This window comes from Canis lupus, chromosome 29 (assembly GCF_048164855.1).
Source record: "Canis lupus baileyi chromosome 29, mCanLup2.hap1, whole genome shotgun sequence".
In the NCBI taxonomy this organism is placed as follows: domain Eukaryota; kingdom Metazoa; phylum Chordata; class Mammalia; order Carnivora; family Canidae; genus Canis; species Canis lupus.
This window is the reverse complement of record NC_132866.1, coordinates 33,394,800-33,538,978: the sequence shown is the minus strand read 5'-3', so window position 1 is coordinate 33,538,978 and position 144,179 is coordinate 33,394,800. Positions and strand designations below refer to the sequence as shown.

At 41.8% G+C, this 144,179-nt stretch overlaps 4 protein-coding genes across 15 annotated transcripts; 2 read left to right on the top strand and 2 right to left on the bottom strand.

Annotated features, from left to right (window-relative positions):
- Window positions 1-4,030: 4,030 nt before the first annotated feature.
- Window positions 4,031-22,617, top strand: FFAR4 (free fatty acid receptor 4). The gene is made up of 3 exons (XM_072806018.1): window positions 4,031-4,634; window positions 15,073-15,201; window positions 21,952-22,617. The coding sequence occupies exons 1-3, from the start codon at window positions 4,068-4,070 to the stop codon at window positions 22,339-22,341; spliced, it is 1,086 nt and encodes a 361-aa protein (XP_072662119.1). The 5' UTR covers window positions 4,031-4,067; the 3' UTR covers window positions 22,342-22,617.
- Window positions 22,618-25,259: 2,642 nt separating this feature from the next.
- RBP4 (retinol binding protein 4) lies at window positions 25,260-33,138 on the bottom strand. The gene is made up of 6 exons (XM_072806019.1): window positions 32,980-33,138; window positions 32,562-32,690; window positions 32,291-32,427; window positions 32,035-32,141; window positions 27,039-27,251; window positions 25,260-25,545 (listed from the first exon to the last, which is right to left on the bottom strand). Exons 2-6 carry the CDS (start codon window positions 32,670-32,672, stop codon window positions 25,508-25,510), a joined length of 606 nt encoding a protein of 201 aa, XP_072662120.1. The 5' UTR covers window positions 32,673-32,690; window positions 32,980-33,138; the 3' UTR covers window positions 25,260-25,507.
- An 8,884-nt stretch (window positions 33,139-42,022) lies between these two features.
- Window positions 42,023-89,899, top strand: PDE6C (phosphodiesterase 6C). 8 transcript variants are annotated; one of them, XM_072806005.1, is made up of 22 exons: window positions 42,026-42,710; window positions 48,974-49,126; window positions 49,231-49,320; window positions 50,259-50,399; window positions 51,612-51,686; window positions 52,683-52,747; window positions 52,848-52,914; window positions 57,659-57,706; window positions 61,804-61,953; window positions 62,530-62,673; window positions 63,937-64,005; window positions 68,628-68,774; window positions 69,014-69,121; window positions 69,543-69,652; window positions 75,642-75,729; window positions 81,537-81,637; window positions 83,527-83,649; window positions 83,754-83,817; window positions 86,178-86,252; window positions 86,363-86,446; window positions 86,822-86,978; window positions 89,571-89,899. In XM_072806005.1, the coding sequence occupies exons 1-22, from the start codon at window positions 42,276-42,278 to the stop codon at window positions 89,624-89,626; spliced, it is 2,550 nt and encodes an 849-aa protein (XP_072662106.1). In that variant the 5' UTR covers window positions 42,026-42,275; the 3' UTR covers window positions 89,627-89,899. The 8 variants fall into 8 exon arrangements, with proteins under 8 accessions (XP_072662112.1, XP_072662106.1, XP_072662108.1 ...); XM_072806007.1 differs by having other exon boundaries at window positions 42,027-42,710; window positions 81,555-81,637; window positions 89,565-89,899; XM_072806009.1 differs by having other exon boundaries at window positions 42,028-42,710; window positions 81,555-81,637; window positions 83,542-83,649; window positions 89,565-89,899.
- A 3,622-nt stretch (window positions 89,900-93,521) lies between these two features.
- Window positions 93,522-131,617, bottom strand: LOC140621116 (protein FRA10AC1). Of its 5 annotated transcripts, none has more exons than XM_072806013.1 (15): window positions 131,599-131,617; window positions 130,521-130,590; window positions 128,818-128,894; window positions 127,115-127,210; window positions 126,938-126,983; window positions 123,556-123,632; window positions 122,407-122,490; window positions 121,603-121,687; window positions 113,407-113,452; window positions 110,845-110,958; window positions 109,711-109,753; window positions 107,055-107,170; window positions 101,838-101,876; window positions 96,203-96,278; window positions 93,522-93,709 (listed from the first exon to the last, which is right to left on the bottom strand). In XM_072806013.1, the coding sequence occupies exons 3-15, from the start codon at window positions 128,892-128,894 to the stop codon at window positions 93,667-93,669; spliced, it is 942 nt and encodes a 313-aa protein (XP_072662114.1). In that variant the 5' UTR covers window positions 130,521-130,590; window positions 131,599-131,617; the 3' UTR covers window positions 93,522-93,666. The 5 variants fall into 5 exon arrangements, with proteins under 5 accessions (XP_072662114.1, XP_072662113.1, XP_072662115.1 ...); XM_072806012.1 differs by lacking the exon at window positions 131,599-131,617 and adding an exon at window positions 130,785-130,872; XM_072806014.1 differs by lacking the exon at window positions 131,599-131,617 and adding an exon at window positions 130,785-130,833 and having other exon boundaries at window positions 130,480-130,590.
- Between the last annotated feature and the right edge of the window lie 12,562 nt (window positions 131,618-144,179).

Below are 144,179 nucleotides of genomic sequence, written 5' to 3'. Positions count from 1 at the left end.
AATTTCTTGAGGGACGCCTGGGTGGCTCAGCGGTTGAGCGCCTGCCTTTGGCCCAGGGCATGATCCTGGAGTCCCAGGATCGAGTCCCACATCCGGCTCCCCTCATGGAGCCTGCTTCTCTCTCTGCCTGTGTCTCTGTCCTCTCTCTCTGTGTCTCTCATGAATAAATAAATAAAATATTAAAAATAATAATAATAATCTCTTGAGTTTGTATGCACTAATGATGAAATATCAGAAAGAGAAATTAAGAAAACCATCCCATCAACAATTGCATGAAAAAGAATCAAATATCTAGGAATAAATTGAACCAAGGAAGTGCAAAACCCATATACACTGAAAACTATAAGACATTAAATAAATTGAAAAAGACAGAAATAAATGGAAAGATAGTCCATGTTCATGAATTAGAAGAATTAATATTGATAAAATGTCCATATTCCTCAAAGGAATCTACAGATTCAATATAAACCCTAACAAAATTTCAATGGCATTTTTCAGAGAAATAGAACAAACAATCCTAAAATTTGTGTGGAACCACAAAAGATCCAAGTAGTTAAAGCAATCTTTCGGAAAAAAAAGAACAAAACTGGAGGCATCATGATTTCAAACTATATTACAAAGTTATAGTAATATTAGTAATTAATGACCATGAGCAATAAATCAGCTCTTATAATGAGGGCTCAGCCTGTAGTTTCCGGCCATCTTGATTCTGAGGAACTAGTGAGGTCAATTCACCCTGACGACTTCATATCCTGTCCCGTGGACCAAGGATATTTTATAGCTGTACACATCTGGGACCAGAGCACAAATTTGAGTCTCACCTGTGGTTTGGTTAAAGGGATAACAGAATTTTCTGTGAAACCCCTACCAGGAAAATAGTACCATTTCTGGCTTTTGCCACTAGGTGGGAGTTTACAACAGATATCAACAGTAGGAGGTAAAGTTTGGGGAGGCAACAGCTTCTATTACAGGGATCTTTAACTTCAACACTATTGGCATTTGGGGGCTGGACAATTCTTTGTCATGGGGCTGTCCTGTGCATTATACAATTACAAGCAGCAGCCCTGGCCTCTCCCCTACCCATTGAATGCCAGTGGCAACCCCCAAGTCGTGACAACCAAAAATGTCTCCAGATGTCTCTGCGGCCACAGTGTGTGTGTGTGCATGTGTGTGTGTGTGTGTGTGTTTCAAATCTCCCTCAGTTAAGAAGCACTGCTTTTGTGGTTAAGAGTAGAAGCCCTGGAATCAGACCACTTAAATTTAAATCTCAGTGCCTGTGGTGACTTGATGGTCACCCAATGTCAAACATCAAAGTAGGATGACCACAGAATTTATCCTCCAAACCAGGGCGATTTGAGAGGGAAAGAGGGTTCTAATAATAATTTTATAACTGGAGACTACCTCAGCAAATAGGGATGTGTGGTCAGCCCTTAAGTCCATAAACAGTGTTGAGCACTAGATGACTTAATGTACCTAGTTCTTCACATGTAGGAACTTCATTTAATCCCCACAAGACCTTAAGAGATCAGTACTATTATTATATCCCTTTTCTATATGGGAAGACTGAGACACTAGAAGCTAGTGAGTTATATAGTCAGGATCTTTTTTTTTTTTTTGGAAAAAAAAGATTTTATTCATTTATTTGGGAAAATGAGAGAGAGAGAGAGCGCGAGTGCTCGCGCATTGTGCATGAGTAGGGGGAGGGGCAGAGGGAGAGAGAGAGAGAGAGAAGCAGACTCCCCGCTGAGTAGGGAGTAGGGAGCCTGACCCCAGGACCCTGAGATCAGGACCTGAGCCAAAGGCAGAGGCTTAACAGTCTGAGTCACCCAGGCATCCCAGTCAAGATTCTGATCTTGGCAGGGGAGTTTCCAAGCCTGTGTTCTTAGCCATATGCTCACGTGTGCTTGGGTGCCCAGGGAAACACAGGACTACTCAACATCCACTGGACTCCACATAAACTACTAGCTCTAGGTTGTTCACAGTTTCAACCTTAAGCTCACTAACTCAGTTTTCAGGGGTTACTGTGATAAAAAGCAAACATCTGAAAAATCAATCAATGTGGAGTAGGAAATGAGAGTAGCATTGTTCAATCTGATTCCCAGTTTTTTAGAGCTCAACAGGTACACCCATCCCATTACGAAGTCACTATGTCTATTTTTTCATTCAGGTTTATCGTTCCCCCAGATGGCTACTAAGCTTTTAGGACATATAGTCTTAGTAAGTCATTTGGACCCTGCTGCTTAATAAATGAAACTGTTAGGTATGTGTTTTGGCCTGGGTGTGCCATGAAGGCAATGTAAAAGTAGAAAATGTGGGAAACTTTGCCATTGGAAGAACCCCAGAGGGTAATGATGGAGAAGGCCTTCTAGCCCTGAAAGCCCATCCTGGTCGCCCACTCTGAGGAAACCTATCCATCCCCACGGTACACTAGCCTGTGATAATGGAATCCACCCTTCTACTTTCACCAACCCTCTCTCTCCTTCACACTCACACAGCTCTCTTTTCCCTCGCACAACAAACCAATATACCCTGACCCCAGGGAGTTGCCAAATCCCATATGAGTTCCCTTTATCCCAATCTCTTTACAACAGTGTCAGGAAGCTAACTGGTTCTGTTTTACAACTTGAATTTCTTTTTCTTTTTTAAAGATCTTATTTATTTATTCATGAGAGACACAGAAAGAGGCAGAGACATAGGCAGAGGGAGAAGCAGGTTCCCTGTGGGGGAGGGGGACTCAATCCCAGGATCCCGGGATCCGCCGTGAGCCAAAGGCAGATGCTCAACCACTGACCCACCCAGGTGCCCCTACAACTTGAATTTCCTCAGGCTTCTAGTTGAACATCTCCCACTGACATGTAATCTGCTCCTCAGGTCAGAGGTCACACTCAACTGAGATACACATGACACAGTGATAAGCAGACTCCTCCCCAGATAGCACCTCAGGCTGGTGTAGCCAAATCCTTAATAAATACACAGACAGAATGCACCACTGGGAGAGGCCTGGTTGTATGGCAAAGGGGGGGTGGTGGCAGGGGAGGGTGGCTGGCCAGGGAAGTAGTCACTGGGTCTAGGGCCACAAGCACATTTTTCATTCTCTAACTGCCTCTGTTAGTGTAACAGAAAACTAGACACTGAGCTTGGTGGAAAGATGTGGGGCAGGGGATCTGGCTATTATTATTAACCAGGAGCCGCCTTGCATAAGCCACTCATTGCTATGCCTCAGTTTCCTTACCTATATGGGGACTGGATTGCCCAGTGCTTTTCAAATTGTGGTGTCAGAGACACATTCACAGCCTGTAGCTATACCTGAAAATCTTGGCGTGTCTGTCTTTCTGGGGTGTCAAGCTTCTTCAAGATTTTTGGGACCCCACTCTTTTTACATGAAAGCATTTTTGTATCGTTGCTCAGAATGCAAAGTTCACATACATTTTGTACAGTGACTAATAATTGATGACATTTCAGGGGCAATTGCTATATGCCAAGTGTTAATCTCTCGATATGAGCCTCACGATTACCCCGGGAGATATCTTATTCGCATTCTACAGGTGAAAGAAAACCTGGGAAACGGAGAAAGAAAAGAATCCAGCTAAGGTCACCTGCTGCTAAGCAAAGATAAAACAACGGGTCCCTTCTCCCCCGAAGGAGGCCCGCGCCCATCGCCGAGGGCTCTGGAGTGTGCGCCTGGACGCGTGGGGCTTTTTGGATAAAGCCTGAACCACACGGATCTCCAAAGTCCGGCTCTGACGCTCCGAAATCCATTTTTCTTGAATCGGTGGATTAAGGGCTTCGCACACACTTGGCCCCCGGAGGTCGGTGGAACCTGGGGCGCACTGCAGGGGTGCGGGGCCCCCGGGTGGGCTCTCAAGCCCCCGCCCCGGCCGCCGCCGAGCCCGGCACTTCCTCGTTCCCGCGCGCCCGGCCTCGGCCCGTAACGCCCGGCGCCGGCGCTCCCGGGGGGCGGGGGGCGGGGAGGTGTCGCAACCGCCTCCCTCCCCCTTCCCCGCCTTGGCGCTCGGTCACCTCCCCGAGGCGCGCCCCACTCGGCTGCGGGCCGCCGGGCGCCGGGCATGTCCCCTGAGTGCGCGCAGGCGCCGGGCGCCGGGTCCCCGCGCAGCCTGGAGCGGGCCAACCGCACCCGCTTCCCCTTCTTCTCCGACGTCAAGGGCGACCACCGGCTGGTGCTGACCGCCGTGGAGACGGTCGTGCTGGCGCTCATCTTCGCGGTGTCGCTGTTGGGCAACGTGTGCGCCTTGGTGCTGGTGGCGCGCCGACGGCGCCGCGGCACCACCGCCTGCCTGGTGCTCAACCTCTTCTGCGCGGACCTGCTCTTCACCAGCGCCATCCCGCCCGTGCTGGCCGTGCGGTGGACCGAGGCCTGGCTGCTGGGCCCGGTCGCCTGCCACCTGCTCTTCTACGTGATGAGCCTGAGCGGCAGCGTCACCATCCTCACGCTGGCGGCCGTCAGCCTGGAGCGCGTGGTGTGCATCGTCCGCCTGCAGCGGGGCGCGCGGGGCCTGGGGCGGCGGGCGAGGGCCGCGCTGCTGGCGCTCGTCTGGGGCTACTCGGCGCTCGCCGCGCTGCCGCTCTGCGTCTTCTTCCACGTCGTCCCCCAGCGGCTGCCCGGTCGCGACCAGGTGAGCGCCCGGCTGTGCGCGCCCGGCAGGCGTCTGGGGCGGGCTGGCGGGCGAGATCCCGAGGAAACGGTGGCCCGGGATAAAGGGCAACGAAACCAGCAGAACAGTCACAGGCCATTCGCTGTATCTGCCCGCTGTGTCGCTGTGCCCGGTGCTTTGAAGTGTTGGCACTTAAATGTCACTGCAGCGACGCAGGTCCCCTGAAGGCCCTCCAAAACCTTTTCACGTGGAGTCCTCCAAATGCCTGCAAAGTGCACTCTTTATTTTGAGGTTAGTGCAATAACGGGAAGGCGGGAGCCAGCCAGGTGGAACTTCCAGGATCCGGGGTGGCCAATCGCTTTGCTGTGGACTGAATTCTGCTTTCTCGCAGGATTCTCTCTGCTGCTGCTGCAGCACTCTTACTGGCGCACGTCCACTTTTCCAGTGAGGAAGCTGAGGCACGCAGGGGAATGACTTGCTCAGGGCATCTCACCCTCAGTGCGAGGAGGAGCTGAGATCGTGCTCAGCACATTCTTGAGGGTCCCGGTGCTCTGAGAACCTGCGGGCAGAGCCAGGGAGAACAGACATCAGAGACCCAGGGACCTAAGCCCAATGCTGCCACTTAGGGGTGTTGGGATCCTTCCCCGGAGCCTCAGTTTTTCCAACTGCAAGACAGAAGGATTAGACTAGAACACAGGATCTTCTCTACCTTGGGAGCCTTGGATGATGGGTGGCTTCAGAGTATCCTGGGTGCCGGAAATGTTTGGCAGATTCCAGAAGCTGGCAGATGAGCTTTATTCTGAGCAGTGTGTTCAGTTGTCATTAGGAGCTTTGTGGGGGATCCATGACGTTAAAAAAAAAAAAAGGGTTCTGTGGACAGTTCATGACACTGGCTCGGGTCCACTCCCAGTTCTGAGGTCCAGGGCTGTCCCTGTTGCTGCCCTGCTGCGCTCTTGCAGAGTTTGCACGCCAAGATTCAGTTCAGGACCGGGAGCCTGGATGTGGGCCTGGTCGAGGACGGTGGCCCGTGGTTCTGGCTGTCATCCCAGTGTGTTAGGTTTTCTGCACCTCATGGGAAGGGACAGAGAAAGGACAGACGTCTGTGCGCCCCAAAGGAAGGCACACATCCTGTCTTGGGGACAGCCTCTGGGGTGAGGGTGGGGGTGTGGGGGCGTCTGCCCTAAGCTGGTTTCCCTTTCTCTACAACTCACTGGTTTCCTGGCCTGAGCAACACTGTCACAAACCACAGCCCCAAAGAGAGGTCTGCTCAGTGACCAGAAGGGAATGAGAAGATGGAAGGGCACGAGAATAAGATGTGACCTGGGGAAGGCTTTCTGCTAGAGAAGTCTGGCCAGAGATTGCCCTCTTGGATAGTCCTCTTGAGCAGGGAAGCAGAGGTGGGCTTCTCTGGGGGTTTCCCCAGATCAGTGTCCCACACAGGTCTTTTCCAGGGGTGAGGGGAGAAGTCTGCATCCTGTGTAAGCAGTATCTTTTTTTTTTTTTTCCTTTTAACACAAGTCAGACCTAGAAGTCTCTTTCCTAATAGTTTACTTTTTGCATGGAATACGTTGTGAGGTTTTTGTTTGATTGTTTTGTTTTGTTTGAAGGCCTTGAATGACTAATAAGCAGGAATTATGTCCGGCATGTGGCACTTGATCAAAGAAAATGTAAGCCTATGGCCATGCCCCCCGCACCGGGGCCAGGACAGCTGAGCTCAGCTGAGTTGGTGGGGTGCCACTGGCATAGCAGCCAAGGACCCCAACCTAGTGGGCAAGCCTGTCCTCCTCAGCCCAGATATACCTGAGAATCAAGGTGGGTCACCCAGATACTTCTAAAATAAGCGAAAGACCAGGCCTCACCGCAGAGCCGCTGGACCAGCCGGAGGCCAGGTTCTCCTACCAGTCTTTGATCTCTTAAGTTACTATCTCACTGAATCACGGTGTTTCTTTTTTCATAGACCTTGAGGGACGTTTCCTCATTTTTTTTTCTTACAGAAAAAAATGACACTTGGGAAATTAAAGATCAAATAGAATATGTCTTTAGGGTATCTTATGTTCCCAAACGTGTGCCCCTCCCTTTTACAGTTGTTTTAGGTACATTTATACTTGACTGACAAATAACACTAAAAGAAGCGAGGCTCTTGTCCCCTCCTGGCCAAAAGCCCAGACTAAAACTGCTCGCCTGCTTGGACACAGGTGGCTGTTTGAGCAAGAAGGCCTTCATGCAGATGGGGGCTCCTCTTGTTTTGTCACTCTGTATTTCACCTCTGGTAGGGTGTCTGTGTCGGAGCCCCCTACAGCACTTCTGGGATGACCAGAGCTGTACTGCAAGGTGCTTCCATGGAGACTTGTGTTGTGGCTTTTCCTCAGTGTCCCTTGGGGCCGGGCATGCAGACCCCCTCTTGTCCTAAAGCAAAAACACCTCCTTGGTTCTAAGAGCCTTTGGAGAGGAATTGGACAAAGCCATTGGGAGAACACTTCAGAAAATTGGGGGTTAGGTGAGGTGGCTGCAGGAGCCCTCTTCCCTGAAATTAGTAGAAGTGGGGCCAGGGAGCCTGTAATGAAAAGCCAGATGGTCCTTTCGAACTCTCCAACCCCTTTGTCTTTTCCCCACCTGCACTCCTGCCACATGCCTCTGCCAATAAGCCAAGGAACAGAAAAACTCTCCTCTTCCTCAAGGGCTGTGACCGGAGCCCACGGGAAACAACTCATTTTATAGGTGAGCAAGCTGAGGCTTAGGGATTGAAGAAATAAGTTAAAAAGAAGGAGAAAATGGGGAGAAAAAGGAGTGTGGCCATTTTAAAAAAGAGACAGAGAAGGATCTAGGCTAGACTGAACAGAGTCTCACATTTAAAATTAGCAAAAGCTTGTTTTCTTAATCCTCTGTTCCCAGCTTCCTGTCTGTAGACTGTGCCTGCCCCTTCCCACTTGGCCACTGAATACGGCGGTTTTAGGTGAGGGATACTTTCCTACCCAAACCACCAGCTGAGGGAGCTCACTAACCCTGAACACGCGCTGGCTGCCTCTGCTGAAGAAGCGCTGGCCAGGGAAACAGGGCCTCTCAGAGCTTCCTACCAATTAGGGTGCACCCCCAGGTCCCCAAACCAGGAGCATGAGTAGCCTTGTCCATTTGGACACTTGGGTGCCCAGCAGTCCAGGTGACCACCTCTCTAAAACTTCTCTGAAGGGAGGATGAAATGATTGACGTGCTGAAAATGCTAAACAATTTGGTTTTAGGAGTATGGGCTTTGGGGTCCAGCATTCTGAGTCTGAATCCCATCTCTGCCACTTAGGGGCCATGTGACAGAGGCAAGTGGTCCCCACCTCTATGCCCTCCTTTCCTCATCTCCAGAATGGGCATGGGAACACTGTAACCTTATAGGATTGCCGTGGGGACTAATGCTCAGTACGTGAGCCAACACCTGGCACATACACAGTTAAGCACTCAAGAATTGCCAGCTATTATTAGTTTCCTTATCTTCGGTTATAAGTATTTTAAATATTCCTTAAATAGTGTGATTCTTCTGATTGCTGTAAAATAAGAGACTGTCGTTTTAAGAAGGTGGGCACATGGCAGCAACACAGACATCTCAGCCAGGTCAATTCAGCCTGTTCCAACAGGATTCCTGCCTGTGTGTGCTGTGGCCATGGCAGGACACTGACCCTCATCGGCAGGTTGCGGGGTACTGTCCACCCCGGCCAGAATGTGCTGCTGCCCGTTCATTCCACAAACATTTACTGAGCACCCCTCCACGCTGCCCTCACCACGAGTCACATGACCGAGACACCGTCCCGTGCAAAGAGGTGCATGTATCGACAATGCAGATGGCCTGAAACCGTGGCACAGTGCGGTTCTCACAGAAACCCTACAAATAGGTGTCTGTGTGTTCATTTTCCGAAGGGGGATGTGCCTAAAGTCACAGAGCAGTCAGGGGATGGAACAGAATATAGCCCGAGTCTATGCTCCTCCCCGTGGTGTTTCCCATGAATTCACACTTCCTTAGGAGCCCCCGACCTCCCCACTCGGCCTGCCCTCGTTTAATACCAGACCAGAATGCCGTCGTGTCTCTGCTGAGTGTAAACTGGCTGACGTGATAAACACAAGTTTGCTTGCCTTTGCTACTATTAGAGGATATCTTTATGTTTTTAAAGATTTTATTTATTTATTCATGAGGGACACAGAGAGAGAGGCAGAGACACAGGCAGACGGAGAAGGAGGCTCCCTGTGGGGAGCCGGATGTGGGACTCGACTCGATGCCGGGGCCCTGGGGATCATGCCATGAGCTGAAGGCAGACACTCAACCACTGAGCCACTTAGAGCATCCCTAGAGGATATCTTTAAGATAGAAGAAAGTTCATCTCTTGCACTGATGTGTTCTTTCTTTTCTTTTAGGAAGTGGGGAGACAAGGGTATATCCACTGGGATTCCCACTGCCTTAAAGTGATCTTGAAGTCTTCCATTTTGCTTGAAGAGTTGGAAGAGGGAGAATGGTTTACAAAGGGATCCTCAGGAGCCCCTGGGTGGCTCGGTCTGTTAAGCATCTTATCTCTGGGTCCTGGGATTGAGCCCCACATGGGGCTCTCTGCTCAGCAGGGAGTCTATTTCTTCCTCTGTGTGCTCTCTCTCTCTCTCTCTCAAATAAATAAAGAAAATCTTTTAAAAAATAAACAAAGAACTGGCTTGGGAAAAGATCAAAAATAGCAATAAATAACGAAGTACATCTCAAAACAAACAAATAAACAAAAACCAAAAGAATCCTCAGGGGTACTCCAAGAGACATCATTAGAGAAGCTGACAGGAACCAGCTGGAATCAGGTAGCATTTGCAGATAAGTCAGCCAGGGTGGAGAGGGGTCAGCTTTTGAGCAGTGCCTGTAGATAGATGTCCCATCCACAGGGGAGTCTTCTCAGAAGAGAATGAGTGGTATCTCAGCTGAGGGTGAAGATGAAAGGCAGCGAGCTAGACATGGTTGTGGGAACCTGGAGGGATGTTACAGGCAGAGGAAATAGCCCACGTGTTGGCAAGACACGGTGTGGGCAGGGTTGGTGGGGCCAGCTGGAGGAGGGCCGGGTGTGCCCCTTTAGGGAGTCTGGACTTGGAAGGAGAGAGATGGCTTGGCCTCGGAGGGTGGGCCTGTGAGAATGAGATACGTGGATGTGTTGGATAGTTATTAGGGCAGAACTTAAAGGTCCACTCTGAGTAGGGAGGGAGGGAGGGAGAAGAAGGCAGAAGGCCCTTACTCAGGTCGCCAGCAGCACAGGGAATGGTGACTCCATGCCCTGAGCCAGTGATGGCAGGAGGTAGAGCCTTCCGGGATGGGACATTGGAGCTTGATATGCCTGTGAGGCATCCTTCAGAGATGTCCTCAGGGTGCAGGGGCCAGTCTGGGGTTCAGGAGAAGACAGGGCTGGAAAAAGCAGTGGCATCTTGAAAAGAAGCCATGGAAATGGATGAGGTTGCCAGGGAGAGGTGGTGGTTGGGATGGGGATACAAGTCACCCTTAGCCACACATACCCTTGTATGTGGCCTTGTTTGTGGCCTCCTGCCTTCATGCCTGCTGGTCCTGATGCCGAGCTCCAGCGGCCTCATCCCTCCAGGCATAGTGAACACCACCCCTCCGGGATGCTACTTCCTCTGTGACGTGCTCTCCTGTCCCCTCTCGCTCTGGGCACCACCGGCTCACTGCCCTGCGGTGAAGTTTCTTAGTGCTTCTCTCTCTCCCTGAGCACATCAGAGCCTTCTTGAGGGCAGGCTCACCTTGCGCCTTCCCACTGTGGCCTCATGGTGGTGCAGCCACCAGGGTGTGAGTCAGTGAGTGGTTGAACACAGCAATTGAAGGACAGTCTTTGACTTGGCCAGCTCTGCTTCTGGAGCTCAGTAACAAAGCAGGCCTAGCGCTTTGGCTTTTCAAATTTCCTTTTTTTTTTATTTTTTTAGATTTTATTTATTTATTCATGAGAGAGAAAGAGAGAGAGAGAGAGGTAGAGACACAGGCAGAGGGAGAAGCAGGCTCCATGCAGGGAGCCCGACGTGGGACTCGATCCAGGGTCTCCAGGATCAGGCCCTGGGCTGAAGGCAGCACTAAACCACTGAAGCACCCAGGCTGCCCTCAAATTTCCTTTTTAAAACCAGGAAGCACTTCAAACATGCAGAAAAATACAGAGAATAAGACTCATGTCTTCACCTTCCAGAGCTGACTCACAGCCACGCGGTCCCCCCCCTGAGTCACAGCCCAGGAGAGAATGCTAGAATCAAAATAATGTAAGTCAGTTGGATTTTCCCACAAAAACACTATTATAATACTAGACCAGCTCTCTGCCTGTGGGCCTGGTGCCTGTTGTTACATTTTTTAATGCAAATAAACACTGCACTCAACCTGTGATACCACAGAAAGCTTTCGAAAGAGCACATAAATCAGTCATCCAGTCCACACCGACCAGCCACGGTCTCTTCTGTCAGGCCTGGGGGCGCTGTGCAAAGTGCTCACCTGACTTCCTTATCACACCTAGTGCCAGGAGTGAGCGCCACAAATCAAAAGGTAAAGGAACGTCTTCACCAGAGTCATGAATGGGAGGAACTTCCTGGATGAGTTCATTGCTTTTGTTGAAAAAAATAGCTGAACTATCACAGTAATCTATGTTTCATGTTTGATCAGCACTTCTTTTAAAAATTAACTTGTATCGCCATTTTTTTTTGCTCTTATAAAATAATATAGGCACATTCTAGAAAAATCAGATAAGCCAAAAGAGCAAAAATAACTTGAGTCCCAGGGGAGTCCCACCGAGAACAGACAGTTTTCTGGAATGTATCCTTCCAGTCTTTTTTCTACACATATGTGAGGGGTAGTGTGCACTGGTGTATATCTGTTAGTTCACACCTACACATTTTCTTCAACAGCATGGGGCTAATGCAGGCAGATTGTTTAGGGATCTACTTTTTTGCTCCAATTGTAGGGAGAATATCTGGCTCTATCATTACACATTCTTCTACAAAATCGTGGTAAGCATGGAGAGATTTTGGCAGATATTCTGTAAAAGGCTTTTGAAAGAGTTGGGTCCCTTGGGGGGCTTCTGAAATGGTTCTGGGATCTGTTTTTCTGCCCTCCCTATACATTTTCCTATCTCAAATATAGGACTCAGAGATCAAGGCACACTCAGGGATGGAGTCTGTCTCTTCTGATCACTGCTTCAGCATATTTGCTGGTATGTGTTGCCCACCAGTATTGTTGAATGAGAGCATGGTGGGTAGAGATCTGGGTACCAGTGAAGCTGCAATGATTATCTAAAGTCCATTACCTCACTGCCAAGATTCAGAAGATCCTTGAGAGACACCAATTTCTTTCCAATCACCATGATGTATAAAGATCTAATGAACTTTCCCCCCTCAGGTGTGGACAGTAGGGATGGGGATGGAAGAACAAGTTTTTGGAATTACTTTGGCTCAGTGGTTGAGCATCTGCCTTTGGCTCAGGTCGTGATCCCGTGGTCCTGGGATTGAGTCCTGCATCAGGCTCCCCTCAGAGAGCCTGCTTCTCTCTCTGCCTATATCTCTGCCTCTTTCTGTGTGTATCTCATAAATAAATAGATAAAATGTTTTTTAAAAAAGAATTACTAGTACATTTGTGAACCATCTAAACAAGATAGGAAAGGGAAGCAACATTCTCACCGCCCCTTTCAAGGTACAAATATGATTAAAGCATTCTTCCCTGCTTGATTTGCCTTTGAGTTTTCTTAGCAAGTCCCTGTATTTCTTTTATAACCACTTAGCTCTGTGGGGAAGATATTATATGATTAAAAAGACCTACACCTTCAGTCAGTTTGGACAACAGTAAGGAGATTCTTCAGAAAGTTGAAAATAGAGCTACCCTATGACCCAGCAATTGCACTATGAGGTACAAATGTCATGATCCAAAGGGGCACCAGCACCCCAATGTTTATAGCGACAATGTCCACAATAGCCAAACTATGGAAAGAGCCCAGATGTCCATCAGCAAATGAATGGATAAAGAAGGTGTGGTGTATATATACAATGGAACACTGCTCAGCCATCAGAAAAATGAAATCTTGCCATTTGACATGGATGGAACTAGAGGGTATTATGCTAAGTGAAAAAAGATTAATCAGAGAAACACAGTTATATTATTTCACTCATGTGGAATTTAAGAATCAAAACAGAGGATCATAGAGGAAGATAGGGAAAAATAAAACAAGATGAAATCTGAGAGGAGACAAACCATAAGAGACTCTTAATCATAGGAAACAAACTGAGGTTTGCTCAAGTGGAAGGGAGTGGGGGAATGGGGTAACTGGGTGATGGACATTAAAGGAGGGCACGTGATGTGATGAGCACTGGGTGTTATATAAGACTGATGAATCACTGACCTCTGCCTCTGAAACTAATAATACATTATATGTTAAATAATTGGATTTAAATTAAAAAAAAAACCTACAGTCTTAGTGTCTTAGACTTGTTTTAGGAGGATGTTTCTAAGCCTTAGTTTTATCCTCTGTGTAATGGGAAAAATAATAATATGCATTTCAATATGGCTGTTGGGAACATTCAATGAGATAATGTATGTAAAGTGCTTCCCGGAATAGAAAAATTGCTCAGTGACTATCAGATTTACTATTTTCTGTTAATACTGAATAGGAAAAGAAGTAACTGTTTGCATTTTGGGTTTGAGCACACGATTATGATATATGTGATAAAAGTTATTTGCTCTGGCTTAGTGTAGCATTCAACAAGTACTGGCTGAATGAATGAATGAATGATGCTAGAAATCATTCTATCATTCTACTACAATTGGTTATGATGCCTTGTCCACCAAAAGGCAATAATGTTTTACACAGAATGTGCTCTTAAAAGTCTGTTCTACGTAAAGACTGCTAACTCTGGGAAACGAACTAGGGGTGGTGGAAGGGGAGGAGGGCGGGGGGTGGGAGTGAATGGGTGACGGGCACTGGGGGTTATTCTGTATGTTAGTGAATTGAACACCAATAAAAAATAAATTAAAAAAAAAGATAAAAAGAAAAAATAAAATAAAATAAAATAAATAAAAATGTTAAAAATAAATAAATAAATAATAATAATAATAAAAAAGTCTGTTCTACGCGTCCAGAAGGGTTTAGGGCAACTTGGTTTATTTTTTATTTTTTTATTTTGTAAAGATTTTATGTATTTACTCATGAGTATTTACACAGAGAGAGAGGCAGAGACATAGGCAGAGGGAGAAGCAGGCTCCCTGTAGGGAACCTGATGCAGGACTCGATCCCAGGACCCCAAGATCACGACCTGAGCCAAGGGCAGATGTTCAACTACTGAGCCACCCAGGTGCCCCAGGGCAACTTGGTTTCTAAACAGTTTTGTTCCTACAGTCAAGCAGTCAGGGGAAATTTGTGTTTGGGAGGGGAGACAGACAGATCTCAAAATTTTCATTGACCTGTTTATTCCTTGGAGGAAGTTGTTGCAGCAGCTACTAGTAACTATGTAATAAGGTCCCCACCGTGTTTTGAGGTTTGTAATTAGTGTCAAACATTGGAATCCAGCACAACATACTGATACCAGCAAGGTCACAAACCAGGCTTTTCCACCCCATTCCAGTGGTTTTATATCTCAAACGATGCGGGATTCTGTGGGGTTGTAGCGTGCTCTTCTGGAGGAGAGACACAGGAGGATAGAGCTTTCAAGTCTAGGCACAATTACAGCTTGGAATAAGCCATGGGTTTCTTTGATACAGCTGGACACATTTTAGACATTTGCACGGCCCCCCAACAAACACTTAGTGCCTTGACATGGTTCCTGGTGCTTTCAGCAGTACCAGTGGGAGAGCACTGAAACTTTTCCTGTTTTTACATGCTTGAGTACAACATGCACTTCCAATCTATGTAACCTCTTAGGGCTCAGGTTGTCTCCTGTAAAATGAGGAACTTGCAAAAGAAGAAGGCTCAGGGGCTCTCAGGCAGCTAAGTCCAGGGAAGCAGACAGAGCGCTGGGCTTGGGAACTAACTCCAACTATTACCAGTGCTCCTGAGACTCCGTTGCATCTCCTGGAGAATGGGAAAAATAACTGGTTATTCTGAGGGTCAGAGAGAAATGGTTTGTAGGTGTGTTTGTGTGGGCAGGGGGAGGGATGCTGAGATAGATTGATTGATTGGTTTATGACTGTGAGAGAGAGAACAAGTGGTAGGGAGGAAAGAGGGAGGGAGAGAGAAGCAGACTCCCCACTCCCCAGAAGAGTAGGAAGCCTGATGCAGGGCTCGATCCCAGGACCTGGAGATCATGCTGAAGGCAGATGCTGAGCCACCCACGCATCCTAGATGCTGAGATTTCTTGTCATCCTAGTTGTGTAATGGTAACAGCACAGTGTAACAGTGTCGACCACCCTCCTACTGGGACTGAGCCAGAGCCAAACAAGCAGCCACCATTTAAATGACGTTCTTCTCTTCCTTCTTGTAACTAGGAAATTCTGATTTGCACACTGGCTTGGCCCAGTGTTGCCGGAGAAATCTCCTGGGACGTGTCGTTTGTTACTTTGAACTTCTTGGTACCAGGATTGCTCATTGTGATCAGCTACTCCAAAATTTTACAGGTATGTGTGCTTCGAGTGCCACAGCTGAACTCCACTTAGGCTTGGAATCAGCCTTCCAGGTCAAAAGTTACCTTAGAGTTCATGCCAGTCCAATCCTGGCTTTCTGTCTAGGTCCACTCTGCAACAGTGAGGGGAAAGAGTTGTTTTTTTTTTTTAAGTTATGTCTTTATGATTGTTATTTTATTATTTAGCTGATCACTAAAGTAATACAAAGCTCATTATAAAAAAATTAAAGACATATAGAAATGTATCACAGAAACTAAACATCTACTCCTGCTGTTAACAGTTCAAAGTACATTTTTCGGGTTATTTTTTTTTATAAATTTACCTGTATACATGCTTTTAGCTGTGTGTATGTATATATGTTATATGTATATAAAATACACCATATAAAATGGTCAAATATCAACTATACGCTATGCATTCAACCCAATGCTTGTTTGTTTCAGATTTGAGATAACACTATTTGTAATTTCCTTTTTTGTCTTAACACTATATTGTAATATCTTTCCATATTTGTTTTTATATCTCTGCCTCTTTATTTTTAATGGTTTCTTGGTCTTCCATCATACGGATATGACATAATGTATTTTATGGGCTTTTGGGTTGGGTCCATTGTCACCCCATAACAAACAGCAATATAGTGATGGAGAATGTACACTTCTAAAAACTTTTTATTGAAGTATAATATACATCCAGAAAAGCATACCCAGCATACATGCACACCTCACAAGCTGACCACACTGCTAGAAGCAGTCCAAGAAAAAAAATGGGAAACAGAACATTGCCAGAAGCCCACTCATGTGACCTTCCCATCACTCCCAGAGAAGGTGCTTTTCGAAAGTGCACTGAACCAGGAAATGATCTCTACCTTTTTTTTTTTTTTAAGATTTTATTTATTTATTCATGAGAGACAGAGAGAGAGAGGCAGAGGGAGAAGCAGGCTCCATGCAGGGAGAAGGTGCTTTTCGAAAGTGCACTGAACCAGGAAATGATCTCTACCTTTTTTTTTTTTTTAAGATTTTATTTATTTATTCATGAGAGACAGAGAGAGAGAGGCAGAGGGAGAAGCAGGCTCCATGCAGGGAGCCTGACGTGGGACTCGATCCAGGGTCTCCAGGATCACACCCTGGGCTGCAGGCAGCACTAAACTGCTGTGCCACCGGGGCTGCCCTGACCTCTACCTTGAAGTGAGAATGTGTCCAGGGCCATAGAAAGGACCCTGCCAGCCTTTCTCCTACCTCTTGAGGCAGCCCATTCTTAGAGGCACAGGCAGATGGCATGTGTTCATGCTCATCTCAGGTTTAAATTTTTTTTTAATTTTTTAATTTATTTATGATAGTCACAGAGAGAGAGAGAGGCAGAGACACAGGCAGAGGGAGAAGCAGGCTCCATGCACTGGGAGCCCGACGTGGGATTCGATCCCGGGTCTCCAGGATCACGCCCTGGGCCAAAGGCAGGCGCCAAACCGCTGCGCCACCCAGGGATCCCTCATCTCAGGTTTAATGCAAAACCTTGAGTCCTCTTAGAGGTTTATAGCTGTTGAATCTTGGTTTTTATTACATATTATAAGTCATCTGGCAAACAAACTTCGTGAAGTGGGGCCCTGTAGGTCTTGCTTGCTAGCTGGCTACTTTAATGGCCCTTTCTTGGCAGCTGAGGATCTGTAACCTTCTGAGATGCTCAGAACCCAAAACTAGGGCAACTTCTCTCTGGGTCTGCTAATCCTGGATCCTTTGGGAGAGGGCCAGCCATGTTCTTCTCTAGACTCTTCCCCACCAGTTGACTTGTGGCCCACTTAAGTGACACCCACCCTGGGGCTTGTTCAAGGCATGAGGCAGATTCAGGCCTGGAGTTAAGGTCTGTAAAGTGCTTGCAATGGGGGCCTGGCATTTGTAAATGCTATGTAAGTACTAGCCATTAATACCTTAAAAAAAAGGAGTAAGGGAAAAAGGAAGATAAATGTAGAATGAATTCTTTAAAAGTTATTTAACAAATATTTATGTAGTATTTACAATGTGTCCTATTAAGGATTTAATCCTATTAAGAATTAACAGATGAGAAAACCAATGCACAGAGAGGCTAAGTAAGTTGCCAGAGATCACACAGCTCACAAGAGCAGTATCAGGTTTTAAACTCAGGCAATCTGGCCCCAGAGTCCCAACATTTTGATTCCTCAGACATTTGTTAAGGAACTGCTCTATGCAAAGTGTTGGAGAGTAGAGATAGGTCAAGAGTGAGCAGGCCACCTTCTTTATCTAGAAGGAGCTTTTGTCCAGGAAAGGGAAGAGGAGACAGACAGCAGCACCACTGCCCCAGGTAGAAATCCCTGATAGGCCAGATGCATTGGTGCCGGGGCTCAGTGTGAAACTTTGGCAAACTGTTGAGTGTTTCATGGATGTAAGAAGTAAAGGAGGGGAAGGAGAGGGAAGAACAAAGGGCCATGGAAGGCAGACACGGAGACAAGAAAGGGCTCTTTTAATAATCTGCTTTTTCAGTCCTTGCTGTGTGGCCTTTGGCAAGTTACTGGTCTGAACCTCAGCTCCCTCATCTGTGAAATGGCGATGACTCTGACAGCGTAGGATTGTTGGGAGATACGTCGGAGATATGGCCTGCCTGCCACAGGGGCTGAGTGAACCACTTCTGCTGTTATGTGTTAGGCAAGACTGTCCCTCTGACCCTTGTCTCAGAGCATGCTGGGAAAAGGTACTGTTGAGTTTTTTGAGTGAATAAACCACAGGTCCAGATTGGGAGCATGACAGGAGCAAGAGGCCAGGGCTAGAGCAGGGCCAGCCAGCTGGAGCAGGGCTCCTTTGTGGGCGTCCCCTGGAGGCCGGGAGGCTCGGGTCTGTCCCTTGGCACCTCACCTCAGACTCCTCAGCCACCTTCTGAGGGAAGATTGACTTATTCCACAGACAGATTTCCCATCCTCTTCAATCTTTTTTCTCAGGCCAGGGCCCATGTGGAAACATTCTCAGAGCCCACTAGGCCCCTGATCTGCCTCTGAACTGCAGTTCATTGCTTTCTGGATACTTTGGTCTAAACCCAAGGGCAGCCTTCAGTTCTTCCCACCACAGACCCCAGCACAGCTCCGGGCTAAAACAGAGTATCTATCATGACTCATAGGAAACAGTGCTCTGGGTAGTGACTCCAAGTTATAATTAATTTTTAAAAATATTTTATTTATTTATTTGACAGAGAGAGCGCGCATGTGTGAGCACAAGTGGGGGAAGCTGCAGGCTGAGGGAAAGGGAGGAGCAGGGTCCCCGGGGAGCAGGGAGCTGGATGCGGGGCTTGGGGCTCGATCACAGGACCCTAGATCATGACCTGAGCCAAAGGCAGATACTTAACTGACTAAGCTACCCAGGTGCCCCTCAAAGATATAATTTAGATCCCATCACTTCCCTCACGCTTAGAGCAAAACTCAAAGCCCTCACCTTAAAACCCCGTATGATCTGGCCCCTGCCTGCCACCTCACCTCATCTTCTAGTCCTCTCTTGTATCCATATTGGCTGTGGGGCTGTTCCTCACACATGCCAACTCACAGTTGCCTCAGGGCCTTTGCACGGATGATTTCCTCTCCTGGATCTCTATTCCCCCAGTTTCTGTGTGGGCCACTCCCCCAACTCCATAAGGTCTCTGTTCAAAAGGCTTTTCCCCAGAGACCCTCCTCATCACTCTCTTGTCCTTTATTTCCCTGATTTATTTCTCTTCAGTGCACTTACAATCTCTGTTATGTTCCATTTGTGTGCGTTTATTTGTGCAGCATCTGTTCTGCCCACTAGAATGCAAGCTCCATGAGGGAGGGCTGAGACTTTGTTTTGTTTACTGCTATAGCTCTATGCTGAGTCCAGAGCCTAGCCTATTCATCATAGATGCTCAGTAAATACTCACTGAATGAGTAAGACAAACTTTGGGTCACATTGAAAGAGCCTACAGTACCTCTTCCTTTTGGGCAGTGGGGAAATCACTGAACAAAAAGTCCTAAGACCCAGATCTACTCCAAACTTTATTACTGTGTGACCTTAGACAAATCATTTGACTACTGTGGGCCTTGGTTTTGTCTGGAGCTGGATAGGCCCCAGGGGATTGTTTAACACATTAAGAAGATAATGTAGATATGATAATATTTCAAACAGGCTGCTAGACTTTAATTTGAAAGAGATCTAACCTTGTGATTTTGAAAATCACACTAATGCAAACATAAGACTTTTAAAAAATTACTTTCTAAGCCACTAGCCAAACTTACTATCACCCATTTCCTGGGAGGGCTATGACATTTGTCCTCACTTTGGACCTGTGGGTTTGCCAGGCAGGTAACTTGGGAGCAGGAAAGCTTCCAGGCGGTTGGAGTGTCTGGACAGCCCCTCATAGCTCGTGTCTCTCTCCCACTGAAGATACTCATAACTTAAAGTCACTGGATCAGCTTTTCAACTGAGATTCTTCCATCAAGAGCATAACTCGGTAAAATGAAATGACCATCAATGTTAATCAACTCTTTTCATAGAGACACAACTAGCAAATCATCTGAAGCCATAAGACACATCCCTCCACCCTCTACCTCTTTCTCTCCTGTTACCTGTCAGCACTGCCTCTGACTCAGTTTCCATGTATGTGCCTGAGAAGTGCCCCCCTACCTTTTTAAGATTGTATTTATTTATTCATGAAAGACACAGAGAGAGAGAGAGGCAGAGACACAGGCAGAGGGAGAAGCAGGCTTCATGCTGGATGCCCGATGCGGGACTCGATCCCAGGACCCCGGGATCATGACCTGAGCGGAAGGCAGATGCTCAACCACTGAGCCACCCCAGTGCCCCGACAGAGACATTTTAAAGCCCTTTAAAGCCCGGAAAAAAAACGTTAACTAGTCTTATTGTCTAACATGGGGTGGGGAGCAGCAGGGAGCCACATTTGATTATAATGAGCCCATTTTCTTCTCACTCCCTGAAAGTCGTGGAAATCATGGGCAGAGGAAATGGAGGCACCAGTCAGTGCTAAAAACAGACCCAACCACTTATCCACTCGGACCATGAGTCAGCCCATTTCTCTGTCTGCTGGCTCACAGTCACTGTCAGCCACTTGGTAGAGCTCCGGGCCACAGAAGCCACAGGGCTGCCCAGCCCTCCGGGAGCCTGCAGACTGGTGGTGGTCAGAGGTGACAATGATGCTTCAGCACCTACCACATGGCACATGTAGCACAGGCCATGTGAGTCCCCAAAACAAAGCACTGCAGCATGCCACGTGGGAGATGAACCAAGAGGCTTTCTTGGTGTTTCTGGCATTAGAGCTTGAAGTGATAGTCCAGGCAGAAGGATTTCCAGTGGCAGAAGTAGTAGATGGTAGGAAGGAACTAGTTTAACATTAAGAGCATGGGCTGGAGTCAGACTCCCCAGGTTTGAAGTTCAGCTTTTCGACTGCTTAGCTGGGTGCTGTTGGGCAAGTTCCTTAACCTCTTTGAGCCTCAGTTTTCTCATCTGTAAAATGGGGGTCATCAAAGTACGTATGTCACAGAATTGTTGGGAGAATGTAAAGAGATAAGCCAAGTGATATGTATAGAGCCTGGCACATAGTAAGTGCTCAATAAATATGAATTTATATTGAAATCATTCAAATATATGAGGGACTCTAGCCTTCTTGGCAGGGCAATGTGGGCAGCACAAGCGATGAGGTTGCTGTTGGAATCATCCCTTACGCACCCACCACTGTGAGGTGACTGTCCTCACCTGTTGGTCATGGTGCCTGATCTCCATGTAGCTGGTGGTGGTGCCAACAGATCCTACTGATCAGGGGATCATTCCCAAATGGCCCATGCCACAGGCTGACTCCTGGCAGCAGCTGTCTCAGCAAATGAGCAGCCTCTAGTCCTCCACTTCAGGGGCCTGTGGCAAGACTAGGATCCAACTCAATTGCTCCTGTAAAGGAAAGGAACCAAATACAGGGGCTCAGTGCTCCCTTTCTGCCCAGATTTGCCACACCCTCATGCCATCTCCCCTGCCACCAAACTGCCAGGGAGTGGAAACAGAGAGTACGGGAAGCTACAGGCCTTGTATTTTTAACTTGATCTGCTTCAGTACCACAATGTTTTGAGTTTGTAGCTTGAACACATACCGCTCTTACACAATGACTTACTTCTCAAGAAATAATAGGGAAAATGCGCGTCTTAGTCTGTTCGGGCTGCCATCACAAAATACCACAGACTGGGTGGCTTGTAAACAACAGAAGTGAATTTGTCAGAGTCATGGAGGCTGGGAGGTGAAGAGGAGGGTGCCCTCCCCCAGGCTGCAGCCTGCCCCCTTGTCTGTGGTAGAGGGCTGAGGGAGCTGTCCCGGGATTCTTTCCTGAGGGCACTATTCGTGAGGGCTTGGATCCCATAACCTGATCACCTCCTAATGCCATAACCTCGGGGGTGATGCGTCGGACCATAGCAATGTGTTTCTGCTCGCATATTTCTCTTCTAGACCATCCAGCGCAGCCTTTTCACTTCTCTGCATCAACTCTCTTTATAATACGGGTGATTTTCTGCCTTATTTCCTTGGAGTCAGCCAGATGCCCCTTTTCCCCAGAACATCCTAAGTGCAGGCAGCTGCCAGGCTCTGAGACAGGTGCTCTCCACACAAATTTCCAAAGCCAAATTGTCTCAGGGCAGCAGGGATGACAGCTTCCAATGCTAGCTGCTTTGCTCCTCCAAAGTCAAAACCCCCAACATCCTGCAGTAAATCATGGCTGTGGCTCTGTTTTGTGTTCCTGCAGATCACAAAGGCGTCAAGGAAAAGGCTCACAGTGAACCTAGCTTACTCAGAGAGCCACCATATCCGCGTGTCCCAGCAGGACTTCCGGCTCTTCCGCACGCTCTTCCTGCTCATGATCTCCTTCTTCATTATGTGGAGCCCCATCATCATCACCATCCTCCTCATCTTGATCCAGAACTTCAAGCAAGACTTGGTCATCTGGCCATCCCTCTTCTTCTGGGTGGTGGCATTCACGTTTGCCAACTCGGCCCTGAACCCCATTCTCTATAACATGTCACTGTTTAGGAACGAATGGAGGAAAATTTTTCACTGCTTCTTCTACCCAGAAAAGGGAGCCATGTTTACAGATACATCTGTCAGAAGAAATGATCTGTCAATTATTTACAGCTAATTAAATTTTCTCTATAGGCAGTTTATCACCCTCTGGAAAGCCATGATATGTTCTCAAAGGGAGTTAATTTCCAGGTGCATGACATCAATGTAGCCTGCTTTAAGAAAATATAACCTATGCAAATACATATTTATAGCACCAGTAAATTAAAGGGTGATCATTAGGTTTAACAATTTTACCCTTTATAAAAATTTGCTATGCGCTCCTTTTAAATATGAACTTTTTCAGTATGTTTGCAATATGATTGAGTTTAATAAATTTTTATTTATAACTGTTCAGCAATCACATCACTTACATGTAAAGCCACACTGTGCTGGTTTCTGGAATGAGTTTTGGAAATGATCGAGGACACAGGTTTCTCCCTGAAGGATCACAGCCACTATAGGCCTCCACCCTGGACTTGCAAGGCCTAAAGACCATTCACTAATGTAAAAAGCACTTGAGGAATTTCCAAAGAGTAATTAAAGATGATTTCGTTTTTCACTTATAAGAAATGCAATGAAAAAAAAAAAAAAGAAAGAAAGAAAAGAAATGCCATGGACTCTTTTAGGAGAAGCTGTGTCATGAAATCCATGAAACCAGAGAGGAGATAGGATGGCTCAAAACATCCAAAGTGAGAGCACAAGCAATTCCTTCCACTGATTCACCTGTCAGGTGCCTCTTAAGCACATGCTGGTGTTCTTGGTGCTGAGAGGGGTCTAGGAAGACCCTTCTAGGGGATGGTATTTGGGCCAAAAGGTGAACTATAAGAAAGAGCGAACCATCTGAATCCAGGGGAATGGGGCTTTGCAGACATTACAGACACTGGTCCTGGTGCAAAGGCGCTGGTATACTTGTGGGACAGAAAGAAGGTTGGTGTAGGCAAAGTAAACTATTGACTGAGCTTCCTCTATGCTACAATCTGTCCTTAATGCCAGGACAGAGGGGCGCCCTACTGGAGCCTATTGACTGAAACCAGAGAAGGTACAAACCTGGACTATATAGGGTCTAGGAGGCTACATAAGGAGTTAATTCTATTCAGTGAGCAACCACTGGAGGTTTGCAACTGGAAACTTAATATATATCTTTCAGTATTACTCTGGCTGCTGTGCAGAGAATGGACTTTGAGGAGGAAGAATAAAAACAAGACCAGTTAGGTGGCTGCTGAAATAGAAAAAGAGGTAAGTCAGAGGTGGGCAGCCTTAGATGGAGGTTGTGAGAAAGGAACTTGAAACGACTTTGGGAAGACCGAGCAAGCATGATTTACTGATGGACAGGATATAGAACGTGGGAGAAGAGAGGATTCATGGGTGACTCCTGACAGTGGTTGAATGACTGGGCAGGCCACAAGAATATGGAAGACCAGAGGAATGGCAGGTGGGAGAGCCAAGAGTTTTGTTTGGGGCATACAATTTGGGATCTCAATGAGATCCAAATGGAAAGTGGGCAGTTGGATGCAGGGATATAGGACTTGGACCCAGAGATACAACATCAGGAGTCATCAAGTAGTGGTTATAAGTCTATGGTTTTATAAAATATCCCTGGGACAAGGAGATAGGGAGAAGAAACCAGAGCCAAAGAGAACCTGTCACTTGGAGGCTGAGCAATGACTGCAATGCATAGTAGCTTGGAACCTGGCACATAGTAGGGACCTCAACGACTCTGTTGCAGAGTAAATCAGCACCACTGGTTGCCATTGCTCGCAAGGCTTCTTGAGTAGCTTGCTTCTGAAGTAAGATTTCAGTGGTGATCACAAGCTTGAGAACAAGAAGACAGGGTTCTTTCGTGCATCTTTAGTTAGTAGATTTAGTAAAGTAAAGCTGTTTTATGAAGTGATATGTGGCTTTGTTCTGGGCCTCTGGGATCATGAAAGTGAAGCTGCAGAGCCTGGCTCTGACAGCCTGTTGTTAGGTATGCACGACAGGCAGAGCTTTCCCACATTGAGCTACCTGTTTCCTCCCCTGCTGGTGGGAGAACAAAGCACATTGAAAGGATGGACCCAGGGCTCCCTTCGCTCCTTGACCCGCCAGCTCGCCAGCTCGCAGGCAGAGATTTCTACACTCCTATCTCCTTCCCCACCTCCCAACACATCTCATAGATGTCAGCCTGGCATCATCGCCAGGGCTTGCACAGCTTCTAAGTGCTCGAACTGAATCCTCACCGGACCCCATTAGGCAGATACTATTCCTCCATATTTCACAAGAGGGAAGCTCCGGGAAGCCATATGAACAGCTCCAAATCACACAGCTAATATGTATCTGAGCTGGATTTTGACCTAAAACTAAGACTCTGGTACCAAAGCCTCGATGCCTTTTCCAGATCAGAAACTGAGGCTCCCAGGAGCTCCTGGGAAACAAAGGGCAAATGGCTTTGCATGTGATTACACACTATGTTCATGAGTGCTACTGATGATGTGAACACTGCGTGTTCTTCCCCAGCCCCGCTACTTTTATCCCCAGCTAAAAGCTCCAGAAGGAGGCGCCATGATCATCCCACAGATCTGGCTTCCAGGGCCTCATCTCCTGACTCCCCCAGGGAAGCCCACAGCCACCTCTCCCTCAGTATTTTGGCCATCCCCGAAATAAGAAGTGCTTTAAGTCCTAGAGACAATGAAGGGCTGGGGGTGAGCCCACCATCCTACCTTCCTCATGGACCCATGGCCTTGAGCTGACTGGCCTGGCCTAGCCAAGACACACCTCTTTTGGCCTTGGCAGGCTTTAGGTGAGGCCTTTCTCAGTTAATGGGAAGCCCCCTTTCCAGGAAGTCAGGAGAAGCCACAGTCATTACTAATGGAGCTGAGGCACAGAACAGGCCAAAAGTTATGAAGACTGGGGAGAGAAGAGCCCCTCCTGGTATACAGAAGCACACCCTACCCAACCACCCACAGAACTTGTCACTTTGACATTGAGGCGGCACAAATAAAAACCCAGATCACAGGAAACAGGTGACTACATTTTAATAAATCAAAGTCTGGAATCCTAAGCTTGAAACAATTCCTTAGAAAACTCCAGGAAAGACAGTCATCTGAGTGCAGATTCACTGATCCCCACCGATATTTTTAGGTGTGCTGAGATTCCATGTTTGTGGAGGGCAGGGGTACAGAGCAGGGCAAACTAAACCCCTAAGATACGAGACAATTGAAGGCTGCATGAATTAATGGGAACTTTTCAAATGAAACTCCACGTTGCTACAAAGTGTTTGGTTCTGATCTGCCGTCACAATACCCTGAAATAGAGAAAACAGTCATTGATGACAGGAAGACAGACCCAATGGTAAATGTACGCAGTGAATATTATGATGGCCTTAGGGCTTGGCTGTATTCAAATGTTTCTTGTAAGGTCACAGCTAGATGTGACTGTGATTCATCCCCACCCACAAGGCTCTTCCTGAAACCCTTTGATTTTCTCTTGTGGGTGAGAGAGGGGCCAAGAGCATAGGAACTGCTGTATGGAAGTTTTCCTTTAATTGGTCTTAAATTTGCCTCACTGCATTTTGAAGGATCGGGCGCATGTCCTCCTATTTCAGGAAGTGGGGACCAAATCAGCCTGACCTCAGCCACTGTGTGGGTGGTTTTATAGAAACCATGTTCTATAAACCATGAACTATGTATGGTTCTATGAACTATGAACTATGTTCACCATGTTCACCATGTCCTGTGTCCTGTGTCACCAAGTGGTGCCACGGGGGGCTTTGGGGTGGGAGATCTTCAATAATCTGTGTAATCTTTCTTAGTCTGCATTTTCTCATTAGTAGAATGTAGATAATGCGAATCTGTACTCTATAAGGTTCTCTGAGGGTTACGTGGGGGTTAATACAGGTAAATGGTGCAGTGTGGGTCCTGGCTGAGGTGACATCCTCCCCCGGCCCTACATGTAGGCTCCTCCCAGGATAAAGCATCAAAATCTTATTTTTTAATGTTTTTTGGTTTGGGTACATATCTATCTGTTTGGTGTTGTGTGGGCTGGCTAGTCAGATGACCAACAGAAAAGTTCAGTTTTGTTCTTTTTCTACATTTTAGCATTACCCTATTTGGATTTTGAAACTCAGTTTCCCGTGGGAGTGGGTGTCATTTCAAAATAGACTGACTGCACACTTTCCTCCAGAACATTATCGGTTTTTAAATCAAGATCAGACAAAGGTAACATCTATAAAAAGATTCGATGGCTGTTCCAGGGAATCTCAAAAAACACAAGTGAGGAAAACTAGCTAGGCAATTTCACAGTTGTTTAGTTCCATATGAGAAAAAGAGCATTTGTTGAAATGTTGTGATCTGAACTTGTTATGGTGATGTATCTCTTTACCTTTTTACACCAATGGTCACATTTGCTGCCCCACCCCTCACTGGGGCCACTGAATCCTTAAATAATATGAATGCAGTCAAATGGTTTTGGGGGCAGTGTAGCCAGGGACAAAATCATGTGACCACAGACTGAGCCTAGGGGAGCAGATAAAAAGGAAGAGCCTTTTCTCTGCAGCTTTACTTCATTGAAAGTGCCAGGTTTTGAAAAGGGGCTTTTTTTCCCCCCTCACCCCTTCTGAAACAGCCCCACAAAAGATCTGGTCAAGAAGGACCCAGCTGGGTCCCCTGGGGCTTCTCAGACTCCCTGTTTTTTCTCGCATGCAGATGAAATGCATCTCACTGGCAGGTGGGCCCAAATGCATGGCACACCGACCTCTCCAGGAGAGCTGGGGCACCCTACTCCCACCCACCCACTCACCATTGTGAACGATCAGCCTGTACTGCCTGGCCAGGCACAGCTCCTCCTGCCTCTGCCTCACGATCTTTTGTGCCTCCAGGGGAAGGCCATTGGGGTCACGGGAAAACACGAAGGAGTAGCTGTCAGCACAGGTGCCATCGAGGTTCAGGAGGCGGCAGGAATACTGCACGGCATAGGTGTCATAGTCCGTGTCGATGATCCAGTGGTCATCATCTGCAAACGAGAAAGCCACAGAGTCAATGCCTCTCCCTCAGCGGGCTCAGGTGCCAGGGAAATACCAGGCTCAAGAAACCGGTGACTTCCCGAAACTGGTTTCATTTCTCCAGGAAGCAGGAGACTGCCGAGAATTCTGAAGGCGTTCATTCGATTGGGAGAATAAGTAAGGACGTTGTTCTCCTTTATAGAAAAGAACCCTGGAGTCGAGAGGTGATTAGTGGGGGGAAGACCTTGTTCCCTTCAATGATAATCTCTCACCCCGACAACAAATGTGATAGTATCTATCCAAAGAACAACTGGGAATGTGAGCCCATCGAAACCATCAAATAGACCGTTTACTGTTGTCTGCTCCACCTATTCTCCAACAATATCTGTGCTTTTGTGGCTGACATCTGATGGCCGCCAGCTTATGTCTTACTGCCCTGCTGCCCCCTGATCCCCTGGAGGACATCACTCTGATGATCTGCTTCACGGCTCTCCTGCTCCATCTTAATTCTGGCTTAGAAGCCAGAACCTGACTCACTTCTCCACCCTGGCAAAAGAGTAGTTTTTGCATTGAGGGTACACATATTCTTTCTTAGAGCTTGTGCTTTTCAGATCTCCCCTGCTAGAGGCAGAGCTGAGCCCTTGAAGAATCCAGATTTCATTTATTCCTTATGTTGGGAGGTAAGCCAGGAAGAAGTATACACAAAGGTGGAATAAATGTCAGCAAAGGCAGAATAAGAAATAACATTAATAAGAATGTATGTTTGAGGGATTTGCCCTGGAGAAACCTCCAGGTTTCTCCAAATACCTCATACTTGGTAAAAAGTGCCACATCTCTACTTAATTGAACATTCTCATTGACATGGAACCATGGTTAGGACTTTCTGAGCACTTAACTATGTATCAACCACCGTGTAGGCAGTTCCCATGCTTTCTCAATCATTCCTCATGTCTACCCAGAAGTGCACACTGTTATTTCTATTTTACAGATGAGGAAACTGAGGCACAGGAAAACTATAGAATTTATCCAAGATCACAAAGAGCAGGACAGAACCAGAGCCCACGTGCATAATGGCTACACCACACTGTCTCCACGCAGTAAGTTGAGAGCGGGGACAAGAAACAAAGAGACAAAAAGCCTCTGTGTCTCTATCTCACCCTCAGACCACGAAGCAGGTGATGGTCTCTGTTCTATGTTGGTTCCAGGCAGGAGAAATGCAGAGGAACCCGGGCCCCCCAGGATCAGAGAGCATAAGGGAGGCCTCTTCTGCCCACCCTAAGTCACCTCTTGGATCTGAGAACCCCTGGAGGACCATCCGAGGAGGGGTTCAGCTGCAGGGGACTGGGTACTGGAGGCTCCAGCTCAGCTCCCTCCAAGCTCTCCAGGAGAAAGAATGAGCCACCACTACCCCTCCCAGGCTTTCCCACAGGAGAGTGTCAGAGGCCAGAGCTGGGGGTGCCCAGACGCACGACTGCTCAGTTATTCATCAGACAGGCCAGGAACAGAGGCCCTGAGACCGCCTGCTGGCCTCACCCTAACCACAGGCTCCCCTCACAGACTCCTGAGCCTCTGTGCAGAGAGTCCTCCTCCTCTGCAAATGAAGTCATTCCTTCCCTGGTGGTGGGGCTCAGTGTGCCTGTTGGAGACACCCCAGCCGTCTTACCCTCAGACACCCATGCACTCTTTGAAATGTTACCCTGATTCATGATCAAGGCAGCGATTAGCTCAGCAAATCTGCAGCTTAATTGTATTTTTCCAAGATTGTTGCCAGAAGTGAATTCTGACATAAGAACTAAGTAATTCTCAATGCCTGGTTTTAAGAAAATTGGCTACCACTCTTGACTTTAAAAGAAAGGCCTAACTTGGTTTGGTTTATCTCCAGGCTCTTTTTTAGCTAAATAGTTCAAAGCCGATGAAAAATTTAAATCCTAAGAAACTTTACTAGACTTTCCCTCCTGAGATGTGAGATGGACTGCTCGCGCGTCACTCAAAAGAATGAACTTGGTCCTCCGAACTCCAGATTCTTTGTATTAAATTATCGAGAGCAGTCTCTCCAGCTTCATTGTGCAGAAGGAGCATACCGAAGGACCACAGTAAACCTGCAGACTCTGGGGCCCCACCCCAAGAATTTCTGATTCAGTAAGTCTAGGTTTGAGCTCTTAATCTACACTTAGGAAGCAACCAGCTGATCTAGATGTAGGTGGTCCAAGGAAGAAACTGAGGTAGACAATCAGGCCTGCATTATTTAGCCCCTTTAGCAGAGGGGCGGACCTCATCTGGAAGACAAAGGAGAATTTTTGTCCAAGACTTTCAGAGAGGCCCAAAATGATGATGACCAAAGCTAATATTTTCATGAGCGCTTATTATCCATCAGGCTAAGCATTTTTCATGAGTTACCTTAAGTTGTCCTCCCAACAATCTTATGAAATAGCGACTATTCTTTATCCCCATTTCACAGTTAAGGAAATCAAAGTTCAGGGAGGCCAGTCAATGGTGAAACCTGTATTCAACCAAGATTGGTTGATGGTGGCATTCCTTAACCCCTGAGACGTCCTGTTTGCTGCTGGCAGAGCTGGGGCAGAAGGAGGCCAGGACAGAGCACGCCCAAAGCTGGGGCAGCAAGCCATGTCGGAGTCGGCTGACATTGCAATGGAATATTCAGCTGTAGAAATTTATTACACCTCATTTTAAAAGAATATAACAACAAATAGAGTATTTGTTTCTGAGTTATTTTCTCTGCAATAAGCAGACCTCGCTTTAAACACATATGCTTGGTAAAATGCAGCAGATGTAGAAGGGGAGAGGCCACTCTCCAAGGCCTCAGACCCTCCTGATCAAGTCAGGGTTTAATGCCAGACCAAGATCAAGGAAGAAAGAAATCGGCACAAGGAAAGAATGCAGAGTTTGTAGAAGCCCCACCCGCCCAATCGCCAAAGCAGGTAAGACACAGGGAGGTAGAAGCCCCAGATCATCCAGGCTGTGGGCTACTTAGAATATGGAGGGATAGAGGGACGGCTCATGCCCTTTCTCCTGGCCTGGGCAAAGAGGTGTCACTAAGTGACACTAAGTAGCCAGGTGGCCCTGGGCTAGTCATTTCTCTAAGAGAGACGTGAGTTTCTTCACCTGTAGAATGAACTGATGGACTCTGCGGGACCTCTCAGCCTGTGCCCAGAAGATAAAATATGATTTCGTGCTGGGAGAAGACAAAGCACTAATAATATACACTCACACAGGACGCATGTCCTGGGCCTGCTCTTTCTGTGGGGTAACTCACTGCATCCACACAAGACAACCCCATGGGGCAGGTGCTCTGATCACCTCCTTTGCAGAGGAGGAGACTGAGGCACAGAGAGGATAAGGAACACACCCAAGTTCCCACAGGGAGTAGGTCGGGTTAGGATCTGAACTCAGGCATTCTGACCTGAGCCCTGCATGCTCGGCCACAGGCCACCGCACAGCACTGCTTCTTCCTGAAAGGGGACCTCCCGGGGAATTTAATTCTGAGCCTTCCGTATTGCATTCACCCCACTGAATACCTGCAGCCATCATTCTCAGGATTTCAAAAGTTTGGGTTTTTTTTCCCCCCTCCGATTGAACTCCTGGCTAGAATCTCAATCTATCAGACGTAAAAGCAAAACTAATCTGGTTTGGTAAGGCGAGGAAGAGACAAGAGGCAAACCCCACTTCCTCATGGGGTGCCCTCCCACCCTTCCTGAATGCACTACCCACAGAACCCAAGTCCTCTCAGGAGTGCATCTCAAAATGCAACAGAGCATTGTTTGTTTACATTTACTAAAAATTAGTAATCTTGTACCTCCAGTATTGATTTTTGTAACTCATTATCAGAAGGACGTATCTTTCACAGCAAATGAATCATTCTAGCAAGTCTTGCCACATTATTTGAAATATTTTTTGCTACTTACCTGGGAGGTAGAACCCCTGGCATACAAACTTGTATGACCATGGGCAAATCTCTACTTTCTTTTGATCTCAGTTTGTAGGGTTAACTCTCCATCTTTAGGATCCCAGGATAGATTCCCCACCTCCTCCCCGGCCTGCATTGTCCTCTGGGTACCAAAGAGATTTCCAGATTTGAAATGTAAGAGAAATGGAATAAAAGTACAAAGGGCATGTACATGCTGTGGTTCTTATAATCAGCCCAATTTTTAGGATGCTTTTCTGAGAATCTTCAACACCCTGCCCCCATCTGAGTTTCAGTGGTTGGAAGAAGGGAAGAGGTCAGGGCCTCTGACCTTAGCCCAGAATGCTATGTAGCTGGGCTGGCTCAGTATCTCAGCCTTTGCAGGTAGGGCACCTGGGAGTGAGCCAACCCTATGCACAAATGCTCCCTACATCCCACGATGAGGGTCTCCCAGCCTCTGCTGGGGTCCCCAAGTAATCAAGCTGTCCCAGGGATTCAGCCCAGTGAAATGGAGGAAATATAAGACCAGGCTGTGAGTGGTGATGTGGGATGGGTCTTGGAGAGGTGGGAAGTCTGAGCATGAAGGGTACATGCCTTGGCACAGTGGCTGCACAGGAAAATGGCAGAAGGAGGTCACCTGACAAGCCCAAAGGTCCTTTTGAGCTTGGGCCAGGTTTTTAGAGCTGAAGGTGAAAGGGGGGAGGGGTGGTCACTAGTCCCAACCTCACTTCCCTAACCTCAGGCCTTGCTCAGAATTCCCACCACATAGAGGCGGTTCTTTCCAAGGGTGCCGCTGGAGAAGAAACCCTGCAATTTGGTCAGGTATGACCCCCTCCCTCCCCTGAGATGGTTCCACTGAACTGACTACTCACTTCCTTTCTGGAGGAAGGACGCTACGCCCCAATACTTCATCTTGAATTTAGCAGGGTCCTCGGTGTCTGTGAAGGTGCCAACCATGTCTGCACACACGTCCCAGTTACTGCAAAAGCCAAGGAGATCCTGAGCCAGGCCGGCATCGGGCTTCCTCCCTCCAGCGCACCCTGATGCTCCCCTCCCTCCCCAGTCTGGGTCTGGAGCTCAGCGGGGGGTGGGGGGGTGGGGGCGTTGGGGGGCAGAGGGGGCTCTGACTTCAAAAGCCGGACTCGGCCCTTGGCCGTGGCGCTCATCCGGCCATTCTCATCCACCGAGAACTCAGCGACGATGTTGTCCTGCAGAAAGAGGCCCTCGGGGTCCTTCTTGGCCATGGCGTACCAGGTCCCGGCGAACTGCGAGGGAGGGGAGCGAAGGGGGTGAGCGTGGGGTTGTGGCCGGGCGAGCTCGGTCCGCCGCCTGCAAGGGGGATCGCGCGGGGGGCGGGGGGCCGGGACCGCGGCCACGGGGCCGCCCGGCGGATACCTACGCGAGCCTTGTCGAAGTTCTTCTTGACTTGGAAGTTGCTCACTCGGCAGTCGCTCTCCGCCCGGGCGCTGCCCAGCGCCGCCAGCAGCACGAGCGCCCACACCCACTCCATCGTGCCCGGGAGTCCGCCCTGCGGGGACCGCGCCGTGAGCGCCCGCCCCGCGCCCCGGGCCCCGCGCCCCCGGCCCCGCGCCCCCGCGCCCGCCCCGCGCCCCCGGCCCGGCCCTGCCCGCCCCCGGCCCTGCGCGCCCCGCGCCCGCCGCCCTCCGCCCGCCCCGCGCCCTCCGCCCGCCCCGCGCCCTCCGCCCGCCTCGCGCCCTCCGCCCGCCTCGCGCCCCGCGCCCCCGGCCCGGCCCTGCGCGCCCCCGGCCCTGCCCGCCCCGCGCCCGCCGCCCTCCGCCCGCCCCGCCGCCGCTCACCACCGGAGCTGCGCGCAAGCCTGGCCGCGGTGCGGGGCGCGCGTGGAGCCAGGGAAGGCGGCGATCCGCCGGGGCCGCCGGGCCGGCCGCTTTATAGCCGGGGCGGGAGGGGGTCTCGCTTTCGTAACGGCCGGGGTGAAAGACCGAGGGGAGGCGCCGGCCGGCGGCCAGCACTTGCATAACGCGCCCTGACTCACCGCCCGCCGCCCGCCGCCCGCCGCCCCGGCGCAGGGAGGGTCCCTGGCGGCAGCCGCGCCTCCGGGGCCGCGGCGGGCGGTGGAGCTGCCGCGCGGGGTGGCCTCGGCCGAGCCCGGCTCCCCACGGCGGCGAGCCGCGGGAACCAGCCCTGGCCCGGTCACCCGGCGCTCGTGCCAGCGGCCGCCGGCTGCGGCCCGGGGTGGCCTCGGGTCCCCGCGGCTCCGGCCCAGGCGCGAGGCGGCCTGGCGCGAAGCCGTGGCCTCCCGGGGACGCAGGACCGCGCTGCTGGCCTCGGAGGGCGTCGTGCAGGGCTTTGGGAATGTTTCGGCCAAGTCGTTCTTCACTTTATAAAGGATGTATTTTACTCTCCTTCGGGAGAGTTGTACCTTCTGGGTAAATATTTTTTCTTTAGTTTCAACATCTTTAGAAGCATTAAAACCCTCCCTGTTAAACATTCTCCATAACCCCTAATCGGGCAGGGAATACTCTAGCCCCCTCCGTGGCCCCCTCTTAGTCTGTGGCGCTTCGCTCAAACCACTTGGAAGCACGTCTGCCGATTGTTTATGATGCAATTTTCTTTCAAAGCCTAGTGCGCTTTTGCTTTGTTATGGAAATAGCTAAGGTGTGCTCTCGAGGAGTAGACGAGAGCGGGGAGGTGAACAAAATTCTATAGTCAGTGGTCAATGGAGTCAAAATGCTGTGACTAGTCATGTTATTTTGCCTACATGGTGGCACAATTTACTGTCCATGATTTTCTCCTAACGTTCAGAGTTAGAGCCCCTCTGATCCATCAAAGAAGTCAGAAGATGCAGCTTTTGACTGAATGAGAGTTAGTGGTATGGCAAAGAAATAGGCACCTTCCTGTGACTCTTTGGACATCTACCTGCCTGGTTCTCTGCTTCCGCTTGACGCCTTTCCCTGCTTCCCGGTTGTGCCTTTAGGGTGTCTGGAGTGCCAACGATGATGCATTTAGCTCCTTACTGCCCCAGAGCTAGGAAAGCCCTGTTTCTGGCCAACCAGCTAACTGGTTAGGACGTATAATCCCAAATAGCTCATATAAGAGCTGCTCCTGTAGGGACTATGTGTGGGGATGTGCTGGGGATAATATCCCTGCACCCTATGTGGGAAATGACTTTAGGACACCTTTCTCCTGTCCAGTGCTTGGATCCCTTCCTCAACATTCCAAAGTCCAGAAGGTCTTCCAGCTTCTGATCCGACACCTCCAGTGATGGAGGGAGAGCCTGGCTGAGCCTAATCACCTTTGCAGTTATTATTGCCAGAAAAGTTCTCCCAGTGACACTATCCCTTTCATCCCTTTCTTCTAGAACATATTCTGGTGGTCCTTGCACAGGCTACATGTTGAATAAATATAGGAAATTTCAGTGCATTGTTACATAGATTTTTTTTTTAAGATTTTATTTATTTATTCATGAGAGACACAGAGAGAGGCAGAGGGAGAAGCAGGCTCCATGCAGGGAGCCCGACGTGGGACTCGATCCCGAGGCTCCAGGATCACACCCTAGGCCAAAGGCAGCGCTAAACCACTGAGCCACCCCAGCTGCCCACATAAATCGTTTTTGCAGCAACTTGTTTGTTCACTTAATTGTTAGACGCATAAAAGGTGCTGTAACTGTTCCTCCTTCTCCCTTTAATGATAAGTCATGAAATTTGGTGTCCCAGATACCAGCAAAGAAAAACAGTTTATTTTGGCATTCTCCCTCGAATTTCTTCATGATTACAAATAGGTGAGTACAGGTCAACTGATGTTTTTGACTTTGGTGCTTTGAAATTTGTCCTCATAAAATTATTTTTCAAATATGCACGTATATATAATATAAACAGGAAAAATGTTCACAGTGATTATCTCTATGTGACAGAATTAAGGATATTTGATTTGTACTTTTTGTACTTTCCAAATTTTCCTACAATGAAACTGTTTAATCAGAAAACAGAACAAATATACTCATTGTAAACATCTTTTTCTAGCAATAAGATTATATTTTAAATTACATCTTCATGGATGTAACTGTAACTGTATATAATATTCACAAAAGTTCATTTTCTGCCATGGACATTCATTCACCTTGACATCTGTCCCTTCCCTCAACTTTTCCATGAGATTTATCAAGAGACTTGCACTTACTAGGTGCTCAACTAGTAGATGCTGACTTAATTTGTTTTATTGAAATTAATCGCTTTAGATAAACTTTGTAAAATATTTATTTAAAAATATTTGGTCAGAGGTCATTGTTTCTAAAATATAGTTTCTTGGTTGGGTGGGGCGGGGCACTTGGGTGGCTCAGTTGGTTAAGCGCCTGCCTTTGGCTCGGGTTGTGATCCTGGAATCCTGGGGGCAAGCCCCATGTCTCGCTCCCTGCTTCTCCCTCTCCCTCTGCCTCTCCACCCCTGCCCTCCTTTCATGCTTTCTTTCTTGCTCACTCTTTCTCAAATAAATAAATTAAAAATCTTAAAAATACATAATTTCTTGGAATTTAGCACTCATAGCAATGTGGCTAGCTAGTCTTCCGCCAAAAAATATGCACTCCTCTTCCATGGTGTCGAGCTGTTGAGAAGAGACTTCTCTGCCAGAGGGCAACTCCCCACTTTCTGTAGCTCTGTAAAGCCACATGCCTGAGTCTGGTGGACAGAACGTGGACAACAGTGTGTCACTCCCAGACCGGACTTGCACAAGTTGCCTGTCCAACTATCCCTGCTGGCCCTCTTCTCTCATCTGCCAGCTGGTAGAGCCTCCATCACTCTGGGACCCCACCAGTGACTAACTTTCTGTATATGAAAAGTAAACTTCCATTGGATTAAGCTGCTGAGATTTTGAGGGGCCTACCAGTAACAGAAGCTAGTGCAGCCTTAACAAATAAAGCAACAAGCAAGTCACTAGCTCCTCGGAAATAGGGAAAGATGTTCTACCATAATTGAGAAAAGAGCTGGTGCAAGAACTTGACTTCCTTACCCTCATAAAAATGAAGCATTTAAACCAGCTCCATTTTGTGCAAACTGACATTAACATCCACATCCTGACGGAGAGGCCAAGGAAAATGAAAAGCGAGGAAACTAGGTAGCATTTATCTTCTGACTACATTTAAAAGATGCCAAAATAATTGGTGGGAGAATGAAAAGATTATTTGGCCAACTTTTTCAGGTATAAAGAGTCAAACTAATTTTTTTCAAAAAGTTTTTTTCAGGGGCTACAAAGCCATGAGTCAGTGTCCTCAATTTAGGTGAACGTCACATGGATCCCACCGAGTTCTTTCTTCTTTTTCTTAAAGATTTTATTTATTTATTCATAAAAGACACAGAGAGGCAGAGACACAGGCAGAGGGAAAAGCAGGCTCCATGCAGGGAGCCCAACATGGGACTCGATCCCAGGACTCCAGGATCACAGCCCCGGGGCAAAGGCAGGCACTAAACCACTGAGCCCCCAGGGCTTCTCCACTGAGTCATTTCTGAGACACCTGGTCACACCCATCTATTCGGTGCGCACAGAGATTCCTGTGAGCAGATGTGCAATGTGAAAGAGCCCGTTTGCACTTGGCTGCCAGCATGTGCCTGAAAACCCTTCCTTTAGGGGGTGCCTTTCAGTGATGAGCAATATGGGAGCAGAGAACCTGGCTAAGATGGAACCAAAGAGTGAATACATATAACGACCTGAGGTGCACCCGGTTAATCAAAGACATTGTTAGATTTGCTAAACTGAAGCACCATTGTTGGATGGTGCTTCAACCTCAGGTTACATGTGGTTTGACTATTATATAAGCATTGCTTCCTGTAGAAATGGTTGACTGCAGTGGTAAAGATTAGTTAGCAATGAGAGAATTAGGTGTTACATGTGTTTATTAGTAGGGTAGACCATTGAAAAATGTAAACTTGAAAAAAAAAAAGAAAAATGTAAACTTGTTTGAGCAGAAAGTTTAAGGAAGTAACACTATTCTTTGGTACATCTATCAGCTTTTTTTTTTTTTTTAAGATTTATTTATTTACTTGAAAGAGAGACAGAGAGTGCAGGGGGAAGGGAAAAAGGAGAGGGAAACCCAAGCAGACACTGAGCTGAGGGCAGAGCCCAGAACCAGAGCCCAACACTGGGCGAGATCTCATGACCCTGAGAGCATTACTTGAGCTGAAACCAACACTGGGACACCCAACAGACTGCCTGGCCAGGCGCCCCTCTGTTGGCTTTTAAAGAGTTCCTGGAATTTATATTTAACTTTTTAAAATCGATATTTAATAGCATTTCCTCATATATATGTAAATATATATGTATATATTTTAATTCCTTAAAGGAAATGTCTTTGTATATCCTCCTAGAGTAGCTAGTCTGATGTCTTGTGCACCTCATGGGTACCCTTTTTAATCCAATCCTATTTAAACTTGCAGTTTGGGGGTAAGTCACTATCACTTACTAGCTATGTCACCTTGAGCCAGTTACTTAATTTCTCTGTGTTTCAATTTCTTGCCTTGAAATACAGACAATAACAGCACCTACCTCATTGAGTTATTGTAAGAATTAAATATGATAATATGTGTAAGGGTCTTAGAAGAGTACCTGGCACAGATTATGTGTTATAATGTTAGTTATTCTTTTAATTACTTTTTTTTTATTATCAATACCTTGTGGCATATATTTCTAAAAATATTCTGACTAAATGGGATGGAATTTTCACATTGACTTGGTTATTGTTTCAGAGATGTATCTAAATAAATGATCATCAATGTCTGTAATATCATAGAAATATTGACATAAGAATTAAACAGTGAAGTTCAAAAAAGTCAACACATATTGTGTAGTATTAAAAATTCATTCTTGGGATGCCTGGGTGGCTCAGTGGTTGACTGTCTGCCTTCAGCTCAGGGCCTGATCCCCAGTCAGGGGTTGGAGTCCCACATCAGGCTCCCTGCATAGAGCCCGCTTCTCCCTCTGCCTCTCTGTCTCTCTCTCTGTCTTTCATGAATAGATAAATGTGATCTTTAAAAAAAATACAAAATAAAAAAATAAAAATTCATTCTTAGTGGTCTGTTTGGTAATTGAAAAAAAATATATTGTTCTTTTCTTACATTTTTTTTTCAGTGCTTCGGACTGAACAGCAAATAAGAGACACAGAGATCTTGTGAGCACAAGCCAGAGAGTCTGTAAGGACCATCCCCAGGGAATAGGACAGTGGAAACAAGGAGACTCAGTCAAAGATGGAAAGGAGAGAGATTTGTGGGTGTGCTACAGGGCAGGCTTCCAATACTTCCCTTAAAAAAAAAAATCTTTGTCTTTATAAAATGTCATGCAGTACACAAAGTAGTCACCAGTGATCCCTCTGTCTTGCTTGCTTTTTCTAACTAAACAATTGCCTACTCCTGTTGACCGTTGCCTAGAATTGGATCTTACATTTGTCCCTTCCTTTTTCATTCCCAAGCAACCTCACTCATAGCCTTTGCAAATAACCTTAAAAACTTTGTTTATGAATGCATGAATTTATTAAATAAATTATGTATGTTCATTGAGGTACTTGAGAAAAATCAGACAAGCAAAAAAAAAAAAAGAAAGAAAGAAAGAAAAAGAAAAAGGATTGATGTGTTGAATCCCATCACTTTGGAATAATCACTGTTACCATGCTGTGGTACATCACATACCTCCATGTATGTGTATATATGGGGAATCGTATTACAAAACTACCTTACAATTAACTGCATATCATAAATATTTCTTTATATTCATAAATAGACCTTTATAGTGGGGCTATTAATAAATGTAATTTTCTATTCTGTAGATATAATGCTATTTATTTACTCAGCCTCCTATTGTTGAAAATCTAGGCTATTTCTGATCTTTTACTTTTATAATTGTACTTTTTTTTTAAAAAATATTTTATTTATTTATTCATGAGAGAGAGAGAGGCAGAGACACAGGCAGAGGGAGAAGCAGGCTCCATGCAGGGAGCCCGACATGGGACTCGATCCCGTCTCCAGGATCAGGCCCTGGGCTGAAGGCGGCGCTAAACCGCTGAGCCACCCGGGCTGCCCTACAATTGTACTTTTGATGAATACCATTGTACCTGCATTAATCACATACAGTCTTAATTATTTCTGCAAGATAAGTTCGTAAAAGCAGAATTGCAGGGTCAAAGCCTATACACATTTTTAGGGTATTTGATAATGACCCAATGCAATATAGCCTCTTCTTCTGTATCCCTATGTCTAGTATTTCTTTTCTCCAATTCATCTTTCTAAGTACTACCAAATTACATTTGTAGAAAGGACCCTTATAGTGTTTTTTCCTGCCCCCAAAACTTTCCAAAGTTCAAAATCCTCAATCTAGCCTCTGAAGCTCCTGTAATCTGAGCCCAACCTGCCTTTTCAGATTCATCTCTCACTCTTCTTCCTGTTACTCTACACCCTATGGTATTATTTCTGCTGTCACTACCTTCTGGAGCACACTCGATTTCCCCCCCATCTCCACCCATTCTAGATATGATCCCTTTTCTGAACTCTCGTGTGCCTCACTTCTGGCATTTATCATATTCTGTTCTGTGCTCCTTGGCTCTTCATGTACTGCTCTTATCTCTCTTCTGCATCACAAGTACTTGTAAAACCGGAACCAAGACTTAATTACTCATCCCCTGCATCCCCAAGATGCAAATGTACCAGTCAGAATTTACTCAGCTGTGCAGCGGTAACAGACAACCTTCATCTCTCAGAGGCTAAAAACAAGAAAGATTTATTTCTCACTCATTCTACATGTCCATCTCAGTGGGCATGTCATCAGGAGGCTCTGTTCCAGGCCATCCTCACTTGGAATCAGGAGATCCCTCCCTCTGGAACTGATGTGGCAATGGAGAAAATGGAGAGCAGAGGGTCTGATGTTGGCAATTAATCATTCTTACCTAAAAGAGACATTTATGCTCACAATCCAGAGGCAAAGTCCATCACATGGCCCTACCAGGGGAGGACAGCAGGAAAGAATAATCTTCTTGTATAACTAGGAGGAGAAGAGAATCAGATGAGGGGGAATATGAAGTCTTTATCACAGAAGCTAATATGGTGGCTTGCTTGTAATGGACAATCAGTAGACATGTGTTGAAAGAATGAGCAAATCAAGAATCTAGAAGTAGTTATAAAAACAAAAGAATGGTGACAATAATAGGATAAGTTTTTTTTAAAATTAACTTTCATTTTTATAAGTAGAGGAATGTTAACGTCTGTGGTTATTTTGTTTTTCCTATTAAGCATATATCTGCATATGGAATAAAGCTAAGTGTCTTTTCTCCATCTGCTTACAAGGGAAAGATGGCATCAGGGAGTTGTGAGCACACAACATACTTTTGGTAGAAGTTGGAGCTGTGCCATAGTCACACAAAATAACCAGATAGGAAGTGTCCAAAACTGGGCTAGAATGTGATAGGAGTGACTGGGATGACTCAGCTCTCTGCATTATTCAAATTACAATGAGATGCTAATAGGATGTGATGAAGTACATAGCACTCTGAGGAGGACCTTCCTGAGACTACATTGAGTGTGACAGAGGGAGGAAGAAAAGGTATGTACTTGGCAAGGCCCTTGAGACGGCAAGTGAATTCAACCATAAATCTCAACGAATGCCGGTTTGAGTTCAGGTCCTGTGGTAAAACCATGTTCTGACCAAGAACCTCTCATTTCCTGACCTAGAACCTGCAATCTCAGTGGATCTCTTTTTCTTTTCTGATAAGACTTTTATCATGGCAAGCTTTAAGTTTAGCAAAATAAATGAAAACCGCAGGGTTGCTCTCTTTGAAGTGGACTTAAATGTGAACCTAACTAACTTTTGGAGTCCCTGAAACCTGTGTGTTGTGTGTGTGTGTGTGTGTGTGTGTGTGTTCTTTCAAGAGAATCTGTCACAAAGTTTGCAGTTTTATTGAAGTACTTAGAAGACCTTAACTAAGTTTGACTAAGTTTGGAATCAGCATTTAATTAAATATTCAAGGACACTGGTTCATGAAATGTGTTGTTTGACTTTTAGTTATATAATAGTGTTTAAATATTTGGGGAGATGTGCTTAATTGATGTAAAAGCTTAATAAACTAAACATTAAACGCAACCAAGTAGTGATAAGTGTTTTTCCTTGCCTAACCCCTCTGAGACATTAGAGATCCTAGCAACAGAGAAGACAGGTTTTATCCACTAGATTTAACAGAGTATATCTTGGAGCAAAAATGCACGAGGCTGCCCATTACTATTCAAAACAAAATCCAAACTAGTATGTGTGGCAGAAAGACCCAGTTAGCAGGTACATGGGCTGCCTTTTACAATCATGTCTTTTGACAAGGCTCATTGTTTACATTGTGGCTCGATTAGGGTTGGATCATGGGCAAATGTTTTACCATGTTCACTTTTCTAGAACAAGATTAAGGTTTGTTCCTTTAAAACACTCCAGAGGTTAAGCTTTAAAATGAGAGGAATTGAGAGGCGAGGTTTTAGGAAAAGTAGGTCAGGCAACTTGGATGTTCGTAGGACTTTTAAGAGAAGGAAAAATTAATTTTCCATTTTACGTTGCATTGATACGAAACCCTTCCATCACCCCCCAAATACTCGTTAAAGTTGCCATATAAATAAGCAGACACCTCCAAGGTCTAATAGTTTCACTTCATATAGAAACATGGAAAAAATGAGTCAAAATGTCAGTTGATGCTAATGTCATCTCATTAATGGATACATGGATGGTTCTTCTTGCTGTGGACAGCAGCCCATGTTCAGTGATTTTCCTGGAATAGTCACCTCCACTTGCCACTTGCCTGGCTGATCTAAGATGTTCTGAGGATTCTCTGAGGACTTATGAGCTAATAATGCTTAGGGATTTCATGTCCTGAAGAACTCTTTAATCCTGTGCTTCCTGAATCCTACTGTAAGCCAGACCTTCTGTCACAGCCCAAGAGTCATCGGCAGGTTTTTTTTGAAAGCTCTGCTAAGCAACCATTCTGCTCCATCTTCAGGGATCCCCTGAGGTGCTATTTAGGGTTTTCTCAGTGACTTTGACCAGAATGTGATTCCTTCTTGGCACTCCGTCCCAGGTAGTGCTCTGAGGGTCTCCCTTTCTGAACAAAAGTAGCGAAGCAAAGCCCACCATGGGTGAGATCAACCAAGAGGCCGTGGAGAAGTACCTGGAGGAGCACCCTCAGTTTGCCAAGGAGTACTTCGCCAGGAGGCTGGGGGAGGCCCCAGGGCCCAGTGGGACGCCGCAGCCTACCGAGGAGTGGGCGGTGTGCACCGAGCTGCTGCTGGCCCTGCAGGAGGAAGCAGGCGGCGCCGAGCCCGCGGTGCACCGGGCCCTGCAGAAGCTGGCACAGCTCCTGCAAGCCGACCGCTGCAGCCTGTTCACCTGCCGGGCCCGCAACGGCACGCCCGAGGTGGCCTCCAGGCTGCTGGACATCACCCCCACCTCCAGCTTTGAGGATAGCCTGGTGCTCCCCGACAGAGAAGCTGTGTTTCCTTTGGACATTGGGATAGTGGGTTGGGTTGCTCACACGAAGAAAGCTGTTAATGTCCCAGATGTGCAAAAGGTAGGTGGCTGACCGGACGTCTGGGCAGGGTAGTGGAAGAACCAGTGGGAAAGAGAGCTGGGAGCCAGGGGCCATCCTCGTGGAATCGGTTATAACTTGAGGAGTAGGAACAGCGGGGACAGGATCCCCTAGGCCAAGGCTTGCCAGGTTTAGCAAGTAAAAATATAAGATGCTCAGTCCAAGGAGGATTTAAGATAAACATTGAGTAAGTTTTTAGTGTGTGTCCTGTGTAAGGTTTGACATTTTATCAGGCAAACTTACCTGGGCCTGGTGCATTCCACACCTGCTCCCTTGCATCTCTTTCCTGCTCCAAGAACTTCCCTTCTGAATAGCATGGCAAAGAGGCCCGGTGGGATCAGCAAGGTGCCCGATGCTGAGACTTGGGAGCCACTCCCCACACCTCTCACTCACAGCCCTCAGAGGTCACTCGGTTCTCTGAGACAGACTGGCTCATAAATGGAGTCTTTCACTTACAGGCCAAATTTGCAGAAAGAACAAATAATAGCATCTGACAGTTCAGATGTTCACATTTGGATTGTGAAAAACGTAAATTTGGGTGATGAGTACCATTGACCAACCCAACCCCCCATAAGTGAGCTCTGTCAAGAATCCGCTCCAATCACATACTGTGCTCCTGGGACCAACAGCATATTGCGCACACACAAGGCGTTGTTAGGAGCTTTTAAAAGCAACAAAAAACCCCACTCTTCTCACCACCGTGATGCTTATTCATTAAGAACAAATTATAAAATAAATGAGAGGGAGGAAATGTAAATCACTCATAATTTCTCCGTTCATCAAGAACCACAGGCACCAGTCCGGGGTTTCTCCTGCTAGCTTTCTTTCTACCTGCATGTCCCGTTACTATGACTTGCTGTTAACCGAAGGGAGCAATGGCTTCTGATGGAACGGAGTTGGTGGGGACAGGTCCCAGAAATGCTTGCCACTTTCCATGCCAACGTTTATTGGCAGCTGGAGGCAAGAGGCTAATCCCCTACATGCCTTCTGAAGCTGATTACAGGAGGAGGGCCGCACGGATCCAGAAGGCACAAAAGTCATCAAACATTAGCAACACTGCGCAAATAAGCCCAGCACAACCCTTGGGTGCAAGGGTTGCTATTTGACGCCACAGAGACCTCAGTCCTTTCTGATCCCTGCCTTCAGGGAGTTCAAGCTAGTTTAAGGGAGCTTCTGAGGCTAACTGCTGTGGCTTCATGACTAGACTGATTTGTATCGTATAGGCAAAACCGTCTGGACACCAATGAGGAGCCTATGCGCACACACCCTAAGATTTTCTCACAGGAGTACGCTTCTTGCCAGTCTCCAAGTGAGACCATCTCCCAAATTAATAGAACTTCAAACTTAAGAAAGTGACATGGAAGTTTTCTTTCTGAAAAAAAAAATTTGTTTAAAGAGAGGGTTAAAATGATTTCTGTTGTAATGCTTTATCAATGGGCTCAGTTCTGCACGTTGAGAAGAGAATGATAGCAGAGAGCTGCTTGAAAAATCTGGTGGCCTTGGTGTGTTGCTGTCCATGGTGAGCGTCACTGCATGAACGTGGTGGCAAATAAAGGTGGGCAGGGCGCCATGTTTTTGGCTTGTCTTTTTTTCTGAGGACTCCTTCTTGACTGTTATGGGTTGGACAGAGAACTAGAAGTTGAAGACAGGCACCCTCCTCAGCTTAGAGGAGAGACAAGGGCCTCATTTGCTTTCCATGTCTACTGCTTCTAAGCACCTTTTCTTATGGAAGGAAGAGTGGTGCTTTGCAACTCTGAATGCACATTAAAATTGAATCAGGAGCGTTTAAAAATTACCGTCTAAGACTCAATAGACCAATACACTAGACCCTCAGGGGTTGGGATGCAGGCAAGAGTAGTTTTAAAAAGCTCAAAAAAAATAAAAATAAAAATAAAAAGCTCCCCAAGGTTTCAAAAATACTTCTTCTAAAATGCAGTCAGTATTGCAAACCACTGGTGTGTGGGGTAAGTAGATGCAGGAGGAAAAATTGGATTTCAGAGCAACCATGGGGTAGTAGGTGGCAGGGGTTCCAGAAGCCTTGAGCTGACCCTGGAGCTGACTCCTTGGGAAGATAAGGAGCTGAGGTCACAGGGGCTGCATCTGTCCTAGAGTCCACAGTATGGTCAGTGAGTGAGAAGGGCTGGACTAAAGGGGGTATCCTCACTCTGTGTCCAGCACTCTTTCCACCCTCCATCTACCCCACACCCCTGCAGTTTTGCCAGACTTGAATCACTATGGTAAAATCTGCGAAGAGAAAGAGGTTAGAAACCAGTGTTGAATGAAATTTCTATTAATTCTTTACCTTCTCATTGTATTTGACAATTTATAGAGCATTTTCACATTCTTAATCTCATTTGATTCAGGCAAAGGTGAAGGAGGGACCATACTTTTATTTCCATACTGTGTATGTGAGAATCTTGTTAAGGTCAATAAGGCAGGATGGGTCTGGGCCCATAATTTGAGTCTCCTGAAGCCTCCCTCTTTTACCATGTCACTGACCACACATGGCTTCTCTCTGGCTGGCAATGTGAGCACATGTAAAGGAAAGAGTTCTAGCACCTAGACAAAGACATAGAGCCAGATAGCTCTAACCTTGGTGGTCCGTGAAGGTGATAGCAGGGAAGCCACATGATGCAGGGTGAGAGCTTCGGCATCAGACAGACCTCAGTGCAGATGCAGGTCTGAGACTAGGTAACTGTGTGATAGATTGCATTTCTGCACCTGAGACATGGAGGTAAATCAATATACAGATTAAACGAACATAAAGTGCCCGACTCCTAGGAGGTGCTTAATAAATGATGACTGTGATATTATATTTATGCCAAGGGGCATTTGGGAGCTGGGTGTAGGTAGCCAAAAAAGGGTCACTGATTATTGCCTGTTTTTAAAATACGTTAAATACAGGGAAACTTTTAATAACAGGAAACTGAGAGATATCCTCCTCAGGTTAATTATTTCTTTTTCTATTGGGAAAACTGCTGATTAACTCTGTGGGTGGTTCTCGTTCTGACTGTGGTTTAAAAGAAAGCTATGAAAAAAAAAAAATAAAAAATAAAAAATAAAAAATAAAAAAAATAAAAGAAAGCTATGGGAGAAGTCCTAAGTTTTCAATAATTAACAGAGTGCCTATAGCTCTTGTTCCTGTCTTGTCTCCTCCTCCCCGTCTCTCTTTCTGACTCCTGGTCTCAAGGGATAATGGTACTTAATCAGAATTTGATGATGCTGAGATTGGATGAGGATCCAGCCAGTCTGCTGCTCTACACAATGTTCTCCAGTTGCCTTCAGTGGCTTCTTCGAAGGACTATCAAGGAGAGTTTGTGAATCCCTGAAATAGAGGAATTACTCAAGCAAACTTCACTAGGCATTATTTAAACTAGTGAACCAGAAAGCCTCACCTCGCCTATCCTGTAATCTGATGGATGGCTTTAGGTAGGGCTTTCAGATACAACAATAAGCAAGCATTACGTTTTGAAATGTATGTCATTTTCTCAAAATAGCCAAGTGAACTTAGGGAATATTTCCTTGTGTCTAGAATGTAGGATAAAATAGCATCAAGCTTTGAAGTTGCAGAGTGAACTGTGTTTGCAAAGAAACACTGTCTGACCATCCCATGGTGTGTGCATCTCATCTGGTATTTTGATTATTCATTTAGTGGCCAAGAATGCTGTATAAATGAAGGTGATCATGATCCATAGTGAGTAATAGATTAGAAGGAAAATGGAATGTGAGCTGGCTTGGGCAAGCAGTGGATGAACAGAAGGAACCTAACAAAGTCTGGAGATATCCTGGCCTCAGAGGGAAGATGTTACCAGAGGCAGGGAGAATGGCAGATAAGGTGATCAAGAAAGAAACATGGCTCTTGAAAGCAGGAGGCAGAGACTGCCCCTCAGACAAAAGTGTGCTTCTGGGCATTGGAGGCCTATATCAGCTCAGAGCATCTAGTTTCTTCAGTGGTTAGGATTGGTTATAAGATCTAGAACTAGAAGCAAAATGGTAATTGCAAAAGAGAACTACTTCTCATCCAGGGAGGCCCAATAAAGTCCTAGATGTCTTTTCCCAGTAATTTTTGAACACCTACCTTGTGTCAGACACTTTTCTAAGTGCTCTACCCATACTATATCATCCTATGTGTCAGGGACTCTAGACAATACATAACATCAGCATTCCTATTTCCACAAAGGGTGAGTAGAATGCCCAGGACCACGTAGCTGGTAAACCAGGGTCTGGCTTCAGCCAGGGAACCCTGACTCCAGAGCCTTCGTCAACAAGTGATGACGACAACAAGTGATGTGGTATCTTAAGTAAATAGTTGATACGTGTGGGTCCACACTGGAAAAGGTAGAAAAGAAATCTGGGGTGAGGGGCTGCATTTGACTCCCTTAGTATCTCAGCATTCCTAATGGATTCTCCATGGCGTGATTCACCCACTGAAAGTATAGATTCTTGGGGAAGACAGATTCTTCTTTTGGAGGTTAGGATTCCATGGATCTGTTGGGAGGTCTGCAAATCGGCCTCTGTCTGCAGGTGGTTGTGAGGCATAGCCCAGGTCTGCTACTCTGAGCTGAGCTGTGAGTTCTATTGGCCAAGGAGCCCTGCTCTCCGGGTGAGATTCTGGCCCAGAAGTCACACACCAGATGACTCCTACATTTTTAATTTTGGAAGCTGAACTGAGTCCAGCTTCCAAGAGTTTGTGCTGCTCTGAGAAGCATTATCAACACAAGGAAATGAAAATGATATAACCTATGAAACGTATGAAAGGAAAACTGCATTAACTTTGGCCAGTGTGTCTCAGAGTCAGGCTGAAAGTTTAGTTCCAAGTGAAGGAGACTCAGGTTCAAAGATGAGATAATATTAAGTCATGGAAGGCTGCATGTGTACCCATGTAGAGCGGGCGATCCTCTAGCTTACAGCTAGTAAGAACTGCTGTCCTTGACCCTCTGAAGCTCCTCGATTTAGTAACTTTGCCAAACTTGTCACTCTGCCCTTTCCATGATTAGGGTATTAGAATCATCTCTCACATCTACTGCATTAGACTAGTATCTGGGAAGGTTCACTTCCTCTCTCTGAGAGAGAGACAGAGAGAGAGAAAGAGAAAGAGAGAGAGAGAGAGAGAAACATGCATGAAAGATGTTATCTTGGTAGAACATTAAAAACTAGATAAGAATCTAGTGCTGGCAAGAGAGGGTTCCTCTCTCACGTGACCAGTGGAGATAAGATTTCCAACCTTCTATAAAAATAATCTGTGCAAATAAAAACTGCCTGCACCTGTGGATCCAGCAAAAGAGATTTCCACTTCAGGGAATCCATCACATAAAAATGAAAGCAAGAATGATTAGTACAGCATTGTTTACAGTGGGGAAAACTATGAGCAGACTAAGTCAGTGGAAAATGGTTGAGTGGACCATGGGGCTCCCACACTGTGCAGTAGTGTGCAAGAATCTAGAAGGCAAATTCACACCTATAGGCACTGGTCTCAAGGGAAGTCCATAAGATATCGTTATGTGATGAAAGCATAGTGTGATTTAGAAAAGAAAATTTTATGAAAAAGAAAAACATTTGTCCAAGAGTTAGAGAAAGACACACAAGGAGACATAATGTGGTCCCTGGGGGGCTCAGTCAGTTAAGTGTCCAACTCTTGACTTTGGCTCAGGTCATGATCTCAGGGTCCTCGGTTCAAGCCCTGTGTCGGCTCCCTGCTCAGCAGGGAGTTTGCTTGTCTCCCTATCTCTCTGCCTCTCCCCATCCCCCACCTCACTTGCACTCTCTCTCTAAAATAAATACATAAATCAATCTTTAAAAAAGAAAAAAAAAGGAGATATACCAAGCAGTTAACACTGGATTCCCGTCAAGAACTGGTTGTCTGGTTTCAAGTGCACATTCTGCTTTCATAATTAGAAAGAAGAGCTCCATGGCCTACACCTGTAATCCCATCTGTGTGCTCCTTCCTGGCACACTTTCTGTCCATTGTAACCCGATTTCCTCTTGGCCGTGACATCACCTCTTTTCTCCTGGCCCAACCTCAGCCTCATCTAGATAGACCATAGCTCAGGGGTGAGATGCTCATCCTGAAACTGGTGAGTTCATTCTGTGCAATCATAGGATGCGGGTATGGGTGGGACCGCTGTGCTGGGGCCCTGGTTATCTGTCTGGATGGCTTGGACTAGAGAGAACAGTCTTTTGCCATTCCTAGACCTCCACTCCATGGTTCTGTGCTGCTTTGGCAAATGTGTGAATGTGTCTTTCAGAACAGCCATTTTTCTGACTTCATGGACAAACAAACGGGGTATGTCACAAAGAACCTGATGGCAACTCCGATCGTGATGGGCAAGGAGGTTCTTGCCGTGGTTATGGCACTTAACAAAGTAAATGCGTCTGAATTTTCCAAACAGGATGAGGAGGTAATGCTAACCCTGGGCATCCAGTCAGAGGCTGGGGAAATTTATTTGTTGGTTAATGGAGAGAAATATATCGTACTTAATTTGTTTTTCTCTGCCTCCTATAGGTCTTTTCCAAATATCTCAACTTTGTTTCTATAATCCTAAAGCTTCATCATACCAACTACTTGTATAATGTTGAATCCAGAAGAAGCCAGGTAATGGGAAGGTGATATTATTCACTCCATGCTTTCCTGTTCTGACAAATGGTCCCAGAGGCCACAAGTGCAGACCCTTCCTATCGTTCTTGGGCGTTTAAGGCATGTGGAGCTGATTCTCAGATTTTAGTCCTGGCTGTCCTCTCATGGTCTGCCCCTGACTCCCACGCCCACCTCCTTGTCCCTCCATCTGCGTGTACAAGTGGCTTGCATCATCTTAATCTTGGGTAGCCATAGTTTCTTCTGTGAGATGGCTATAATCATAGTACCTACCCTACGTGGTTGTTGTGACTATCAAATGATCATTCTATGAATTCATCCACATAAAGTTCTTAGCAGTTCCTGGTACATATTGAAGCTACTAATTTGACGAGTAAATCCCTCTTTTCAAGTCTGTTGTCTCTTTGACCCAGAAGGATAATGAACAACATTGGTAACCAGGGTACCTGAGTCTGGGCCACTCTCTGGAGCTCAGTATCTTCATCAGTATAATGGTGGGAGAGGGGTGAGGAGAGAGGGCTTCCAAAGTCCCTTCCCATGCAACTGTCTAGATAAGGTTACCTCTGAGCAGCTCAGGATATATGGAAGGAAGCGTATGGTTTTCTCCCCATGACTGCCAGCAGGAGCCAGAGGGCCACCAATACTGGATCCTCTGCCCAGGGACTGTCTCTGCATCTGATGTGAGGTCACTTGCCCTTTGACATGAGGACCAGTTTTGGTGTACCACTTTCATAGACTCTCACCCTTGCACAGGTCTACTCATCATCCCACTCAGAGAATTTGCTTAATTGTCAGATATGTACATGTTCAAAAATGAAAATGCATTGTTCACTGATACATATTCTTTTTATTGGAGGCACCTCCTACTTTCTTTTGGCTAATGCTCTACCTCTTCACCATATGTTTCGTTCTGTTTTCTTTTTAATTCCTCCTTTCAGATCCTCATGTGGTCAGCCAACAAAGTGTTTGAAGAGCTCACAGATGTGGAGCGCCAGTTTCATAAAGCACTCTACACAGTTAGAACGTATCTGAACTGTGAGAGGTACTCCATTGGACTGCTGGACATGACCAAGGAGAAGGTCCTCGGCACTCTGTACATTTTGTCTCACCTCAAATCCTATACAACACCCATCACATGAAATGATCCATTAAAAAATGGATACTATTCACACACAATGTGTAAAGTTCATTTCTCATCTTGTTTCATTAATTCAGGTGAAGCTCTCCTAGCTCCACATGAGTAATGAATACTATATTGTTTATATTTCTTATTCTCCATGTGACTGGAAGTTGTTTTTCAGAGTAACTGTTCTAAATGGATAAACACAGGACCAGGTGTCAGGAGAGCTGGGCTCTGATCCTGGCTCTGGGACTTGGTGGTTGAGCATATTGATGAGGGTGCTGTAGGCTGTAAGGAACACCAGACCCAGTAAGTAACAGTAAGACAATTATTGTCACATTTAACAAGAAGTCCCAAGGTTGGGCAGTTCTAAGTCTGGTTCCTTCAGAGCTCAGTACAGTCATCAAGGTCCTAGTCATCAATGGTCCTTCCCATTCCCCCCTGGCAAGGTCTCTGCCCCCTGCAGGATGTTGGCAAGCTCTCACGCTTGAGGCAGCAAGATGCCTGTTGCAGCTCAAGGCGTGGCACACAGATGGGACAAAACTGGGAGGTGCCTTCTGCAAATGTCATTTCCATTGCCTTTCATCAGGGGGCACTCCTCCCCAGAAGCACCTCAGCAAACTTCTCCCCCTTTCCCCCTGAACCCCAGTGTGCTTGCCCTCAAACTAATCCCAGGTACCTTGTATAGGTCACTCAGAGGCTGCACAGGCCCATCTTCCCTGAGAAAATGACCATCTGATACCCAAATAAAATCAGGGTCTGTTAGGAAGAAGGGAGAGAATAGATGTTGGGTAAGGCAGCCTACACTGTTGGCCACTCTGCATGACCTTGGCCAAGCCTCTTAACCTACTTAGATTTAGTTTAATTATGTATAAAAGAGCTACTAGCTGAGTCCTTTAACCTATGTGTCAGGGTGTGTGCTCTGTAAGTACTGTTCATTTAATCTTCACAATCACCCTATAGTATAAATTCTATTATTATCCCTATTTCACAGATGAAAAAGTGATTTGTTCACTATCACAAGTTTGTAAGCAGTATTGCTGGGAATTATAGGTCTTTTTCAGCTCTAAAATTCCAGAATCACAAAATACACAAAGCCATGAAACTCATAGAAGATACAGTAGGTCATGGAACAGTTTGTTTAATAATGTTTAAATATACTTGCTTCCAGGAATTCTACGATGAATGGCCAATCAAGCTTGGAGAAGTAGAGCCTTATAAAGGTCCGAAGACACCGGATGGCAGAGTAAGTGCAAACACCTTCCCCAGTGATATGTGTGCATGTACAAGGTGCCAAAACCAGCAGAAAGGAAAGGGCACTGGCCCGAGAAGCCCTGGGTTCTAGTCCTGTAAGTTTCTGGGGGGCTTCGAAGTAATAGAAAGAACACTAGACAAGGAGTTTGAGGTTCAAGTCTCAGCTCTGCCCAAGCCAGCTGGGTGGTCCTTGCCTAAACTCATTATTTAACCTCTCAATTTCCTTTTCTATGTAGCTGGGCTTAGTGAATCAGTAATTTGCAATAGGGAGGGACACATCAGAGCCACCGGCCTAGCTTTTTGAGCACACCATGCTCTCCTTCAAACTTGCTAGATTAGAAACTCTTGGCAAGGATTGAGTTAGATTTACTTTCCCCCTCGACAGCAAGCTTCAGAAGGCAGGAATGATGTCTCACCACCGTATTCCCAGCACACAGGGAAGCGCGAGGGTACTGGGATGGAATGTGTCCAGGCCTCCAGTTCTTCATCAGCGCAAAGAAGTAGAGAGACTAGTTCTTAAGTCCCTCCCAGCTCTGACAAAGTACCCACTGAATCCTATTGCTGAGGCATCTGTTCAGATCAGCTAGTGCTGGAAGCCAGGAAGTGTTCCTTGTATGGTGGGGAAGGGAACACATTGACCGAGGTTGAGAAAATACATGCTTTATTCCACTACAGTTCCACTATCAGGTATTTCTGGGCAATAGAAACAGATCAGTTAAAAGTAAAACAAGATTCCTTTGAAGGCTGTCTGGATAAATTAAACATTTGAAATTGAGCTCAACAGATTTGTTCCTTAGAAAAGCAGCCAATAGTATTTCTAGTTGTATTGCAAGCTTGTAATCAGGACATGAGTAATTTGGTGGTAGTTCTGCAGAGCAATATGGTTAGAAAATAAGGTACAATTAAATGAGCTTTAAAGTATAAGTTTGCTAATGAAAAGTGTTTTCTTTGGGAAATAAGATCATTCTCATAATCTCTTTTCTCTTAGGAAGTCATCTTTTATAAAATCATCGATTATATTTTACATGGAAAAGAAGAGATCAAAGTGATACCGTGAGTACTGGGCTTGAAGCAGCAGGAGTTGCCATTTTGTTTTTGCCATGGCGCATTTCTCTGTATGGCAATGATTCTCTTTCTTCTAATCCTCCTCAAGGACACCTCCCACAGACCACTGGACTCTTGTTAGCGGGTTGCCAACATATGTTGCTGAAAATGGATTTGTAAGTTACTGAATACATTCAAATCTTGAATAGTATTGGTTGAAACTCTTATTAGCTAGGGGATGGGAACAGTTGTGAAAGTAAAATGCAGGAGGTAAGAGTCACATGCCCGCGTAAAACGTGGGAGAGAGGAATCTTGGCAGTTGAAAGGAGGTTAACTAGCAACTTCCCAACTCTACACAAAAATATTTAGTCAACATGAGAAAGATCCATCCGTTCCCCCAACTTCTTATTCAGCCATCATGCAAATTTCAGATGTCCTTTGGAAATTTGTGACTATGATTCATGTTGGGTTTAATTTGTCTTTTTGGTTTTTTTTTTTTTTTTTTTTATTGGTGTTCAATTTACTAACATACAGAATAATACCCAGTGGGGTTTAATTTGATCTCAAGTATAGTTACCTTGGTCAAGACTTTTGAAGCATGGGAAATTAGTGACAAAAGATAAAAATGTTTAAATGGAGAACTTTGCCACTGATAGCATTATAAAATAAGTGAGTTGATAGAGGACGTGAAGAGTTTTGCCCAGATAGGGGTGGGGTGGGGTGGTGTGGGCAGACAGCTGGCCAGGTCTGGCTAAGAAACGTCATGTGTGGATGGACAGCAAATGAGAGGTCTCTGCTAGGTCCCATATAGCCAGAAAACCAGGGTCACAACAGCTTTCCCACTCCACCTCTAATATACTTTCCTTTCTTCTCATGGCTGATTTCTCTCCCTTGTTGGGCTTCTCCACCATCTGTCATCTTTTGGCATCAAGATTCCTCCCTGCAAGACAGTTCCGATGCTTCCAACATTTCTTTATGTTGGCATTTTCCTATCTTCCCCCTTACAAATCCAAGTTCCTATAATGTATGCATAGCACTTATTTGCATATTTGGTTTTTCTTTAGTGTTTTTGGCAGTGTTTATTCATCTTCATTATTTAGTAAATGGGCATGAAATTTATATTGACTAATAGAGTGACTCAACGGTCAGAGGGAAGAGGAAACAAAGCCTAGATTAGCTCCTGTTTCCTTTTACTGTCACAAATTTGCCTCTGCTTAGTGGGTTTGGAATGGTAACAGAGTAAGGAAAATTTTGGATGTGACTGCAGGATCTTCACATGTCTTCACAGTAGAGTAGGGCTCTACTTTGGGGTTTCCAGAACCGCCCCCCCCCGCTTTGGGGGCCATCGATTATAGGACCAGGTAACCTCAAACAGGTGACATGATTCCTTTTTCTAGTGTAAAGACATGCCAAAGGGGAAGGAAAAAAAAAGAGAGAGAAAATAAGTTTCTGTCTTTTAGGAATAAATAGCACTATATACTAACAAATAACATGTTTTCAGAATGGCTCCAAAACAATCTAAGTGTTTTTTAAGGGTTGTTCCCGACATAGTACTAATGACCAAAATGGTTCCATTTCATTTCTGAATCCACAGATACCACGATTTTTCAGCTTCAGTACGTCACCAAATTCTCCACTATTGGCCCCTGTCCTTGGTTTCCTGGCAGGCCACCTACCAGGCTCCTGTTTAGAGCTTCAATCTAATTTGATATGGCTAAAAAAAATTTTTAAAAATTTTGATATGGCTAAAGCTGTCATGGCCAGTGTAGAGGGATTTACACTCTGACTTTTAAGTACCTATTCTCTCCTAGGCTGTTTCCTAGGGAAACAGGTTTTCCCCCCAGAATCAATTCGATCAAAGTGAATGTATCAAAAGCCAATTCATTGAATGGTTAATTTGCCAAGTCGTCAACTTGCCACATGACCAACTTGCCAAGGGATGGATTCCCAAAGCATGGGAGGATTCTCCCCCAGGTTTTGGTTCTATCACAGATCTGCCACATATGCCTCACTGCTGCCTTTCACATCTCACCTCCTGCCCTGGGACCCACCCCTGCTCTGCCAGTAGCCTAAAACTGATGGCAAACTGTTGTAAATCTAGTTTACAGTATTTCTTACCAAGTTGCTCATTAGGCAAATTGGCATTACCAAGGTGGAGATTGCTTTCCAGAGAATTGAGCTTGAGCCATTTCCTGACTCCATCATTAGGGTGAACATACATCCCAGTTAGCCTGGGCCAGCTTTCACATACACCTGTGGTGCTGGGGTGATTAATAGTCCTCCCTTTTATTTCCAAAGGTGTCACCCTATATACTATGTACTTACAAGAGGTGGGAGTTGCTAAAAACATATTTTGTGTTTAGCACAGGATTTTCTCAAACTTGACATTATTGACATTTGGGGCCAGATGATGCTTTGTGGTGGGGAACTATGCCAGGCATTGTAGGATGTTCAGCAGCGTCATTGTCCTCTCCCTACTAGATGCTGTATACCACCCTGGCTGAGAACCATTAGTCTAAAGGATCATATCAAACATTTCAGCAGCCTCAGCCAGAGCAATGCATTCCTAGTGGGCCTGCTATATGGCGGAGCCCTCTGGTGAAGAGAGCAAGAGGCTATGAGTCAAGAGCCCTGACTCAGTCCTACCTTGGGCAAATTCCTTGGCAAATCCTTGACCTTGGGCACATCCTTTGACCTCTCTGGGTTTTAACATTCACATTTGTAAAATAAGGTTATTGACCTGATTATTTAGGATATGGGGACTTCAAGAATTTCTAAATGCTATTTCTAGATTAAAATGATCTGCAATTTTAATCATAATTATTTGTGCTCCTATAGTGTCAAAACTTTTCCTTTTAGCTTTTTAAAACTTTTTTCTCAATCATTTCCCTGAGTTAGAGAGAAAGGATAAAGGCAAGCTTTAGGGTGAGCTGTCACAGAGTCCGTCAGCTGGACCTCTCTGGACTCAAGAGGACACATGCACAGGGCTAAATTCCTGGGACGCCTGAGTGATGCTGGTTGAGCATCAGCCTTTAGCTCAGGGTGTGATCCCAGGGTCCTGAGATTGAGTCCTGTATCAGGCTCTCTTTGGGGAGCCTGCTTCTCCCTCTGCCTATGTCTGCCTCTCTGTCTCTCATGAATAAAGAAAAATAAATAAAATCTTTAAAAATAAATAAATAAAGAGGTCAATCCCAGCTCGGAATGGGACATGACAGGCACCGACTGAATGATTTCTAAGATGTTAAAAATGAGAATTAGGCACATCTGTGAATTGAATTGGAGGCACTAAAAACAGGATCAAGCCACACTGGAATTAAGACCTGTGAACTGAGAGAGGGGGTGGGAGAGAGAAAGGAGAATTTCTGAATCCTGAGATAGAAGCTTCACCTCTCTGACCTTAACCCATCCGTAGATATTCTCTAGAGACCTTAAAAGTCTGGGTAAAACCTGACACTATTGATAGAAAGGTCAGAAAAGAGGACTAAGCTACTTTTTTGCCTCTTTAAAACATACTTGAAGGATGCTCAGCCAACAATTCATGTAATTCATTCAGATTAGATCATAAAATTATGGATAGCACACATAATTCCTTAAATTCTTAGGCTGTGTATACTAACAAAAACTTTGAAAGACTTTCACAGTTGCTTTTAAAAGTAGCACAAAAATAGTTAATGTGGCTTAACCACCCGTGGCTAGAAGCACTAACCTTGGACCAGAGGGGCCACACGCTGGGGCAGCAGGTGTAGGAGGCCACGGCTACCTGCTTATCAGATTGTTAGGTTATTAGGGATTTTATGAGCAAATTGTCAGTGACTGACATCCCCCATGGTGGGAGTATTAATGCCATGGAAATGGGCAAATCTTACAAAGGAGGGTCTTCCCTACCCCTCACCAGGAGAGCTGATAACACCAGCACCCTCACCCACACCCCACTTCTAGTTTCATCCCATGCTTTTTTTTTTTTTTTTAAGATTCATTTATTTATTTGTTCGTGATAGACACACAGAGAGATATAAAGACAGGCAGAGACACAGGCAGAGGGAGAAGCAGGCCCCATGCCGGGAGCCCGACACGGGACTCGATCCTGGGGCTCCAGTATCGTGCCCTGGGCCAAAGGCAGGCACCAAACCGCTGAGCCACCCAGGGATCCCTCATCCCATGTTTTGAACAAAATCTCTTAACCTCTTTGGGCTTCTATTTCCTCCTCCTTAAAAGAAAAATCATAAGCTTAATTATTAAAGTTACTTCCAACTTTAAAATGCTATGATTTTAAGTTCTACTATCATTTTTGGTGGGAAGAAAGATACAGCATTTGATTAAGACTTCAAATGACGTCTTATAGTGATTATCTACTGTGGTGTACCTAAAGTTTGCCTGGCTGTTTTTTCCTGCCCCTTAGCCACCTTCTTGTAACTCAGATCCCACATAAGAAAAAAAGAAAAAGAAGAAAAAGAAGAAGAAGAAGAAGAAGAAGAAGAAGAAGAAGAAGAAGGAAGAGAGAGAGAGAGAGAGAGAAAGGAAGGAGGCGGGGGGGGGGGGGGGTCGGATAGAGGAACCAGAGCCTCCCCAACATCAGTGCCACACCTGCCCCAGCAGAACAGTCTCCGGCTCAGCTTCCTCCCCTCCCTGCTCTGACAGCTAGTTGTTTCGCATTTGGAAGAAGAATCCTTAGAAGCTGGGAGTAGGAAAGAGCAAAGATTGTGCCGAGTGTCATGCACTGGCTTAGTTAGCAGAAGAGAAGCCCGATGCGTTGTTAGCACGTGCGGTGCAGCCGAGATTCCGTGGGAATCATTTGCCTGTGAGCCAGGAGAGCCGCCAAGAAAGCCTCGCTTCCCGTGCGCTCTTCCTTATTTCCGCTCTGTGGGTTGACGGTTCCAACACATGATGTTTTAGGGACTTTCATGTCCTCTTACTTTACAGATCTGTAACATGCTGAACGCCCCCGCGGATGAGTACTTCACGTTTCAGGTAACGTTGCCCTCAGCCAGGCCTCGCCGCCCCCGGCCCCGCCCCCGGGTCAGCCCTGTGCTCAGGTGGCCAGGAGGCACGCACAAGGCTCCTGTGCCATTGCCCCTGGCTGGGCCAGTGCCACCAAGTCGCACATTCTTCTGAGAAGGGAGAAGAGGTGAGAGAAGGAGGGGGATGAGAGAAAGAGGCCAGGTGTTTGTCACCCAGCATGGGGGGGGGGGGGGGCGTGTCTCCTCCATTCTCTCCCACTCCCAGTCATCCAGGGGTTAAAACAGTGCCTGGCGCGTCATGGGTTCCCACTAAGTGTTCTCTGCATGAGCGATTAGCTGTATATGGTCTACCACCCGGATTCAGCCCTTTGGTGGTTTCCCAGGCCCTTCTCTGCAGCTTATTGGAAAAGAAAAACTATGTTTGGGGTCCCCAGGGGCCTCTCCTGCTGGCAGACTGTTTTATCTTTCCTCCTGCCACATCCAGGGATCTCCCTCCCCACCCGGCTGGGGGGAGAAACTGGAATGTATCCCTGCAGCCTCTCCTTTTCTGCCTGCTGGCCTGTGTTTTGTGTCCTATTCTAACCAACACCGGGTTAGAGCCCTGGTTGCAGTAGGAGCAGAGCCAGCCCTGGCAGTGGGGGCCAGGAGGGCTGTCTCCCCATCTCTCGCACAGACACGCACAGAGCCCCGTCTCCACCTGACTCTCCACCTGACGGGAGCTGGCCTCCTTGGCCGGAGGGGTCTGTGAGCAGCAGCAGCAGCAGCAGCAGTCGCAAGCGCACTTGCTGGGTTTCCGGGAAGGTTTCCCTCGGATCTCCCCGCTCATCCCTCTGCTCACCGACCTGGAAAACACACAAACACCATATGGCACGTTTGCCCTAGTTCCTCCCTCCTTGCAGACAAAGCCTTATTGTTGTGACTGTGCTGTACCAGCCCCGACCCCTATATTTATGGCAGTTGGGTGCCAGGAAAGAGGGCACAGGAAGGAAGGAGGGGACAAGCACTTTCTAAAGTGACCTTATGCAATTATTGTCTGAATGGAGAGGGAAGGGAGCTGACCCGGGAGAACAGGGCTCTGCTCTGAGGTTTGAGGTCAGCCGCACGTGGCTCTAACGGCCCTGGCTGCAGGAGGCTAGGAACCTCTCTGGGGTAAACCTCCAGCCCATAGGAATTTCCCAGCTCTCCAAGAAACACCACTGTGGTGCCCGTGAAAATGTGCTTCCCAGGTCTCTAGCTGCGGGCAGGATGACGGTGCAGTGGCTGCTGGGCTGGGAAATCCACTGTGGCCGTAGCACTGGGCAGCTTCCCATGGACGGCCCTCAGCCCCTGGCTCAGTGTGGCAGGGACACCGACACGGGCCCACTACTGGGAAACGCCAGCAACTCTGACCTGCTACATTGGCCCTCGGAATCCCCAACAGCCCCGCCAGCTCTGACAATGGTACTGTGATCTAGGATACTACCCCCCCAACCATCCTTCATCCACTCTTCAGGACTGAGTCTTGATGGTGTTCGCAGCCCCCTCAGGCTCCCTCCCAGCTTCCCCACAGACACTGCCCCTGTGGATCATTCCACAGAGCAGACTCAGGATTGGGTGGCCACCCTCCCCAGGTCTCCACCTCTTTCTCTCTGCCTTCCCACTCTCTCTTCACCTGCTCATGCCCCCCACCTCTACTCTCACTAGCCTCTTTTGTACCTGGGGAGTTTGATGGGAAAACTACCTATTCAAAGCAAACTATGGTCGGAGCAAACCTGCAAAGGCAATGGTTCTCAAACTATGTTCCTCAGGGGTTATGGTGTATTAGCTTTCTATTGCTGCTGTAACAAATCACCACTGATGCACAACTGTATTATCTTATGGTTCTGGAGTCAGAAGTCCAAGATGGTCACACTGGGCTAAAATCAAGGTGTTGGCAGGACTGTGTTCCTTTCTAGAGGCCATAGAGGAGAACTCATCTCCTAATCTTTTCTAGCTTCTAGAAGATACCTGCATTCTTTGGCTCATGGCTCCCTGCCATCCTTGAAGCCAGCAATAACATCACCCTGATCTTGCTTCTGCTGTCTTCTTCAATGATTCTGACTCTGACTCTCTTTTCTACTTTTAAGGATCCTTATAATTACATTGGATCCTCCTGGAAAATCCAGGATAATTTCCCTATCTTAAGGGCAGCTGGTGAGCAACCTTGATTCCATCTGCTGTTTTAATGCCCAGTTTCATTAAAGTAACTGTATCTACAGGCCCTAGGGTTTGGGTGTAGACAGCTTCAGGGTGTCCCTTGAAGTGGATAAAGGAACTCTTCCTTTACATCAATTAGAGTGAACTTCAATTCATAGGGGAAAAAAAATACATAGAATTTTCTGTTTTAAATCTTTGTCCTATTAATTTTTCTTAAATCTTAAGTTCCTTCTACTACTTTTCTGTCAACAAGCTCTAACTAACTTAGTAATAGCAAAACACATGAACGTGAGCAGGCAACAAATGCATATTTATTGAAAATGAGAAACAGTCACTGAAACTTATTTTGGAAGCTTTGAAAAATATACAGGGCACTTATGGTTGCGAAGCTATTTTGCATACAGGTAATTTATTTTCTGCAATTGATTTTGTCCCTAGTCCACGTGGCAGTGTAAGTAAAGAAACATTTCACAGTATTTTCTGAGGATAAAAACTTTGAGAACCACTGTGCACTGATTGTTTCCTGAAGCTTTGACCATTAGGAACATAAATTCAGGTTTAGTTTCTCTGCTTTTCATTCCAAGTATAAAGACGAGCCCTTTGGCTAATAAGCAGCTGTTTGTTGAGCACCTGTCACGTGCCCAGCACCCTCCCATCACTTACATGGAGGTAACAGTGTGTGAGACACTCTTTAGCAGGATTAGACGATAGTCTCACAGACAAAATAAAAAATTCCGAAGCATTTGGAAATTATCTAACTGCTAAATTGTGTGCTCCAGGCTCTGAGTGCTGATAGAATTCTGAAAAAGAGAAGTTCCGTATGAGTGAGAAAGCTTAGAGAAGGCTTCACGGGAGAGGATGGCTGATGATGCTACAGGAAGCAGAAGAAGGAAAAGCGTGGCGTGCTGAGTACTTGGCTACCCTTGCCTTGCTTATACTGTGCGGGTGCCACACCACGGATCTTAGACGTCAGAGGACACCACAATTACCTTGGGAGCTTATTTAAGTTGTACATCCTAAAATTATGAAACAAGCTTTAAAAAAAAAAGTTTGTTGCACATTGTCTGTGGGCCACACTATAAGAAACTTTCTAAACTTCTGTGTCTGCATCCCCCACAAGAATGTTACTGTCTGGAGGCTAGGGCCTGTGATTTATTCCTCTTTGTAGCCCCAGCAACTAGCCCAGGTCCTCGCACATTGGGGGGCTTGACAGATGTTCACTAAATGGAGAAGCACCCCAGAACATGAGACTGTTTTGAGGGATCAGTCAGGAAAATAGAAACCGTACTAGGAATTTCAACAGAGAGAATTTAATATAAAGTATTAGCTAAACAGGTGTTGGGAGAGAGAAAAAGTAAATAGCGAACACTGGGAGTAAGTGCTGGAGAGACAGAGAAGAGATTAGAGTTGTCACAATGCAGATACTTGGCTCTAGTATACTTAATCAAATGTTCTAGAATAGTTTTATGGCTATATAGCCCTGGCCAAGTTCTGACACAGTATGGAATTGTACATCTGATAGAAAGATTAGATTATTCTTTCTTTAAAGATAGGCTACATTGGGAGAAAGGTGGCTAGAAGGTAGTGCAGGGAAGACTTGAGGTGCTACTGTTAGTTCTGTATCTAGATTCTGGTGGGGGTGCACACAGCTACACATGTAATGGCTGCATAGAAACACACACACACGCATGCTCATATGCACACATAAGTACACATAAACCTAGTGAAATCTGAGTGAGATCCATGGACCGTATTAATATCTATTTTCCGGTTTTGATAGTGCGGTATGGTTTTCCAAGCTGTTACCACCAGGGAAACTGGGTGATGGGTGCACACAACTCTGTACATTTCTTTTATAACATCCTGTGAATCTATAGTTATTTCAAAATTAAAAGTCACAGAAAATAATCTGAATGTCCTTATTGTTTGTAGAAAGGACCTGTCGATGAAACTGGTTGGGTGATTAAAAATGTCTTATCCCTGCCTATTGTCAACAAGAAAGAAGATATTGTGGGAGTAGCTACATTTTATAACAGGAAAGATGGAAAACCTTTTGATGAGTATGATGAACACATTACTGAGGTAAGTGCAATTATAAAATAATGGAGGTAAATGAAATTCATGAAACAGTGGGGGCAGTGTAATTATTTGTTACTCTGGAGGGACATTGTTGAAAGGCAATTAAGGCATGAGTCATACATGGTTGCGGTCAATATGTTCCCATTGGGTCATTTCCGTTTCCTGACTTTTGTAGACTGTAACATTTTCTTCTGAAGATTGAACTTTGGCTTTATCAAAATTCTTTACAATATTGGAAAATTGGAAAGAAGGTTTCTATCTTCTCTCCCCACTACTTCCATTCCTTGTCATTCTTGCTGTCACCCCTAATCCTCTTGAGTTTCAGGCTGTGTCTTATTCCGCTGGATATTTATAATTCCCCTCCTCTAAAAAAGTATTCATAGTTCATTTTGAAAAGCAAGGGCTTAGCCAGTGTTATTGGCTGTGGTTGATTATTAGTACATTTTCTCTTAGATTGAAATAAGAAGCTGGGTTGTTGATGGTGGAAAGGAGATTGATTGATAGAAAAGAATGCAGATGGCTCTCTCTGAAATCAATTTTTTAATTTTAAAGAATTGAATCACATTTTATCCATTCCAGACTCTCACACAATTCCTTGGATGGTCTCTTTTAAATACTGACACCTATGATAAAATGAATAAGCTAGAAAACAGAAAGGATATAGCTCAGGAAATGCTCATGAGCCAGACGAAAGCCACTCCTGATGAAATCAAGTCTATTCTGGTAAGTGGGGAATTCAGTTCTGTGGACATTAGGTGGTATCTAAGCGCAGCTTCTGGAATTTGCCTAATTACCAGAGGTGTGACAAATGAGACCTAAGGAGGAGGGGACAAAGAAAGAAGTTTTGGGGAGGACTCAGGTGGCCTAGTGGACACAGAGCCTTATTAGACTTCTTAGCTGCTTGGCTGGAATAGCACTTTGCTTAAAAAAAATTTTTTTTAATTAAAAAACAAAACAAAACAAAAAAACAGCTCCCGGGTCAGTAGTTGCTGAAGGAGTGACATCTAGATTCAAGAGTGTTAGCAAGGAAAAAATATTTCCAGGAAGGGAAATGTATCAGTCAGCTCTTGCCATATGATGCTGCATAACAACTATAACATCTCAGTGGTATACAACAATAAACATCTATTTCTTACTCATGCATTGGTGGGTTGACCAGGCTCCAACTGACTCTTAGTTGGGCTTGGCTCTAAGCCATGAGTTTGGTTTCCTCTAATGCATATATAATCCTTCTTGACCAGCACTACTTAATAAATGGTCTTCTTATGATGATGTCAGAAGTGCAAGAGAGCAAGCCCAACTGTGCATGCTCATTTCAAGTCTTCGCTCATGTCACATTCACTAAAATTCTCATTGGCCAAATGTGGCCAAGACCAATATCATGGATGCTGGGGAAGCCAGTAGACATTTACTGACAATGTTCTAATCACCACCAAATGAAGGAGGAAAATCACATACCCACTATCTTTATTCCTTTTATTTTCCGTAGTTTTCAGAGTGTGTGTATAGGTGTGACTTTCTTGGGGATGTTGTTTTTTTTTTCTTTTTTCCTAGTTTCAGTTTTGTTAAGTGGTTTGAGGGTTAAGAGAAATTTTATTTGACAGTTTGAGATGTTAAAAATGAAAATCTGGGGAGGGTGAAGGGAAATTGCTATAAACTCACTCACAGAAAAACAAATGTAAGCCACTCATTTTTTTTCTTTCTTTCCTGCCTACATACAAACAACCCACATTTCTCTCTCTGTCTTTATCTAAGACAGCAACTGTTACATTTTACATTTTGGGGGAATAAAGAAATCAATTATATTGGGGGGGATTTGGAGAAAATTCTTCATAATAATGCTATAGGTCTTCTTTGTATCCCCAATATGTCTTTGCATAGAACTCATTACAGCATATTTTAAATATATTTAAGCCAATTTTAAGAGTAGCAAAATCAGATAGAAATTCATAGGAATTTCACAGCTCAACTGCTTTTACATTTTAGAAAATTAAAGAGAAGTTAAATATAGATGTAATAGAAGACTGTGAAGAAAAGCAACTTGTCACAATTTTGGTAAGTGTTTTACTTTTATTCCTAATGCCTTTTAAATAAAATGTATTAGGATACTTGTTCTCATTTCTCAAGTAAGTGTTGAGCTTCCTCTTCTCTGATACCTTTAAAGGCTAAAAAGAAAAGAGATTTCTTATAAAGAGTAATCTTCCAAGGCTCTGTGTTTCTTCCTCCTTGTCTCCTAAAGTCTAATCCACGAAGATAATTTAGAATCAGAAACCAGACTTCCACATAATGGAATGCAGGCACAGACTCTAGGGATATTATGGCCTTGTTTATTTTAATAGTTTTAGATTGCAGCATGGTCACCCCGGAAGACATGACAAAATTACAGTAGAACATAGACCCTTCAAGGCACAACTGTCTTCTGCCAGCTCTGATGTATTTCTTCTGGAGCTTGGAAGAATGCAGTTCTTTCCTGTTGCAGCCATCAGGCCACCCCTATTATTTCTAGTTGAAATAACTTCTCTTCCACTTATTAATCTATATTTGGTTCTAGGTAGTTTTGCCCTAAACTTTTTTGCCATAGACTAATTTGCTGTGAGCATTTCAGGGCAAACGTTTATGCTGCATAAGTGGCTTGGAAGGCAATTTTGCTATAAAAGATAAAATAATTGGTTGACAGTTTGGTTTCCTTTCTTTGTTGGTAAATCAACTACCTTCAGCAGAGTTAATTTATTGAAGCTAGTTGTCCATTTGGTTTCATTTTTCCGTTGATAAAACTCTTGTTCTTATGTAAACCTCAGCTAGTCCTCACGATGATCTGTGTGGACCCCAGCTAGCCCTCCTATTGGCCTATGCAGGGACAGTAGAAGAGGTGGTCTTAAAATAGTGGATGATGACAACTCTGCATATGAACCTGCTAGAAATTTTGGTGATAAACCTCGCTGGAAGTGTGGACTAGAGTGGAAATCCAGACTGCACACCAGAAAATGGTAGCATACGAGTTATAGCGATCAAAGCTCAGTTACAAACACATTACAGCATTGGTGTTTCTTCCACATTTCCCACAGAACTTTGGAACGTCTATCAGCAGACATGAGACAGTCTGCCAAGAACAAACAATGGTGTAAAGGGCTTTCACAACACAACACAAAGCTCTGTTACAAATATACATCCTAGTATTTGGAAACTGATACCTCTTAACAAAGGAAGAAATTTTAGTGAAAAAACAAAGTGTGAGGCTAAAGGAGGAGATAAATCAACAAGCAAAACATACATATATGTGTATGTATGTATGTATGTATGTATGTATAATACTCTGGATGAAAGACTTCAAAGACAAGTACTTAGGTTCAATCCGCAGAATAAAATAAGTTCTTTGCACTGTGTTGCCATGAATCTACCCTATACATTTTACATTTTAAATATATTCAAATACTTTTTTATTTTGCAGTAAAGTCTCTTTCATTTTATTACTCATTTTTTGTGTTTCTTAAGATCCTTTTTACTTTATTTTTTATTCTTTAATTAGGCTCCACACCCAGCATGGAGCCCAACATGGGGCTTGAACTCTTGACCCTGAGATCAAGACCTGAGCTGATATCAAGAGTCAGATGCTTAACCGACTAAGCCACACAGGCGCCCCCATTACATTCTTTTTAAGGAATGTCCCTTTCTTATTTTTTTATGGTTTTATTTTTTATGGCAAAAATGCCTCATAGCCAATTAGTTATGTGGCAAAAATATTTGCAACAAAAATGCTTGCAGTGAAAATGCAGCCATGGTAAGTGGAGATGATGTTTGGAGAACCTCTCTGAAATATTTGATTGTTTGTTTTTTGAGTCCCTAAGTTTTATGCAGTAATGATTTGGGATGAGACTAGAGTAGATTTTATATTCAAACAGGCTGTTGTTGTGTAAAGCTACTGGTTCTTTGCTCATTTTATTACTTCTCCAAAGAAAGGTCCTTCATCCTCTAAATGGAGAACCAGCAAATTTCTACAGTGGCATGGATGCCAATTGCAGTTTTGTTTTACAAGGAAGACTGAGGTAGCCGCACACTGACACGGGCAAAGGAAGCGAGGAAAGTGCTGCCCCTACCCTCTCCTTACCAGGACGTTTCAGGATGCCCTGTGACTCACAATGACCATACCATAGATCTAGAGAGAATTTCCCAAAGAAGTACCTCAGTCACTCATCCTTAATTCTGTTTTTCCATTCAGTCAGTGGTTATCAAGGTGCACTCCAATACAAGGAGCTGTGTTTCGTCCCTAGCACAAAAAGTAGTACGGTCTGGTTTTATCTGGCTCAAGAAGCTCGTTCATTAGGGAGATAAAATATAGGCAATGACACTGCCCCTCATGGATGAGTTCCCAGAGCGTGGGTACCAACGGCCCTGGGGAGGCCAAGGGGCTGGTTTTACTCACAGACAACGGTAGGACACAAGATGGCAGCTGTGTCAGGGAGGCTTCATGGGAAAGCAGGATTTGTCTGGGCAGAGGTTGAAGTCAAGGGTTTGGGGATAGCTGGAGGGGAGAAGGGGAAGCAAGTACAGACCAGGGCATTTAGTCACAGAACCATCATCTTTCGGAAACCAAAGCCAGCTGTTGGGAGCAGAGGGGAGGAGCCCTGAGGCCTGGCAGGAAGGCGGAAAGACCAGGACCACCTGGTTCACAGGGACCTGGGATGTGACCCAGGTGCCCAGGGGGATCCTTCTGGGAGCAGATGGAGCAAGCCAGGCCTCAACAGGCACCATCAGAACCACTTCATAGTGGAGTGGGATGGCAGCTGCTCCCAACTGCCCTCATCCCAGCTTAGCTGTGTGATTCCTGCAGAAAGGAGAAAATCGGCCTTGGGTGCCCAGAGCTCCTACTTATGGGACCAACCAAAGCCTTTATGTTTATCAGCTCTCTGTACCACAGATTTTAAAACAGCTGTTCTTCAAAACCTATATTTTTTGTAATAATCTACCTTTTATTGATTTGCCTCTTACTGCAAATGGGGCCTGGGAGTCATTCTTCTGAAAACTTTTTCCTTGGTTTCCTGCTAAAATGCACATTTATACTTTAGTGTGACTGAGCCTTTAATGCATTAAAAAACGTTTTTGTATTTTATCTTCGCTTTGCAAACTGTAGCACTGAGGCAACCTCCAGCAGGGAGTCTGCAGCACAGGGTGCTCCTCACCACACCCCATTAACTTTCTCTTATTCCGAGTTTTAAAGGATGTGCTATAATATTATGTGTCTCTCCCCATAAGAAGGCATGTTTCCGGGGGTAGTGACAGTGTCTGCTTTATTCATCCATGATGCCAATAACACAGAGAGGAACCAATAAATGTCTGTTGAATGGATAAATAATCAATGAATGAGAGAAAAAGAAGAACCTACATGGGCAAGGAACCTGGGAGGGTTTGGAGAGAGAGAGAAGAGTAGCAAAGGACATAGGAAGGTCCTATGAGAAATGGAGAAAGGGTTTTGTGAACTGAATCTCCATTAACTCTCCCGGATCCAGGCAGATGAAATTGGCACTGCTTTTCAATTGAGGCAGGAAAGACCAAAATGTTACTATTGTTATTCCCATTTCAGGGATGAGAACATTGAGGCTAGTTCCATCTGGGAGATGTGGATGTAGCTAATCTGAACCCAGAACTGAAGGCTAGTCTCTTGGCTCCAAACCATTGCTTTGCAGGGTGGAAAAAAATAACCTCTGCCTAAAGTGACCAGTCGGAGGATAGTGCTGGTGAGAAGGGATCACAGGACCCTGGGAGCCCCGGGGAGGGGAGAGAAGGACGGGCGTGAGGGGCCAACCCAGACTCGGGGCTCAGGGGACGACAAACCATAATTTCGCTTAAAACGGCCAGCTACCATTTGGTATTGAAATCTGTGTAAGAGCATGAACTAACTAACCAGCCCCTGGGAAAGCTCCGGCGCGTGGCCTTGGCAGGTGTGAAGGACTTCGGGCGTGAGTGCCTGGACCCATCTGCCGCTGCGCGTGGGCCCGCAGAGCCCTTGCGAGCTTCTCCCGCCTGGAGCTTTCTCTGCCCCCATGGGACTGTCTCCCTCTGCCTTGACCGGCCCGAATCCACATCCGTCCAGGAGCTCTACTTCCTTTAATCCGCCTCCAGCCTGCCGGCCTTCGCTCTGCCCGGTGTTGTGGTCTGTGGGTGTGCTCAGCTCTCACCTTTCAGCGACCTGACCTTTGCGACCATTTCAGGGAGCTGAGCTCCTGCGTGCACAGCCCGAGGGCCTCGCGGGGCGGGGGGGGGGGCTGCGGAGGCCGCGGTGAGCAGGGGCTTCGGGCACCCGGTCCCGCCAGGCCCCCAGGCCCGCAGGCTCCGGCCGCTCTCGGCTGCGGCTCGCGGTCCCGCTGGCTCGGTCAGGATGAATGGACGAGCGAAGGGATGAACGCAGGGAGCGTGCGCTGTGTAGCCAGTGCTCCCTGGAGGGCGGAGGCGAGGTCAGGGCCCGGCCGCCGCGAGGCCTCGGAACTGCCCCCGTCGCCCCGACGGTTTCCTGGGAGAGCCGGGCCTCGGGGTCACCGTCGGGAAACTGGGCGCGATCGTGCGGGGCACCGAGGCCCGCGGAGGGCACGTGGCCTCCCTTGGGGTACCTTTGCCTCTGGCCCCGTGGGCCCCGCGCCCGGGGGGGGGGCGAGAGACCCGAAGCGGCCTCCCTGTCTCCACAGAAGGAGGACCTGCCCGACCCGCGGGCGGTGGATCTGTACGAGTTCCGCTTCAGCGACTTCCCCATCTCCGAGCACGAGCTGATCAAGTGTGGGCTGCGACTGTTCTTTGAGATAAATGTGGTGGAGAAATTCAAAGTCCCGGTGGAGGTCAGAGAGCGTTTCATCTAAAATAGCGTGTGATTCTGTTGCTGTTCTCACTCGTGTTTCCCCTGGTTCAAAAGATTAACTTCAGTTTGGATTTTCAACTATTATTAACTTTGTAAACGTATCAGTGTAAACCCTGTAAACAAGACCAACCTGTCTTTTTAGATAAGATTGTCACAGGCCTTCTAACCTTTAGAATTCTATTCCAAAGTCTGAATGCTGTTGTCTTCTTTGGGGGGCAGGTTCTCACCAGGTGGATGTACACCGTGAGGAAAGGGTACCGCTCCATCACCTACCACAACTGGCGGCACGGGTTCAATGTGGGGCAGACCATGTTCACGCTGCTGATGGTAGGTGCACAGAGCTGTGAACCGTCGTGAACTCGTGAGCTCGACGAGAAGTGGATGTGGGCCCGCACTTTAGATCCGTAGTTTTGGAATTTGTGGACACAATCCTATAAACCCCAAACGCCCCCGCGTTTGATGCCAGGGAGCATGGGCATCCCTGGGCACATGACTAGACTATCAGTGGGGCATTCATACACCTGGCTCCTTAAAGGAAAATTCTGGCACCTGCTGGGCTTTGCAATTGCCTGTAGTGAGCTGCAATACCCAAGAAGTAAAGCCAACTTGATCTGAAAACAGGGTAGGTCATCTTCTCCTTTGCAGGCAGTTGCAAAGAGGTGTATTGCACTTGCTCAGAGGTGTATTCATCTAAATATATATATTTAAATATAAATATAAATATATTTTTTTTATTTTTATTTTTTAGACAGGAAGACTAAAGAAATACTATACGGATCTTGAAGCCTTTGCCATGCTCGCTGCTGCTTTCTGCCATGACATCGACCACAGAGGCACCAATAACTTGTATCAGATGAAGTAAGTGACGTCCGTGCACTGGCCATGTCTGAAGGCACCTCGGGGGAGAAGAGAACCAGTCCTGTCCCTTAGCCCTGTCAGCTCTTCTTCATCACGCTCGCGAATCTCAGGGCCACGTTCGGCTCCTTCAGAGCTTCGGCCGTCCGTGAGAGTGTCCGCTCCTTCTCCCGGGAAGCCCGCGGCCCCGCAGCCCCCTTCAGCCCCTTCCCCTTATTTCCAGACGCGCCCTGCCTTGTTCGTATCGTAAAGGCCTTCGCTCCTCCTTTCTTCAGCTTGGTCAGAGGGTGGACTTCGTGTATGAAAGTGCCGGGCCCTGGTTTACACGTGTTGGCGCGGGTGGAACCCTGGCCCCTGCTCAAGCCAGAGGGCGTCCCTTCCTGGGCCCTCTCCCCTTCCCCCCCGAGCTCTCCCTCAGCCGGCTCGGCGTCTTCTCCTCACCGCTGCCTTCCCCTGCGGTTATTCACACTTTGGAAGCCTCGGCCTCCTCATCTGCAAAGTGAAAATTATAGTAATGGTACCTACCAGGGAAGGTCGTTGTAAAGATTAAATGAGATCATGCGTATAAAGCATTCAGCTCCCGGTGGCCTCTTGGCAGTAAATAAATACTAAGTGTTATTATGATGTCACTGACGCTCTTCAAAATTCATCAGCGGTGCCGTGGCCGGGCAAGCCCCTTGATCACAGATTTTAAGCTGCTCGGTCGGCCTTCGACACACCGCATCCTCACCTCTGACACACCACCTACCCCTTTCCAGAGGCGCCAGGCATTTTAGAGAGAACAAGTCTGGGAGTCTGGGTTTGTGGGGTCCAACCCCTTCCTGGTTGGGGGAGCTTGGGGCAAGTCACTTGGTCTATTTGAGATTCTGTTTGTGAACCATAGAATGGGCGCGATCTCCACCTCTCAAAGACTGTTGTGAGAATCAAGTGAAATTACGTGTATATGAGACTCCTTAGTGGGTGCTCAAGAAAAATCCACTCAGTGAATGAAAAGCACATTGTGAGCAGCGACTTCTTACTTTTAGCAACTCTCCCTATGGGGCTCTGTCTTGAAAAGAGGACTGGCACCGGGACTCCGGGCTGGGGACATCTTCCTCTCCAGAGGTTCCGGCCCGTGTCGGCCATCCTGCACTCCTCACTCCAGTCTCCGGACAGGGGCTGGGTTCCCTTCCTCTCCTCTGATCACTGCATGAGCCATGTCAACTCCAAAGCCGCTCACATTTATTGAGCACCTATGGCGTGCTGAGCCCAGCTAAGATCTTGATACTCGTCGCCTCCCACATGAGAGCTACTATGGCCTCCCTCTTTCACTGAGGAAGAAACAAGCTCAAGAAGGCAAAGTCCAATTACCAAATTGGATACGACATCTGGCTTCCAGTTTTTGGGAAGGATGCAACCACCTCTGAGGTCTCCGCTTTGGCCGGGCATGTGGGGTCCGAGTGGGTCCCCCTGTCCATCAGCTAGGGGGGCGCTGACCTTCTCCCACCATTTCTGTCGACTGGAAGGACTGGGCGCCATGTCCAGGCTTCCCCACTGCAGGCACCTTAGCACCGGTGATCCTGGTTCTAGTAGCTCTGCTACACCGCCCTGACCAAACACAGTCTTTCTGCACACTGTCTGTCCCTCACTAGTGATGCTCGATGAGTCTCTTCACATCCCTATTCTGGAAGAATTGCTCAAGAGTCCACAGAGATATGGAGACATCACACCGGCAAAAGCAGCTCATGGAAAGGTTGAATGAAACAGAATTATTATTCTCACATGGATGGTTACAACTCAGGTCACTGTGGGAGGGTGACATGAAGTGACAGGGACACAGATGACTCTGCTTCCTGGCGGGACCTTGTGCCCTCGGTCTGATTTCTTGTCTCCATAAGATCTCGCCCCCTTCATTCTGGTTTCCACCGTCATCTCCCAGCCTTAGACTACCCTCTGACAATGCCTTCGAAACCTGGCCATTTTCACATTTCTGTTCTTACCTCCAGCTCTCCTGTGCCCTTTGTTGACTTTTCCAGCCAGTTTGTTTTCTGCTTTCTTTGTTCCTTTCATTCCCTTTCCTCGTTTAGTTTTTCAGCCCTCTTGTTTTTCTGCCTCTTGACTCTCTTCCACCTTGTCCCAGAAGAAATGCAGTTATCAGGACAAAAGTAGGAGGAATTTAAGAATTTATCTCATTCCCCCATCCAACACAGGCCTCTCCTTCACTGCCTTCCTCCTGACATCCTCAAGTTCACTTCCAGTTTCTCCCATAATGGCCCACAGGGCACACAGATCTACTTTTAGATGATTCTATTGGTGGGATGTTCTTCATGATACTGAACTGAAATTGGTCTCCCAGTAACATCTGTTTGTCCTCTTCAGGTCTCTCTGAAGCTGCTAGAATATGTTTAATTTCTCAACCACAGTCCATTCCTTCATATTAAAGAGAATGATCACTTCCCCCTCCCGCCTTCCTGGTTGAACACAGCCAGTTGTTTAAACCATTTCATATATGTCAGCTTCCACGCATCTGATTTTATTTGCTATTCTTCTGTGAGTCCACTCTAGTGTTCTTATGTCATTCTTTAAGTGCAGGTCTTGGGGTTTAACACAATAATCCATACAGGACCTGACGTAGTTTAGATTTCATTATAATTACATTTCATCTTCTTGACTCTTCATTTCACTCTTAGTTGAAATTGCCATGTCACACTCTGTTAGCCAATGGATTAGTTGTTTTTCCCAGTTTTCTGTCATTGGAAAATTATTCATGATTTTCATTGATATTCACTCAAGTCACTAATAAGATTATGCATCAGAACAAGAGCAAGGGCAAAATTTCAGGACCCAGGGCTGGAAACCTACTCCCAGGCTTGATGACCGTCAACTGAGCACACTCATTGGGTTCTGCTGCCCAGCTGTGGGAGTGGATACACTTAGAACTCTAGCTTGTACTGCAGATATCCTGAGGTATCCTGTCAACTGCCTTGCTGAGATCCAGACACACATGGTCCATGGCCTTCCACTCCCACCAACCCTGTCACAGAAGGTCCATCACATCAACCTGGCATTGTGTTCTCCTTCTAAACTTTCTCTGTAAGTGCTCATGAACTCTGAAACAGTTTAAATTGGTTCAGAGATAAAGGTCAATCTTTCTCTTTTGTCATTTATAAGCTGTGTCATTTTCTGCTTCTTAAACTTTAGGATAAAATGTACTTGTATCCAGTCTTCGATCATCTCCTCCACCACTTCAAAATTCTCCAGGGAATACTGGCAATGGTGTTCCCCACTACCACCCCCCCCCAAAAACAATCCTCAGATTTCTTAGGAAGTTGGAATGTTACTCATCTACCTTAAAAAGAACCCCTTAGTGCTTTCTTACCAGCACTGCCCCTTGCTGGAGTTATAATTTTCAAAAATCATTCTTGGAAAGACCAAGAAAACCAGTAGGTTGACTAGTCAGGTCACACCACAATCTCTGTTACTTGAGTTTCTCTCCTTTGGTTGTTTTCTTCCTGAGTGCCTGGACAGTATCACAGTCTAAACTAGCTGTTTTCCATACTTTAAGTTCACTGTTGCCAGACTTCAAAAATAGAGAATTATTGATGGATGGTGTGATTTAAAAAAAAATTTTTTTTCTCATGATCCCATTGAGACTTTAAATAACATCTCTGAAATTTACTTTAAAAAATATATCGTGCCAAATTCATTTTCTCTCCAAATATGTATATACATCTGTGTGTGCATCTGTGTGTGTATATAAATTCTTTTTTTTCTTTTTGAACCATTTGTGAGTCAGTTGCAGACATCGTGACACTTTACCCTGAAATGTTTCAGTATGTATCTCCTAAGAATAAGGGTGGCATTTGCCCACATAAACACAACATGATGATCACCCTGAGGAAATTTAACGCTGGTACAGTACGATGTCCCAATATAGAATATTTATTCAAATTATTCCAATTTCCCCAATAAACGACCTTTATAGCTTTTCTACCCCTCTGATTCAGGATCTAATTAAGGATCACCCCTGGCATTTGTCAAGGATTTTTAATCTCTTTAAATCTGGAATAGCTCTTCAACCTTTTCGTGTCTTTCTGAATATTGCTATTTTTTAGTCTAGGCCAGTTCTTCTGTGGGCAAGCCCTCAATGTGGATTTTCCCAGTAGTTTTTTAATTACCAAATTCAGGGTAAATATATTTTTTTAAGATTTTATTTATTCATGAGAGAGAGAGAGAGAGGCTCCATGGAGGGAGCCCGATGCAGGACTCGATCCCCGGACTCCAGGATCATGTCCTGGGCCAAAGGCAGGCGCTAAATCACTGAGCCACCCAGGGATCCTCAGGGTAAACATTTTTGGTGGGAATTCATGGATGATGCCCTTCTCAGAACATCAGGAGGCCTGTGATAGCAATTTGTCCCATTATTTATGAGGTTTAGTTAAATTATTTATGGGCAATATCCAGGAGATCTCTTTATGTAAAGGAACATTTTCTCCTTTGTATTAATAAGTAATCCATGAGGTATTATTTTGAGACTAGGTGTATTTCTAACTCCCCAGAAATCTTTCTTAAATGATTTTTTAAACCTAAGGGAATTAAAGACACCATTCTTTTCTGACTGGAATTAAGCTTCAATTAATTTTTTTAAATCTCCAGTGCTGACACAGAGGAGGTATTTAAATATGTGCTAAAATTATGATCAATTATAATTTTGCTCAGACATAGTCTGATTGTTCCCTAACTAGAGCATTTGGTTTATCAGACTTGTCCATGACCTGTTACCATCTCCTCTACTCCCTAAAGTTCTGATCTTTCTGAAATAAGATGAAACTTCTCTACTAAGGCTGCCACACAATGTCTGATTTCTTCCTTTCTTAAAACTATTTATTCATTCCATATTTCTTTTTTTCCCACTCTCCCTCACCCCTCCATTGGAATGAAATAGAATAGAATAACAAAGTCTTCACATGACCTGTGTAGGCCTTTGGCCTCAGCCTCCCTCCATCACTTTCTCTTTTTTCTTTCTTTCTTTCTTTTTTTTTTTTTATTAAAGATTTTATCTATTCATGAGAGACACGCAGAGGCAGAGACATAGGCAGAGGGAGAAGAAGGCTCCCCATGGGGAACCCAATGCAGGACTCCATCCCAGGACCCTGGGATCACGCCCTGAGCCGAAGGCAGATGCTCAACCACTGAGCCACCCAGGTGTCCCATCATCACTTCCTCCTGCTACCTTTTATTTTCTAGGGCTTCCTCAAACAGAAAGACTTAAAGGAAGACAGGGCACCAAAGACTGAGGCCCCCACTTACAGAAAGCTGAGACCTAACCATTAACAAATGGGAAGTTTAACCTAAAATTTATGTCCCTGCCTTGGAGGAGGAAAGAAAGATCACTTTATAATCATTCTTATTTTGGTTCCTCAATTTTTTTTTTAAGATTTTATTTATTTACTCATGAGACACTGAGAGAGAGACAGAGACATAGGCAGCGGGAGAAGCAGGCTCCTCACAGGGAGCCCAATGCGGGACTCAATCCCCGGACCGGGATCATGCCCTGAGCCAAAGGCAGACACTCAACTGCTGAGCCACCCAGGTGTCCTGGTTCCTGGAAATTCTTAATAAACATTTTCCATGCAAATGATCTGTGGGCCTTCAACTGGTTTGTTACATGTTCTGGGAGTCACAGCACAGGCCAGTGCCAGCAGCTCCAGGGAGCCTAAAGATTTTAAACTTAAAGATGCAAAGGATGAACCAAACTTCCTCATTTAAATAATTCAGTCATTTTATGCATTCAACAAATTAGGTTTTTTAAAGAATTTTTTAAAGAGCATATTCTCTTGTTCTAAATCTAAAAAATCAGTCCCAATATGTTACTTTCAACATTTCACAGGCATTAGAGGAGAGGGAGAAGGAAGAAATGGAAAACATCCTCAGAGAATAAAGACTCTATACTGTATGGACTCATGGGTAATCTTTAAGCAGCTAAAATTATGGCATATCCTCTTCCTCCTAGATCCACGTCTCCATTAGCAAAGCTTCATGGATCTTCCATTTTGGAGAGGCACCACTTGGAGTACAGTAAGACTCTACTGCAAGATGAGGTACATGAGCTTTTCTCCAGGGCAGCTCAGAGGCTCTGGATCAAAGCACCAACCCACAGGAAATGCTTAGAAAGAGGATGGCCTTGAGTAATGGCTCAAAGAGTTGGCAGTCCATACCCTTATTGAAATCAATTGCTAGAAATGGCTATTTTACTACAGTTTTGAACAGCCAGGTTGGAAGTTGGTGAGATAGAAAGAGTCATGGAAAGTCACAAAATCTCTGTGAGTCCATGGAGAAAAAAGAAAAAGCTTATGGTGGATGTGAGAGGGCTCTGCGCATCCTCAGGTATATATAAATGGAGAGGAGAGAGGAGGGTACATAGCCAATGATTTTCTTACTCGCGGGGCATGCACTGTGAGGCTTTGTCTGTATCTTTGAGGAAGTCAAGCTTTGGTAGTGGAGGGAAGCGTGAAATCAAGATATAAGACAGAAATAGCTGCCATCAGAGATGCACTGGCAATGCTCTAAGTTTCTAGAAGGAGATGCCACGTTCAGGAGTGCACATGGCATAGGGGAGCAGAGAGGTGGGATCAGGGAGGGCTTTGTGCAGGAAGTGGCTTGAGCTCGGTCTTGAATTCACTTTGATTTGGCCATGTCATGTACTACGAACATTCCACAGGAGGCCGTCATTCTTCTGTCTTTTATCAGTTTTATTTCAGGGGTATAGAGCTTGTGGAAAAGTTGTGGATACATAATTCAGTTATACTTAAAAAAAATATCTTGAGAAAATTCCAAACCAAAACTGATTAAAATGAGTCATTATTGGATGGAGGGAAACACTTTTGTCATAGCAGAGAGCTTGTTTAGAATCACACGTGCTCAGTTGGAGAAATAAGCCCTCTGGGGAGTGGAGCTTTTCTCAGCTTCTGTAACAATCTTTTATAAAAGGCTTAAGGAAGGAACATACGGAAATATGTCTAAGTCTAGAGATAACACTAAATTCTCCCAAGTAATGTAAAGCCAAGAGGGGAAAGTAAGGCAGAGTGACCAGGCAGAAATATGGAAAAAGAGAAAAACAACACTTGAGTGTTTTTATTTATTTATTTTTAACTTTTTAAATTTATAATAGTCACAGAGAGAGAGAGAGAGAGGCAGAGCAGAGACACAGGCAGAGGGAGAAGCAGGCTCCATGCACCGGGAGCCCGACGTGGGATTCGATCCCGGGTCTCCAGGATCGTGCCCTGGGCCAAAGGCAGGCACCAAACCGCTGCGCCACCCAGGGATCCCCCATTTGAGTGTTTTTAATAGACCGTGATTGATGCCACGACCAAGTGCATTAGAATTTGCGGGCCTAGGGTGCACAGGCTGTTAAAAACAGATCCCGGGCTTCATTTTGCACTTATTGATGGGGCTTTCTGGGATTCTGGCCCAGGAATTTGTATTTTTGTTAAGAATGATAATTCTGGTGTACAGCCAGAACGTCTATGGGTTTATAACATAAAAATAATGATATTATTTGTTCTATGACAATTAAAAGGAGTGGAGTTGAAAGTAATTCAGGAAGATAAGAGTAAACTGTTATTACTAATTTGTTATGAGTCTTTGTTGGGACAATCTTATATTTTTGAGTAAGAATTTTCTCTACTTACATAATCAGTAGTGTCACTGATTATGTGACATCCTAAGCAGGTACTATTGAATATAATTTATTATTTAATTTTATATATACCTACTAAAGCAAAATATATTTTAAGAACTTCAACCAAGTGTTTAAATGCTTAACATGATGGGGGTGGGGGGGCAACCTACTAATTGAAGACTTTCAAAGCCTGTAAATAGAGTCGCTAAGCAATATAATCACAGAGTTTTTTATGAGCAGGGAAATGGAACGCTTAAAAAAATGAAATTTTCAGCCTTCAGATGTTCTTTGTACACTTTTGGGAGACAATGTTGTTCTTTTATTTACTTTTTTGTATAAAGAAAATATTTGCATTAAAAGCATTTCAGTAAGGGAAATCCTCATGATTTATATAATAATCTTGACATTTTGTGGTCATTACTCAGACATTTTGTTTACCATGAGGCTTTGAATTAAAGTGTCCTTGTATCCTAGTAGAGTGGGATCCACCGTTCTGAGAATTAAGAACTACATGTAACCATACAGAAGTTCACTCTTTCACCTGAGTGAACAGGTGGAAAACTGGCTAGTCAAATTTGTAAGAGTATAAATTTTAATGTCATAATAGTATTGTAGAAACAACAAAATATACTGCTCAAGCTTAACCCTGTTACCGTTCAAAACACTGCTTTATAGAATTCATGATAATTCTATGTATGCTTTACCACACCAACCCCATCTTATACAAATGAGTGAAGAAGCAATGAAATGGTCACAGCAGCCATAAACACGTTAGCAATCTCTTTGTAGGGTGTCACCAGTACCATGCAGAACACTAGAACAGCCTGTACTTTCTCCTGCCTTACCTCACCTGAAAGCCCTACCCAGGATGAACTGGAGTCATTCCTGCCTATTTTGGGAATTTATATGTTTACTGCCATTTTTATAGTAGGAGATAACAGAGACCCTCGCTGCGGATTAGTGAAACCAGCTGAGCAGGTGGGGGTTCTGCTGAAATGAGCTGGGAAATAGGCCTCCTCTCTCACTCTGGCACACCTGTCCCACCCACCTCAGGTTTTCAGCACAATCCTCAGGAAAACAAATGGAATATTACAAATGTACATGTTTTTAAAATTAATGACTTCATAGTGGTTGTAAAAATTATACTTGCCAATATAAAAACTCAACCATAGGGAAAATTTCAAAAACAAATTTACAAAATTATTTCAAATCCTATCACTCAAAAATAGCTACTTCACTAACACCTGATGAACTTCTTTGCAGCCACCCTATGACTAGACAGGTGGGATAGGAACAATTTTAGAAAAATAGGATCATACTATCCAAGCTTTTTAAGTCAGAGTTCATGTTTTTAAAATCAGCTTTATTGAAGTATAATATGTGTACAATAAACTGCATCCCTTCAATGTGTACAATTCTATAAGTTTATACAATTTTTACACCTAGGAAACCACCACCACAATCAAGATATAGAACATTTTTAATCCCCCCAAACCATTCTTCATGTGCCTTTGCAGTGCATTCATCTCTCTGCTCCCAGCCCTAAACAACCATTGAAATGCTTTTAGTCACTATAAATTAGTTTAGATTTTTGTAGATTTTATATAAATGCAATTATACAAGTACTCTTTTGTGCTGGCTTCTTTCACACAAAGCAATAATTTTGAGATGTGTCTGCATTGTATATATCAGTGATTCATTCCTTTTCATTGTTGACTAGTTTTCCATTTATCTTTATGTAATTCTGTTTGAATTCAATGGAAGAAACATTTTGGAACTAGAAATAATTGCAGAACTTTAGACACTGTGTCTTTAAACAAGAGATACTAGCTCTTTTTAAAACTTTTTATCTAAATTCAATAAATTAACAAATAATGTATTGTTAGTTTCAGAGGTAGAGGTCAGTGATTCATCAGTCTTATATAACACCCAGTGATCATCACATCACATGCCCTCCTTAATGTCCATCACCCAGTTACCCCACTCTCTCCACCCCCTTCTCTCCATTCGACCCTTAGTTTGTTTTCTAAGATTAAGAGCCTCTTATGGTTTGTCTCCCTCTCGGATTTCATCTTGTTTTATTTTTCCCTCTCTTCCCCTAGGATCCTCTGTTGTTGTTGTTTTTTTTTTTTCTTTTTTTAAGATTTATTTATTTATGAGAGACAGAGAGAGAGAGAGAGAGAGAGGCAGAGACACAGGAGGAAGGAGAAGCAAGCTCCATGCCGGGAGCCGGACGCGGGACTCGATCCTGGGACTCCAGGATCGCACCCTGGGCCGAAGGCAGGCGCTAAACCGCTGATCCACCCAGGGATCCCTTTTTTTTTTTTCTTAAAGATTTTATTTATTTATTCATAGAGATGCAGAGAGAGAAAGAGAGGCAGAGACACAGGCAGAGGGAGAAGCAGGCTCCATGCAGAGAGCCTGACGTGGAACTTGATCCAGGGCCTAGGCGGTGCTAAACTGCTGTGCCACTGGGGCTGCCCGGATCCTCTGTTTTGTTTCTTAAATTCCACACATGAGTGAGATCATAATTGTGTTTCTCTGATTGATTGATTTCACCTAGCATAATACCTTCTATTTCCCTCCACATCGTTGCAAATGGCAAGATTTCATTTATTGAGATACTAACTCTTAGAGTCATCTAAAATGAACAAATGACTGTGAAAAATTGTGAAAAACTATAGCTCAGCATTTAGATGTTTGATATTTTTAGACAATATGTGTTAACAGCATTCTATTAACTCACTGCTATGAAACGTTAAGCAATTAAAATACTTCTACTCCTTCCACATCTTTGCCTCTGTTTTGTAAGGTGTTTATTATCATTGGTATTTTTTATCGGTATTTATGAAATTTACACGTTGCTCAATAATTTCCACAATTATTTATCCTTTTTTAAAAAGTTTTTATTTAAATTCCAGTTAGTTCACAAACAGCAAAATATTCAGCTCAGATGTATAATTTAGTGATTCAACACTTACATACAACTCGGGTGCTCATTAGGACAAGTGCATTCCCCATCCCCTACTTCCCCCATGCCCCCACCCCTTGCACCTCCAGGAGCCATCACTTTGCTCCCTGTAGTTAAGAGTGTTTCTTGGTTTGCTTCTTTTTCCCCCCACAGTCGTTTGTTTTGCTTCTTAAATTTCACATATGAGTGAGATCATATGGTATTTTTCTTTGACATATTGCGCTTAGAATAATACTCTCTAGCTCCAACACAATTGTTTATTCTTCTACTTTTAAATGGGCTCAATACTTACAATCAATCCTTCTAAGATGGCTTCTCCATTCCTGTGTGTTTTATTGACTCATGTCTTGATTGATGTGATGATCTTGATTGGCTAGATTTTTGTCAAATTTTTCCAAGAGAGGCTAATCTAAGTACATGCTTAAGAATACCTGTTTGTGGTATCCCTGGGTGGCACAGTGGTTTAGCGCCTGCCTTTGGCCCAGGGCGCGATCCTGGAGACCCGGTATCGAATCCCATGTCGGGCTCCCGGTGCATGGAGCCTGCTTCTCCCTCTGCCTGTGTCTCTGCCTCTCTCTCTCTCTCATGAATAAATAAATACAATCTTAAAAAAATTAAAAAATAAAATTATCAGGTGTATAATTAGTATATCTAATAATTGGATGTACCAGATATTCTTTATTAAAGCTCCTTAATTAATACAAGCAAATTTTAAATCTATTGTTATATTTATAAATGATCCTAGAGAAAACACTTTTATTTACTCCCCAAACTTATACACTGTTTACATGAATGTCTGCTAATACTATTTTTTTTAATTTTTTTAAAATTTATTTATTCATGAGAGACATAGAGAGAGAGAGAGAGAGAGAGAGAGAGAGAGAGGCAAAGACACAGGCAGAGGGAGAAGCAGGCTCCATGCAGGGAGCCCATTGCGGGACTCGATCCCGGGTCTCCAGGATCACACCCTGGGCTGAAGGCGACGCTAAACCACTGAGCCACTGAGGTGTCCCTGCTAATACTATTTTTATAGTTTAAATTACCTTACTCAAAGTATAGTAGAGGGGTAACTTAATTCAAGAGAGAAAGCTGAAATGAAAAAGGTGACTGAAAGACCTAGTTTTTCTTTTATGCTAATTATCTTTATTTCCTTAAGCATGATTTGGTTTGTTTGTTGAATCAAAGGCAAATTAATGATTGCGCTTCATTGTGACTTTTTAAAAATAGTCCCATTTATGTGAATTTTTATCTTACAGAGTTTAAATATCTTCCAGAACCTAAATAAACGCCAGTTTGAAACAGTCATTCATTTGTTTGAAGTTGCAATAATAGCAACTGACCTGGCTTTATATTTCAAGTAAGTACAGAATTCCCTTATATTCTGTGTGCTTCTGCCTTACATAAAAGACCCATTGCATTCCGGTTAAAAGGCATTTCTTCACACATACATTTATCCACTTTACTTTTGGATTATCAGTAGAATACCCTCAAGGTATCTGATAGTTTACTAGGCATCTGAAAATATATTTTAGAAAACTAACCCCCTAACGTCAATTAGTTGGTTACCTGAAGAAGTTTGAATTGAAGAATGTACAGCAAGGTTGGTAGATTGTCAGAGGAGTGATGCCACACAGCCTTATGAGGTGATTTTTGTTGTGGTGGATTCATCATGGTTCAGAGTCTGGTATTTAGAGTTGCAGGAGCAGACATTTGATTCTGCTGGAGTCTGGAAGCTAAAAAATCTTGGTGATACTGATGCATATTAACCAAACTCACATAATTCTGAGTTACATACAGCAGAGCACTAGCCTATTTATAATAATAAGAATAATCAAAGAAACCAGATACTCCAAGCTTTTGCCCATTTTCTTGTCAGTGAATTATAAAGTTCTTGGTGAAAATGGATTAGAACAAGGTGAATTAGTTATAATATCCAGCTATTTAATGACTTAGATTGTAGTATCAATACCCAAATATCCGTAACCCAGATTCAACAAATGCTAAGATTTTGCCACACCCATCTGAGATCATTTTTTTTTAATGGAAAAAAAGTAATGCAATTGAGGCATCCCATCACACTCCAAGAAAAGACCCTCCCTTCTCCCTCACAGATACCATTCTTTTTTTTTTTTTAAAGATTTTATTTATTCATGAGAGATACACACACAGAGAGAGAGAGAGAGAGAGAGAGAGGCAGAGACACAGGCAGAGGGAGAAGCAGGCTCCATGCAGGGAGCCTGACATGGGACTCGATCCCGAGTCTCCAGGATCAGGCCCTGGGCTAAAGGCGGCACTAAACCACTGAGCCACCTGGGCTGCCCCAGATACCATTATTCTGATGTTGATATATACTTGTTCTTTCCATCCATGTTTTTATGTTGTTAAATGTGTTTTCAAATTTTCCATAAATAGTATCATACTGTACATATTTTTCTGCAACTTACTTTTTCATGTAACATTAGGTTTTAAAGATTTACTTTGGTGGTAAATGAAGATCCAGTTCATTAGTTTTATTAACTGTATATTCAACTGTATGAATATGCCATAATGAATTCATAATGAATGATTCTTCTATGAATGGACATTTAGATCGTTTCCAACTTTTCATTTTCGTTGACAATGTTGTATTGTATATCCTTGTATGCATGTGAGAGTTTCTCTAACATACATGGTTAGACATGGGATTGCTTTAGGACTTGCAAATCTTCAGTCTTATACTACATTGCAAAACCGCACTCCTGAGTAGTTTCCCCAACTTAAATTCCCACCAGCGGTGTGCAGGAGTTCCTATTATCCCACATCTGGACTACCCTTTACCTGGGGACACTTGTTTATCTTGTTGAGTGTGAGATGGTATCTTATTGATGTTCAAATTTGTATTTTCTTTTTTGCCAGTGAGGTTGAGCATCTCATGTATTTTAGGTTCTAATTCTTTGCTGGTTTTATGCATTATATCTCATCACAGCCTGTGGCCTTTATGTTTATGTTATGATCTCCTTTGTCACATGTTATTTTTAGTTTCGATGTATTCAAACTTAGGGATTTTTTTTTCCTTTTGTGGCTTGTGCTTTTTCTGTCTTAAATCCTTTCTATACCAAGTTTAACAGCCACTCCCTATTCTCTTATCCCCTGACCCCTTAGATCCACTATGTGGATATCTGATGCAAAGTGGGAACATGAAATCTGAAAAGCACATATTAAAGATACTTTTTATCTCTGGTCTTATATGCTTAAACTGTTGCACAGCCATATCTTTTTTAGGAAGAGAACTATGTTTCAAAAAATTGTTGATGCTTGTGAAAAAATGGAAACTGAAGAAGAGGCCATCAAATATGTAACCATTGATCCAACCAAAAAAGAGGTTATCATGTAAGTAGTCAGAATTTTATTCCTCTTTTGGAAAAAAAAAACCCCACCAAAATACTCCTTATTTTGTGTATCTTTCTTCTTAACAATTGTTGTTTTCTCCCAAGGGCAATGATGATGACTGCATGTGACTTGTCAGCTATAACCAAACCCTGGGAGGTACAAAGTCAGGCAAGTACAGTTATGTTTCCTTTTCTGTCATATGCACAGGTACTATCTAGGTCCCATATAAGAGCAAACATGAAGATTCTGGCAATCTCGGAATTTTGTTATAGCTAGCAATTATGTGACTATATATTTTGTAAGCAATTATCTTTCATTATTGTAGAACAAACAATGAATTTATAATTTAAAAAGAAAAAAGAAACTTGAGAAGTTAAGACAAAAATAAAATGTTCCCTGTTGGATTTCTGCTAATGAAGAAAGGCAAATGGCTTTCAAGAGCTCACAAATGTCAGTAAGACAATAGGTCATTTGGTTAGGCCCCAGAACAAGGCAAAGAGAAGGGACCTTAGAAAGAAAATGCTTTCTGCAAGGAATTATTTACCATTGAATATGCTGCAAAAAGTTTATATAAAATTATTAGAAGATAAATCAGCATAAAACAAAGATGAATCATTAGTGCTTTCCTCTATCAAGGGTGGTTTTGCTCCCACAACCCTGCTGTCAATCATTAAAAGACACTGTCTATAGTAAGTTCATGTTTACAGGTGTCTTCTCTAATTCTTTGCCTTGGGGAGTGAGAGTCAGGAGCTACTAGTTTGCTACTTGATTTCTTGCTAACTGGATGAAAGAAGCTTCTCTTTTTTCCTCAGTGAATTCTAGGAAAAACCCAACTTAGAAAAGAGCCAGAATTCACTGGGTTCAACTATAACTGTGGGTTGTATTTGGAAAGATGGAATAATTGGAACCATCAAATTTCAAACCAAACGCTTGTGCTCTTTCCACCCTGATATGCCTATTCTTCCTCCTTTATTCTTTATCTGCACAATTGCCCAGGCAGGAAACCCGGGGCTTTGCATGAAGTTCATCTCCCCATTCCTGTCGTCACACTTGTTATAGCCTCAGGTCAGACTCCCACCCTTCTTCATCAGCACTAGGGTGGCAGGCATCCTCCTAAGTGATCCTCCCTCATCCTTAGCTACCCAGCCCTCCTCTGAGCTGCTGCTGGGATTGTTTATAAATAGAGCTTTGCCCAGCCACTCCTCTGCTTAAAAGCCTTCTAAACTCCCCACAGCCAGAGGTTTTCAAGCTTTCTTTTAAAAAAAGAAGTAAGGTCCATCCTCCACAAAGAGTTGTATACAAAGATCACTTTATATAAAAGAAAAAAGCAAAGTTACTTTAGCTTATTATCTCTCTTGACCCCTACCTGTTTGGCCTGCTAGCGCACTTTAGAACAGTAGGACTGCAGGAATAAGAATCCCTGGTCTAGAGAATCAAACTTCCTAGCAAAGCTTACATGGCCCGTCACTACCTGTTCTTAATGCACACTCACCAGATTATTTCCTGTCACTCTCCTATTCACCACTTCACATTCCAAGCTCTGGACATTCAATTTTATCTCTGCAGGTAGTCTCCCCCTCCTCTTTATCTGAAAAACTACTATTCATCCTTGATACAACATAAATGCAAGCTCCTTTTTCACAAGCTCCTTGATCCACCTCACTTCATTCTACTACTGTTCTAGCACTTTATCCACATAGTTTATATAACCATCTCTACTAGACTGGAAGCATCTTAAAGGAAAAAAATCACATCTTATTCTTCCTGGCAAGCCTGCTTCATGCCAGTATAAGGCAGTTAGTGGGTGTTCAGTAAATTTGATAGATACTGGGTTTTTTAAAGCTATATAAATTTACCTTCAAATATCCTTACACTATAATCAAGTAAAGCTGTGTTCTAATCTAATCTGTGTGCATGTGTGTGTGCATGAAGGTAATATGCTAGACGCTAACAGATAAGCAGCACAAGAGGAGGATGTGTGGGAAGCTTCAGAGCTTGAAGCAAAATGTAACAGAATTAAACATCCTCCCATCTCCCCTTTTCATTGTTGAGAGGTCGTGGCAATACAAATAGGAGATAGGTACTCCCAGAATGGGCCTAGAATGCTGAAGTGGCAAGAGAAATTTCCCTTTCCCATTTAGATATAATCTGTAGGTGATATATTTTTATTTATTTATTTTTAAGATTTATTTATTTGAGAGAGAGAGAGAACAGAAGAAGGGGCGGAAGGAGAGAGAGAGAGAGAGAGAGAGAGAGAGAATCTCAAGCAGACTCCCTACTGAGCATGAAGCCCAACACGGGGCTTGATCCCATGAATCTGAAATCATGACCTGGGCCAAAATCGAGAATCAGAGGCTTAACTGACTGAGCCACCTAGACACCATCTTTCTAAAACCAAAGAGTATATGGTGTGACAACACCTCAAGCATTAATATAAACGGTATCCCTAAATGTCACTCATAATGGTAAAATACAAATTCTCTATTAATAAGTCACTTTCATGAACCAAATCCTATTCTTATTTGCAGGTGGCACTTTTGGTTGCAAATGAATTTTGGGAACAAGGAGATCTGGAGAGGACTGTGCTGCAACAACAGCCTATTGTAAAGACCTTGACATAAAAATGCACTATTAATTACAAATTATCAATACAAATCATCTCTTTTCCTGAGTCTTAAAAAACTATCCTTAAAGAATTTATTTCTCTTTCTAGCCTATGATGGACAGAAACAAAAGAGATGAACTACCTAAACTTCAAGTTGGATTTATTGATTTTGTTTGTACTTTTGTATATAAGGTAAGTTAAAAAAAAAATGATTATATATAATCATTTGAGGATGAGGATTTTTCTTTCAAACTGTTACCAAAATCAAGTCACTGATATGAAAAGCCATGAGTGATAACCTTGATTCTCCAAAATAGTTTGAGGAATTACCCTAATCTCATTCAGAGGTGGAAGAAAAACTAGGAGAACTCAGACATGAGCACATTGTACAGACCAGACTTACTTGGAAAACAGCACCTGTCCTCCCTGTTTCCATGGCACTAAGTTAAACTCATCCTAGCAGCTCTGAGCACTGTAACAATTCCTTACAGCTCCTTCTCTGCATATGAAACGTACTGAAAATCAACTATATGATTTAAACCATTTCTGACCTAAAATTCTCTCTAGGAGTTCTCACGGTTTCATAAAGAAATCACACCAATGCTGAATGGTCTTCAGAACAACAGAGTAGAATGGAAATCCCTAGCTGATGAGTATGATGCAAAGATGAAGGTGCTTGAAGAGGAGGTGAAAAAGCAGGAAGAAGGAAACATGATTGCAAAAGGTTAGAAGGAATCTGTTTCTGCTCCTTGTAAAGTAACAGGAGTCAGGCTGAGCTTAATCTCACATGACAAAACCATAAGTAAATGCAAACAGGAAATTTGCTTTTCCAAATAAATTGATTAGTGCTTTTCAGATATCTCCACCCCCAAAACAAGATCTTATGAATAATTTCAGGAGGAATTGACTGGTCTAGTTGAAGTAGGAATTGGGGCTAGGCTTCCTCATCCACACTAGTATCTGACTAGAGTACCTCTGTAGAATAATGAGATTTTAGAAACATGAAAGCCAGAACCAGTTGGATCACGGTTAGGTGAGAAAACAATTTTAGTCCTAACATTACACATCAGCTATGAGACTTGGGCAACTTGCTTAACCTCTCTGAGCTCAATATTCCTCTCTACTTAATGAGATTTTGCAGATCTCCCTCCAGCCTCCCTTCCGGATTTAAGGAAGGCCCACATGAAAGCAAAGCTGGCCAGATGAATGGTGTTACTTGACGGGTATTCCAAGACTGTGCCTCAAATGTCCCCATATAGTGCTGTTTTTCTGATGAAACTTCTATTGCTGGGGTCTCTGTTGGGCTTAACATAGTTATCTTCAGAAAACCATTGTTAAGATGTTTAAGATCAATGATGAGTTTATCAGATGACTGAAATGTCATCTTCAAATGGGAATGCTAATGTCATGACGATGTAGGAAAAGATGTTAGGGTTTGAAGCAGATGGTCAAGAAAGGATTCTTGAGACATCTTTGGTGCAAAAATAAAAAGGTGATTTTAATAAAGTGCAGTGACAGGGCTTGTGGGCAGAAAGAGCTGGACTCATGAGGAGTGGCCCATTATATACTTTCAAGTTGGGAGGGGGCTGGGGATAGCATAAGTCTCTGAGGAATTTTGGTAGCAAGGTTTCCAGGACCTTGAGGGGGCTAGCTATTGTTGGGAAAAGGTGATTTATTACCGTCTAATAAAACCTGAGTCATGAGACCCGTCATATGTATATTGGTGGACCATATGCTTGGGGGACAATTGCCAACATGTATCTTGGCAGGTAGAGATAAAGGAGATTTCTAAGGAATCTTTATATGTTAAAGTTAGACTTACAGGATCCTCGAGGTCGGGCTAAGGTTGCCTTTTGCCCTTAGCAAAGTATTAACATGGAGGCGGTTGACTCCCTGGAGGAATGTCACTCTGCCTGTTGCAAGAACTTGTCAATGGGCTGTAGGTAGTAAGGAAATTAATTTTTCTTCTGCCTTTGTTTCCCACATCAATGACTTAATATTTTGTCTTGAGGGTTCAGCACTTAAAAGGTTTTGTAAGAAATTTTTATTGTTTAACCAAGAAATCATCTCTATCTGGAAGAGCTCCGTAAAACAAAAACATACCACATTCCTTTTAGATAGTTCTATTTTGTTTACTGGTATTAAAAAAAAATCATGGTGAGAAAAAGTATTTTGCTTAAAAGGTTAAGGATGTCCTTCAACAGAATAAAAGTAGGAGTTTGACTTCTTCATATCCATTCACCAATGTATTTTTTGGGTGTCTATTCTGTGCAAGGCCCTGTTAGGCAGGGCCTGGGGAAAGTTGGGGTCCTTATCTCAGAGCTTACCACCTGGTAGGGGAGCTAGACAGTAAACCAACAAATGAGCAATCGATTATCTACCTATAATCATGAACAATTGATTATAACTATCAGAGGAAGCATAGGGAAGGCTTTCCTGAAGAAGGATGCTTATGCTGAACTCTGAATACAGGAGGCTTTGACTAAGCAAGAAAAGGATGAGGGGTTGGGGAGGAAGCCAAAACTAGAATATGCATGACAGCCTTGATGTGGAAATAAGCCTGACGCAACAGAGGAATGTAGGAACTAGTGTCTCGAGTCTACAGAGCAAGCAGGCAAAGAGTTCCAGATGAAGCTGGTAAGGCAGTGCTGCTGAATAGTGTTGCCTTAAAGGACTTGCTTGGGGATTTGTCCTCTAGAAGAGCAAGGGGGGAGTCATCATGGGGATTTAGAAGGGAAAGCAGTAACCTGATTTGCACTTCAAAAACATAATACAAGTGGTAAATTTTATGATGCAAGTGAAAAGCAAAGGTATTTCTTAGTACAATTAAATTTAATCCTTGTCTCAATTTTATGATGAACAGGCTATCAGGTTAAGTGGCTCCTGACATTTTCTTCTAGTATTCAGTATATTGGATATAGATCTTCTGTCTTTATTTGCATAGAAAATTACTTCTGAAATTTCTTCCTTCTACCCTGAGAAGTCTCTGTGAACTAAGAACATTATTTTGTATCTTTAGGCAACAAGCTTCATGCCTGGCACAAAGCAACAAGTCAGATTTCCAGACTGTGCAATTCAGTGGTTTGCTTGAGAAACAGATGTTAAGTGGTTAATCATTTATAAGATTGTTTTTTAAATGGACCAACTCTGAACATGAATTCAAGTTTTTAAATGGTCAAACACGTAGTACTTGTTTTAAGCTAAAACTATTAACTAGGTAAAAGTTGATACTAACATCATGAGAGTGTTAGAATAAAAACACTGTGTGTCCACTGATTCCCAGTACTACTGCTTTTCTCCTTTTTCCCAGCCACAGAAGATTCAGGAGGTGGTGTTGATGACAAAAAGTCCAAAACCTGTCTCATGTTATAATCCAACTGGTCTAAATTTCAAATATTGTTTCTACTTTCGAAGAAAAAAAGAAGAAACAAAAGAGCTTCAGCAAACTTCATTCAGCACACCATCAACTGAGTAAGAGTATCTCCAGATAGGCTACCCTTGTGACCACCAAAAGAAAATATATTGCTAGCCTGAAAACCCTGAGGGTAAAATAACGTTCCACAAAAGTACGAAATTAGAAGATGAAAATAAGTGCATTTTTGGTGCCAATCTGTTTTAAATTAAAAATATATAATCCTGAAACTAGTCACCAATTCTTTTTTTCAAAGGTTCTTATTAATAGTATTAATAGTATTTCCTAGGGCTACCATAACAAAATATCAGACTGAGTGGTTTAAAGCACAGACATTTATTTTCTCACAATTCTGGAGGCTAGAAGTCCAAGATCAAGGTGTTAGCAGGGTTGGTTTCTATGAGGCCTCTCCCCTTGTAGATGGCCATCTTCTCCCTGTATCTTCGCGGTCTTTCCTTTTGTGTGTCAGTGTCCTAACCTCCCCTTCTTATAAGGACACAGTCATAATGGATTAGGGCCCATTCATGATCTCATTTTACCCTAATTACCTCTTTAAATATTCTATCTTCAAATATAGTCACATTCTGAGGTACTAGGGGGTTAAATTTCCACATGAATTTTGGGTGGAGAGACACAATTCAGCCCGTAACATTAATAATTGTGATTCATACCTCAAATTCCTTCCTAAACTAGAAATCTCTCATCAACACATCTTAAGAATGATAAATACAGTATATAATTTATAACATCTGTAAGCACTATATACAAAGCAAATAACAGGATGTCAAATTTTATTCCATCTGAAATGCTTATCATCTCTTTCCTCTACTTTTTATCCTTGATAATAGAAGGGTGAAGACCATACTGCTTTTGACAGTTTCTAAACTATGTCTATGTCCTACGCCCATCCCTCTCCCCAAGCCTGAAAGCAATTGTTTTACATAAAACTAAGAATATTTTAAAATATTTTATTCTCATTGAAAGAATTATCAGTATATAATGCATTCCCTGGATAATCCTAATGTAAATTAAATCAGATAATAAATGTTATGCATTATTAAGAAGCATGTGATTTGATTATGTAAGAATTTTATTATCAAATGCAGTTTAGAGGAACTTCAACAGAGGTTATTTTTTAAAAATGATTACTAGAACTATCTATCAGGCATTCTAAATATTGATTTGTCAAATCAAGGACAATCAACTACTACTTAATGGTGCACATTTGGACATCAGAGAAATTTAGGATTTCTTCTTTTACTTAATCTATGATCATAGACCAAATAATAATAATTATGCCATAGATTCTGCCACAAATTTTCTTGTCAAAGACATCTAAATATTAATGAATCAGACTGACAAATTATGAACTTCAAATGTTTTGTTATACAGAAGATTTGTTCAGTTTGAAGCGGTCAAGAAAGAATAAAGTCACCATTCATTTTATGTTTACAAGTAAAAATAGTAAGATTTAGAATCATAGGATTGCTATTTTCACATTAGTATGTAAGATCTGTGAGAAGTAAAATTTTTGTCTATTTTTTTGTCCTGATAAGGATTGTTGATTTTTTAATTTAAATTCAACTAATTGACACATAATGTATTATTAGTTTCAGAGGTAGAGGGCTGTGATTCATTAGCCTTATATAACACCCAGTGCTCATGACATCACATGCCCTCCTTAATGCCCATCACCCAGTTACCCCATTCCCTCCATCCATCTCCCCTGCAGCAACCTTCAGTTTGCCTATTTTTGTCTGTTTTATTCCTGACTCTATCCTGGCACTTAGAGAGTAGTGCCTGGTACAAGGTAGGTTCTCAGTGAATATGAATGAATATTTTGAATAAATGTCATAACAGACAGGTATAAATGAGGAGTGCCCATAAGGTAGTAAAATATTTTTTAGAGGGGAAAAAACTCATTCAATATATAGACACAAATGGGTGTTGTCTATTAAGTCATCACCTTGAATAAGTGATACACATACACCTTCTTTCCATCACTTAAAATAATTTTGAAGGTCCACTTTTAGGATTATTTTAGAAACTGCCAAAGAACCTCTTCCTTTAGCTTTTGTGTGATTTTGGACTCCAAATTATCAGCTCAAACAACTTCCCCTCCTCATTCACTAGAAAGCAAACTGAGGACCAGAGATACACCACCCCTGAAGGTCTGCAAAAATAGGAACTTTGCTTAAGTAAGAGCAAGCAGAAGAAAGCATTAGCTTCATATCCCAAACCAGTGGCCCACTGAACACTACTGACTGCACTACAGCCAAATGTGAAACAAGTATCTCAGAGAATTAATCTTTAAACTCATCTTGAGGTCTTTTCAAATACTTCTTAAAAACATGACTTCCATTATGTATGAATCAACTGTTATGATTATATATAATGATCTAAATTTGTTAATGAACCTGATGTCCATAAACCATACTTGCAATACCAAATACATGGATCTGTTTTAAGAGCCTAGTTTTTCTAGTTATCACTTAATTTTATAGGAATTTTATTTTCTGATGATCACTAACTATGAATATATTTTTATCATAAAAATGTTTTAGCTACATATATACTGATTATCAGTTTGCTGCTGGACATTTCAACACTTTTTCCTCAGAAACCAAGATTCCTTTTTATTCACTATAAGTAGTGAGATTTAAAAAAAATACAATTTGTTTAAGAAATAAGGGGATTTAAAAACAATGTTCAATATTAATAAACCAATACTGATTTTACTGTTTTTTGATGGTTTATAAAGGATTGCATAATTATTTCCTAGAGAGTTCCTTTGTAGCAATCTCACATATAATAGAAGCCTGATGAATATTTGAATTAATGAATAACAACTATTTAATAAAAGGAAAATCTCTGATACTAACCATTTAAAAGTAAAACACTAAACTACTTATCCTGCAATTTAATGCTAATCATTCCAATGTTTAAATGCCATTTAAAATAGTTTATCTTCAACAAAATAGTTGAAATGCTATGATTGCTTTCTATAGGTCCTCTCTCTTCACCAAATCGTCCATTTTCTCCTCTATCCATCTCTTTATTCTTTACAAAAATGGGTTAAAACCTTTTTTAAAAAATTAAATCCATTTAAAAATTTGATGAAATCTATGGACTCTTTCCCTCCAAAAAATACACATAATCATCGAACTCACATACAGATTCTAGGAGTACTTAGCACACCCACTGACTCTGAGGGGTATGATCATCAAATTAAGAAGTTACATTTTATAATATATCCTGGCATATAAGTATATCCATATTTTATGACTGTATCTGAGATAAGCTCTAGCAATACTATTATTCAGTTAAATTATCTTATAGAATCTCTCTGTTGGAGAGTCAACTTTTGTGAACCTAATAACTGTTTAAGACTTCTGGGACCTCATTTGCCATGCCCTGCCACCCCATGGTATTAATTTACTTTATAATAAACTACTCACATGCTGGGAAGTCAAATTTGATTATAACAAACTCCCTTAAATACTATAGGTGAGAAGGAAGCAAAAGAAAGGTAAGGCTAGAAACTGGTGGTAATGGGAAAGAGGGGTGCCGATATATCAAAAGAAAGCAAAAAAGTTGAAGACATACTCTATTTTATCATTTTTGCGAGACACCAATAATTCTAATAATTTAAACTAATTTAGGCAAAGGAAGATAATAAGAATGAGTAAAGACAACTACAAACTGCAGGAACAATGGACTCCCTGTACAGTGTGCTAGCTTCATCCTCTACGAGCTATAAATGGAGCAGTTGTAGGATAAGCAATTGAAAAGATACATAAGAGAGGGGAAACATGTCTCCAACAGAACTGAAAGACTTCCAAAGCAGCCAACATCTTGAAAGTAGTTGGATTTTTATTTCCGAAGACAAACCACTCAAGCTGCAACTTGTAGATAAATTTTTTGTGAAGAGTTTCAAAAAAAAAAACGAAGTGTCAAAGTGTACTTTCACATTAAGGAATGTGGGCTTCTCTCTTCCATCTCACAGAAATAAATCTTGAAAATAGTCATCAAATTCTTCTTCTCTATTTAAAAGAAAAAGTATACATATTGATTAAAATCAACAGTTATAGAAAAAATTACTGGGTGACATATGTGATTAATGAAAATAAAATATTTTAACTTAATATAATTTGCTGATTTTTATATATATTGATACATTTCATGATACAGCCAATCAAAACTAAGAATTAGTTTTTGGAATAATCATAACTATACTCAGACTGATTAAATTTAAAATGTTTTACATGTTGTCACCTCTCCCTAAATGTTTTTTTTCCAAAGATTTTATTTATTTATTCATGAGAGACAGAGAGAGAGGCAGAGACATAGGCAGAGCAAGAAGCAGGTTCTCCACGGGAAGCCCAATGCAGGACTAGATCCCAGGACCCAGGGATCATGACCTGAGCCAAAGGCAGATACTCAACTACGAGCCACCCAAGCTCCCTCCCTAAATGTATTTTTTACCTAAGATTTTTACCTTAAAGTATATTCTTTGTGAAATGTTACTGCTTTTCTTTACTTTTTTGGTGGACTTTGTAACTTATCTGTTCATTCTCATTCCAAACTATAGTCTGATCAAGAAATGAATGAAAAAGAAAACTATTTTCAGGAAAAAAACAAGTCTTACTCCTAGGAATGGGGAAAACCTGCTTAGGCTATAGGTTTTTATTGCTCTGAGAATAGTAAATATATTTGTAGCAGTAAATATCATGTCTCAAACAATGAGTCAAACTCTGAAAGGAGATATGAAATTGTATTATATAATATGTTAAAATACTACGAAAACTGTGTCAAGTACGAAATAAATATTAGCGCTGGGAACCAGAGTGGTACAGGAAAATACGACAGGGTTTCAAGTCAGAGAGTGTTTAAGTCCCAGCTCTGTCACTTATTGGCTTAGATGAGCAGGTTACTTAACTTCTCTGGGCTCAGTCTCCTTATTTATTCAATGGAGAACATTATATTTCTTCACAGAGGTGCTGTGAGGATTCAATGTATATACACGCAGCTGTATATTTGTATATTGTTGTATATTGTTTTCTTCCTTCTGGGATAGGGAATTATGCTGGAAAATCAAATTGAGTCTACCAATCTCTTCAGAAAAAGTTTTTATTTTTTTATTATTTTTTATTTTTTTAGAAAAAGTTTTTAGATGAAGGATCTATAATGGCACTACATTATCTGGTTTCAAGTAACTGTGAATGCATAAAGCCATTATACCCATGTTCAAATTTTTTAAAAAATTACAGAATCAGATAAAGTTGATTTAAGAATAATCTTCAATTTGGTATTCCCCATGTTATTGTCCCTTCTTCCCCAATATGAAAGCAAAATGCAGTAAAATTTTAAAAATTGAAGAACTTAAATATAGGAAATTAACTGAATTTCTGTGTAGGTTTAGATGTTTAGTACTTGATCAATGTCAAGTATTTGTAAGGTCACAAAGAGTGCTGGATTATGAGTTTTCTTAGGATTTACTCAAGTATCATCACTGCCTAAAAAGGTGAGCTAATCTTAAGTCCTGTTCTGTCATTTTCAACGACAAAGCTCCTTAATGGGAAGTTATACCATTAAAAGTTTAGTCCACTGTTTAATTAGAATAGCAGAATTTTATTTACAGTGAAAACTTTTTTATAATCTGTTCTATAATGATTACACATTTAGGAATTCTTTATTTGGCTAGGGGGAGAAAAGTTAAGGTCACAGAAAAAGTTATCTTCTTTAAAGATTATTAAACACACCTGAATTCTATTACACTGAGAACATATCATAAATAGCAAGATGTTTCATAATCAGCTTAAATTAGTGAATTATGATAGATTTAACAGGTGTCTTTCCATTATGAACCAATATGCCTAAAGACTAAAAAATGGCACTAAAATTTATTGAGAACTTATATTTGTAGGTATTGTACCAAGTGCTTTACCTTCTTTATTTCATTAAATCTTCGTAATAAACTCTATGCAGTAGTTATTATTTTATTGTCTTTTAACAGATAAAGCTCAAGGGCTAAACATCCCTGCATATGACAAGAGTTGATAAAATTTCAGCCCACATCCAGACAGCTCTTCCAACCCAAAGCAGATAACAATGTGCACACTGAGTTATCTGTCTTTGGGGGGCTAAGGTAGCTGTTGCCAAGTAAACTTTTACCCATACGTAGCTTCAAGGGGCTCCCTGTACAAGTTTATGATGATCAGAATATCATGAATAGGCTGCTCTGAAGTAGGAAACAGCCCTTCTCTGAAGGATTCCAAGCAAAGACCAGAGGGTCATTTGTCAAGGTGAGCTGAAGAAAGGTTTACTCACTGAGAGGAAGCTGGATGAGTTAGCTATTTATGGCCACAAACAATGACTTCCGGGAATAAACTCTGATCTTACCATGCTAGGCAGTCCTTGGCATTAAAAAGACATTCATGACAAGCTTTTTCATTAACTGTTATCAAGAATGGCTGTGGTTGTAGCTTCTTTACTGATGCAAAGGGTATACATTATCTATTAGTATCAGGACTCACTGTGATTTTTCATCTGTCTCTGGTAGGGGGCCCTTCCAAAGTTCAGAATCTGAAGTACCTTCTTCATCAGAATTTCCTGTTCATTTAAAAAGAGATTTTTAAAAATGTATTATATTTAAAACACATTTTGAACTACCCACCAATGCAACTAAATTAACCTCAGATTTAACAGCAGTTTATTTTTAACATTTATGGCTCTGAGGACGTAATTCACTCTTTCAGACCAATAAATTCTTTTTTAAAAATAAATAAATAAGCTGAGCTATACCCAAGAGTCTCAGCAAAAAAAAACAAAGAAAGTCTCATGGGAAAATTCCCTAAGTTACACTGAGTTAAAGTAGCAATTCCAGTATTAACTTTTAAAAAGGAACTATCTCTTGCAATACAATTGTCTTTTAGTTTCTTCTTTCTGTTGGCATACAAAAGACATGCAGGTTAAGATTTGGAGTATAGGTAGAGTATATTTACATTAGGATCAAGAACTCAAAAAAAAAACTAGTATGTAGGACTAGCTAGTTAAATTATAAAAAATATTGTCAGATGCTTTTAAAAATTGATGCTGATTAAATTAATTAGAAGAAGTTGGTTTCAGTAAAGAACTAGGCATACTCACATTGTTAGGAGTAAAAATTATGTAAACTTTTCTTTAGGAAAATTTAACAATATGATCAGTTTAAAATGTACATATCCTTTGACCAGCAATGCTGCTGTTAAGGATTTAATTATTTACTTAGAATAAATAAGCACCTGAGATACATGTACAAAGACATTAATTATATAACAACAAAAGAAAAACAACCTATATCCCACCAATTAGGGATTAAGGATGGTTAAATTAATATTATACAACTGTTTAAAAAAACCTTAATTAGCATATCTATATGTATTACCATGGAAAAATGTCTGTGCTGTATCAATTTTTTTAAAAGTTACAGAAAGCAAAAAAAAAAAAAAATTACAGAAAGCATTCATGGTATAATCTAATTTATGATTACATATGTGTATATAAACTGTAAGTCTATAAGGACCAACCAAACTTAACAGTAATTATACTACCTGTGGGCCTGGGATACTTTCACTTTATCTTAAGTATTTCCAAAATTTTTTGTATTTTAAACAGTAATCATGTATTACCCTTAAAAATCAATCAAAATAATAAAGATATTTCTATTTCTTAAATATAACAAAATAGACATGTTTCAGAAAATCACCCTGTATTATTGAACTAAAAATTATCAAACTCTGAAAAATGTATTACCAGGCAATAAAAGTATATGCCATAAAGTAATTACATTACAAATAGCTCCTCTCCAATAAGTTAGTCTCAAAAAGAACGGACACAAATTTGGCCTGTCAATACAGCATGTCCTTTACTTAAACACACATAAAAATAAAACAGCATTGATTTGCCACAGTGGTTTTAGCCTTTTACCTGTTGGACTTTGATCCTTGAATCAATATGCATGTCTGAACTTTGGTCCTAACTGCATCTATTCTGTCTAGCATAAATTTTAACAAAAATGACAGGGGAAAAAAGAAAAGGCAAGAGGTTGTACTTTTTTTTTTTTTTTAAGGAGGGAGTGGGGGAGGAGTAGAGGGAGAAGAAGAGAGAGAATCTTAAGCAGGCTGCATGCCTAGTGTGGAGCCTAAAGTGGGGGGGCTCAATCTCACAACCCTGACATGATGACCTGAGCTGAAATCAAGAGTCAGATACTTAACTAACTGAGCCATCAGGCGCCCCAGCGGTTATATTTTTAATGATATACAGAGAAAGACAGTAAAAAGATGGTAAGATTATAAAGCCTTGGGAATCAGATTCCCATGCAATGACAATCAGCACTGAAACTGCCAGTGTCTCAAACTGAATGTGTTGAGAAGAGAGAATAAGTGTTCTACTCTTATTTTTATAAAAACTCACTAACATGAGATAAAGCACAAAAAAACTAATTAGGCCTAATGGTTAACATTACAGTGTTACCCTGTTAATGATGTCAGAGAACAAAACTTCTGCAAGATCTTTGAAAGTGGGCAGCTAATTTTAAAAGGCCTTACAACCACCTGTCCTCTTGTTCCCTTTCAAGAGTATTTCCCACATGCCAGCTTCCCTGCACTAGTTTTCTGATACCAGATAACCCAGTTTTACTAAAAGATCAAATCAGTTTAGAATATTCTAAAATAACTCTCCTTGAAAGATTACATGCTTTAAAAGTAGCCAAATATTATTAGAGAATCAAATCTGAAAGACTGGACTACATGGCCTTTAAGTTCAACTCTGTGAACCTATACCATCCTAGTTCCTGGAGAGTGGCAGCAATTAGAAACCATTCCTAGGGTAGCTGGTAAGGCCAGCCGGAGGTAGGAAAGGCACTGCTAAGGAAATCCCAATGAGAAGAACAGGCAATACAAAGGGTGCTCTTGTATTAGTGTCAAAGCTGTGCAGCAGTTCTTAGCAAGTGGGGATCAGAATGTAAATCACTGACTTGCTGTGTGGGATTCTGCAGGTCTTTAATCTAGCCCTCATATAATGATTGAGTCTCTTACTGCAAGAGAGTGGCTGTTCAATCTATGCTTAAACACCTACTTCCTGAAGCAGCCCATTCCTCCATTCCTTTCCTCAGATAGTTCTGACAAGTTTTTCCTTAAATTAAGGCAAAAATCTGTCTCTGGGCAATTTTTATCCATAGATTCTAGTTCTGCCAAATAGTCATCAAAAATAAGTCTCCTACCCAAAAGCAATTTACAAACATCTACAGTTTCCATGTCTACCTCCTTACCCTTTCCCTCCCATTCCTTCACTTTTCTCCAAACTAATCTATATTTCCTTCAACTTTCTTCCTATGACACAAATTCAAGTTCTGTCAATGCCTTGGATATTCATTCTTGACCCGCTTTAAGTTTTCAATGTTCCTTTTAGCAATGTGATGCAAACTGCATACAATTTGAATTGTCTGAATAATGAAAACAGACCTGTCATCTTGGTTTTTCTAGATATTATATTCTAGATATTACCTAAATAACTTGGGTTTCCTGAAGAAGTGGCAAGTCTACAATTATGGTAACAAATTATGGTAACAGGTCCAACTTTTACAAGACTTAACTTTTGATATGACCAATTTTAGAGAACAAAACACAGAATCTGTTTAATGTCTGTTTTTTTTCTTTTCTCCAACAATAATAGCTGCAGGTTATCAAGAACTTACTTTCTGCTGGACACATGCTTTACATATATATTGTTTTATTTGGCTCTGATAATAATAAAACAAAGTTAAGTCTCTATATCCATTTTACAGATAGAACTGAGACACAGATCAAATTATTAAATGCAGATTTGTAGAATGTATCTGCCAAAATTAGAGTAAAAAGAATAAATTTACATTTGATTCACTGATGAACAGTTATTGATGATATAGGTAAAGGGGCACAGACTTTGTGGAATTATAAATCTGTGTTTCATCCCAATTTTGCTATTAACCAACTACTAGATTTTAGGCAATTTATTTAAGTCTCTGGGTCTTGGTTCTCCTATCTGCAAAATGGGATACCAAATGCCCATTATTAAGATTAAATGGTGTAACACAACTAAACCACTTGCCATTGTGGCTGATGGAGTAGATAATCAACAAAGGCAAGTTAAAATTACTTTTCCCCACAGAAATAGGGTTTTTCTTCATGGATTTGGTTTCTATAATCCATATGTTAAATAATGGTAAAAGAGAGCATTATCCAATTGGAAATGGAAGATTATATATATATAGATATACTACTTTGGCCCAAATAGCATGAGTCTATCTATCAGTCTCATGCCTAGTTATGTTCTAGAAACTCACATTTTTACCTAATTTAGGAAAAGAGCTACAGATCAATTAGGATTCACATGGGAAGAAACAAACTATCAGTGCTTTAGAACAATTCAAATATGCTGAAAACAAAATTGGTATGAGCAAAATAATTTATAAGGAATATGTTGTATTCCTAAACTAGAGGAATGCCTCCACTGACACCTCCCTCTCCATTCAATCTTTAAACGATAAATATCTTAAAACTTCTCTTTTTCTATTTTTCACAGTGCAAAATTTCTGATTACCGACCACTTAAAAATTCTCCTTAAGTGGGGATCCCTGGGTGGCTCAGCGGTTTAGCGCCGCCTTCAGGCTGGGGCGTGATCCTGGAGTCCTGGGATCAAGTCCCATTTCGGGCTCCCTGCATGGAGCCTGCTTCTGCCTCTGCCTGTGTCTCTGCCTCTCTTTCTCTCTGTGTCTCTCTCATGAATAAATAAATAAAATCTTAAAAAAAATTCTCCTTAAGAATTACATTAAAATGCTAATAATATTTCTCTCTGAATGGTGGGATTTGGAGTAATTGCTAATTTTTTTTCTGAGTTTGCCACAGTAAATATAACTTTAAATCAGAAAAAAAAATCTTAAGTTTAGAAATTTCCAAGCCTAGAAGTCTCAAAAAATAAGTCTAGATACTATAAAATAAATTAGATATGTTATTGAACTGCACTTTATTATTAGCCCTAACCCTACTGCAAGGTCTTTAAGAAATCTGATACTGTATTACTACTGAGATGCAAGGCTACTGCTTGTTGTATCACAGGTGGGTGCCCTCTTTTATGAATCCACAAGAGAGTCTGCTTTCTGGAAAAAGGTGATCATATGCGTACAATAAATCATTCTATTGGTGGTTTCCTTCTTTGTTTTGGTTGTTTAGAATAATAGTGACATATGTGTGATCTACCTATGTAATTATGCAGGACTTTTTGGTAAACATTTGTCTGTTAATTTTACCTCAAGCTTTACTTTGCTATTCTATCTTATTTTTCCATTATTCTGATTTTACTTTTTAAAATTCTATTTTACTGTATATATATATTTATAAATCATTTTAATGTTTTTTAGAATGTTACAGGGAAAAATAATAAAATCTGTGGCAAATACTCAATAAAATCCAATCTGGTTTGACATACTCTGGTGAAAACAACAAGTACTTCTTAAAAAACGATCCAATTGTGGGCAGCCCAGGTGGCTCAGCGGTTTAGCACCGCCTTCCGCCCAGGGCGTGGTCCTGGAGACCCGGGATCGAGTCCCGCATCGGGCTTCCTGCATGGAGCCTGCTTCTCCCTCTGCCTGTGTCTCTGCCTCTCTGTGTCTCTCATTAATAAATAAATAAAACTTAAAAAAAAAACAAACTATCCAGTTGTAACTAGTTGCCAACTTTTACTTTCCATGCACAAACCACATATTTCATTTGATCAGTCAAAATCACCAAATAACAGAGATAACTCAGCATACAATATAAGTAACATTTCTTAAATCTTAATCCTCTTCTCCAATTCTTTCTCCATTCCAACCTCATTCTTCTACTTTTCTTTCTTTATATTCTATAAAGTGAAATTAAAGTGTATATCCATTGTATTTACTGAAAAAGAAATTTTATGTTCTTCTATTTTAAAATAATAAAGTTTAATAAGTTCAAAATTGGGGAAGAAATCATACACTTTTGTTATTTTTTTCTATGACTTAGTACAAAAATTAAAAAATAATATATCAGAGCAAGTCACAATTGATGAGAAACCCAAACTGTGAATAACTTGAATCTATATATTTTTATTAAATAAATACTAGATACTTACTGTTTACACAACTTTCTGATTTCTTTGAGGATGAATGCCCTGAAAGGAAAACAGCATTGTTTTGTTAAAAATCATTTTGCAGTGGTGTAACTAACAGTTACAGCTGTAACCAGAATTCTTCCTAAGACTAGTTTACATAATCTTCTAATCTTTCATGTTCCTCAAAAATCTCTCTCTAATTAAAATACCTCTTTTAGGGATGCCTGGGTGGCTCAGTGGTTGAGCATCTGCCTTTGGCTCAGGATGTGATCCCAGAGTCCCAGGATCGAGTCCCACATCAGGCTCCCTGCATGGAGCCTGCTTCTCCCTCTGCCTGTGTCTCTGCTTCTCTCTCTCTGTGTCTCTCATGAATAAATAAACCAAACCTTTAAAAAATAAAATAAAATACCTCTTTTAGGCAGAGATATTTTATGCCTAGAATATATAGCACAAAGCTTAAAAAGTAATGAACACCTGTAAAAAAAAAGAAACTCAGGTGCTAAAAAAAACTTCATAGATTAACTGCAATATAAGTATTTTATCTATAGCAATGTTCAACGTCTGAAAGCAATTTACGAATACTAATTTTTCACAATACTTTTTCATATACAGATGAGAATTCTTAGTAACTAAAATTCATACAAATATTATTCATAAAATAGTTTCAGTTCTACAATAGTTACCCAGTGAGAGAAGTAGAAAGAAAAAAGTACTAAAAATCTACTAGAATAATTTTAAAAAATCACTCTAGAGTCTCCTGTAATAAGACTACAAGGGAAATAATTCTGAAGGCTGATAAAAAAAAAAAAAAAAGACAGATAACAGATGGAGAGTAATGACCCCTACAACCTCCTTGGACAGGAGATCTCATAAACTGAAGCTGACGCATAAATGGCCCCTTTCAGGCCCAATGAAGAGGGTGTCAGAAGTATAGGGTAAAGACTCCACAGGAAGCCAAGGCCTGGACTACAGCAACTACTTTAGGTTATTGCTTCTTTTTTGGTTTTGTTTTGTTTTGGGGTTATTGTTTCTTCACTCCGATTTCCTACTTATCAGAAAGCAAATAAAAACATAGCTAAGCTGGTGACAAATTCTTCTCTGTCATATGAGAAATATAATACCCATTCCAAATGTCTATAGGTAAAAAAAAAGATTAGGCTTACTTTGGAGGCCTAAGGATATAACTGGAATCAAAGGGCAGAAACTGCAGATTTGGGCTAAATTAGTTAAAGAGAAACTTGCTAGGATTACAACTAACTGAAATGTAAAAGGATATTTTGGATGGTAGTAAGTTCCTCTTCCCTGGAAGCAAAAGCAGAACAAGTACTTGATATAGAGCCGTACATCTCAACTTTATGGTGCGTATGAATCATCCCAGAACCCGGAATAGTAATTCAGGAGATTGGGGAAGGGTCTGAGATTGTGCACTTCTAACAAGTTTCCAAGTGATGACAATGCCAAAAGACCATACTTTGAAAAGCAAAACCACAGAGTATCTTTTTGATCATGAACCCAAGGCTGAATTCTGATGTTCCTTTCAATTTGAGAAACTACTGTTTCACTGATTGACTCACTCACCTAACATTTATTGAATGCCTATTATGTGGAGAAAGCACAGTGCTTAGAAACTGGAGACAAAGACTTAAGTCTCACAGTTCCTTCCTTAACAGAAAAATTATTCCGAGGGTGAAATGTATTTCTAAAGGAGAAGTGCAGGGTGCTACTGGCATGTGTAACAGTGACTTAACCTTGCTTAGAAGAGTGGGGTGAAGGATGTCAGGAAAGGACTTCCCAAGGAAGTGAGTTTGGGGATGCAGTGGTAGTGGTAGGAGCGATAAGATCTTCTACTTTCTGCCAAAAAAATTCTATCTAAGTACCTTGTTCTGCTTAGACCTGCCAAAGCAGACTGGTCCTCAAAGTCAAGTTATTGATCTTACATTTTCTCTCTATTCAGTCATTTAGCTAACTAGCTATCCAATTATCCATCCACCCACCCATTTACTTAACACTTTATATGGTAGTAACCTGACACTACAGGAATAAGTGGGATCACACAGGGAGAACAGAGAGAAAGAAGAAAAGTTCAATAAAAGCCTTGGGCAATTCCAACACTGAGGAGGACCTATAATCAAGAGGCAGAGGAGAAGCCAGAAAGATAGGATGAAAATCAAGAAAGCAGACTGTTTTGAGAACTTTCCTCAACAGTTCAAATGCAGCTATTAAGAATTTATTAATTACTATTCAAGTTTGGGCCAAATTAAGGTGGTCGGGCAGCCTGGGTAGCTCAGCGGTTTAGTGCCGCCTTCGGCCCAGGGCATGATCCTGGAGACCTGGGATCGAGTCCCATGTCAGGCTCCCTGCATGGAGCCTGCTTCTCCCTCTGCCTGTGTCTCTGCACCCACCCCCTCTGTGTTTCTCATGAATAAATAAATAAAATCTTAAAAAAAAAAATTAAGGTGGTCTGGCTATAAAGTATCACATCAAAATCAAGCTAGTTCCAGATGATCCCAGATACAATGATATTGCAGAGTTCCCATTGGTTTTCCTTAGTTTGCTAAAGTGTTGTCATTTTCTGCTTTACACCATAGAAGTTGAAAAAAACTTTATCCTGTACTCTGCTATCAAAGGTGCTCTAAATAAAGAATAAATGAGAAACAGTTATCTCAATTCCACTCTGCTTTGATTCTCTATTCCTGACATTCTGAAATAATCTTCAAAGTCTTTCATTCTCTCATTCTTTATTATTTACACCTAACATGTGCTAGTGGGGTGCTGAGGATACTAATTGGAAGTACTAATTTAAATTCATGGTCAGGGATGGAATCAAGAAAGGATCAGTAACATTTAAACTCAGACCTGGAGGATGAGTTAGGGTGGGACCTGGCAGTGGGGGAGGGGTTAGAAAGAGAGGAAGCAGTATCTACATATTCCCTAAATGGAAAGAAGTTTGGCGTTTTCTAGAAACTGAAAGGCTATGAGCATGGAGTGTGAAAGTGAGGTGGAGTGTGGTGAGAAACAAGTGTTGTATGATGGATCATACAGAGCACCTGGGCTTTGTGCAGATTTTGGTACTATCCTAAGAACAACAGGAAATCACTGCTTTATTGAGAAGGCATTAAGGGAAGGGCAGGTGGGATGACAACACAGTGGCAAAACTAGTAAGGACAATATAGCAGCAGTCTAGATGAGATAACATGGTGGTTTGAATTAGGGTGGAGAGAACTTGAGAAATACATACTCTGAGGGTAAAACTGACAGGATTTAGTGACAAATTAAACAAATAATAAGAGAAAAGATGTCAAGGATAATTTCCAGATATCTGATTAGTTTTTAGGTTGACAGAGGTGTCATCTACTAAAATATGGAACACTACAGGGAAAACGACTATAAGGAAGATCACATGCATATGTATGTATAATCTGAGGGGTCCAATCCTATAACTGATCCTGAGTATCCAGCTACCTAATTGTCTGCTATGAAGGTACTAAAGAAGATTTTACAATGTAGGAATTATTCTTTAATTTGGAATATGTAGTGATTAACATGGTATCATACTATGATATAAATATAATATTATATAATACAATAATGAATACAACAAAACTCTCAAGTACGATACATTAAACATTTTTAAAACAAAAATGTTTTAAACTCAAATGGAATTTTCACATTAATTAATCAAGTTATTTTGGAGTTGGGAAATGATTAAGATAGACACAAAAAGGCATTCTGCTTCAAGTACCATTTCCCAATTGTCAAAAACAGTATTTTCTCCTCACCATCTATCAGTATCACCAAGTTTTCCACTTGGTGATATTATATGCTTGAATATGTTAAGATTCACTAGAAAAGTACATGTAAGAATGAAACCTATCTAATAATCTTCATAGCTGGAGCAAGGGAGCCCTCTCCTGTCCAAGTATTGTGTTAACATTAGGCTTAATCTAATATAGTCTACCATTAGCTTCATAATTTAAGTTCAGTTCACTCTAAGTTATAGCAAATTTGACTGTATTATGGCCTGAAAAAGAAACTGGCAGTAACCTTCATAACAGCTAACTATGCACCAAGCACTGTGCAAACTGCTTATATGCATTATCTCATTTCAACTTCTGAACATTCCTATGAGTTAGGATCTATTGTCATGACCATTTCATATATGAAGAAATTAAGGCTTAGAGAGCTTAAGCAGTACTGAGGAAGAAGTGAGTGAATGACTGATGGATTTGAATTTAACAATTATTTACTAAGCATATGTGCACAGCACCATGCTAGGTTCTGAGGACACACATATATATCAGGCTCCATGATTTCAGAAGCTCATAGACCATGGTAATGAAATCCCAGTACTACAATTTTACACGGACTTATAGATGATGTAATGTTTTACAGTGTTCAAAATGCCTTTCACATTCTTACTTGGTTCTCCACAAATAAGCTCAAATAGTACAGAAGCCAGATATTCACATCACCCGACTTATATAAGGAATGTAAAACTAAAGAAGTTCAGGTATTTTCTCAAGGTAACAAGTCTATTAGAGACAATATCAGGAAGGAGAATGTTGTTTGCAAGATTATTACCATCTGCCCAAAATGGTAATACCATTTCTTGAATTTGTATTAAAACCAACCTTGTTCTTGACACTCTTTAAAAGTTGCTATAAATTCTTATCTAAATTCCCCAACCAGGGGGCACCTGGGTGGCTCAGTCAGTTAAGAGTTCAACTCTTGATTTTGGCTCAGGTAATGATCTCAGAATTCTGAGACTGAGCCCCATGTCAAGCTCCATGCTGGGCTCCAGCTCCGTGCTGGTATGGAGCCTGCTTAAGATTGTCTCTCTCCCTCTGCTTCTCACTCCTTGTCTTAAAAAAAAAAAAAAAAATCTTATAAATCCCCCAACCAGTTTCCTTTCAACCACTGTAAGATTTATTTTTTATTTGAGAGACAGAGCAAGCTATGGGGTGGGGGCGGGAGCTGGGAGGGGGCGGCAAAGGGAGAGGGAGAAGGAGCACCTGACTTAGGGCCAGGGCTCCATCTCACAACCCTGAGATCATGACCTGAGCCAAAATGAAGAGCTGGACACTTAACTGACTGAGCCACCCAGGCACCCTCCTTTCAACTTGTTCAGAACAGAAATCTAAATGCATTCACCAATTAAATTCTTCATTTGACACATACAGCAGATTACATTTCATGTTAAAAAATGTGAGTAGATATTATATTTTGATTTCCTTTTACCTTTATCCTTTTTCTTAGAGGTCTCTTCTGCAGAAGATAATCTGGATTTTTTATGTGATGACTCTTCATCTTTTTTGGTTTTGTCCTTTCTTTTTTTTGACTTGACTTCTTTTCTCCTTTATATTGAACAATATAAAATTAAAGTTAACTTTTTCAACTGACCTTTATGAAATATAAGAACCAACGAGCAAAAAGTCAAATCAATTAAAGTAACTTATTTTTACAACGTAATTTACATAAGGAACCCTCAGATGAATCTGTAAATACTTTAGGTTAGGTTGGTACATTAAAGACAATTCTGTAAGATAATAAAGTCTAAAACTCTAAGACAAATTATTTTTTATAAGTTCTGTATACAAACCTTAGTAAATATAAATCATAGTTTTACTCATTTCCTCATTTTCTATCACTTAGCCATTTTTTTTTAAATTACAAAATCAAATGTCATTTCCCTCCATCTAATTCATAGCTACCTATATTTTTAAATAAATAAATAAATGAATGAATGAATGAATGAATGAATGAATGAATGAATGAAAGAAGAAACAATGCTGTAACAGCTCTAAAATACCACTAAGGGCAGCCCTGGTGGCTTAGCGGTTTAGCGCTGCCTTCAGCCCAGGGCGTGATCCTGGAGAACCCGGATCGAGTCCCACATCGGGTTGCCTGCATGGAGCCTGCTTCTCCCTCTGCCTGTCTCTCTATCTCTGTCTCTCTCTCTGTGTCTCTAATATATAAATAAAATCTTAAAAAAAAAAATAAACTACCACTAAGTAGAAAATTCTTCTGTTATGAATAAAAGAACACAGTATCAGACATTTGGTGTATGTGCTTGGCTGAGGAGCCAATGGGGCGAAGCTACCATCTGTGGGATTATGACTGAATGCCTCTAAGTCAGAATCCCGCCCAGGGCTGAACGATAAGGCAGCGCCGGGGAGCCTCAGTTGGCCTCGGTTGGTTGGCCTCGGATAGCCGGTCCCCTGCAGGCCCCAACACACGTGGGGACGGAGGTCGGGTGTGGAGAGCCCCTCCTCCCGGGAAACTGGACGCGGCAGAAAGGGGGCCGTGCCCTCGCCCCTCACGCAACACACGTTCGTGGGGAACCTGGTGCTAAACCATTCGTAGACGACCTGCTTCTGGGTCGGGGTTTTGTTTGTAGCAGGGCAGCTCCCTCGCTGCGATCTATTGAAAGTCAGCCCTGGACACAAGGGTTTGTAAAAAAATAAATAAAAATAAAAAAATAAATAAAAGAACACAGTAAAGCATAAAGGAATGAGGATGGAGGGGCTTACTGTTAACTCAAATGTCTACTTTACACCACTTGTCCTTTTACTGCTATAGCTTTATCTCTTCTAGGCCAGGTTTACAAGGCTGTCAGTACCATAGTTGGCAAGCAATTGATTTTAACTGGTTAAGAAAGGAAATACTAGACAGGAAAAGGTGATAATGCTGAAACTAAAACCAGGAAGGAGAATGAAGAGACATCAAAGAGGTTCAGTTTCAAGAAACATACTCATCAGACCTCCCAAATTAAGGAACTTATACCAAATGCTATAATACTATTTAAGGCAGTAACACGTTCTCTCATAAGAATTATGTCAATTTTGAAATGAAGCTTGAAAGTCAAAGTCAAAAGCCTCTCTGATATCTTTCAGTATCACTGATGGGAGAGGGGAAATAAAGATTAGGCTATTCGAGTAATCTAAAAAATCCTGCTTTCAAGAATTTAAAAATTATTCATTACTTAATATTTATTTTTAATAACTAGAATTCTAGATTGCTAACATTTATAACATAGCTGATTTTTAATTTAATATACTGACATACACATTTTATAAAGTTGCAGAATCTCATTATTAAACTTTCAACTGTTATTCAGGCCCTGAAACCTGACCATCACAATAATGATAGGTCACAGATTTTCTCTGAACATCTTCAATGCCAGGGACCCCATTATGCTTAACTTACCATATACCAGGCTCTATGTCAAGCACTTTATATGCACTTTCATCAATCCCCATGATAACCCTAGCACATTCATTTTTAGAGGTGATAAAATTGAGTCTTACAGAGATTAAGTACCTTGCCCAAAGAAAACAACTAGTAAGTGGAGAAGCTTAGAGGAATACACAGGGTCTGATTTCAAAGTCCATGATCTTATTTACATGTACTGCACATTGAAGAACACTAATTCCTCCCACACTCAACATGACAGACACATTCTATCTCACTCGACAGGAGGCTGATTTTAACATTTAAAATGAGAATAAAGGTATACAATCCTTTGGAAGAATGACAAACTCCAAATAAAATACTGTTTAAATGAAACATAAGAATCATTTTATAAAGATCTACTTTACAATAGTTTCCAAGAATACTATGGCTTCTGAACATTGACTCCAAACTAAAAATTCTAGCATCTATCAACTACCCTGCACAGGCCTTCATCTTTAAAACTGCTTGGCTAAAGGCATGGCAAACTTCCAGCTTCCCAGTATATATATGTACAGTGTATCACACAATAATGCTGAATATTCTATATAATCAATTAATTAAACCATCAACCACTCATGTCCACATTTAGACATTCAGTGCAGGTAAGTGACTATGCCCATGATTACTAACCATTAACAACAGTATTTTAAGATAGTATTACCTGTGATGAAAATTTAATTTAAAGGAACATTCTTTGCATAATCCTAAAAAAAAAAAAAAAGTGACACCACTGAAAAGTTGATTTTGAATTAACTGTACTGCTACTCTTTATTATCATACATTCCCATTTTTCCTTATATCCCTTTTTCAGGCTATTTGAAAAAACAATCTGATTCGTTCCACCTTAAAAAATGCATATGCATAATAAAAAGGGCAACAGAAATGTGTGAAGAATTGAAAATATTCTAACATTACTTTAGAAAAAAGTGCTGTCAATTTACTCCAAAAGCAAACTCTGTTCATATATAGCACTAATGTCTCACATCAAAGATATCTAATGAAAATAGTGCGGGTATGGTCACTTCCTGTAAAGTGCTCTAAGAGTTTTCAAATAGAAAAGAGCTTTTCAAAAAGTTCCACAATTGTGGCATCTTCTTTTGCCTTAATCTTAGTTCACTCCAGTTGCCTTTCCCTCATGAGTACTTCCAGGAGGAACTTCTGCATTGGTGTGCATTGAGTAGCACCTGAGGAAATTCTTGACTTTGCTGGTATACAGAAAACTCTGAAGCATATTTATTTAGGAGTCAGAGAAGGTTGCTAACATGATGGACAAAAGAAGCTGACCCATAAGACTAGCTTAGTTTAAAAAACAAAGAAGGAACAAAAAGTTCTAAAACATATTAAGAGAGACTGCTGTATTCTGGGGTATATAACCTTAAGCTTTTAAGACTGATATCAAGAACAATTATGCCATCCTAAAACTTTTTATTGACACAAAGAGAGTATATTTATTGTCCACACCACAACAATATGGCTACCAAATAATGAGAGATTTTACATTGCTTTTTCTGATACTCCGGATCTCATTCTGCATTCGTGACATTCTCATATTAATGGGAAGAGGTCTTCATTTGGCATTAGAACTATTTCACCTAAAGGTCACCATAAGGCTGAGAGTATAAAAACTTCGGCTCAAAAGTTTCTGCCACTTTGAGAAACTCAGAAAAAAGTGCACTTCCAGAAAGATATATTAAAATTTTTAAATTAAATTTTAAATTAGCCTATATATTTTTATATCTGAATTATTAGATAAATTTTGAAGAAGTCAATTATATCCCACCTAAAGTCAACTTACTTAATTTAACAAGTGCATTTCTCTTTTCACCATGCTCAATATAACCAAAATTAACTTCCCAACTCTTCAAATCTTCTTTTTTATCACAGCACTTATTTCCACAGAAAAATTGGCCTGCAATAAAGAAATATCAACTATGATAGTTGGTGACAATATTTATCTGTACAATCTAGAATTACTCCTGAAATTTACTCTTAACATACATAAATTCTTAGTTCTAGGTAATAAGCACCAAAAACTAACTGAGCATAATAATAACTACAGTATGCTCAACGGATGTGTATACAGGTATTAAATCAAAAAGCTGAAGAAAATGTCTTTTTTTTTTAAATATTTTAATTTATTTATTCATAGAGACAGAGAGAGAGGCAGAGACACAGGCAGAGGGAGAAGCAGGCTCCATGCAGGGAACCCGATGTGGGACTCGATCCTGGGTCTCCAGGATCACACCCCGGGCTACAGGCGGTGTTAAACTGCTGTGCCACTGGGACTGCCCTGAAGAAAATGTTTTTTAAAAAAAAATCTGTCACAGAATTCTTGCTCAATAGATAACACTGTTTAGATAAGGGTTTCAGTGACTCCCTGTTAGGAAATCTTATACTTTGGAAAATGGAAGTACAAAAAGAGTATACTGAATGATATTCTAAAAGAATAAATGTATTTTCCATAGTACGTGTATTTACACCTGGGTGAATCCTTTTTAATAGTTAATAATAATTTTTAAATTGACTAAAATTCTTATTTTAATTATTAACTTTATGGCACCTATTTTAAATACCAGCATAAAATGACATTTAAAGGACATTTTAAAATGGGTGGACTCTGAGATGAAGTAAGAATAAGTAAACAAACCCAATGTTCTAAATTTTAGAGTTTACCTGACACTAAAATCAACACCACCTTATCATGTCCACTGTGTACTAAAACGTTTTGCAAAGAAGGATTAACACTGATGACCCATGAGAAAAAAATAAACTACTCAACAACTATTTACTTTCACAGCAGAAGATGAACCTCCTATTTGTACAAGCAAAAAGGAACTTTTATCTCAATAATCTGCACCAACAGAAACAAATCTAAACTTTTCGTAAAAAAGAAATTAAAAATTAATTCTGAAAATTATCAGTCCAAAGAGCCTGTAACTATTCTATAACTTTTCTATGCTATAACTTGGCATTTTTACTCATTCCAAATGAACACTTCATGAAATCTGTGTATGTTTAATAATGTCTCTATTGCTAAAACCAAAAACGTTATACTTCTAAATCAAAGCAAAAGCTTTCTTTCACCAACTAATTCTTTTTTCAGTTATACTAACTTAAAGAATGCCCATCATTTCTTTAAGGCAGCATTACTTACCATCACCTGAAAATGCCATCTAATAAAAGTACAAAATTTTAAAACTGTGAGACATTTCAAAATTTTTCATTGTTTAAGTAAAAACACAAACTAAATGTAATACTAAGAGTTTTAAAAAGTTAAAAATAGCTTTAAATTTATTCATTTTCCTTCTCCTTAGAGTATCTTCACAAGGCCAATCATTCTTCTAAAGAAAAAAATTCCTATTTCTTAATTTTGTTTTACTGCATATCCAATTTTATACCTCACATACACATCCAATTCATGTAAGATGTAAATGACCCACAATGATGACATCAATGTTTAATCATTTTAAAATGCAACGTTTATTTTCAGTTTAAAGGTTTTTAAACTATTAGTTTAAAATTATTTCCTAAATGCTCTTATGTAGTTTACAGAAGCATTAACACTTTAAAATGCAATTATCAATAAGGAGTTAATTTAATATAGAGACAGCATAAAGATACTAATTTTTCGGAGATCTATGAATAGATTACAACAATGAGTAGAAAAAGCATTTATTGATTGCCTATCAAATGTCTGATCTTTTGCCATAAGACTAAATATTTGGGCTCAATCTCAATGACATTCCAAATAAGAACTAACTTGTCCAAAAATTCTATTAGGTTCAAAGTGATATTTAATCTCTACTTTCAAAACATGATTAGACTAGGGGTGCCTGGGTGGCTCAGTGGTTGAACATCTGCCTTTGGTTCAGGTCGTGATCCCGGGGTCCTGGGATTGAGTCCTGCATCAGGCTCCCTCCAGGGAGCCTGTTTCTCCCTCTGCCTATGTCTCCCGTCTCTCTCTTTCTCTCTCTGTCTCTCATGAATAAATAAATAAAATCTTTAAAAAAAAAAGTGGTTAGACTGGCATACAATAATACCAACTCATTATTCCAAAAGTTTATAAAAAGAAAAACTCAAGTATTCATCCTTTATCAGTTTCTTTTAACTCTTTTGACATTTTCTACTTCTACTCCATTGAATGTTCTAAAACCAAAAATGTAAAGGTAAAAATCACTAAAGCATTATATTTTGACTTTGCTAGTAATATATCATGAATACACTGTCTCTAATTTTACTTTTATAGATAACCATTTATTAAATACATAAGGAATAATCTTATCCAATGACTTTAATTCAATAATACAACAAAATAACCTTATCCTATTAAAAAGTAAATTTTCAAAAAAGAAATTACCTTTTCCTGAAATTACTTCTTTTTCTACTCGCCACCTAAATCCAAACTAATAAGAAAAAAGTTATATTTACACTAGCATAAATTTAAACACTATTTAAATTGTATATATACCTAAACATAGAGCCAACAATTGACATAACGACATTTACCAACCTAAAAAGCAAACTTAATTCTGCAGGAGGGGAAGATGGCAGCAGAGTAGGAGGACCCTAGGCTTGCTTTGTCCCATGAACACAGCTAGGTAACTTATCAAGTTATCCTAAATACCCTAGAAATCCATCTGTAGACTGGCAGAACAAATTCCACAAGTAAAGGCAGAGAAGAGGCCACATCAAAGTAAATAGAAAGTGTGGAGATGTGACTTTGGAAAGAAACAGATAGTGGCTGGTAGGGAGGGACCTATGGTCAAGGAGAAGGATGAGAGATGGTACTAACACACAGGGGAGCATGCAAGGCAAATGAATCCACATAGTAATTGGCTTGGAAGGCAAAAAAGGCCAAATTTGGTAAGTTCATGCAACCAGTACTGCTTAAAGTTTAGAGTTTTAAAGATTAGCATGCTTGGCTCTGGGAGACCTTGGAGGACATGGAGGCTGCTCTTGGACAGAAGGCAGGGGAAACACCCCATGGGCATATAGTGTGGAAAGAGTGATTGAAGAGTGCCTGGGGCACATAGTGCAGAGGTTAGTTGCTCATGTCCCAGAAAGGCAGTGTTCTGAGCATGTCCCAGAAAGGCAGTGTTTAGAGAAAAACCCCTGGGAATAAAGCAACTGGCCAGTACCATTTCCCTCCCCTGCCCCTCAGCATAAACACAGAGCCATCTACAGAAATCAGAGCAGTGCTGACACTCACTACCTAACTTGCTTACACCAGGCCCTGCCTGCCCCCCTTCCCAGGCACACTTGCCTCAGTCTCAGCACAATGATCCCCCCCTCCCCAGACCACTAACTCAAACCCCTTCCAGACCATGTCTCCCTATCTCGGAGTTTTGCAAGGCCTTGGTTCTAAGTGGCAGTGACAGGTCTCATTTCACGAGCACACCTAGTTAAAACACACTATATTCAGGCCAGAGACTGAACACTGCCTGTGACAGGCAAAGAAAACATTTGCAGACAACTGGCCTGAAGGATAAAGCAGCCAGGACACAACAGCAGAGTGCATACAGTATACACTGGAGACACTCCCAGAAGTACCAAGCCCTGGAGAACAGGGGACACTACTCTGCAGGGCACTACAAGTTCTCTTCTGCATAAAGCCAGTACTCCCAAGAACAGATGTAGCTGACTTTCCTAACACAGAGAAACAAGCACAAAGATTTGAACAAAATGAAAAGATCGAGAAATTTGTCCTAAATTAAAGAACAGGACAAGGCCATGGCTAGAGATCTAAACAAAACAGATATAAGTAACATGCCTGATGGAAAACTGAAGCAGTGATCATAAAGATACTCACTGGACTTTAGAAAAGAGTGGAAGGCATCAGTGAGACCATTAACACATTAACACAGAGATAGGAATAACAGCAGAGATAAAGGGTTCAATACATGAAATGAAAAACATGCTTCATGGAATAAACAACCGGCAGGAAGAAGCGCAGACAAATTAACGGCCTAGAAGACAGAGTGGTGGAAGGTAATCAAGATGAACAAACGAGAGAAAAAAGAATTATGCAAAGAGATAGTAGATTCAGGGAACTCAGTGACACCATCAAATGTAGTAATATTTGTATTATAGGAGTCCTGGAAAAAGAGAAAAAATGGGGCAGAGGATTTATTAGAAGAAATAATAGCTGAAAACTTCCCTAATCTGGGGAAAGAAATAGTTATCCAGATCCAGGAGGTGTAGAGAACCACCAACAACATCAAAAAAAGCAAATCTCCGCCAAGACATATTGTAATTAAAATGGCAAAATATAGTGATAAAGAAAAAATATTAAAAGCAGCAAGACAAGACAGTTACATACAAAAGAAACTCCATAGGGCTATCAGATTTTTCAGCAGAAACTTTCCAAGTCAGAAAGGAGTGGCATGGCATATTCAAAGTGCTGAATGGGGGAAAAAACCTGTAGCTAAGACTACTCCATCCAGCATGACTATCATTCAGAATAGAAGAAGAGATAAAGAGCTGCCCAGGCAAATAAAAACTAAAGGAGTTCATGACCACTAAACCAACCCTGCAAGAACTATTAAAGGGGACTCTTTGAGAGGAAAGGAAAAACCAAAAATGAGAGTATGAAGGTAGGAAACACAAAAGCAGTGAAAATGAATATTTCTGTACAAAAACAGTCAAGCAACTCACAAAATAGCTACAGCAGACAACAAAAAAAATAAAAGTCATCAAATAGGTAAGGAAGAAGTAAAACTTTCACTATTTGCAGATGACATGATACTGTATATAGAAAATCTGAAAGACTCCACCAAAAAATTATTAACTGATCAATAAACTCAGTCAAGTCGCAGGATATAAAATCAATGTACAGAATCTGTTTCATTTCTATACACCAGTAATGAAGCAACAAGAAGAGATATTAAGAAAACAATCTCATTTACAATTGCACCAAAAATATATGATACCTAAGAACAAATCTAACCAGAGAGGTGAAAGACCTATACTCTGAAAACTATAAAACACTGATGAAATAAAGTGAAGATGACACAAAGAAATGGGAAGACATTCCATGCTCATGGATTGGAAGAACAAATATTATTAAAATGTCTATCCTACCCAACCCAAAGTAATCTACACATTTAATGCAATCCCTATCAAAATATCAAACAGCATTTTTCACAGAAGTAGCACAAAAAATCCTAAAATTTGTATGGAACCACAAGGGACCCTGAATAGCCAAAGCAATCTTGAAAAAGAAAAGAAAAGATGGAGGCATCACAATTCCAGACTTCCACGTTTCATTACAAAGCTGTAGTAATCAGAACAGTACAGTTCTGGCACAAAATCAGAAGAATAGAAAAGAAGTGAACCCACAAGTATATGATCAATTAATTAATCTTTAAAAAAACAGGAAAGAAAAAAAAAAAAAAAAAAACAAAAAACAGGAAAGAATATCCAACGGGAAAAAGACAGTGTTTTCAACAAATGGTGTTGGGAAAACTGGACAGCAACAAGCAAAAGAATGAAACTGGACCACTTTATTACACCATACACAGAAATAAATTCAAAATGGATTAAAGACATGAAATCATGAAAATCCTAGAAAAGAACACAGGCAATAATTTATTTGACATTAACCACAGCAACTTTTTTCTAGATAGGTTCCTTGAGGCAAGGGAAACAAGAGCAAAAATAAATGATCAGAACTATATTTACAAAAAAAAAAAAAAAAAAAGGCAGCCCCGGTGGTGCAGCGGTTTAGCGCCGCCTGCAATCCAGGGCGTGATCCTGGAGACCTGGGATCGAGTCCCACGTCGGGCTCTCTACATGGAGCCTGCTTCTGCTTCTCCCTCTGCCTATGTCTCTGCCTCTCTCTCTCTCTCTGTCTCTATGAATAAATAAATAAAATCTTAAAAAAAAAAAAAAACTACCTTTGCACAATGAAGGAAACAACCAACAAAACTAAAAGGCAATCGATGGAATGAGAGAAGGTATCTGCAAATGACTTATCTGATAAAGGGTTAGTTTCTAAAATATATAAAGAACTTACAAAACTCAACACCCAAAGAACAAATAATCTAATTTTTAAAATGGGCAGAAGACACTAACAGACATTTCTCTAAAGAAGACATATAAATGGCACACACAAAAAGATGCTCATCATCATTTATCATGAAGGCAATGCAAATCAAAACTACAAGGAGATATATCCTCACACCTGTTAGAATGGCTAACATCAACAACACAAGAAACAATAGGTTTTGGTGAGGAAATGGAGAAAGAGTAACTCTCTTGCACCATTGGTGAGAATGCAAACTGGTAAGGCCGCTCTGAAAAACAGTATGGAGGTTCCTCAAAAAGTTAAAAATAGACCTATACTACAATCTAAAAGTGGAACTAGTGAGTATTTACCCAAAGAAACAAAAACAGGGATACATGCACCCCTATATTTACAGCAACATTATTTACAATAGTCAGGATATGAAAGCAACCCAAGTGTCCATCAATTGATAAATGGATAAATATAAATATAAATACACACACACACACACACGCAATCGAGTATTATTCAGCCATATAAAAAATATCTTGCCATTTATAACAACATGGATGGAGCTAGAATATAATGCTAAATGAAATAACTCCATAATAATACCATAGGATTTCACTCACATGTGGAATTTAAGAAACAAAACAGATAAGCAAAGGGAAAAAAAAGAGAGATATAAAGACAAACTAAAAAACAGACTCTCAACTATAGAGAACTGATGGTTACCAGCAAAGAGGTGGTGGGAGGAAGGGTGAAATAGGTGATGGGGATTAGGAGTGCACTTGTTATGAGCACCCTTAAAATAAAAAGTTAAAAAAAAAGAAGCAAACCTCATTCTCATCATGATAGCTTTTTCCTCCTTTGAAGACTCTAGGTATTTAAAAATACATTTGAACAATTACCAACTTCTCTGTTATGGAATAATCTTCTTTACTTTTGAACTACCTATTAAAAGGTATAGTGCTAGGCCACAAGATACCTAAATTTAAAAAAATATGTATCTTGTTTTATGACACTTCCTGATACAGTAAAGAGGCAATATACTACAGTACAAAAGAATTAGATTCTCTGAGTTTTACATCTTAGCTCCACTACTTAACAGCTTTATAATACTGGACAAGGTATTTAATGTTCTTGTGCCTCAGTTTCCTTATATGTAATGTAGAGATAATACAGTACCTACTTCTTTAGGTTAAGAGGTTTAAATGGGATAATACACACAAAGTACTCAGAATAATACCTGGTACATAGTATCCCAGGGGTTAGCAAACTATGGCCTGCTCCCTATTTTATAAACAAAGTTTTATTGGAACACAACCAAAATTATTCATTCTTGCATGGTTCTTTCTCCACTGCAATGGCAAAGTAAAGAACAGGAAAGAGGAAGGGAACCCTTTGGAGCCTTTGGAGCCCAAAAGTGGAAAGCAGTGAAACTTCTGTACAGATTCCTAAACATAACTTTGTTTTTTGGCTAAAAATAATTTTTCTTTTTAATGTCTTTCATATTCATATGCTAATTTTCTATAATTTCAGTAAATAACTTAGTTTTCTATTCAGTTTACTAAAATGGTTAAAAATTCAGCTTTAGAATTATGCAGACCCAATGTAAGCTCTACCATTCATTAACTAGTTCTGGGGCCTTGGAAAGTTTCTCAATTTCTCAGTCTATTTCCTTTTTATGTAGAAAAACCTCAATCTTATAGGTTGTTGTATTGAGAGATAATTCTTTTTTTTTTTTGAGAGAGATAATTCTGATAAAGTGTTCAACACCTGATTAACTTTGCTTATTTTTATTTTTTTATTACTTGAATTTGACAATTCTGTATTTTAAATGCAAATGAGGGCTCAAAATATTTGAAAAATATTCTGATTAAAATCCAATAAAAATAAAATCCTCCTAGCCTAGGAAAAAAAATTAAAAACTCAAAGTAACTGTTTAATTCTGTTTTAAACCCATACATGTATGTGAGGATTGCCTGCCATCTAACATTTATGTTGGGATGTCCAATGAAGCACATACCAATGTGTACACCAATAGCTTCTCAACTTTTTCTTCATTAATCCATTCAACAAATAATATTCAAATATTTGAATAATTATTAAGCAACTATTTACTGAGTTTGGCACTCTGCTGAAGATAGGATTATTAAAACAGAGTCTAATGTCAAGAAGTTTACAATCTTATAGGGGGATAGGAAATGCAAAACAAATACAGTATGTTCTACTAGTTAAAGGTTGCATGGAGGTTTTGTCTCAATGTGTTTTTTATATTCTTTCCAGACATAAATTTTCCTGCTGATAGGCTGTAATAAACACTAGAGTTACTAAGGATTGGTGCTAGGCCTTCTTCTCTTCATCTACCTTCTAGTACAAAGAGATCACACATGCAAGCAGTAAGACAGAGAGATCCTAACTTCCTGAAAACACAAAGTTCCATGACCATCTACTTGGACTTCTATGTAGAAGAAAAATAAACTTTTGGCTCATTTAAGCCAGTGTTAGTGTTATTTAGGAGTGCTTCAAGACCTCGCAGCTGAATCTATTCCTAACTGATGCAACAATCCAACAAAACTCTCAATGATGAAAGGGAAGAAGTAATAAGGAAGGGAATAGGTGTGTGGGACAAAGGCTAGAATTCACTAAAAATGCCCCAAGTAACAGGTGCTAAACTAGATGATTAATTAAAAATGAATAAAACACTGTCTTTGTAGAAATGAAACTATGACAAAATGCATCCTAGCAAGGAAATCAAAGATACTACTCTTAACTCTCTCCAATACCTCAAACATTGTATGCCCAAAAAACAGTAATATTTTCTAGAAAAGACCCCCCTCATACGTATGGAGTAAGGGCACATCAGAAATCCCTGTACCCTCCCCTCAATTTTGTTGTGAACTTAAAACTCTCTAAAAAATAGTCTTTAAAAAAAAGAAAGCATTTACCTCACTCCACATTTCCTATTTCTTATTTCTTACTTGGATTTACCCTCATATCTAACTATTCATCATGTTCTAATAGGAACATATGTAAGACTGATGAATCACTGACCTCTACCTCTGAAACTAATAGTAAATTATGTGAATTAATTGAATTTAAATAAAATTTTTAAAAGGGGAAAATATAATTTTTTCCAGATTATCCTCTTTAAAGTATGATTTCCAATAATATATTACATATTTTAAATGGAGAATACAAATATTTATTGTTTTATGTACACTTTTCCCCCTTGACTAGATTATAGGGTTTTTTTGTTTGTTTGTTTGTTTAAGATTTATTTATTTATTCATTCAGAGAGAGCGAGAGAGAGGCAGAGACACAGGCAGAGGGAGAAGCAGGCTCCATGCAGGAAGCCTGATGTGGGACTCGATCCCGGGTCTCCAGGATCACACCCCAGGCTGCAGGCAGCGCTAAACCGCTGCACCACCAGGGCTGCCCGATTATAGGGTTTTTTTGAAAGGTAGTCATGCTTTAATTCACAGTGCCCTGCCCATCCTTAATTAATCCTGAAGAGCAATCAACAAATGAGCCAGTGTTGAAAAATCTGCTTTATCATGCAATCCTAGAAAGATTTGTATTTTATACTCAACTTGCACTGTAGTAACTTCAAGTAACTCCAATTACCGTGGTGCCTTTTAGATTTGATATGATCAATAACTAGTACAGAGAGGAGAGCTAGTTCCTAAGAAACTGAGAAAGTCTTTGGGTTACATGACATACATGGGTTTGTAAACAGGGTTGCAAAACTGGACACTCTTATCTATAAAAATACTGTGAAGCAACCCACATAGTAAAGGCACTATTGAAAAAAATATTAAACCAATCATGCTTCTGAGATTTAACTAATTAAATGAAAAAGAAATACTTAAATAAATCTAAGACAATTTTTTAAATAGACTGTCTTAATACAAATGTACACCATCTAAAATATACAGATTTATGCAACATTCTCTCCCCCCATTTCAAACTGACATCATCTGTTTCAGGTCACCTTCTCCAGCTGCAAATGTGAAATTTGAGATAGAAATAAAAATCACTTTAGTATCAACTAAAGTAAGATGTAAAGCAAGAACGGAAATCTGCCATTACTAAATAGCACTGATAAGAGTTAATTATACTAAAACAGACGTTGATATAAAAGAAGATGTGCACCTGCCTCTTTATAGATGGTAATTTATTTGAAAAAAAAAACATATCAATTTCGAACACCATCCATGATACAAGACATCATCCTGCAGTGTCAAATCATTCATTATAATCAGTAAAGGCTCTAGGTCAGAGTCAGGATGAAACAGGATCCAGTAGCCACTTGTGTTTAATTTTAGACTATTCATGCCTCAGCTCACAAAGTACCCTTGACTAAAAGGCCCTTTGTAAATTTCATAGCTGCAGAGGTTAAACCATCCAGATGATATTTCATAGATACAAGACAACCTACACTTGAATTAGCAGCTTTAAAAGAATAACGTGGGGCATGATAGTATAATTAAAAGTAATACTATACTTAAATAAGAACCTTCTATAAATATTTGGAAGGCATACCTTATTTTCTTTGTATCTACTGAGATCTGCTATGCAATATTCCTTGAATAATTTATCATAGTATTTCTTTGCAAGTCTCTTCTCCCTAGAGCCATAAAAAATAGATAAATCTTTTACATTTAGAAATTCAACCACAGTTTGCCACTTGGAAGCAATGCCAAGTAAATAACGTATATCATATAAATATTAATGTTTTAAAAGAGGCCTATTACTTACATGTGCATGGACTAGTTGGATGTTAACTATTAATAGTGGCTCTCTTAAGGAAGGAAACTAGAAGATTGACAGTCAGAGGAGAGGAGACTTACTCCTTGCTTTTTATCTTTTGTAATGTTTGCACTTTTAAAACTACTTTCAGCCTGACGGGATGAGCACTGGGTGTTATTCTGTATGTTGGTAAATTGAACACCAATAAAAAATAAATTTATTTAAAAAAATAATAAATAAATAAATAAATAAATAAATAAATAAATAAATAAAACCACTTTCAGGTATTACTTTTTCTCAAAATATTTTTTAAAATTTTGTAAAAGGTGTATTACAGGACAATAAACAATACAGTAAAAATGTAATAAATTTTCTTTTCAAGACAAAGTGAAGCAATGAGAAGTTAGTTAAAACTGCTAAAAATTACTGAAAGAACCAAACCAGACTCAATACTCTGAGGCATGTTTTTATGTCCTCCTTATCCTCCATGCACAGGCTAAATGCCTTGGACAGGTGGCAGGGTAAGAAAACACAGAGAGAACAGGAGAGACAGGACTAAAGTATTTTATGCGTTATGTCTCAGGTGGAAAAAATTACCAATTCATGTCCATTTCATCCTCCTCATTCCACAGGAATCTATGATTTTCTCGTATAACATCCATATCTGTCTTGTCATTTTCCCTGGAAAATAAAACTATTTTAATTACACATAACCACAAAATTTAGTCAAATTTAGGAGGTTAAACAATTCTGTGAGATTTTTTAACACTTGGGAGAAAATACATGAAGATATAGTTTTCTGTGTGAATATATACGTATGTACATATATTTATAAAAACAATTTTCATATTTTCAAATGACACTTATGAGTGCTGTTAACAGAAGCAAGTGGATAAGGCATCCATTCACCTCTTGTACTGGCTTCAATTATACAGATGGTCCTAAACGACCAAAGCCAGGATGAGAAACCTGAATAAACACTAAATGGATAAGGAAAACTTATGAAAATAAGTTTAGAATTGAAAAAAAGTCAGTAACCCCATCCCACTGAGATCACATTGAAAAACTATATGAAGAGTTTTCCATATCTCATTTCACTACAGCTTTCTAGAAAGACTGAGTAAGGGCAGAAGAGAATTAGAGAATGCGGGGGGAGAGGGGGTGTATTTTAAGATCCTAACAGTCTGGGGGTATAACAAGGGAGTGTTGGGGAATATAGGCTAAATTGAGAGGGGAGATAAATTTGGGGTAGATGAGATCATGTAAAGTTTTTTAAGGCTCTACCTAACTCAGAAAATTATTAAGTCAGAGAAAAAAACCCACACAACCAAGAGTCTTTGATAGAAGAGCCTCAAATATAGGAATTGTTTTTTTTTTTCCTGTTTGCCCTATCTTTTAAAAAAGCAAGCCCAAACATTGAGTCTAAGAAGTTAATTAGTTCAAAGATCCTTGCCCAGAAAAAAAAAAAAAAAAAAAATTTACTGCATAATCAGGCACATGAGTATCCCTCACATATCCTATTATTGCCAGGCGCAGATCTGGCTCAACAGGCTACCTGTGGCCTGTTGCCAGAGAAATGGGATTCATGATGAGGTACTTAGCAAGAAGTTGTGGATAGCCTCTTCACTTTAGGGTACTATAAATGGAAAGCAGAAAAGAATGACAGAATCAGAAGACACAGTAGCTGTGGATCTTTAAAGACATCTACACCTTTCTCACATTCTATGTAAGCTTCATGACACTTACCCCAATCGCCTGAAGTCTTCTTTTTTGCCACCATAGTATAAAATATAGTCATTTACAAACTTTGTATGCCTTTGATACTGAAATGCAAAAAATTAAGGATTTGACTTGCTCAGGAGTTGTTCTGTGCCTATGATATATGAGTAAGGAGAGAAAAACAGCATGAGTCTACTTAGTTTTTTAAATATGCAAATACAGGGGCACCTGGGGAGCTCAGTCAGTTAAGCATCTACTGTCCCCTCAGGTCATGATCCCAGGTCCTGGGATCAAGCCTCATGTCAGGCTCCCAGCTTAGCAGGGAGCTTGCTTTTCCTTCTCCCCCTGCCTGCCACTCCCTCTGCTTGTGCTGTCAAATAAATAAAAATAATTATAAGTAAATAAATAAATATGCAAATAGATACTGTACATGCTTATGGTTTTTAAAAAATATCTACAAGGGGACACAGGGGTGGCTCACTCAGTCAGTTGAGCGTCCAGCTCTTGATTTCAGCTCAGGTCATGATCTCAGGGTCCTGGGATTGAGCCCCACATGGGGCTCCACACCCAGTGGGGAGTCTGCTTGTCTCCCTCTCTCTGCCCCTCCCCCCACTCACATGCAGGTGGGCATTCTCTCTCTTTGAAATAAATAAATAAATCTTTTAAAAAATATATCTAAAAGGTTAAATATTAAACTGTTAGAAGGAGTCAACAATGTAGAGCAGAAGGGCTTTCATTTTCTACTGAATATCATTTATATTGCTTTGAATATTTTTTCAAATTAAAGGTAAGGAGTACAAATTGCATTTTATTACTACAAGATATAATTTAATTATTCCAGTAATGAAAAAGCCTCTAAAATAGAAGATACAAATTTTATATATTAAATCCTAATATTAGGCTTTCAAAAATATGTAAATATAACAAATCAGATGTTCTTTTTTATACTTTCAATATTTAAGGAATTCAGTCATGTTTAATTGTTTTTTAAAGATTTATTTATTTATTCATGAGAGACACAGACTGAGAGAGAGGCAGAGACACAGACAGAGGGAGAAGCAGGCTCCTTGCAGGGAGTCCAATCCGGGACTTAATCCTAGATTCCGGGATCACAACCTGAGCCGAAGGCAGGCGCCCAACTACTGAGCCACCCAGGCATCCCAGTCATGTTTATTTTTAATGCAATATAACAAGATATACGAGCATTTTACTTGTTTAAAAAGCTCAATGGTATTCTCTCCAGAGCAGAGCATGCAAATTACAGAACTGATCTCATCCATAATGCTGTCTGATTACACCCTATTATGTCAAAGGTAAATAATGACTTAATTCATCACAATATGTTCTAATAGAATATTGAATCAGAATATAACACTTCCAAAACTGGCAACAAAGCAGCTAACCTTTCAGAAAAGAAAAAAGAGAAAGCCAGATATCCAGAGATTTGCTCTTGGCCTGTCTCTAACTGGTCATACAATCACGGCAAGTCACCTCAATCTTTTAAAACTAGGGTTAGCAAATTCTGTTAATGGTACATACGCAGGCAATATGGTACCTGTCACAACAGCTTGGCTCTGTCATTTTAGCATGAAAGTGGGAACAGATAACACCTCGATGAATAAGCACAGGTATGTGGCAATAAGACTTTATTTACAAAAATAGGTGCTGAATGGGTCCTTGGTTCCAGGAAGATGGTGTAGACAAAAATGTACTTCTCCCTATTCTTCCCACCAAGAACAACTAAAAACCTTGGAAATTATATCTTAAACAAATATAAGACTCTGAAAGGTGAGGAGTCGAAGGCATAACAGCTAGAGAGCTCAAGACCTATGGTATGACATGGTAGTAAGTTACTCAGGTTTTCTTTTTGACTCATAAACTCAAACAGAAATAAAGAAGCTAGCAACCTAAAAATCCCAACAAGCATAGACAAGAAGAGTCCCAACAAAGCTCTCTCTAATTGAATAATCAAGAGAGAGGGTAGCCTAACATGAGGAAACTTAGACAATATCTACTCTACTCTAGCCAGAAATCCTAGAAATACCTGGCCCAACCTCTCCCCATGCCAGAAAAGGGGACCTACACTTTCACACTCACCAGGCTATAACTAGATCCCCCAACACCCTCAAATGAGTGGGGTCATAGAAGGCATAACAGATGCTGAAATACTAAAGGAACAAGTGGCAGATGAGATCCATGGGAAAGCCAAGCCATTGGGTTAGAAGAGGAATAAATCGGTGGTAAGATAATTTCTATAAGTTAAAGAAAAAGATTAGGAATGATAACAAAGGAAACAGATGGCAATAGGTAGATGATGTATCTAATTGCCATCATCTCCTTCTCTTAATCCTGACTGTAATAATAAATACCAAGAAACACTATAGGTCTTGGTTGGCTTCTCTTTCATTCTCCAACATTCCCAACTGTAATATGGATGGCCAGTGGTAGCAGTCAGAATAATGAGCCACAGTCTTACCAAAAAGCTGAAGTGAGACATGGCTATAATAGCGGAAGCAAGATACAGCTTAAAGATAGTCCTAAGTCATGCCTGAGAGATGAAGCCACAAGAGGTCTGAGGACAGTCCACACACCCATCTATCTACTTTTAGGTACAAGTTTTACGAAGACCTTAAAAAGCCAAGAACCAGATAGTAAAAGAGTAAGAGTTAAAATGAGACTAAAGATAAAAGCAGTACTAAAATGAGAAATGTTGAGAGCGTGGCAAATACAGGTTGGAAAAATAACTGCAGGTTCATGGACTTTGTAAACCTATTTATAGATCATTAGTAATATGTTTTATTATTATTATTTTAAAGATTTATTTATTCATGAAAGACAGAGAGAGAGAGAGAGGCAGAGACACAGGCAGGCACACAGGCTCCCTGTAGGGAGCCCAATGCAGGACTCGATCCCAGGACCTGGAGATCTTGCCCTGAGCCGCAGGCAGAGGCTAAACCACTGAGCCACCCAGGCGTCCCATGTTTTATTATTTTTGTCTTTAAATCTTTCTTATGTATTAATAAAACAGAATTGTACTCAAAAGTATAAATGACAAGACTGCACATCAATAAACACCTTTAAAAACATAATTTAGAAAAAAAAAACATAATTTAGGTCTACCTGACTTCACAAGATTTTATGAAATAAAAAAGTAGATTTTAAAATATTCTAGGGATCCCTGGGTGACACAGCGGTTTAGCGCCTGCCTTTGGCCCAGGGCGCGATCCTGGAGACCTGGGATCGAATCCCACGTCGGGCTCCCGGTGCATGGAGCCTGCTTCTCCCTCTGCCTGTGTCTCTGCCTCTCTCTCTCTCTCTCTGTGTGACTATCATAAAAAAATTTAAAAAAATAAATAAAAATTTAAAATATTCTATTGGTTATAAAAATCTAGAAATACAAAAAGGATACAGCATCCATAGCTATGAGATGAAACCTTCTATTTCTTGCTTCTTCCCTGTTAAGACAAATTTTAAACAAATTCAAATGTCCATATTCTAATTAATATAATTAAATCTCCAAGTCCTTGAGTTTATAAAAACATCTTAAGCCAAAAAAAAAAAAAGTAATTTACACTGAAGTACATACCTATCCAGCAATTCTGCTGCAACTTGTTTATGGGCCACCTTTCCATGTTTTTCTTTCTGAAATGGCTTTTTGAGCAGTAAATCATCTTCAATTGTCCTGTTTGTGATGAAGAAAAGTTAATTAAATTATAAAAGAAAAATTATCAAAAATTATTAAAAGAAAAATTATTATAAATTATTTTCTCAAAAGGCATTTGCTGTTTCTTTATACTTTAAAAATTGGAACATTTTTAAAAATTCAAGTCTTAAAAAAGACTCACTGATCTTTAATGAGACATGTTAGTCTTGCTCCAATAACTTAATTTCTTAACTTTATTTAATACATAAAAAATAGAGAGGGTAGCCCAGGGGGCTCAGTGGTTTAGTGCCGCCTTCGGCCCACGGTGTGATCCTGGAGACCCGGGATCAAGTCCCACGCTCGGCTCCCCGCATGGAGCCTGCTTCTCCCTCTGCCTGTGCCTCTGCCTCTCTCTCTCTCTCTCTCTCTCTCTCTCTCTGTCTCATGAATGAATGAAATGAATGAATGAATGAATGAATGAATGAATAAATAAATAAATAAATAAATAAATAAATAAATATAAATTGAGAAGATGAAACTAATGAATGGGTTCTGGGGTCAGGCCACCCAGATTTCAGGATCCAAACTTGGGCTCTGTCATTCACTATCTTAATCTTAAACAAGGTTAAGTTACTTGATCTCTTTGTGTCATAATTCTCCTGTTTGTAAAGTAGAGATATTGAAGCTTTTGGTTGATAATACAAAAAAAGAGCTAGATTATAAGTGATATACACTACAGATGATCATCCCTAGTTAAGAAGATAGATATAACCCTAGAGTAGAAACTATTCAACTAGATTTACTCAAATTCTATTCTTACAATGTAGTATTTCTGAATGAAAAATCCTGAAAATGTAGAAAACCATACAATGTAATTTATTATGATTATTTCTATTCTTTTGGTTATCCATGAAGTCTGAGTATCTAACAAAATGTTCAGTCCCATTTAGTATGCCTAAGATATGGCTCTCAGTCTGAAATAAAGCAATTTTTATAAGTTTGGTTAATATGAATCAGTCAACCACTCCTAAGTTAACAGATAAAATCTAGTTTCCAAGCACTACAAGCTGAAAACAATGCCCCTTAACACAGCAACATCACCAAGATGCACACTTCTTATAAGGCCCAGGTTTTTTTTGCTGACAGTTCTTGTCCCTTCCAATTCAATAAAAACTTCCATGAGCTCCCTCCTTTGAGCATTTAGTCTGTTCATTCCCAAAACCATAAAACTGCACTGTATCACAATCTCACCCTCCACATTAACCTCATTTTGAAGTCACGTACTTGCAAAGGGACCACCAACCAAGCTCCCTTCTTAGCTATGACGTTTGCAAATAAAGTCCTTAAAAGCTGGATGAAAAAGAGATGCAACAGAGAAATCTAAGAGTTTTAATTGATTTCCTTTCCCCCCACTTCCCTTTCCATAAATCCCTTTAAGTAAGTTAAACATTACTTTCTTATTTTTCACATAACTGTTCTCAAATTCTCAAGTCAATCCATTATAGTTTAATAAACAAAAATTCATTCAGTAGAGCAACACTGTCTTCCCATGCAAACACAATCCAAAAATTTTCAAATACTTATTTATACCTCACCGCAATCTAGAAAGGATTTGAAACACAGATAAAAAAAAAAAAATTACTTACCTTTTTTTCCTTTTGTTAGATTCTCCAACTTGTTCATCATCACTAAAATCAGAATCATAGCCTCCATGTCCATGCATCTGTAAAGGAGTATAAAGTCAGTTACTTAGAACTTAAGTTGCCATAGTTCAGGAAACAGAATAATTCAAAAATAAGTTATCTTTAAAAGCCGTAATAATTTTAATGGATCGTGGTGGATATATCACTGTTCGTGGGCTATCCAGCCACCTAAAACTTTCATTCACTTTGAAATAACAGATTTACCCTTCAGAAAATGACTCAACATTTTCCACCTTAATTACCAGGAGGCTACTCTTTGACCTCATTGAGAACAAGCTCTAGAAGCTGCTGTGTGACTGCACACAGGGTTGTGATGCTTCACTTTTGACTCAAGAGGACTAACAGTTGCTGTGTATTTATTATCATCAACTATGCTCCAGACATTATGGTAGGTCCTTAACAAATGATGCTAATTCTGTAAGTTAGGAACTATTATCTCCAGTTTACAGATGAAGGAATCAAGGACAAAGTTAAGTAAATCAATTCTATAGCAGATAAGTGGCTAAACTGACCTACTTGATTCTTAAACTCATGATTCCAACGACTCCAGATTGCCTCTCTGGAATATGCTAACATGATTATACTCCACTAGACTTACTGTATCTGTGACCAGTACACCATCGATGCATTGAAGCTTTCCTATGTTTATTTCCACACATGTTGAGGTTTCCTTTTTCCTTTAAACCGAGTTTCTTTGAGGTAAACAGTCTTGCCTTTTGGCCTAGTTAATTTTATCTTGTTCCAACTCATTTCTTTAACTTAAATTCTTAGAAATACTGAAAGATTTCAATTGTCACTCAGTTGTGTTGGAAACCTCTGGTTTCAGCATTATATTGAATTTGGGACACACATTAATGGGAAATCAGTAGATGATTGGACTTTTGATATCATACTCAATTCATACGGCCACAAGGAACTAGTCCTGGTCAAATGATACCATCAGAATGTCTAAACTTTAATATTTACTATTACAAGTGCAGCAGGAAAAAGAGGAAAGCACCCCCTAAGCTTTCTGGCCCTGGACCTAATAGGACAAGGTACGTTCTAGTCGTGGCCACCTCGAGTAAACGAAGTCTGTGATCTTTCTCAAACTCTGGTACCTGGGGCACACCTCTCCTTCCTGGCCCACAGAATTCTAGAGAGGGAGGTCCTAGCCCGGGTTGGAGGTAAAGGCACGTCTGTAAAGGAGGCTCCCGTCTCACACCCCTTGCTCCGGCTGTCGTATCACGTCTGTTCAAGCCAGCCCCTCACCGCTGAGGTCCTCACTTTCTTGGCATCTTGAGGAGGCCGGCCGCTGTGTGGGGCTTAGAGATTTTATCTTGCCATCAGCCTACCACAGGGGAACCCTGCTCTGAGCCTCCCACTCGTCTTCCGTGGTGCACGTTCCTTAACCTCTCCGGGCCTCGGTGAGGCTAGTGGTCAGACTGCCGCCCTCAGAGGGCTCCACGTTAAAGGAGTTACAGCCTCCAAAGAGTTTTAGAGGACAGTCTGACATGTAACGATCCTGTACCTGCTGACCATTATCAACGTCATCTTGTTCCCACCACCTCCTACCCTTGCTCCCCCTCGCCCATTTCTTTTTTCTCTGGCGTCTGCATCCCATACCCATCTCGAATGAGAGGTTGCACGAAGAAGCTCTCACTCACTTCAGGCCACGAATCAACTGACAGGGGCCGAGAGAAATGCGAGAAGGGAGACGCCGGGTGTTTCTAGAACCTACCAAAAGAATAACAAACAGACAAACAAAGATAATCAACTAGTACCATGCGAGGAACCAGTTTGGAGGGCCTTCTCCCCGACCCCAAATACGCTCAAGGCCCTTATCGCACGCCCCGTCCCCCCTCCCCGCTCTGCCAAGGACGCGCGCGGAGTCCTTCCCCCTTTTCCCGGCGGCCACAGCGACGACCCACGGCCTGAGCGCGCCGCTGCAGCGCCCGTCCGGTCCGCGCCGGCCGCACCGCACCGCCCCGGCCGCACCGCCCCGCCGCCGCGACAGCCGCCGCCGCCGCCGGCTCCCCGCCTCTTTCTACGGGTCCCGACTGGGCGCCGCTTCCGGCCCGACTCGGCCGCGTGTCACATTCACAGGACTCCGTCTTGGGGCGCGGCGACCTTGTGCTACAGCCAGAACAGCCCCGGGAAACGGAGGCGGCGGAGAACGGGGCCCGGAGCGGAGGCAGAGGCTTCCTGCTTTCTCAAGTCGAAGCCCTGGATTTTCTCCTGGGCCTCCTTCCCTTCGGGAGCCCATCATCTAATGTCGTGTGGCACTGCTCACACGACGCCCACGCCCTGCGTTTGAAAATGTTTGGTTTCAGAAAAAGCCCTGCCTGCATATCACCTGCCGTCCTCTTTCTAGTAACCTTAGTAACGCCTCCTCGGAGCATCCTCGCGGAGCGTCTGTCTCCGATCTGCCTCTCCTCCCCCTTACATAAAACAGTTCTCATAATTAGAACAAAAATAACTTTCCATCATTTCACCGCCCACACAATAGATACCATTCCAAATGCTGTGCTGGTGGCAGAGGAGCTCATGGAATATCGGAGGAAAGGAAGAACAGGGAATAGGGGAGATGGCCCAGGGTCTCGGATTCTCTGCAGGCAACCACCTGGCACACGTGAAAGGGGATCCAAAATAGTTCTTTTTAAAAAAGAAGACAAAGAAAAAAAAAAAAAACACATAGCAAATTTTACATTATTTGAGCCCCACCGGGTTCTCCCTGTGCTTTACCTTTTCCATGCTATGATGCTCCGTTCTGCTTTGCAGACTAGTTCCTGGGCTCCTGCCCGTCTGCCTGCAGCTAATGCTGTTCACCCTTGCTGCCTCCCCAGGAGCAGCAGCAGTTCCCTGGAAATCAGAAGCGCTAATTAAGTATTTGCTGAGTTGAACTGGCAAGCCACTGACTTTTACAGCGGGCCTGTCTTAGGGAAGACTTTGGCACTAACATAGATACCATTTTACATCTTTTGCATTAAACAGAAGATAATGATATTCACGGCCCCCTTCTATTCCTGACAGAAATTATAGATAAATCCCGCTTTACTCAATGCAGTGAATGTGATCTTAAAGATCTGTCAGTTAAGTTATTGTAAATTCGATTATTTCAAAATACAATCAGATTATACTTTTTTTGAGAGAGGAGGGGAGGGGGGAAGAGGAGGAAGAGACAGAGTGTCTTAAGCGGGGTTCACACACTGTGCGGAGCCAGATGCAGAGTTGGGTCTCAGGACCCTGACATCATGACTTGAGTTGAAATCCAGTCCAATGCAATGCTAAACAGACTGACCACCCAGGCATCCCAGATTATGCTTTGATAAAAACATTTACTCAAAAAATATAAAGTACTTTAAATTTAATATTATACAACACTGAATTACTTTGTCAAGCAGTTCGTTTTTAAGTATCTAAAATCTACATTTAGTTCTTTTATTACTACTAAAACCAAGCACATCTGTACCTTGTATTCAGTTTACTTTCTACTAGTATTTGACATTTAATAGCATTTTTCTACCATACTTGGTATGTTTCTGTTATCAGCCCCATTTTGCAGGTGAGAAATTAAAGCACAGAACTTAAAGCCACAGACTAGCCTGGTGAAGGTCTAGAACTATGAGTGCTTGTCTCTCAACAAGACTCAGTTTCCTCTCTGTCTGTGTGTCTCTGTCAATTTCTCCCTCTCTTTTTAACTCATTGATTGTGTGGAAAGTAGACCCTGGTTCAAACATTTTAAGAATTTTAGATCTGTTGCTGCCAGACCATTCAGCCAAATATTTGCATTTTTCCCTTTGAGGCAACAGTTATTGAAAGAGAGAAAATAGGATAGATCACATGATCTGAACTAAAAACAATTTGTGCAGGATAGAAAACCTACCTGAACGGAAAATCTCAAGTTAGCAATCAACAACTATAAAAACACAAATATGTATTAAGTGCTTGCTCTGCTCAGAGCACTGTGCTAGTTATCAGGGTTACAAATATGTAAAAGCCACTCCTTACCCTCAAAGGTTGACAAATAATAAAGAAAGAATATATAGTATAATAGCAGCAATATATTCTATGCAGGCACCTGGCTGGCTCAGTCATAAAGCCTGTGACTCTTGATTTTAGGGTTGTGAGTTTCAGCCCCCCTGTTGGGTACAGAGATTACTTAAAAAATAAAATCTTAAAAAAAAAAAAAAAAAAAAAAAGAACAACATATTCTATCATATGCCAAGTACCTAGTAAATGGCATGAACCTATGGTTCCTAATCTATAAAATGTGCTATTTCAATGAATGTGAAAATTTAAATGTACACCAGTGCCACATGCCATGCTCAAATAAAGCAACAAAATACTATAATAAGTGTGTGGTGGGGGTGAGGGAAGTAGGTCTCACTCCTGTGCATTACCCTTCACTGTCAACATACCTACTCTTATTGCAAAAGTTCAAAAAGCTTCTCTGGGAAACAGTAAAGAGCCACATTTCAAAGTCAGCCAGACTTTCCTTCACTTACTAGGTGGGAGATCTTGGGCAAATTATTTAATTCTCTGAGTCTTAATTTTTTCATCTACAAAATGGAGATTATACTAGTAGCTATCTCACAGGGGTTATTGACATTAAAATGAAATGATGCAGTGAAAATGCTTAGCATGATGCCTAGTTCATAATGAGTATGTAATGAATGCTACTTGAGGAAAGAATCAAATAACAAGCATTCTTTCCTGAGAATAAGATTAACAATTAACTGCTACTTAAATAGAGCCCAGAAACAGATCCACACATATGTAATCCCACGATTAATGGCATAGTTTTAAGTGTGGAATTTTCAATAGATAGTTTTGGGTCAATCGAAAAATATGGGAAAAAAAATACTGATTCCTACTTTACACCATACACAAAAGTCAGTTTCAAAAAAAAAAAAAAAAAAAAAAAAAGGAAAACATCTCCATGATATTTCATGATATCTTCCTTAGGGTATAAAAAAATTTCCCTAGACAGGACATACAAAGGGCTAACCATGAAAGAAAAAAAAAATAAAAAAATAAAATAAATAAAAAAAAAATAAAGACTTCTGTTCATTTAAAAGACTTAATTAGGGCCCTCTGGGTGGCTCAGTGGTTGAGCATCTGCCTTTGGCTCAGGTCATGATCCCGGGGACCTGGGATCGAATCTCACATCAGGCTCCCTCAAAGGGAGCCTGCTTCTCCCTCTGTCTATGTCTCTGCCTCTCTCTGTGTCGCTCATGAATAAATAAATAAAATCTTTTTTTAAATAAAAATAAAAGACTTTTTTAAACAATGAAAAGTTAATTCATGAAGTAGGAAAAATATTGCAGTATGCACATTTAACAAATTACCATATTATATGAAGAACTTTAAAAATCATTAGGTAAAAGGCAGAAACCTAATAGAAAATTTAGCCCAAGTCTTGAACAAACAATTCACCAAAAAAGATATCCAAATGGCCAATGCATATAAAACAAAGTGCTCATCTCTACTAGTTACCAGATAAATGGAAATTAAGAACATCATATACACCATTACACACCCACCAGAATTGCTAAATGGAAAGGACGGATTGACTACTAATGAATATATCCTGTGTCTCATATATTCCATTCCTCAGTGTATTTTCAACAGAAAAGTGTACATATGTTTATTGAAAGACCTGAACTAGGAAACACTAGTTATAAATAACAGCACTATTTATAAGTAAAACACAGGAAGCAACCCAAATGTCCATCAGCATTAGAAGAGTTAAATAAATTGTAGCTTATTTACACTATGGAAGACTATGTAGCAATAAAAGAAAATAAACCACAACTATATGCATCAGCACAGATAAATCTCACAAATATAATACTGGGCAAAAGAAACAATGTATATGCAAAAGAATATCTATAATACAATCCCATCTATATAATGAACAAAAGCAAAAGTAATCTGTTATGATTTGGGATAATGGTTTCCCTGGTGGGTGAAGATGAGGTGACCGGAAGGGGGCACAAGACAGTAGTGGGGAGGGCTTATGGGGAGATGACAATATTCTGTTTCTTGATCCTTACATTCATTACATGAGTGGTTCACTAACACCTACGGCTTATATACTTTTTTTTTTAATGATTTATTTATTTATTTTAGAGAGAGAGAGAGAGCAGGGGAGGGGCAGAGGGTGAGGGAGAGAGAGAGAGAGAGAGAATCTCAAGTAGACTCTCCATGGAGCCTGACGAGGGGCTCGATCTCAGAAACCTGAGATCATGACCTAAGCATCTGAAATCAGGACTCAGATGTTTAATTGACTGAGCCCCCCAGGTGCCCCTGGTTGGTGTACTTTTATGTATGAATGTTATACTTCAGTAAAAAGTTTACATTTTAATAAATGTAACTATTCCTAGAGGTTTTTAAAAACTTTGACTCTGTTGGGTAAATGGAAGTGTTAGTGATTAAAGCAGTGTCAGGCATGACAGAACAGGTTGGGGAATAGGTGAGATTTCCTGGGGAATCATGCCATATAAATGCTACATAGTCAAAGACAAATTTCCTAGGCACTGAGTTGGGGGCAGGTGGGAGGTAGTGGGGGATCTCTGTAAGCGCTTAGTGAGTACCCAAAGAACTGAAAGTACTCAGGCCTAGAATCCTTGGCAGGGTCAGGCTATACCTCCTGAACAAGTCAGGATCTGGCAGATGGCAGCTCTACAACCTCTGTGGTAGAGCTCAGTCCGTGAATAGAGACACAGCCCAATAGGTATCTTTTGCAAGGTGGTCAATGTGTAAATGCCCAAAGGAAACTGCCAGAGCATGAACACTGTGGGTTGGATGGACAGCAATATACCAAGTACCAAGTGAACTGATAGTCATCTTTAGGCCTGCTCCCAGGAGGCAAGAACAGAGACAGGATGTCTAAAAAACCCCTCCCTGAGGCAGTCGTGGATAAGGAGCTTTGTGATTAAGAGATAAGGAGACACCAGATCAGACGAAATGAGAAGCAGACACCAGGAACACTAAATGTCACTGGAAAACTGATGCACTTATTTTTTGTCATATATCTGTGTGTCTAAAGATTTCATGCCTCACTCAGGCATACGCAAAGTAGAGAGATTCACTACACTAATGAAGGTGGATGGATGTTGTATCTCTGGATCCTGCCTCAAGGGCTGCCCAGGCCTAGGCCTATAATCATGGAAAATACATAATTCCCCCAACAAGGCCCAAACTCTAAGTGGGACACAGACACAGAAATAGGTCATTAGAGTACAGTGCTGTGAGCAGTGATGGAGATGAAACCAAACGTCTGTAAAAGTGCCAGGGAGGGGCCTCTAGTCCTGAGAATAGGAAGACTGGAAATGCTTATGTGAAGGAGGACTTTGTTTATGTTCCAAATGCCACAGATTTAACTCCATGCTACAAACTGCACTGACTTTGCATCCAAAGGATAGGGAAGTATGTCCTTCCAGGCCTCTCACATTTCACCAGTAACTACCAACAGCCTCTACCTCTTTTTTTCTTGCTTTGTAAGCAAGAACCAAGTAGGAGTTGACCAAATCACATGATTTTACAGCATATGAACACAAGTTGACCATGTAAAGAGCATGCTGGTATAGTCAAGTGAAATGTCCAGTGAAGTAGGGCTGCTGCCTGGTTAAGGATACATGTTAGTGTTATTATGTGGTCAGGCAATTACATGTAAATAGTAAGCAATTTTCCTAAATGCTCCTTTAATTAACATAATCTCTGCAAGTAAAAACTCTTTGACTAGTTGTTTTGGTACTGAAAGTGATCATTGGCGGTAGGAAATAGAAATACTTAAACACATACAGTGACATAAATGACTGAATAGGCTCAGAGGAGCAACGGTAAATAGGAGATGGAGAGCTCATGCCTCTCCTTCATCAGGCTGTATAAAAGCAATAGCATCCAAAGTAATATTTGGATCCATAAACAGAACTTTTTCAATGGCACACTTTACTGTCAAGAATTCAGTTAAATACTGTAGGAGGCATACAATAGAAACGCAGACCAGAATTACTAGACCAATCCATTTTTCCAGAGAAGTTGGGAATTTGGATTCTTAGATTCAATATTTTGATTTTTAACATTGGCATCTTATTCAAGTTTAAAAATCAAAGCAAAACACCATTTGAAACAAAGCACTTCTGTGAGCTGCATTCAGCCCATAGGATGCCGATTTCCAAGGAGTGGGTGGTCCATTATCCTCCTTGGAGATGGTGGTTTGGAAACAAAGATCATGAAGCTATCTTGAGTTTATCTTTTGAGGATAAGACAGGCTCCTGGCAGGTCAAGCAGGAAGAATCAAAGCCTTAAATAAACACTCAGGAAAGGGGACTTGGAGGGGTCCCACCTAAATTCCTGGGCAGGAATATCTATGTTGGCTGAGAAGAACAGGGTGACCCCTATTGGGAGGATGGAATTCACATACCAGAGCGTACTGACAATGTTGAATTTTACCTGAGCTCTTCACTCCTAGAAGACAGGGATGATTAAAGGAATCCCCTCATTTTTGTGTTCTGGAGAACAGCCTACCGCAAAGAACAACTCTTTCCCATAAGACTTAGATAAGACTTAGAAGATCTCTGTTTAACTTATGACAAAGCTACATACAGACCTTCCAAATTCCCATTCATTGCCTCAAATGATGAGCTGAACTGTTTACTCCACTGATCAATTGAAACACAGTGTTCATTAACCAAACTATGGTTAAGCTTCTTTCCATCTTCCAAGCCCCTGAACTTTGGTGTTCCTGTAGCCTGAGCTACAGTGAATCCCTCTTGAGAACAGAACAGTCTTAGCATAAAATCCTCTCTGATCTACCCTCTAATCATGCCACCCTTTCATTCCATTTCCCCACATTTGGTTCTTTCCAGCCCTGCTTGTGCCTCTCTGCAAAAGACAAGCTTTATTTGCCCTGAACCTTGAGACACTTGCAGGTTCCTCCTGTTTCCTCCCTTTTAAATATCTTTGAATAAAAGTCTCTCCTAACTATGTCCTGATTTGTTTTCTATTAGACAATGTCCTTACGCAGCCTATACTATTTAACACAATTTCTGACAATGAAGTGTGTTGCTGACATGGTTAAGTTTCTAGCCAGAAGTATTACTTTGTTGGATGATGCCCTCACATGACAAGAATTAAACAGCAGCTGAAGTGGCCCCCCATCACTGGACAGTGAGTTCCTAGACATCAGGAGTTGGCTTCTGCAACACCACACTCAATTTTCCCTCTTTCTCAGAGTCAGTGCCTTATCAGGCTCCTGGTGCTCTGCAGGGCTGGGACTGGGTGTTCATTGCTACCTGCACTATCAAACATGGCCATGGCCCAGAGGTCCATCTACATGCTGATGCGCCGCAGTTTATATTCTTTATGGCTGAATAATATTCATTGCATATGTATCACATTTTGTTCATTCATTGATCTGTTGACAGACACTTGGGTTGTTTCTACTTTTTGGCTATTGTGAATAATGACAGTATGAACATCTGTTCAAGTCCCTGCTTTCAATTCTTTTGATATATCTGTAAAAGTAAAATTACTGGGTCATGGGAGTTCTATGTTAACCTTTTAAGAAACTACCAAACTGTTCTCCATAGCAGTTATTATTTTACATTCCTACCTTCTCCATACCCTCATCAATATTTGTTATTTTAAAAAATTTTTTTTAAGATTTTATTTATTTATTCATGAGAGACACAGAGAGAGGCAAAGACATAGGCAGAGGGAGAAGCAGGCTCCATGCAAGGAGCCCCATATGGGACTCCATCCCGGGACCCCGGGATAATGCCCTGAGCTGAAGGCAGACGTTCAACCACAGAGCCACCCAGGCATCCCTAAAATTATTATTGTTATAGCCATCTTAGTAGGTATGAAGCAGTAGCTCATTGTAGTTTTTTTTTTTTAAGATTTTCTTTTTTATTTATTCATGAGTGACACAGAGAGATGTGGAGACATAGGCAGAGGGAGAAGCAGGCTTCCTGCAGGGAGCCCAACATGGGACTCAATCCTGGGTCCCCAGGATCATGCCCCGAGATGAAGGCAAACACTCAGCCACTGAACCACCCAGGAGTCCCAGTAGTTTTGATTTGATTTCCCTAATGACTAATGATATTGAGCATCTTTTCACATACATATTGGATATTTTTATATCTTCTTTAGAGAGCTGTCTATTCTAGTCCATCGCCCATTTTCAATTTGGGTTCTTTGGTTTTTCTGTTGCTGAGTTTTGGTTTTGTATAAACTCTAGATATTGATTTCTTATCAGCTATATGATTCACAAATATTTTCTTCCATTCTGTATGCTATCTTTTTTGCTTTCTTGGTAGTATCCTTTGATTTAAAAATATAATTTTTTAAAAGCCAAAATCATGACTCTTCTACATATATAAAAATACATTATCAGGATTTTATTTACCTAACTCATGCGACAACCAGCAAGAGTTTACCATCAGTTCAAAGAAAAAATCAAAGAACCGACGAATAAAGGCAATCAGGAAAGCTAACAGGAATTTACAAGGAGATGCAAAACTGGTCAATATCCAAGAGCAATAATCAATTGCACTTGCATTAGACAAAATGCATTTGCACCTCTATGGACAAGAATTATTTGTATGTTATCAGTTTTATACAACCTAAAAAGTTGTAAAAATACCTCAAAGATGATGAAAGTCCCAATAACTCAGTACGGTGCCAGCCTGGTAACCTTTTTTTCTGCCTGTTTCAAAGTCTTTCATCATTTTTCCTGGTGCCACTCTCGGACCACCCCACCATCACCACTATCCCACCAGTAAGGAGCACCAGCTGCTCTCAGGTTGTAAGTCCTTTAGCAGTGTGATGGCTACTGGGGACAGTTATTTAAGCTCAAGGACTGCTCATTAGGTGCTGAATGGTGGAGGTATAGCTCTCCAGCCATTCCTGCTACAAATACTCTCTATCTACTCTGAGATGGCATTATGCTATGAGCACAGTGGGGAACACGCAGACTGATTTTTGTCCCCTTACTGTCCAAATGGGGACAGGAAGAATAGTAAAGAGACAAAATCATTACAAAGTGATAAATACAATGAAGGAAAATAGCTGCCAACACAGAGAATCACCATGAGGAGCTTAGGTGAGTAGGGTGGCCAGGATGGCTGTTCTGAAAAAACATTTAAGGTGTGACCTGAAAAATGAAGAGGAGCCAGCTAATCTGAATGCGATGGTGGCAGGAAGCCAGCAGAACAGCCAACTCTACAGTTGGTCCTCACCCTCTGTATTTCTAGGGACGGGTCTGCAACAAGTACAGCTCCTGCTTATCCCCGCCCCAGTGTTCAGGAGGCGAGACAGGCCAGGTTCTGCATTCCCAGTGGTGCTCCTGGCTGCCTTTGAGCCTAGGCTTCAAAAAATGTCAAGGAGAAAAGGGTCCCTCCCAAACCAGCTTTCCCTCCTTCCTCCTCTGACCCAGTTTCCCTCTGCAGGACCCCCATCTGCTAAGTGAAGTCTGAAGGGTCTTCAACTTGTGAACCAGGGTTGAACAAAAAAGATAAAAGGCTTTAAAAATGCAAATGAGTGGCAGAATTAACACATCCGTGAGACTGTGTAAAACGATCGGCTTTCTGCTGAACTGTTTTGATTACAAAGCTGCAAAGCACAGGGCTCTTATGGGCAAGAGGAAAGACCCAAGGGTCGTGTAGGGTATAGGCACCCAAAGCAATGTATCATCTGCCTCACGATTTTGTCCAGAGCCTGGGCAATAGTTCATCCCTGTTCCAAAATCATATGCCGCTTCATGACTCTCACCAGGATGCTGGCACCAGAATGGCTGGCTTTGGAACCATCTGCCCGAGCTGGAGTGCTGAGTGGATGGTTCATGGGGACAGGCAGCAGAGGGAGGAGAAGGCAGGGGGCAGAGTCTGGGGCCACTGATCCGAGCAGGAGAGGAAGAAGGAGGTGGAGAACAACAGACTCAGAGAGACCACAGAACCAGAAAAAAATGTTGTATCATAGCAACCGAAGGAAATGTTTAAAGAAAGGAAGTGGCCAATTATGCCAATACAGAGGGACTGTTTCTCAAAATGTGTGTGGTTCTGGGAACACCCACATCAGAATCACTTAGGGCATCATTAAGAATTAAGATTCCTAGGCCTCGGACACCACCTGGTTTGGAACCTCTGGCCCTGCAACCAGGAATTGGCATTTTAAAAGGTGCTCAGGGATACTGATGCATGTTCTGGGGTAATGTGTAATACATGGGACGTGGAGTCAGAACCGAGTCTGATCCTGGTTCCTTCACTTAAGTGATTTAACTTCTCAGGTTTTTTTTAATTTGTAAGATAATACCTACTACATAGGGTTGATATGAGGATAATCTTCACAATGAGATTATATTTATACATACAAGCTATATACTCAGTGCTTAGCACAATGCCTGGAACACAGTTGGAAGTCAATGAATATCAACTGCTATTGTTACATAATGAAGAAAGGCCACTGGGTTTGGCAAGAAGGGGATTTTCAATTTTCCAGATAGTAGAGCAGCTTGGGAAATTTCTGGTAATTAGAAAGCAAATACATGGATAAGAAGTAGAAGTAGCAAGTGAAGATCACGTTCAAGTTCAGAAAAAATGTGCAGCAGAAGAAAAGCTATTGGGGTTGGTAGTTAGAACCAGGTATGTTGGTGAGAGAAAGGTGACTATGGAAAGACCACTGAGGAGGGTGCTAGAAGGCCCCGGTAAGGACAGTTTCAATGGGGCAGATAGAGAAGGCACGAGAAGAAAACAGGAATAGGAGTCCAGTCTCAGAGAAGGTGAGAAGGAGTTCTGGAGGATGGATAATTGGGTGGGTATGAGTTAAGAGAGGCTAAACCATTTCCCCTGACATCAGGGGAAAGAATTACAGCGCGAGTTTACTAAGTGAGGACCCTGTTCCAGCAGCATCAGAACCACCAGGAACAATTTGCCTGCTCCAACACAGACCTACTACTACATCAGAAACTCTGGAGGATGGGGCAATCTTTGCTCTAACAAACCCTCCAGGTGATCCCAATGGTACCCAAAGCTTGAGAACCACTGGATTAGGCAGGAGTTGAAGAGTTGATACAAAGCTACGTGGTGCCGTGGGCAGGCCATCTGCCCAGTGGGGAGGGTGGCAGAGGGCACATGGGAAGGCTGAAGAAGCAGAGGAGGAGGCTGGGACAACTGTCATGGGCAGATGCTAAAGTCAGTAAAACATGTGCAAGAATTTCCAAACTACAAGATGCTATAAGCAGGTAGGAACATTTCTGTCCTACAATAACAACACCTCTCAGTTGTCAAAAAATATATATATAGTTCATAATATTCAAAAGCAACATGTACTGAGATATTTATAATATTGAAAAACTAAACACTTAATTGCCCAACATGAGTGAAAGCATTAACAAAGCCCCAAGGTATTCATTAACACCTTGTGCAGACTGAGACAATGAGAAAAAACGTCTAAGTACAGGGGAGGAAAATACCTACAATAGTATACATATACAATTTTTTTTTAAGAAAAGCATATTTGGATGGATTCTAGGATTTTAAAATAGATTGCCAAAGGCCACTGGAGCCAAGAACATGGCTGTTACACTTGCCACCCTGGAAGCAGTGGCCATTGGTAGGAAGAGTTAGTCAGCAAGGCCTTCTGGATAAAACAGGCTTTAATCTGGGAGTTGACAGCCATGGGGTGGTGCAGGGACCAGGAGCTGCTTTCTGACAGCTGCAGTGGCTAAGAGCCAGAGCAGCTAGGATGGAATCATTTGAGTTTGTTCAGAGTCCTTAAGGCTACCCATATGTCTGGAATAGAAGAATGCCATAGAGAATAATAGGAGATGGTCTTGACAAGCTAGGGTGGTGATATTTTTAAAATTCAAACTTGGGACCCAATGCCCAGCAGAGTAGAGATGCTATCGGGAGTGTGGGCCAGCATATCTGAATGTGGGCATTCCTGGGAAATGTGAGAACAGGGCAGTCCTGGTGGATGGGCAGTTCTAGGAGACCATTTACATTTGGAGTCCCCAGTCATTTATAGATAAGGTAAAGGAAGGCAAGGGAAATTGAAGAACATGCCCAGAGTTCTACAGGTTGAAAGCTGCAAAGGCCTAGGCAAAAGCTAGATCTCCTATTTTATTACCATGATTTCTGAGCTAAAAAAAAAAAAAAAAAAAAAAAAACCTGAGCTGAAAAGTTGAAATGAGATGTGACAGGTAACAGGGAGTTGTAATGAATCATGGCCTAGGAAGCAACACGGTGAGTGGAGTGTCTGAGGCAGGACAGCGACACGTGAAGGGAGAGGATCACTGGAGGACCAGCAGCAACTCTAGGCATGTGGTTAATTAGGGCCTGGACAGATTGCTGGCTATGACATTAGTAAAGAACCACAGAGAGGCATGGCATTCCTCTCTCACTTCACACTGTCCCCAATTTCCTTCCATCCGTTCCTTAGGACTCATTTCATTTGCTTTCAAGGCTTTGTGGACACAACTCAGCACAGACTTCAGCCATCCTGTAGATCTTTCAGATATTGTTTGCTAAGCCATGCTCTACATCTTCCAGAACCAGTGCTATACCCACTGGTAAATAAAAGGAATTGAACCCACCACAAACTGCAAGGGGCCCCGACCCTGTGGCCTTTTACAAATACTGTGGTATTGAAGAAAAGGCTGACAGAGCAGAGAAGCGCTGGGATGTCTCACCTCTGCTCTTCCCTCACACCTCCAGTTTCCTTCGCTCCTAGGGGACAACTGGAGGCATCACACTAACATTAGGACCGAGAGGATGAGGTTCCAGGCTAAGCCCTCACAGACCCAGAACTTAAATGGTGAAGGAGAAACAAGACCAGAACCAGGTCTCTTAAAGACTTCTCTGCACTACAACCTGTCTTTCCCCCTCCCTGAAATGCAACCTGAAATAAAGTTCCAAAATAAAAAAAATCTTTTTCAGTATTAATTACATAGAATTTTTAAAAATTACATAGAGAGAATATATATAAAATATAAATGTATTTGTATAAAACGTAATTATATATTTGTATATAAAATATACATATACATCATATATATACAGACTAGAGTCAATAGAAAGCGATAAAGTTATGGTAAATGCATAGAAATCCAAATGTCACCTTCAGTGCAGTAACTGAACAGCATTCTTTAAGTCAAATTATTTTCAGAAAAGGGAGAATGAAGAATTTTTCCTTTAAGTTAGATCTGCCATCAGAAGTAACTGATCTACATGTGCTTTTCTTTGTTGCGTTTCTGTTAACTTCCCTTGGAACCGCGTTAGGTTATTCCTGGTACTTGTTTCCCTTTCCTTCTATGACCC

Coding starts and splice junctions, on each gene's coding strand:
- FFAR4 (XM_072806018.1), top strand. CDS start 4,068: ATGTCCCCTGAGTGCGCGCAGGCGCCGGGCGCCGGGTCCCCGCGCAGC. Junction 4,635..15,072: donor GGCTGCCCGGTCGCGACCAG/GTGAGCGCCCGG, acceptor TCTTGTAACTAG/GAAATTCTGATTTGCACACT. Junction 15,202..21,951: donor GCTACTCCAAAATTTTACAG/GTATGTGTGCTT, acceptor GTGTTCCTGCAG/ATCACAAAGGCGTCAAGGAA.
- RBP4 (XM_072806019.1), bottom strand. CDS start 32,672: ATGGAGTGGGTGTGGGCGCTCGTGCTGCTGGCGGCGCTGGGCAGCGCC. Junction 32,428..32,561: donor AGAACTTCGACAAGGCTCGC/GTAGGTATCCGC, acceptor CCTCCCTCGCAG/TTCGCCGGGACCTGGTACGC. Junction 32,142..32,290: donor GGCCGAGTCCGGCTTTTGAA/GTCAGAGCCCCC, acceptor TGGCTTTTGCAG/TAACTGGGACGTGTGTGCAG.
- PDE6C (XM_072806004.1), top strand. CDS start 42,276: ATGGGTGAGATCAACCAAGAGGCCGTGGAGAAGTACCTGGAGGAGCAC. Junction 49,127..49,230: donor TTTCCAAACAGGATGAGGAG/GTAATGCTAACC, acceptor TGCCTCCTATAG/GTCTTTTCCAAATATCTCAA. Junction 83,818..86,177: donor CCTGGGAGGTACAAAGTCAG/GCAAGTACAGTT, acceptor TCTTATTTGCAG/GTGGCACTTTTGGTTGCAAA.
- LOC140621116 (XM_072806016.1), bottom strand. Junction 123,633..126,937: donor ATCTCATAGCTATGGATGCT/GTATCCTTTTTG, acceptor TTTGCATTTCAG/TATCAAAGGCATACAAAGTT. Junction 93,710..96,202: donor GAGACAGATGAAAAATCACA/GTGAGTCCTGAT, acceptor TCTTTTAAATAG/AGAAGAAGAATTTGATGACT.